This window comes from Melopsittacus undulatus, chromosome 2 (assembly GCF_012275295.1).
Source record: "Melopsittacus undulatus isolate bMelUnd1 chromosome 2, bMelUnd1.mat.Z, whole genome shotgun sequence".
Classification (NCBI taxonomy): domain Eukaryota; kingdom Metazoa; phylum Chordata; class Aves; order Psittaciformes; family Psittaculidae; genus Melopsittacus; species Melopsittacus undulatus.
This window is the reverse complement of record NC_047528.1, coordinates 26,180,935-26,292,729: the sequence shown is the minus strand read 5'-3', so window position 1 is coordinate 26,292,729 and position 111,795 is coordinate 26,180,935. Positions and strand designations below refer to the sequence as shown.

The 111,795-nt window shown below is 41.2% G+C and overlaps 5 protein-coding genes across 9 annotated transcripts; 2 read left to right on the top strand and 3 right to left on the bottom strand.

Moving 5' to 3' along the window:
* Positions 1–1,077: 1,077 nt before the first annotated feature.
* NEK5 (NIMA related kinase 5) lies at positions 1,078–23,715 on the bottom strand. Its single transcript, XM_031047726.2, has 22 exons — positions 23,578–23,715; positions 22,214–22,310; positions 21,091–21,188; positions 19,368–19,451; positions 19,195–19,265; positions 18,431–18,517; positions 17,279–17,333; positions 15,655–15,855; positions 15,483–15,555; positions 12,807–12,940; positions 11,659–11,852; positions 10,340–10,406; positions 9,903–10,022; positions 8,511–8,594; positions 8,300–8,404; positions 7,143–7,223; positions 6,290–6,358; positions 5,359–5,482; positions 5,025–5,156; positions 3,530–3,667; positions 1,842–1,956; positions 1,078–1,435 (listed from the first exon to the last, which is right to left on the bottom strand). The coding sequence occupies exons 1-22, from the start codon at positions 23,692–23,694 to the stop codon at positions 1,159–1,161; spliced, it is 2,523 nt and encodes an 840-aa protein (XP_030903586.1). The 5' UTR covers positions 23,695–23,715; the 3' UTR covers positions 1,078–1,158.
* A 4,097-nt stretch (positions 23,716–27,812) lies between these two features.
* On the bottom strand, positions 27,813–40,006 carry CKAP2 (cytoskeleton associated protein 2). Of its 4 annotated transcripts, none has more exons than XM_031047755.2 (9): positions 39,892–40,006; positions 38,163–38,250; positions 35,532–35,610; positions 32,896–33,719; positions 31,852–32,026; positions 31,177–31,344; positions 30,570–30,642; positions 29,501–29,894; positions 27,813–28,637 (listed from the first exon to the last, which is right to left on the bottom strand). In XM_031047755.2, the coding sequence occupies exons 1-9, from the start codon at positions 39,950–39,952 to the stop codon at positions 28,403–28,405; spliced, it is 2,097 nt and encodes a 698-aa protein (XP_030903615.1). In that variant the 5' UTR covers positions 39,953–40,006; the 3' UTR covers positions 27,813–28,402. The 4 variants fall into 4 exon arrangements, with proteins under 4 accessions (XP_030903615.1, XP_030903617.1, XP_030903616.1 ...); XM_031047757.2 differs by having other exon boundaries at positions 29,501–29,888; XM_031047756.2 differs by having other exon boundaries at positions 35,532–35,607.
* A 162-nt stretch (positions 40,007–40,168) lies between these two features.
* On the top strand, positions 40,169–61,373 carry VPS36 (vacuolar protein sorting 36 homolog). Its single transcript, XM_005147643.3, has 14 exons — positions 40,169–40,351; positions 41,629–41,697; positions 45,602–45,672; positions 47,529–47,643; positions 49,088–49,177; positions 50,479–50,565; positions 53,728–53,760; positions 53,871–53,948; positions 54,327–54,461; positions 55,404–55,469; positions 56,031–56,095; positions 56,540–56,624; positions 59,080–59,156; positions 59,237–61,373. Exons 1-14 carry the CDS (start codon positions 40,256–40,258, stop codon positions 59,328–59,330), a joined length of 1,161 nt encoding a protein of 386 aa, XP_005147700.2. The 5' UTR covers positions 40,169–40,255; the 3' UTR covers positions 59,331–61,373.
* Positions 61,374–72,100: 10,727 nt separating this feature from the next.
* Positions 72,101–102,840, top strand: THSD1 (thrombospondin type 1 domain containing 1). Of its 2 annotated transcripts, none has more exons than XM_034074325.1 (5): positions 72,101–72,315; positions 78,367–78,505; positions 83,770–84,735; positions 93,594–93,752; positions 97,675–102,840. In XM_034074325.1, the coding sequence occupies exons 2-5, from the start codon at positions 78,448–78,450 to the stop codon at positions 99,048–99,050; spliced, it is 2,559 nt and encodes an 852-aa protein (XP_033930216.1). In that variant the 5' UTR covers positions 72,101–72,315; positions 78,367–78,447; the 3' UTR covers positions 99,051–102,840. The 2 variants fall into 2 exon arrangements, with proteins under 2 accessions (XP_033930216.1, XP_033930217.1); XM_034074326.1 differs by having other exon boundaries at positions 72,115–72,160.
* Positions 102,832–111,500, bottom strand: LOC101876223 (fibrinogen-like protein 1). Its single transcript, XM_005147700.2, has 8 exons — positions 111,261–111,500; positions 110,236–110,317; positions 109,645–109,855; positions 108,412–108,571; positions 106,801–106,898; positions 106,635–106,723; positions 105,688–105,878; positions 102,832–103,904 (listed from the first exon to the last, which is right to left on the bottom strand). Exons 2-8 carry the CDS (start codon positions 110,305–110,307, stop codon positions 103,715–103,717), a joined length of 1,011 nt encoding a protein of 336 aa, XP_005147757.1. The 5' UTR covers positions 110,308–110,317; positions 111,261–111,500; the 3' UTR covers positions 102,832–103,714.
* Positions 111,501–111,795: the final 295 nt, after the last annotated feature.

Here is a 111,795-nt window from a genome sequence, read left to right as displayed (position 1 = left end):
ATACAGTCATTTTCTGAGCTATTGAAGCATATTTTAGCAAACTAAGAAAAGTTTTGTCATCTCCCTGGGACTTGCACATACCCTGCATTTCTCTTTCCCCTTGTGTAACTGCCTGATCACACTTTTCCTGTGTTGCATTATCTGCTTTTGGATGGGAAGGCTCTACAGAGGGATCTGAACAGACTGGATCTATGGGCTATGGTCAATGGGATGAGGTTCAACAAGGCAAAGTGCTGGGTCCTGCACTTAGGCCACAACAACCCCATGCAATGCTCCAGGCTTGGGGAAGAGTGGCTGGAAAGCTGCCCAGTGGAAAAGGACCTTCAGGTGCTGATTTATGACCACTGAGCATGAGCAGCTTGTGCCCAGGCAGCCAAGAAGGCCAACAGCATCCTGGCCTGTATCAGAAATAGTGTGGCCAGCAAGGCTAGGCCAGTGATTATCCCCCTCCCCAAAACGATTCTGCAATTCTATGAAAAAGCTACTGAAATTAGGCTTTAGAATGTGGTTTTCCCTCTTTTTATGCTTTCTCTGGATTATATGAAATTTTGTATAAGAGAAGATAAGGTTGGAAGAACCTACTGTCCCATATTTTCTTATGAATTGGGTAATGCTCAAGTCTCAGGGTGCTAATAAACCCGTTAACTGCTACTGTATAAGACTGCTGAGTAGTTGGTGATACTTATGTACAGTCAGTATTCATGTATACATATATATGTATATATGTATGTATGCATAATTTCCTGTAAATGAAATTATGGATTACAAAGCTGTATTGGCAGTACATAGAGATTATGAAAAGCTGGATGAAATTCTTAAAATAAGTTGATTGAGCTGGGGAAATACAGTATACTGACTAGGAGACTTTCTTACATGATACAAAAATGGTTAAAGAGAGTATGCAATCAGAAATTTGCTCAAACAAGTGTTGATGGAGATGTCACAGGAAGTTTAGAACAGATGAAAATGCATTTCAGTCTGGAAGAGGATTTTTCAACATTTAGACACCCGAAAAGTAGCCTGTTTTTTTTTTTATTTTAAACAAATAGCAACAATCTTCTATTAACTTTGAGCATTTAGCACTGTAGAAAAGCAGCTGATTTACTTGGCATTTAGTATCTGTTACCCTTAAGTTTTGTCGCTGATGTGTCTAAAATTTCAAGCAAGTTTTGAAACAGTAACAGTGCCAATGTCTTCCTGCTTGCCTTTTTCATTATGTGTGTCAATGCTAAGTGACCCAGGGTTATTTTCTAAATCATCATCATAAGATCCTCCAAGTAGTTTGTGAGGTAAACTCATCTTTTCTTCATCTGTTTGACCTTTATTTACTGAAAGAATGGAAGATTCCATGGTTCTCTCTGCTGGAGAAGTTGCCACTTTTTCCAGAGATTCCTGCAGCTCATGTCTGAGTTCATCTTCAGAATCTTCAAAATTTCTGTAAAGTAAACCAAGATAATTCTGTGAATTCAATATATCTTTGTTACAAACCTTTCTCCTTTTGAGGCCTTTCAGATATTCTTAAACACTTTATAAAGACACTACAAGCGACACACATAATGTGAATGTTTCTCTGTGAGATTGTTTACCTGTCTTTGTAAGATGGGCGAACAGGAGCTGCAAAGCCACATTAATACTTCTGCGTAACATTTTTAATGACAGCCTTGGCACGTGACATAATCATTTACAGAATTAAAAGTTAAATTAGCAGAGTCTGTAAAACACGTAACTCTTATTCATGTATGAAATTAAAACAACAGAAGAAAAGCTTTAGGCAATGTAATCTGTCATTTCATTGAAACTCTTCAGTTACATGAATTTTTCTTCTGATGAGCTTGACTTACGTGTCTTCATCATCTGATCTTGGCTCAAGTCGGCCTTCATCAATAGTAACAGCAGAGTATGGTTCTGAATCATCTTCCTTGTTTTCTTTCAGAGACAACATAGTTAACCTCCCTTCTGGAGAGGAAGAGAAACATTCATTTATGTATTGGCTACCTATAAAAGTGTATGTAAAGTAATAGCAGATAGGTAACTGCTTGAATGTTTTTGTTGTTCAAATCACAATAATGTAAATACCAGACTTCTGTTATTCTTGATCACACCTTTTAGTTAGTGGTTTGTAACTTCTCCTTAGTGGAACCTGGTGTGTTTGGTAGACCATAACCATGGAACTATAAAAGTTAACCAAGAAAGGCAATCAGGTGTTAGTATGTTTAAGTTCCCAACACAGGGATCTGCATTTTCAGTGGAAAACTTAGGGGAGTACTGCTTGGGAAAAACTGAAAGTCATAGTTGAATGTAGTTATGGTTACCTAAAAATGCTCACTTTCAAAGACTGAAAGGCAGCCCTACCCTGAAGGTGGGACAACAATGCCAAGAGTTGTTTTAGTATAAAGACTAATTTCTGTGTGTGATCCAATAGAAACCTGTCAGTCTGGATAACACTGTGCTCCACAATATCAGCTTGAGTAGCAAAGCAGAACTGGGCTTGAGAGAGTGCCATGTCTGAATAAACTAACTGATAAAAGCAACAGCAATTAGAATACCTGTGTGACTTACTCTTGCTTTAGTCCTATGGACTGCTGGAAAGTGGTTTGAATTTAATTTTGTTGGGGTATTTAGAGTTTTTGTTTCTGTTTTTAATTTATAAGCAATAAAGCTAGTCTTAGGAGAGGAATTTAGCTGGCATGTTTAGCTGGTTTAGCCTTCAGAATGGTGCAGTTTTGTAGGATCTTGTTATGCTATGAGAAAACATGTATGTGAGGCATAATTAGCAGGAGAGTGCTAACTGCACAGTTGCAAATGAAAGGTATTTCTCACAGTCTATTAAAATTGTTGAAGCTTGGCACGTTTAGCTGCCTTAAAAGTCCCATCTACAATTACACATTCAAGTAGATTAGCAACTATGCATAAAATCATAATGTCTGGTTACATTTACAGTGTCTTTCTGTGGAAAATACTCTAGGCTTTTTAGCTACCAACTTTTGTTTAAAAATGACATTTACTTTGCAGCAATCTGTTGCTTCATGAAAGTGCACTGCAGTGTGAGTTCAAATCTATTTTAGTGTCAGCTGTATCAGCATGGGCTACCTTGTAAAGTAAAACATCACTGTAGTTTCAGTCACCATGTACTACAGTTTACAGCTCTTCTACAGAAATACATGCATTTGTAGAAATGTCTTTTACAGGCTACTTCAACCTTAACAGTTGCGGGGGCTAGATCCAGGTTTGTGGTACCTGCCAATGTGCCAGCTGTAGTAGCTCACCTCTGCCTACCCAGGCAAATAAAACAATTATATATGAAAGTAATAACCAGTAAGTACAGCTTGTCCTTTACCCTGCTACTGAAAACAGTGACATCTTGAAAGAGGCCTTTCCCTGCTACAGGACAGAGCAGTGGCTACACAGACAAGGCTGCGTTTGGTCTTCTACTTAGCCAACTGCTTCTCGTCACAGACCATCTGCCAATGGCAGAAGAAATAACACAGTAAAGTAAAACTTGCAAAATTTACAGTAACAATCATCCTACCTGTTTCTTCTCCAACGTGCATGAAGGAATCATTAGATAGCTCTGCTTTGACTAAGATGTTCAAGAGTGTCCCCTGTGGTGTTCGTTTCCATTGCTTCCTGTTTCGTGGAATGTCTTCTGGCAGAACAGCATGGTCAGCTGAATAACAGCAAGGTTCTCAGGTCACTAAAGCAATGAATGTAGCTTGATGCTGTCTTTTGTCAGATTCACACTTTCTAGTTTTGACACTGATTTCTTCCCTTTTGGGTAATGCTGGAACCTAGGGTTTGGGGTTATTTAACTTTATGGAATACTCCAAATTTTTTTATAAGTATTTGATCTGATCAAAACTGCAGAGAAAAAAATAGTTGGGACTATTTAGCTGAAAAAATTTTAACATCAGTTTTAATTTTCAAGAACTGCTTATTAAGCCTGGAATAGACAGGACTAAATCCTTGAGCAGTCCTTCCTCTCAAACTTGGTGGCTTCCTGGGGCTGAAAAAGCTTCTCTTTTGTCTAAGGCAGAATGAACAAGAAGTGGCATATTAACAATAAGATGGGGAAAGACCTTTTAGCAGGGCCTGTGACAATAGGACAAGCAGTAGTGGTTTTAAACTAAATGAGGAGAGATTCAGGCTGGATGTGAGGAAAAATTCTTTACAATAAGGGTGGTAAAATACTGGCACAGGTTGCCCAGAGAGGAGATGGATGCACCATCCCTGAAGATATTCAAGGCCAGGTTGGATGTGGTTCTGGGCAACCTCATCTAGATGAAGATGTCCCTGTTCATTGCAGTGGGGTTGGACTAGACAACCTTTGACAGTCCCTACCAGCCGACACTATTCTATGATTCTAATATTCTGCTTTGTCTTCACTGTACGTATAAACTCCTCAGATTATTTCTGTGTACCTGGGGTTCTGGGAGTATGCTGAATGCTGGAAGAGCTCCTTGGTTGCAGCAACCAGTCACTGGAGATGCCTGGCTGCCTGAGAAGATATGCACTGGTACTGTAAGAAACCTGCCATCAGCCTCTTCTGAAATGGAGCATCCCCACAGTCGCAGCTGTGTGAGCATGCACTTGGGGCTGTGTGGCAACACTGGTTTAGAGTAGCAGTATTAGTAGGAGAGTGGGAAAACAGAGCTCCGTCACATCCTGGGATGGTATTGGCAACTGACTGCCCTAGCTCTTGTGTGTCAACTCAAGGCCTGAAGAAGTTGCACAGACTGGCTTTTTTAGCTGTTGTTACCCGGCCCACAGAGTGATTCATTCAATTCAGACCTTTTAATATGTATGAGTAGCACAACATGATTGCAATATTAGACAGAGGGGAAAATGACAACTGCATTATATGGTTTAACACACACAATAACCTCAGTTATTATGAAGTCCTGCAATTAAAAGCCTGCCAGATCATGCGAATATTCTGGTACAGAATTGTTTTGGCCAAGGTCTGTAGGTAGCTTGGCTGAATTTTAGCAGCTCCCTACTTTCTGTGAAAACAAAAACTTTCTTACCAAGTTCATTTTCAGCCATAGCAGGTAATACAGATGTGACATCAGCATCAGCTAAAAAATTCAGTGGTGTCTGAGGGGCTCCAGCTTGCCAATGTTTTCTGTTTTCTTTCCTATCATCTATGTAATTGTACTCTTATGGGAATTAAAAAAGGAGGCAAAGTTATTTCTTTTTACATAGATTTAAGTGTAAGTATAATACTGTGTGATATCAAGAAACAGCTCATCAAATAAACTTGCTGTTTATCTGGTAAACTCTAAAGCTTAGAGTTACTGAATTTACCTAACTTCTATATAATTTTTCAGGATACTCATCATCACATTCACCAAGGAATACCTGTTTGGTATGCAGAGAGTTCTTCTAAAGCTCTTTCCACATGATCCTCATAAACTTCCACCAAGTTCTCCTTAAGGTTCTCACCATCCACAAAAGTTAAAGTCTCACTGAGTTTATCTGGTACCTGAAAAAAACAGTAAGTTACTCTGGAAAGAGAAAATACATACAGTGCATTAACTAATCACTTCTCACTTTACTGTGCTTGCCAGCTATCCTCAGGTATGCAGAGGAAATATGTGTAATAAAAAGTGAAGCAGCAGAACTCAAAAGTCATATTGTGATTTGTATATCAAAAGCCTGCAGGGGACTGAAGGGATGTGAAACCAGAGAGTGACAAAATAGTGCTTTAGAAATTAAGAATATACATACTAGAAAGAAAATGTATTTTTGACGTTGCTATTACAAATACTTAAAAAATTCTAATATACTAATAAAAATCTTCATAGGCAGCTATTACATGTCAATCAGCCACAAATGTCATTTTAATAAATAAAATCCATAACATCTGTGATCTCACTTCCATGTTTTCTAAATATTATCTGGTTCATCACAATATTATTCTAGCTTTGTGACACAGTACTAGTGAAAAGAAACAGAAGTATATTAAAACAATTTACAAATTAAATTTGGCATTTGCAGACTAACTCAATCTTGAGATGAGTTCTTCCCCTAAAGGCCAGTTTACAAAACTCAAATATCTGCACTCTTTCATCTTTTACCATGTGAAAGATTGACCCAGCTGTCATCCAATTTTCTTCTAAGCAGTTATCCTCTTGAGCAAGGTCAGACCTATGCAATATGTCAACAAATCCTCCATAGGAATCTTCATTGTAATGAAAACAGAGGATGAAGGTAATGGAAACAAAATCTTGATCATGGAGCTACTGTTGTGGTTTCAGATTACTAATGTAAATCCTTTGAATATAACTACCTCTGCTTCGTGAACGCTGTTGTCCTCAGGAACACATACATCTAAATTAATTTCAAACTTTACTCCTCCCTAAAGAAAAATCACACACTTCAGTAATTTATTTTATTAAATAAAAACATTTAAATAAATGTACATAAGTTATATGGGAGTATGAACTTGAAAATTATTCTTGTATTGAAAATAACTTTTATTTAACAATATTTTTCTTCTATTTAACAAGATCAGAGTAGAACAAACTGGACAAAAGGAGACTTCTCTAAATATAGTTTATGGCTATTTTCAAAGGATTGCACCCACTTTTGATTTTAAGGGAAGTTGTCTTTGATAATCATTTAATTCAAATCCTTGCAATACACAGCAGTTGGTTCTTACAGCTGGTTCTCAATGAGTATTAAAATTTTAATACTGTACTGCTTCTCTGCAATATTTCAGAAACCTTCCTAGTATTTTACGTGCGTTTCTATTCAATTCCCATCCCCTTCTAGAATTTAAAAAGCACTATAGAGAATAATGTTTTATAACAAAATTTAGAAATTTAGCATACTGACTTCACTTAAACTTTGACTAAACTTGTGTTCCCATATGCTACTAGTGGTGTATGGTATAAAGATGAGAGGTAGGAAGTGATTACTGTCTGGAAACATCTAAAGGGAGCCTCCCTCAAATTATCAGAAAAGCTCATTTATTTTCTTATTGATTCTATCTTCTCATATAAACTTTAAACAAACAGTAGACCACTCTTGATTGACTCTCAGGTAATTTGATTTCCAGAGCTGCCATGATAACACAATAATTTGAAATGTACAGACATAAAAAGAAAATAGAAAAAAAATACAGACGTAAGGATGGATACCTTTGTGTTGTGTTTCTTTTCTAAGATTTTTTGGTCTTGCCTGTCCTGGAGTCTGACTTGTTTAAAGTTTTTTTCCATGTCCTGGAAGGAGAAAAAAACCCCAACTTTAAAATGCACTCTTTGACACCAGAATATGTGTATACCCTGTGAAAAAAAGACTTGTGTAAGTCATAAATTTAGTCACTGATTCCCTTGTACATATATTTGTAAGAATATTCCATTCTTTGTCAATTCTGGCTTATCTGGTAAAAAGAAAAATAGGCCACCTTGCACAAAGTATAAAACTGGTATTTCAGAAACCTGTGTTTGGACAACACAGTACTGCGTCAAGAAATAAATATCACATCTTTTATTTTTTATGATCATATTCAAAATGACTCAGGCTGAACAGTGCAGTCATTCTACACCACGTAAGGCAAATCCTGACTGAAGAATCCTGATAGCTAGATCAGGGCTACCTTCCCTTCAGATTAGACTGGGAATTTGCACACTGAGATTAATTTGCATCAATTCAGACTTTCATTCATTTCATTTGAAGAGAAGTGGACTTCTTGTTGCAGAAGGGCATGTGCCTGGAAACATCATCTGGTGTTCACAATGCCCATATTGCAAAGTAAAAGTGGAACAACTATGAAACTCCATTCCAGTAGCCACTTTGGTAGTATTTGATGAGAAAGAAGTGAAGGAGTACTGTAGCTGGAAAGCTTTCAGTCTGCCTCTGCCTCTTGCTTCCCCCAGTTTTTTTAAGTAAGGACTCCACATAAAACGGGATTCTAACTTCAGACATGGTGCTACACTAGGCTGTCATGAAGCGTTATATTTTCTGTACAGAATTCTCATAGAGGTTTGCACTGTGAGTGGCTTCTTCTTAACTTCACTCAGAGAGCAAGGAAAAGAAAAATACCACAAAAAGAAGTCAAGTAAAAGTACATCCTAACATTTACAGATTAAAAATAATTATCAAAACAACTCAGGACTCAGCCAAAAAAACTTTCCAAGCTACTCATGAAGGGAACCTAGGGAGATTTTCCCATACGGTGCAAGTATCAGGTGAGATTTAAGCTTTACCAGTCTTCAGATTTGTCACAGAGAGTGAATCAAACACGTTTAAGGACTTACACAAAAATTCTGTTTAGACTAGAAGATAGTACCTATACCTGAAGTGATTCTTTTCCTGTTCCAGCTGTATCCTCAGTTTCTGACTGGTCCTCAGCTTTCCCTTGCCTCACAAGATAGGTTTTATCTTGTATTTTTCGATACTCCTAGGGAACATTTTTATAAAATTTAAATTTCTAATTAAGTGTACTGGCTTAAAAAAGGAAAAGGAAGTACATGTGTGCGTGTGTGTGTGTGCTTGAGCTCTGTTACCTGGAGCACTCCTGCTCTAACTCTGAAATCTTTTATATTGCGGTGGTATTCTTCTCGAATTCTCTGCAATTGTTTAAGGTACTCCTGTTAAAAACCAGTAAGGTAGAACACATGTATTAGAAATACATACAGAAATAACAGTAGCTATGAATAGCAAACTGTGTATATATGACAAAAAGGGACGTATCCTTTACCGCCAATTTTAAAGACTGCTTGCTACTTCATATTAGAGGACATTTTTGAGTTATAACTTTTCCAGACTTTAACCTTTTTGAAGCTTTTCAGACTGTATCTTGTTAGCTTAACTGCAGAATTATATCTAAACCAGCTAATTCCAAGAATAACCTAAGGGATTGCCTGATGCTAAGGTTGCAATCCAAAAACTGAGGACTGGAAATCAGGAGAACAAAAAAATTATGTAGTACTTTTTGTATTGCAACCTGCTCCCCAAAATGAAATGAAACCTAGAAATCTTTTATTCCAGAAGCTTCAACATTCCTATGGATGCTCCTTCCTTTTGCTTGGGTGCAAAACCTTCAAATTTGGCCAAAATATCATTTCTGTACTAAGAACATCTCAGTTGATGAAGTCATGAGATAGCATTCCATGAGTGTTTGTCCCAGTTTGCCCGTCTTACAACTGGACTAATGTGTAAAATTTCTTCCTTTTTTTGGCATATTTAGCACAGATTTTGTGGAACTAAACAGCAACAGTTGCTGAAGAATGTGTACATGACAAGTATATTGCTGTTCCAAAGTCTGACCATTATGTACAAGTTATTATATTCACCCTTATTTTAGCATTTTTTAATAAATCAAACATAGAAAGATTAAATGTATTTATGTGTGTTCATGTAAGAAAGACGTGTCATTTTGTTTTCTCTGTCACCCAAAAGCAAAACCAGGAAAGTATATTGCTCCTGTGTATAATAATCTCCCAAAGTTATAATATGCCAGGGAAGTAGTTTATAATATGCCAGGGAAGTAGTATGCATCATACAGTATTATATCACATTTTAAATGTCATCATATGACTTATGAACAATGAATATACATACATGAATAATGTATGCATGACTGTTTTATCTGATTTGTAAATGTGAGGATCTATTGTCCTCCAGCAATAGAGGATCTATTGTCCTCTGTTCAGTGACGTAACTCCTCTGATCTCAGTAGAAGTGAAAATAAAATCAAGGCCATGGTTTATGAAATTATTACAGACATCAACTTTTGTGCAAGTCTTCAACAGTTTATGTAAGATGGAACCAGATAAAAACAGCTTATATTATCCTAGTGCTCAGATATAAAAGAATCATATCTGACATACAGAAATCTATTGTCAAGGAGTGTAAGAAGACATCTTTAAGCAGCTAAGGAAAATATCTTCATTTACCTGTTCTTTCTTTTTTTTCTTTCTAGATATGTCCTGCTGATGGTTTTTGAGATGTTCTTTCTCTACTTTCTGCTGCTCTATTTGGTCATGACACAGGTCAGCAGAGGATGGTCGCAGTCCCTGTGGATGTACAAATATATCCCAGAGCAAAGGCATTTCTTCACTGCTTACTCAATTCGGTCTCCCTGTCCCACTGAAGAGTGAAGTAAGTCAAGTGTGCATTTTTTGAAAGAAAATGTTACAGTAGAATTTTATATTTCTGCAGTTTTCTATTAGAAGATAAAACCTCAATATGAGCATTGTGGAGCAGATCAGTAAGTTCGCTAGAAAAGAACTTTCTACCTGTCAGTATTACAGTCTGCTGTTAAAAATACATCTTTTGGATTTTCATTCATTTCCTTTTACAGATTTTATTCTATGATTCAGTATTTACTTACCAGCTGTTTTTCCACTTTAATCTTGTACTGTTGAGCTTCAAAACGCCTTTGAAGATATTCTGCAGGCCTGAGAGATGTTCATATACTACATTTTATTTCACAGACTCGCTATCTTCTACACAAATAATTCTCTATAGGTTCTATCACATACAAAAAAAAACAGACCTCTCTTTGTACTACAAATATGGATAAAATATGGATAAATATGGCACAGCAGTAAAATCAGAAAAAGTAAACATCCATTTCAGGCATTCCCCTTCCTATGACTTCAGCTACATTTGCCTTCTGAAGAGTGCAGCAAAGTCGTTCTCCATCTTTTATTGATAGATGGTATGTGAAAGTGTTCATGAAAATAAAGGTGGTGTTCCTGATCCTCAAAATAAGTGAAAACTGTCACAGTGGAGGTTGTATATTCAACAACTTTTCTATTTCTTTCTCCCATGTTTTGTGGTTACTAAATATTTACTTTTTTTTTTGTTGTTGATACACAATAACCAGCAGTCACTTTTTAAGCTCCCTGATTTCTATTTGTTTTATTTCCTGTCTTCAGAATACATTTCTGTCCTAGAAGACTTTGTCCTTAAATAAGGCACTAGAAACTCAACTCAAACAAGATGTTCTAAAGCTTAACTGAAACATTCTAAACACTGTTTGTCATTTAATGAAAACTAACGATTTGGCCAACCTTAAAAGAAGTATCCAAAAGTGGGCAGTATTAAAGATACCTTACCTTCCTTTCTCAAGGTCTGCAAAACTCATCCAGACCAATGGCCAATCTTGGAATGAATGGGCTATCTTGAATTTAATAAAGTACCTTTACTTTGTAAAAGAAAGGCTTTGGAGTAAACAAACTGCTAGAGAAAGGGATTTATATCTGAAACTGAAATATAAGTTCTGCAGGGAAAAAAAACAACAGCATTTTCATGGCCTGCCTTCCACTCTGTTCCCTCAAGTGGAGAACTGCTTGTGGTGTTTATATCGATCTGATCCCAGTGGGAAAGACAGTGTTTATCCTTAGTATAATTAGAAAGTCTACAAAAAGCCTGTGTTTTACTTCTCACACAATAAAATGCTGAGACTGGGGAGACATTTTGATAATGCATGTCAAACATCAGGACAACATATTCAGAAGGAACCTCTGGATACACAAAAACAGGAGTTATGTTGTTGCACAATTAACCTTATGTAAGAAAGATAACAAAGACTAAGCAAAGAAGGTATTATACTGGTTGATCAATGTCCAGTGTTATCTAATCAGGAAGGCTGATAACTCAAAACATGCATGACAGTTCACCACTAATAAACAGCAAAATGCTTACCAATCAAGTGGTGGTGGTGGAGGTGCAACTTGTCCTTTTAGTTTGTAATATTCCTCAACTCTTTGGCTGATATGAGAAAGCTTATAAGGTGCATTAGCTTTCCTCTGCAAGTTGTCAAGCTTGTAATAGTAATGACCATAACGGCCATGGGCTCTAGTACTTTCTGGCTCCTCTGCCATCTTAAATCTGGGGATCTGTGGTTGAAAATATAATAAAGCATGTTAATTTACCAGCCTTCATTTGCATCAGTACAAGCTTGAATTAACTTCCTGTCCTCCCCAATGTAAGTTGCACAGTAATACACACTGGTACAGTCTAGTTAGTGTTAGTTTTTCAAATACTTTCACATATAAACCAGAAACTTCCTAACTTTTCAGGGCTTTATATAATCTTACAATTGTCATTCCCTTCCTCCCTGTTCCATCAACTCCTGTCATTAAGCAGCAGCCCATATTGTTGTGAGAGTCAATCAGCTTTGTACTCTGTAGTGTCATTGCCCTAGAGTCACTTCATTGTTCTGAAGCCTAAAGCACTGAATTTATTTCAGGAGAATCTCATTTTGATATGTGAGAGCAAGGGGAACCTGGGATGTAGTTTGGGGCACTGTATGCATTGATTGCTGTTTTCAGGGGAGCACTGTGGCACTTCACCATCTCTTTCATTATATGCCTGTGGGAGCTTGCCTTTCATTTCTCAACATCCTTACTGTGAGGAAACATCCCTGTGTTTCCACTCTTTTCTATTTGTCATAGGAACAATGGAGAGAAGGTGCCACTGCATGATATAAGCATGGTAAGGTATTCACAAACATTTCCATGGTAGAAACACTATACAGTGTATGACAAAAACATTGGATTTTGCTTATTTTCTTAAATAAATTAAAAAATATCTAAGTATCCCACGCATAGATGATAAATACAATAATTATTCCTCCCTGCTTTCTCTTTTAGAAACACTAAAACCAGGCTTATCTAACCGAGGTATAGTCCAGATTACAGCAGAATTTCAGGCCGCTGTGACCAGAGTGGGGAGTCTGAAGCAAGAAAGTTGTACCCTTGGTGTGAAAGTATCAGATTAGAAAATACATAAGCAGATTGCCTTGCCTTCTGAAGATGATTAAATATTATGAGAATGTGGATGCACAGTACCTGAAAAATAGGCTGTTGCCCTCTTGAAGGAGGTTTCAGTTCATTTCTCTGAAATAATTCCTGTTTGTTAACAAGCACCACCATTCCAGATTCTGGAGAAACTTGGTCCTGGGCCCTCCTTTTTTGAAGTTTATCTGGTTTTTAACAATAAAATATGAAAAGGTTACATTTTGTCTTCTCTATATTATTAGTGATCATGTAGTTGCAAAACATAGTAGTGTGCATACACAAAACAGGTTGGGCTAACAACCTGTCCTTTCACCATCATCATTGTGATCATCAGACTTCACAGCTCCTAGGAATTCTGCCTTTCATTCTTAGAATGACAGGCTTTTGAACGCATTATGATTTGTCACACTCATGTAAAGTGTATCTTATTGACTACTTTTGCAAAGCACACTAAATAAAAAGGAGACATCTATAAACTAAACCGCTGATTTCATGCTAGTACCAAGAACAGAAAACAGGAGGTCTGATTCATTGGAGGCTAGGTGACTACCTGCTTAGGCATTCCCTTTCTAAACTTTCATATTCTACAAATCGCTAGACAATGTTACAATACTTGTGAAATCTGGAAAGAAGGGATGAAAAGTGAAAAATTCAGATTGTCAGTTCCCCATGTGGGAGAATACAATTACACACCATTCCTGTTTGGTCAGTCAGTATTCTGCCAATACTTACGCTGCAATAAGGAAAAAGTGTCTTTCCTAGCATAAAGTAATTTCTAACCGAGGCTTAAAACTCTCCTCAGAAATGACCGTGAGAGTATCATGTCTGGGAGATAAAATATATACAAATTATGAGTAGTATATGATCACAGATTTTTTTTTTTAAATTGCTGATTTAGATGTTCAGGTGCCTCTGTCCAAACTGAACTAGACCTAAATGCCAATAAATCTTAACTGAAAATAAGCTACAAAATAACATGGGTTCCTATACTACAAAAGAACTTTTTTTTTTTGAGGGGGAGGAGGGGAATGTCCATAGTGTAGTTAAGTAATTTTCACAAATCTGTATGAACTGCTTTGATATCCAAAGATAAATTTAAGGAATAATTATGACATACTGAAGAACATAAAATTAGGAAAAGGTCATGCTCCCAGAACTATGCCAGATGTTCAGCAGTTCATACAGAGATCAGTAATGAGTGGTGTCCCTCAGGGATTGGTGTTGGGACTGGTCTTGTTTAATATCTTTGTCACTGACATGGACAATGGAATTGAGTGTGCCCTCAGCAAGTTTGCCGATGATACCAAGCTGTGTGGATCTGTTGATACACTAGAGAGAAGGAATGCCATTCAGAGGGACCTTGACACACTTGTGAGGTGGGCTGATGCCAACCTCATGAAGTTTAACCATGACAAGTGCAAGGTCCTACACCTGGGTCAGAGCAATCCCAGGCACAGCTACAGGTTGGGCAGAGAAGAGATTCAGAGCAGCCCTGCGGAGAAGGACTTGGGGGTGTCGGTCAATGAGAAAATGAACATGAGCCGGCTGCAGTGTGCACTCACAGCCCAGAAAGCCAACTGTATCCTGGGCTGCATCAAAAGGAGCATGACTAGCAGGTCAAAGGAGGTGATCCTGACCCTCTACTCTGCTCTCATGAGACCTCACTTGGAGTATTGTGTGCAGTTCTGGTGTCCTCAACATAAAAAGGACATGGAACTGTTGGAACAAGTCCAGAGGAGGGCCACGAGGATGATCAGGGGACTGGAGCACCTTCTGTATGAAGACAGGCTGAGAAAGTTGGGGCTGTTCAGCCTGGAGAAGAGAAGACTGTGTGGAGACCTCATAGCAGCCTTCCAGTATCTGAAGGGGACCTACAGGGATGCTGGGGAGGGACTATTCATTAGGGACTGTAGTGATAGGACAAGGGGTAACGGGTTGAAACTTAAACAGGGGAAGTTTAGACTGGGTATAAGGAAGAAATTCTTTACTGGTAGGGTGGTGAGGTACTGGAATGGGTTGCCCAAGGAGGTAGTGAATGCTCCATCCCTGGCAGTGTTCAAGACCAGGTTGGATGAAGCCTTGGGTGATATGGTTTAGTGTGAGGTGTCCCTGCCCATGGCAGGGGGGTTGGAACTAGATGATATTAAGGTCCTTTCCAACCCTAACTATTCTATGATTCTATGATGGAATTCAGTCTCATTCATGTTTTCTAAGAATGTATATACATAATCTGGTCTCTCAATGAGCACTAAATCCAAATAGCGTTTATTGTCCCTTGTAATTTAATCTAACCTATAATATTTTGTAAAATATTTTTATTATTTTGTAAAAACATGTTTTGCACAATTTTTGCATTTTTGCACATAGCTTGGTAAAATTAAGTCAGGATATTTTTCATGTGACAGACCTAAACTGCATCTAGACCAAAACCTCTCAGTTTTGTAAATTTTATTCTTCAAAGAATTAAGGCTAATGTTTCAGCACTTTCCCAGAGTAGCTTTTCTAGCTGAAAGCTGCTAATGAGTTGGTGTTAAAGCTGTCTTTTCCTGAACAGGACAGCGATGCACTGTCTGGTGTGTTTCTGCTCTTGCACTTCATTTTTAAGTTTGTGCAAAACTCTTGTATCCAAATGTGCAATAAAGACTGCTGGAAAAAGTTACAGCCATCACATGCATCATAACTAAGAAATGCTAGTGTAGAATTAACTTTAAATAATACTATCATTACCTTGTATCAGCTTGACTCCAGACTGTGATGCTGAAGGCCATTTTCTATGTATCACAGTGTGACTGAGTTCTTCCTGTGTTAGCCATGAGAAAAAAAAGGTATCTGACTGATAGAACTATTTATACTTCTTTGATACAGTGTTCCCTCAGCAAGCAGCAGTACAGGCACTTACCTCAGGGGGCAAATACCTGAGAATGAGCTTCTGCAAGAAGGGCTTCCTTAGAATAGAATTAATAGATGGTCGATCTCTTGGAGATACTTTAAATAACTGGGAAATTAATATCCTCAGATCATAAGAGTAGTTTGGAGACACTGGGTGAAAACAGCCTCTGCAAATCTTCAGCACCAACTGGTGCAAACTCTTACCTTCAAACTTAATCAATGAAAACAGTAAAAAGAGGACAGTAAGTACTGCTGGTTGGAAATGGTGGACTAGACACCCAAACTTGAAAAAAGTTACTTGCTGACAGAAGTCCTGTGCTATGCAATCTCCTCACAATGCTTTTCTTACTTACTATATACAATATAAAAATTAATATAGCCACTATCTGATTATATTTTCTGGTTACATTCTTCTTGTTTCAATTGCACAACATAGAAAGTTCAATGGCTTTTGGACCTGGAAGAGTTTTATTCCTACTCTGCTGTCATACAGGAACAGAGAAGCGATTTTTCCAGAATGAAACAACTTTTATTTTACTAAAAGCTGTCAACAGAGACCTGCATACATAGCGTTCACCTTCAAAACCTCCCTCTGCCTCTGCACTCTGTGTTCTCCCAGGCACTGATCCTGATTTTTTACAACTGAAGCCACTCAGATAAATCAGTGCTCTGAGTTCAGCAGATCTCTTCATAGGTCAGCAAAAATAATTTTCAAAGCAAATTCTCATTTTATTGACATGGCTGTTATGAAGGAAGTGTAGCCAAAATTTGCCTTAGCTTCACTTGCATTTCCTGTCTACATCAGCATCTGGTCCCTGGCTTCAAATAAATGAGCAGCAATACAGAATAAACCACCTAACATTTGTAAGAAGTAATATTAGTATTTTCTCACTTTGTGAAATCTGAAATTTTTCTCAGCAGTACTCCCTTGCTCTCAGCTCAGCACAACTGCTCTCCCTATTAGTGCTGTTCTTCCTTCTTCAAAATCCAAGCTCAGTAAATCATCAACTTCTGCTTCATGCAGGAGTGACCCCTTTTTCTGTTGTTGGGATTAGTCTTTGCTGTGTTTCCTTCTCCACATAATACTCACAGGCTGAGAATTATCTGAGCATCAGATCAGGCCGAGGACAACACAGCTTCCTAAAAATACTATGTCAGTTATATTCTGTCATGAATGTGCTTCCAAGCAAAACCGAATGTTTAGGAAAATGCTTCTGGGGACACAAACTGCTTTCTGGGGGAATGTGGGTTTCAAACTCTTTAATACATACAGATTGCTAATTTTAAATAAAAGAAATTCTATGCCAAAAGCCTAACCTTGAAGTTTGGCTTTATTTTTTTTATTGTTCATCTGCCTTTTGAAAGATTTTAGTATTTATTGAAATATTAAATATATGTTTGATATGTGCATACACACACATATGCAAGTTGCAGAAATGCAATGTAATACTTTGTACTTTAATATGCACAAAACAGACTGTGAAAAATTAAGCACTAGCAGTCATTCTTTAATATCAATAAATAAGCTGAAAGAAAGCCTAGCAGCTGACTATGAATACTATTATTACTATAGTTTTTCCAGGCTGTCCACTATCTGTTTTAATAATATGGTAATGATCTGAATCTATACTTACAGGATGCTTTAGCGCACATAGCTCATAAAGCACACAGCCAAGAGACCAAATATCTCTGTGAATAAAAAGGAATTAAAGTTTCAAGGAAAAGACTATAATATTTTTATACATGTAATCAGTACCTCTTCTGAGCTCTCAATTTTATTAACATTATTCCATCAGAGATTAACAGTGGTGCAAATTTTAATTTTTCTTAAGATGCACTGAACAAAACAACTGGACATTTATTTTTAGTTGTGGTACCAATGTTTCTATGACACCTAACTAGGTACTGCTATTATTGGAAAAGGCACATGATGTAAAGAATGTTTGTTTCATATTCCTAGCAGGATGAAGGGCAAAGCTGTCTCTAGCTGAGTTGCTAGTTAGGGAGACAATAAGGGAATAAACTTGTGTGAACAGCAATTAGAGCTGAGATGCTACTCTTGGCTCCAGAGCATTTGGTGTTCACCACATACCCCTCACAGAGAAAGGAGTGTAGCTCACTCAGCTCCTGACTTTTCAGTGCTTTTTATCTGGTATTTTGTGTTAAGCCTGAGTAAGCCTTTAAAATTCTCAGACATATTTGTCTTTCCTGCAAGTAGCTACTGTGGAGTTCCAGAACTGTCAATCCAGGAGCTTTCCTTCTAGTGTATTTTTATAAATCACAAGTAAGAGTACCAAAAATTCATAACTTTGGAAATTAAAAAATCCGTACTTGCATTGGTCACTACATGTTTGAAACATAGAAGGAAATTTGATATTTGATGAAGAACCAGATAAAGCAAAGGGAGAAAAATAATCTATTTTACATTTAACACCACTACTAACAAGGAGTATTAAAAGAGAATTAGATTTAAGTTTAAAGTATAAGTAATTTTATAAAAAAATAAATATTTATGTTAAGCCTTTAGATGAACCATAACAGATTCGTGATTATTCTAGACACTGTGAGTTAAAATATTACTGACAGTGTTGTACAGTATAACACAGTTATTGTATATGGTTGATGCACCTAAATATCGTACACAGTAATACAAAACTTCACAAGGGTGACGTGAAATTCCCAGTGCCCTGCAAAATGCTGATTTAAATCATGACATTGCTAAAATAATTTATCTCATGCCTGCATGCCCTCATGCACAAGTATGTGAAGGAAAGACAGAGACTTACGTTTTATTGTTGTATGGTTGATTTTCACAGATCTCAGGTGACAGATAATAGGGGGTCCCTACACAGGTATGAGCAAACTCCGTAGTGCTAATGAAACACAAAGAACAAAAAGGTTTATACACAGAATGTGTCCTATACCTAAGAAAAGTCCAGTTGCTAGAATCATAGAATGGTTAGGGTTGGAAAAGACCTTAAGATCGTCTAGTTCCAACCCCCCTGCCATGGGCAGAAGCGCCTACGCTAGACCATGTCACCCAAGGCTCTGTCGAATCTGACCTTGAACACCGCCAGAGATAGAGCATTTACCACTTCTTTGGGCAACCCATTCCAGTGCCTCACCACACTCGCAGTGAAGAACTTCCTCCTTGTATCTTACCTAAAATTCCCCTGTTTAAGTTTAAACCCACTGTCCCTTGTCCTGTCAGTACAGGCCCTGATGAAGAGTCCCTCCCCAACACCCTTGTAGACCCCCTTCAGATACTGGAAGGCTGCTATGAGGTCTAGGCCGAACAGCCCCAACTTTCTGAGCCTCTCTTCGTATGGGAGGTGCTCCAGCCCCCTTAGCATCCTACTAGGCTAGACACATCTCTTATTTCATGGCACATGTTAGAATAACGGAAAAAACATAGTGCCAGACATTTTATATCCCAGACCTTTTGAGCAAGCTCAATCCACAAGCAATTTGCATACTCAGGTTGCATTCAGACTGCTCATAACCAGTCCTACCTAGTGTAGCTCACAGACTAATTAAAAAAGGTGCTTACCTGTTCAACTGTCTTGCTATGCCAAAGTCCCCGAGCTTTGCTACCTTTCCATTATTGCTAAGAAAAACATTCTGCAAAAAACCCCAAAACTCACATGTGAAAATTAAACATGGCAGAGCTTAAGCATATTTTACAAGACAAAAAATACGCCCTCTCAGTATCAGTTTTACTACCTGTGCTTTTATATCTCTGTGTAAAATTTTCTTGTCGTGTATATGCTTCAAGCCCAAGGAGATCTGCACAAACCAACTCAGAATCTGGAGTGAAAGTTAAAGGGAAAAGATACCTATAAATTCGTGTGACTTTAATGTCCAATAGGGCATCTTACTGAAATACATTAAAAAGATACAATAAAATCTAAAATATGTAGAGCATATACATGTAAAATAGTAAAAATAATATTTTTACAATTAATGCCATAGACTTTTCCTTTCCTTTTTTTAGTGCTATTACAAAACTAAACAAAAAGAGATACCTGTTCCACTTTCACCACCCCCATCAGGTGTTCACTGACTGACAGGACAAGTACTTGAACAAAGACTCACATCAACAGAAAGAATACAAGACCTTCATTTAGAAATGAGTGAGTTCAAATAACAACTAAGACAGAACTGGGAAACATCTTAATCCACAGTGGTGGAAGTCATACCACCCAGTTATCATATTTGTACTCTTACTGAATGTGGTTCAGAAAAAAACAGTATGAGTGGTGACCAAAGGGACCTGTATACTAAGTAAGCACAAAGGTTTATCCTTTGTTGTTGACACAGTACAGCTCTTAAACATGTATTTAATTTTAAATAAATGTGTGTTTTATTGCACAAGGGACTTTGGACTTAACTTAGAAACAAAATTACAATGTGATTATATGCTTCTCTACTTAAGAAAATTGATGGTCATGAAAGACTTCGATTCAAGTAATAATCTTCTATTCAGTAATGCTTCACATTTAGCGTATGAGTTCCTGAACAGGGATGATGCCACAAATGAGACTTTCTTAAGCATCCATTTGAAAATATGAAGATATTTTAATGACATAATGTTATATTGGGCTATTTGCCTTCCTTTCTTAATTAGCAAATGTTATCTTTAGTTTCTATAATGTTTTTATGTCCGTACTTCATTTGCCTTTCTTTGAATGTATATTCATAGAATCATAGAATAGTTAGGGTTGGAAAGGACCTCATTCTATCTCATTGTCAAGGGGGTTGTGTGTATTGGTTTTCTCTTGTGTTTTCATGATCTGTAATTTTTGTCCTATCTTTATTTTCTCTCATGTTCTCCCCACCTCTAGTGTGACTCCCAATAGGGTCTTAAAATTCATTATTACTGAAGTAATTCACTTCCAATTGACTTTTACAGTAAAGAGTTCTTCTTTTACTACTGAAGCAAAAAGAAAAGTCACAATATTACTTCCATTTTTTTTCCACTTCTGTGCTTTGGAGTATATTTCCACTAACAGACTGGATACTAGTTAATGTAGTTTCTACATACATTTTCATTATGGCTGCAAAAGTAGAAAACTATGCATGATTAAATAACCTCAAAATTCAGTACACTAACTCAAATACATAAGAAAAATGCCTTCAGAAAGCTTCACTACCGTTTCAAAAAAAAGTCCTTATGGCTTATTAAGTATACTACAAAGAAAAAGTGCATCCACAATGGAAGGAGCAGTGAGAGGAAAAGGGGGATAAAAACATCATCAAAATTATAATAATGAATTGACTTAAGGTCTTGAAGCGGTATAAAAAGTAAACTTCCATTAAAATTACCAGTTTCTTTAAAATGTTCAATTATTTTAAAGGACAGAAAACAAACAGTAGCTAGTACTGGATAAATCAAACCATGTGTTTTACATAATATGTCCTTTCCTCCAAGGAGAAGTTCTTTTACCTGGTCCTCTTCAAACAGCACTCCATGCTGCATATTTATCCGCGTCATTAAGTCTCCACCATCACAGTATTCCATCACAATATATAGCTTGCTCTTTTCTGAAAGGAAAAGTATAATGTTTCCTTTATTACTCATTAACACAGCAATAAAATACTTTTATTTTTTATGGTACTTGTTTCAAACAGGGGTAGCTAATCTTCTATCTACTCCTCCCTTTCAAAGAGTAAATGAGAAAAAACAGATACTTCCAGTGAAACCCGATTCAAAAACTAAGATACGAAAATATATTTAAATTGAGACTTACCAAAATATTAAATACATGAGAAAACCCCCAAAAGACCACACTGATAGAAAGACAGATGTTCTTACAGGCAATGTTTAGCATAATGCTTCATAGTTGGGATTGTTCCCCAATAATTGCTAAGTACACAGTTAGGCTTAGGGGAAAGCTTAAAAGTAGATAGCATCCAAACAGTAGAAATATACAACAGAGACTATTTTATATGGAAAATCACCCTATTCTTACCACTCTGGGGTCCAGAAAACCACCAGATTTATGCATCCCTTCAAAAACTTACAGTCCTGATTACAGAAAACAATCTGAACACAAACCGTAACATTTATTACATAAGGCATTGCTTATGACAGCCATCAGCAGGAAAAATAAATATAGGGAAATAGCTCTTATGGAGAACAGACTTTGTTCTATCTCTTTCAGTCCTGAAGAATTCTGTATCTTTGAGTGATACCTCAAAACATTGCTCAAGAAAACAGGCCAACAGGACTTATTTCTTGCTATACTCAAAAGCTCTCTTCTTTAATTGAATCTCCCACAGAATTCTCATTAAATTCTGGAGTCCTATGATGATCAAGACTAAAGTTCAGCTTAAGCCATGCAGATGCTGCAGGATGTAGCGTTTATGCCATGATACCTTAGGTCCTCCCCACACACACAAAGAGGGCAAGGGATGACTGAAGTATGTATCTCATGGTCATTTTTAGGAGTTAGAACCTGTCCCCACTGGTAAGTGAGAGGCTGAAGATAGGCTTAAGTTTAGGCAAAATAAGGAAGGTTCGTTTTGCTCCTTTAATCACAAATCAAATAAAAATTTTAAGAATAAACCTTGCAAAGATGCATAGAAGGTTACAATATTTGCATGCTTCATCTTGGCCAGAAGAATGACTTCTTTCTGAGAGGCTTCTTTTTCTTTCACAGGCATCTACAAAGAATTAAGAAATTATATGCTAGCAATGTTATATTTAACTCTTTTCAAAAACAGTTACATGGTTATCAAACCATCCCACAAATACAAAAAGACAGTGTACCAAGGTGATGCAAAAGCAGGCGTATGCTTGGAAATATATTGGAAGGAGCAAAGTCAAGCCAAATTATGACATTATATGTTGGGGGTCGAGCATGGGCGCTTTAACAGGCTTGCAGCAAGCTGTGAGAAAGTGAACCTCTGACCCCAGGCTGGAAGAGGAAGCGTCAAGGTCAGCAAAACAGGAACGCAATAACAAGATGCCAGAAGCATGATGTAACGCTAAGCTGAAGCGAAGGTGTGAAACCAATCAGGAGAGGCAAAGTGGAGCGTGTACCTCTCGCGGGCAAAGTGAAGCAGCCAATCAAGTAATGCGTGATTGCGTGTAAGACAGTATATTAAGAGCAGCCTTGTAATCAATAAACGGAGCATTTTGTGAACCTACATCGTATCGGTGTTTTCTCCCCTCCACCTTGCTGCGGCAATTATACAAGCAGGCAAAGGTCTACCTTTGAACTTTTTATACATATACTATTGCTAAACCAGCTGATGGATAGAGCTCAACTCTGAAGGTGAGCTTCTCTTAGGTATTTGAAGGATAAGGATCTAGATGACTCTGTATTTCTAATATGGGTGATCTCAAAAGAATAAAAAGAAAGAAAGTTCTTCATTTTACTGGTGTTACAAGTTTTTGTAACATTTCAGGCAAACTTTGCCCTATTATGTTAAATGGAAAACTTCTATTTGGTGCATCACGATCACACTTTCATCAATATAACTTCTTAAAAATTCATGTCTCTGAGTATCCATCCATCCAAATGTCCTCCTATATTTATAAGAAGTTTCTTACCCTCAGGAAATTAAAAGGTTTAGATAAATGTATCACAGGATTGTGATTTGTTATTTCAGTGGCAATAGTTTCATTGCAGTTGAATCCTCTACAATAAAATCTGAATCAGACAGTGTCAGGCATTGAACGTAGAGAAAAGTTTTTGAAAGAACAAAAACAAAGTAAAAAGTAAACACAATATCAAAATATGTATTTTGTCTATGCTTGTAAAATCCTTATGTTAGCACAGAGTACAGTCATCAGAAAGTTTAACTCTATAATGAAGACAGAACTACAAAGGTGATAAAATATAACCCAAGTTCATACCCCTGCTGAATGCAATTAAACACAATCAGATAAATAACTGCTGTTACCCTTTAGGGTTTGTTGTTTTACCTTAGTTAAATCAATCTCTTTGATAACACACTGCTCATTATCCACTTTTACTTTAGCCAAGAATATTTTGCCAAAAGATCCTTCTCCAATTTTTTTAATGATTTCATATTTATCCATGATGTCTTCACCTTAAAGCAGTGGCTAAAATGAAGAAGTCCGCAAATTAGTATTGCACAATTAGTGCTCTAACATTCAAGTTTGTGTTACTGAAATAGACACTACCTTTTCAAACTGTAACTTTTGTGACTGTTTTTTATATTTTACCACATTTTTATCACTGTTACTGATCCTTCCTTAAAATGTCATCTCCTGGAAGTCTGCAAATTATTGTGGATCTGAACTTCCAATAAGTAGCAAATTTACCAGCATCTCATAAAGAGAAGCTTGAAGCTTAGTCTTAGTACACCCTAAAGTTAAAACATGAGGCAGTAGAAAGTACTATGTGAGATTATATGATTTTGGGACTCATATTTTCTGAAGTTAACAATACTGTAGAGTTGTTCTTTTAATGAAGGAAAAAATAAAGTAATACGCTATTTCATGTTGATTCAGTTGAAACTGATGTGATCTAATGTTGGCAGCAAGATAAACAGCCACCGTGTTCTGCAGGAGACCACAGCCAAGGGCAGCTGGGCACCAGTAGTCCTCTGGAAGCTTCTGACAGAAATCATGTCACTGGATACTTGCAATACATCCATACGCAAACCTACACAGCTAAACATAAGCAAACACTTTAAACTGTTCTTATTAGTTGGCCTGAGTTTTAGAAAGGGAATTTTGCTAAGATCTAGGCTTTCCCTGAGGAAGGCCAGGAAACCTCGGCAGCCCGTGCAGGCTCCGTCACAGGCGGTTTCTGAGGACCACCTCGAGGTGCTGGCAGGGTGACCCTCAGGCAGTCACTGTTCAGGCGTTTGGGTCCAAGCCAGCTCCTGTTCGCAGTCGCCAGTGAGAAGCAGCCCTTCGGCACAGCTGGGCCCCTCACACCGAGCCGCGGTGCGCTGCGCGCCACGGCCCTGCCCCTTGGCCGCCCTGCTGCCCGCGGTGAAGCAAGGCGGCAAGGCCAGGCCCCGGGCGCGGTAATGGGGCTCGACAGACATCACCCGCGAAGGTGATGGTGGAGGCGGACACCGCCTCCCTCGCAGCGGGACCTACACACGGATGGTGATGTCCAACCTCCTGCTCAGGGGCTGCGGGACCGGCACCGCGGGTGGCCGGGAGGGGAATCCGCCGGGGAGGGGAATCCGCGGGGGGTACCGCTGTGCTCGCCGCGCTGGGGAATCGCACTCTGCCGCTCTCCCGCCCTGGCTGTGGTGCCGTCGCCACGGCGACGAGGCGCGGCAGGCGGGCTGCTCTTGTCTGGGCCTCCCTTCCTTGTGGCCCGGCCCGGCTCCGGGGGACGCGGTACCTGCCTGCGTTCGCCCGCGTCCGGAGCCCCAACGCCCGGAGGAGGAGCGCTCCCCGGACCCTCGCCCCCTCCCCCTCCGACGGAGGCTGGCGTTTGAAGCGGCGCAGCGGCGGGGGCAGGAGGAGCGCTACTTCCCTCAGGCAAACCGCAACCACCTCCCTGCTTCGGGTGGCCAGTAACAGGAACTGTGTGGCCCAGAAGAAAAGCACGACTGCCTTGAATGCTCGGCGGAGCCTCACTCGCCAACCTACGTGCAGCAGCTGATTTTCCTAAGTCGAGTCTGTCTTGGCGGTGACAGTAACTGGTAAACGATCTCTCCTTGTCCTTACCTCAACCCACGAACCTTTCATTGCATTTTCTCTCCCCTGCTCAGCCGAGGAAGGGAGTGGTAGAGCATCTTTGGTGGGCACCTGATGTTCACCCACTGCAATGTAGTATTTCAGTACATAGTAAGGAAGAAAAACTTCACATATTCGCATAGTGTTGAGCTATCTCTTTGAAATGCAAGGGGACAATCAGAACAGCACTACTGGCACTAATGCTTTTAGCCTGAACATTTCTGCAATTCTCTTACCATCCAAATACATCTGATATCTAGACTTGCTTAGTTATTTGCAAGTGTTCTAGGTAAAAAAGTTGTCTATGCATTTTACACCCTCAGTTTTGTGATACAGAAAAGACTGAAAGAATTTAACCACAACTATAAACAACAATAATTTAGATTACAAATACTGGCAAGCCTAACTTCATTTACTGTAGGTAAATCTGAACTTTCAGTTGCTGTTTCAATACCATTTTCAGAATGGCAACATGTTTTAAAAAATATACACAATATAGCTGAGCCAGTCTGTGCTATAATGTACCCATAGGTGATGTCTTGGGCACCTGTGACTTAATTTTCCTCACCTGAAATCTCACATGGACTCTAAAAGCTAGAATTATGCCCAGACTAAATTGTTTCCACAACAGCCTATTGAAAACATGTCCCTGAAGCAAAGAAAATGCATTAATTTTTTGCAGTATCCCAAAACATAGAAAAACAGGAGACATTTTTCAGTTGGTTTTGTTTTTGACAGAGCTATAAGGTAATCTGCTTTGGAACTAAACTGAATATGGGAAGCATCAAAATGTTACATTGCAGGGTTTTCTTGTGCACTTTCCACCAATCTGAACACATATGACAGCTGATTTAGTAGGCTGATCTATGGATTAGCATACTAATGATTTTCCATATGAACTTTTCTATAATACAGAACATTCTAAATCACCGAAACACAAATACTGCACTTATATTTGGATAATTACCCTATTTTCTTTCTATTTGAGCTCCACTAGCCACAACATTGCCTGATACAGTAAAGAATAGGTTCAAGAACTAATACCTTTAGCAAACATTTGTGGTAAATTGGTATTGTAGAGGTACAACAGCACCACTGAACCAAGCAGTGAAAATTATGTGAAAGCTTCTTCACACTTCTGTCAACATAGCTTATTCTCAACAGGGGGACCCTCTACTCTTCAATTCCACATGTATACTAATTTTGGTGTAGCTAAATTTATTCAGAAGAATCTAAAATTCTCTCTAAAAATTAAATGATGAAAATAGCTTGCTTCACCATATTCTGGGAAAGAAAATACTGTCCTATTTAACATATATGCAACACCTAAAAGTTTTTATTATTGTAAAATTAAAAAGTTTAATTCCAGTACAAGTCTTAAGACTTACATTGTATGTACTGCAGCTTTGCAGTGTACTCATGTTGAAATATATACCCTTCAAGTATTTTTCCATACATGACTGATATTAATTTTAAAATAATTAAGACTTGAACATATAATACTAATCCTTTCTAGCTGTATTCAAGATGTTACAATTCCTACTCATTTTGTTTTCCTTATAACAAGTTGCTGACTTACCCTTTGGTCTTGCTGTCTTGCCTTCATGTTTTGGGTATTCCATACAACAGCATGTCATGCCTAGTATAGAAACGAGGGAGTTACCTGAAAGGAACCTGTCACTGCTCAGGTCCAGCTGGGTATTGATCAGCAGGTGGTGAGCAATTGTATTGTGCCTCACTTGTGTTTATTGGTTTTATACTTTCCCCTTTTAGTTGCATACTCTTTCCCCCTATTATTTCCCTTATTATTTATAGTATTATATTGGACTTTAGTTATTAAACTACTCTTATCTCATCCTGTGGGTTTTACCTTTTTTAGTTCTCCTCCCCATCCCACACAGCGAGGAGGGAAAGGGCTGAACAGCTCTGTGATATTGAGTTACCAGCTAGGTTTAAATCACAAACCCTGGTCAGCAGATGAACCAGAAAATGCAGCAGTTAAACCTTTCACAACAGAGAACCAGAAGGTTCACAACAGAGAACCAGAAGGCCCTACTTAGACCATGTCCTGAATGGGACATATTCAATGTGTTACCCCTTTTAGTGCTGCAAGTGGATGCTTGGATTAGTATGTCAGTGATCAAGATTCTCATAGTGCAATAGTAAACTTAAACTTTGTTTTCTTGTCAGATGCATTCTGTGACATGCAAAGAGCTTGTTACTTCTTTAAATAGAATATTCTAGCTAGCTATAAAGCTGAGATCTGTTTAACACTGAAATCTGAATGCTCAGCTAGAATTTAAGCTACAGTTCATGTAAATGCTGCATACTGAAGTTATGAAAACACTCAGCATCTGCAGAATATGAAAAATTTCACATTCTGCTCTGGCAGTTCACTTAAGAACAGATTAAAATAATGTTCAGAATTCCATTCTCAGGCCTATAGCCATTAGTTTCCAGCCTAAAGCCCATAAATAAAGAACAAATACAACTCAGTTGATTAGTTTAATAAATCTACTGTATTACAGACTAATGCAAAACCAACGTTAGAACAGTCACATAGTAATTAGTGTATCAGACCTTCGCTAAGCAATACAAGTTTAAATTTAGCGTGCACCTTACTAGCTGGTTTCAGTTTTCAAAACTAAATGTTGTTGTAGTAGACATTGCCCTATTGGAATGACTATGTTATTATTGTTTTTTAAGCTAAAAGTTAAATTGTGCAATGCTAAAAAATTTATAGGAATTGCAACAGGGACACAGTAGGTATTAGCAATATACTATGACCTGTTATGTGAAGTGTTATGCCTAGTCCTTAATTCAGTATTTAATGAAGCATATTTCACATGAAGACACTGATGTTTATGAGTACTAAACCAGAGCAGATTTGCCAAGATTTTGAAAAGGCAGAAACTTGTAAATTCAGAAGTTTTGTGACTCTGGCAGTATAATTTCATCTGAAGTGATCTACACAAGTTTTAGGTAGCTGCTCTCAAAGCTGCTAAAAAAAACACCACCCCCTCCACCCCCCATTCTTAAAAAGGATCCATCTTTAACCCCCATGTAGCATTAATGCTACTTTTTACTCCACTTCAGCCCTTGTCTCTTCAATCACATTGCTCTCTTTGTGGATAAATGCAGTGGCTTTTGACTCCAGTTCTCCCAGCTGTTCAAATGAAGAGGCACATGGATCTTGATCTTTAATTGAATCTGACAGCTTGCACATCTTCTCTCGAATGCGCTGAGAATATCGCAGAGGGGTTACAATTTTCAGGTCTTTAGCGCTGAAGTCATTTTCCTCATGGTGCATCTTCACACTTGGGAAAAGAGAAATCATCACCAAACATAGGCACATCATCATATAAACTATCTCTGTAGCATCTAGCAGGTGCGACAAACAGCAAATCATTATTTCCATTTAGCCCATTTCCATAGCCAAAGGAAACAGGCTCTTTCCCAATCATACAGTTAAAACAGATATACAGCTCTTTCTGGGAAAACTACTTTCAGGGAGACTTCCTGAAATGAGTCTCAAAAGGAAGATTGCCTCCTATTCCAGCAGGGGGAAACTATTTTTCCTGCTATGAGGGATAGCAGACAGCTGACAGAAGTCCATCGTTAGCAGATGCCCAAGCTGAGCACAACTTTAAGTCTGCAATCTTAGAAGAAACTTTGTGGCAAAAAAAGAATTCGAATATCATCTGTTTTGTCCTGAGATTACTACCGAGATTTTTACCTCAAGATACAATTAAGAATCATTACAGGATAGTTACATCTTGTTCATTTCCATGTTATATGACATATAACCACATCTACATTCGAATAGGGGAGGACTGGAGTCACCTTTATTTTTACTTATCTTAGTGTAGAACTGCTATTGCCATGTTGCCTGTGGGAGGGGATTCTAATACTGGAATTTATATCTCTGCCAAAGGGGTTGGATTATTCTGTAATGAGGCACTCAAACAGCAAAATAGCTTGAATAAGGAGGAATTTATTTTTAAAAAAGACTTCATCCCGAAGGAAGAAGAAGAAATTCTAAAAAAAAGCCCAAACCCTTACATTCTTGAAAGCTTTTAACCAGGTGTTTGTAGATGCAGTGCCTCCCTGTTTCAAGAGGACAAAGTGTCTGTTGCCCCAGACACTGCAAATTTTCCATAGTTACCTGAAGTAATCTTACCTTTCCAAGTACGGAGTGGTAGGTGGATTGCATCTCATTAGAGAAGATGTGTCATTCTTCTCAGGAGCATTAACTGCTTGGACTATATCTTTTATCTTATCCTCATGCTTCTCTTCTGCTTCAGATTTTCCTTTCTTTTTCGAACGTTCTTTAGTCTTGTGCTTTTTATTCTTTTTTGGCAAGATCTCTTCCCTTGGTTTCAAGTCTAAATCCATTTCCTTTTTGTTCTCTTCACTGTTAATCTCTGTTTTCTTGTCATCACTCTCTGCTTTTTGGCCATCATCAGAGCAGATATCCTTGCAGGCCTTCTGAACCTGCTCTACAGATGGATTTGGTTCCTTGCTGACTTCCACTACCTTATTTAAATGAAGGTCTAACACAGTTCCCCCTAAAACTGAAATATTGAAGAAGTACAGATGTGATTAGTTACAACTGAAGAGAAATTAATGTTTTAGAGATCTACGAAATCTTACAGCTCTACATGAGAATGAAAGTATGCTTTGAGTTGGAGCCACAGCAATGTAAGTTACTAATAATGCAACCTGAAAACTCAAGCTGAGTACATTCTGATGAGTCATTCTCAGCACAGCAGGTCTGAACAAGTATTTCAGTCAGTTTCTGTTATTAAATGGTTGTCAGGTTGTGTTATATTCAGCAGGAATCTACATAGCTACTTTGCCTCCAAAATCAGAACATACGCCACCTTTAATTGACATTCTGACATAACACAACCATGCATCTGCTAGGGAAGTTTACGTGTCAAAGCAGCAAATGATATTTAGCTCACAAAAATGTTTTATTTACTTTTTGATTATCAGGCTAAGATGGGCAGACAACATGGCTTTGATAGAATTTAAGCAGAAAGTTTGAATATGAAAGCATCTCCACTACTTTTTTTAACATGCGCACAATTGAAATGTCAATGTTGTTTTCAAAGACAAGTAAATATAAAGTATCACAGAGAAGTGTCCATGAAATAGAATACACTATAAGCACAAACAGTTTCAACAGATAGCTTGCATTACCTGTCATGCCAAACATTTAACTAGAATGGAGTACTTGGACTTACCATCCTCAGACTTAAAAAGGCTTTTGTCATTTTTCATAATTTCTATTAGCGTGTTTCGCAGTTCATCTTTAGGCTGGGAAAAAAAGTGGTATTGTTTTAGGAAAAAAACTCCAAAATTAATCATAATTTCAACTTACTTGGTATAACAGGGAAAGCGGTATAGACCATATGATATCCATGTTACAAACCCTATTTAATGCTGTTTAGACATAAGTTGGAACAAAAGTGATCCCTATATTTTCTGTATAGGGTGCACTATGGCTGTATTCGATGCCCTGAAGTTTTGCTGATAATAAAGTATAGAATTAAGCCTATCAATGTAAAATTAAGTACTGTTCTGGGTTTCTAGCGATACTAGAACTCTCAGTCCTTACTTTCTTCTAGGTCATATGGTATTTTGATGATCCTAAACCTTTCTCCTTGAAAGTAGTAAGTATTTACCATGGTTACAGAGCAAACCAAATCTAATTTTTCATGTTCAACTAGGTCACATGGCTCTTCTAAAATGAAAGGATTTACTAAAATCAGATGTAGCTGTATTTTATATACCACACTCTTATGCATTTATATTCATTAATAATCTCAAAGTTCAAGACAAGCTGCTCACCATTGCTCCTGCCAAAATGGCCTCCTCATAGACAGCAATCACCTTTTCAAGAGGACCCATCTGTTCAAGACGCATACAGCAGATCCAGTACTTTGCAAGCTTTTTAGCCTCAGGAATGCTCTTTGTCAGACATTCCAGCATGGCACGTACTTCATCGCCTTGACATTCCTAAAGTCAACACAAGAGCAGAGATTTAAATGCAATGAAGATTTTTAGGTGCTCTATTTTAGCTGGTTTTGAGCTAGAAAACAAGTATCTTTTTCTTTCTTTCGCAGAAGATTTCTCATTTTTAAGGATTCACCAGTTTTTCCAGATGAGAATTATTTGTACATTTTTGTAAGTAGAAGGGATGGTAGAACATCTTCAGAACTACTTAAACCAGGCTTTTTCAGATGTCCAGGCAAGTTTCTGCAAATGCAAACTTGTTTTAATTACTTCATAGGTACTCTCATCTTACAGCTTTTGTACTTTATTATGTTACCATATTGCCTGACCTTATTGGGTAGCTCAGGAAGTTACTGAAGCTTACATGAGATCTAATGTCTTTCAGGTGTCAGTAAAAAGCTATGATATTGCTGAACTTGAGGAACAGTTAGTCCTCTGTATCTGATTCAAAGGTCCAGCATGCCAGTAGAACTTACATGATTGAAACTTGGTAGGCAAGGGCCTAAATACCTGTTCAGTTAACTGCAGACATTCTGAGAGAGTCTTGTTGACCTTTTCATTGTGTAATACATGCTCTAGAGAATCACTAGATTTTTCTCTTTTAAACTGGGGCTCCAGAAGCATAGGTATTGGAGGTCTCCTCATCACTTTTCCTCTAGATGCTCTCCATTCATCCAGGCGAGCTCTGCATGTAAAAATATTATTAGTTGAAGTGACAGATGTTTTATCTTTCTTTACATTGACTGACACTAACTAGGATTAAGTTATACAAAGACGTACTTTCCAGATAGTCCTTGAGTTATCTCTCTTTAATCATAAAAGGAATACAGCTGCCATTTATAACTGCATGGAGATTTCAGAACCACACATATTGCTGTCTGCTTTAGGCATCTATCAGGTCAGCACATTTTGATATCTCTCTTTCCAGCATCAACAACAGACTTAAGCTACAGATCCTTTAATTCAAGGGAGGATAAAAAAAAAATGCTTCCGGTTTATTCATCTGTGCCATCTCTCCTCCTTAATCCACTTCAAATCAGAGTAACTTGAAACTATTTCTGAAGAGACAAAGCATGGGGAGCCCAGAACAACCTCATCACATAGCTTTTAAACAGTGAAACTGATGTATAAATGTAATTCAGTCTTCATCTATATTTCAGCTCCATCCCTCCAGACCAGCAGTTTTTAGCAAATGCGACTTTCTACAAGGAGCTCTATTAAATTAATTTTAGATCATGAATCTTCATCCCATCATCTAAGTTGCATTAAACCAAGCTGAAAAATATAATTGCCAAGTGCTCTCCCCCAGTCCCTAAACATGTTCTATATACATTTTCTATTTATAACGCAGGACAAGCTGTAAGCCTGAAGAGCTGCTGCAAGAAGTCTGAATCCTGATTTCTCAATACTAAGTCTACAGTTTTAGTTTGCTGCCCTTGGGCATCAATTATTTTATTTTTCAGTGCATTTACAGCAAGAAATAGATCAAAATAGATATTATTGGAAAGAAAGTCTAGGTACCCCCTAAGATCAAGCTATGACAGTAACCGTTACCTTCTCTCTTCTGCTGACTCTTTCAACAGAATAGATGTTCTGTTGCCATTAGTTTTAGAATTCTGCCCCGACTTTGTACCAGGAACAACAGAAAACCGTTTTGTTGGAACTCCGAGTCTTGCATCTTCACAACAATCTCCACAGTTCTTCACTCCTAGTACTCTGCAGTCAGAATTGTTAGGAGCAGCCTTCAGTGGCTGTGGGCCCCTTCCACCATTCATTTTTTGGACTGTTGGTTTCTTTGGCACTACAGCAGATGTCAGTTGCCTTTTCTTCAGAGCAGACTGGGAGTTCATAGCAGCTTTGTCAGATGGTTTGCTCTGGATAGGGAGGACACCATTCGGTTTTACAGAATTACGGTTATTCGTGGCTTTGCTGGTCTTCAGAGCTACACTACAGGTGCTCATGGATAAAGAACTTGATGCTGGTTTGGCAGCAGAAGGAAGCAGCTTGTTGTCTGGCAAAGAACTCTTTCCCACCTCACTTTTTGGTGCTTTTCGGAAGGAGTTTATCTTGGACTGTATAACTTTGCCACGATATGTACCAAGCACTGGTTTCTTTGGTAGGCTGACACTTGAACTCTGTTTTTCTGCCAGCAATTGTTTCTCTTTTATGCTTTTTATTTTCAAGAAGCACTTGGTAAGTGACATATGCTGAGATTTTATTTCGTTAACTTCAGAACTGGAAGCATGTTCTTCAGGAATATAGTTTGTCCCCAGTTTGGAATTTGTCAGTGTGACTGTGGAAGAGTTTAAAATAACATTTTTTTCTGAGGGTCTGCTTGATTGGTCCCATGACAGTTCATTAGCATTCTCTTTATTTTCCTGAAATCAAAAGCATATCCATGGACATGTTAAAAGTACATTCATGCTGCATGTTATTTGTTTCCAAAGAGGTTTTCACTCATTTACAGGACTAAAGTGATTAACCGTAAATGCCACTTTGCCACTAAGTGTCTACAAAAGTAGTGTATATATACTGAGTAGAGTATTTGTCAACTATTATTGTAGAATTAACATTAAAAAGAAAATCTAATAAGGATTGTTTAAACTCTGCTTTGAAAGTAACAAGGCCTAATCTGAGGGCTACACTCTTCCTATAGAAACAAAACTCTCTAAATGGCTACTGTCTTTTAATGGCCAAAATCACTTTCTAAGAGGAGTCAAAGTCGAAATTTGCTTTGGGCCGTATATAGTCAAAAGTAATATCTCCGTCTGCGTAACCCATCATTTAATGGCAGCACCACTCTACTGCTTAGTGTGGATAGACTTATAAATAAGGTGTGTGTATATACATATATATATATATAGGATGAACAAGACCTTCAGTTAGGGCATTAGGATGTTACAAGAAGAGCAAGAAGTTTTTACTGTACTGTAGGATGCAGTACTTCTGAATAGACACATGAATTTTATACAGCTTTACTACTCCCTGAAGCTCTTAGCTCTGTGTTCTTAGCATAACCCTAGCCCAGAAGCCATGAGAAGTGGAACCTTAACTTTTCCTCTAAGGAGGATGTTCTACAGCAACCAATGCAGCATTATCCAAGCAGCAACTTAAGGAAGACTGAAAGATCCAAAAAAGCATGGGGGAAAAAAAAAAAAAGAAATACGAATGACACATGGATGTCTGCAGAAGCTGATACTATTCTCCTGTAAGGAAGATGCCCTCAAACTATAAGAAAATTACACCACATCTCATTGCCTGGTCTGTCATTTAGGTTTAGAAGTTAGATTTGACTAAGCCAATAACTAAAGCTTAAGTACAAAAGCTGTTATTCCAGGAAGCAATGTAGTTAAACTCAACTTAAAAATCACATGAGATATTAAAACATACCGCAGTGTCTCCCTTCAGGAAATCTCTAAAATTCCTTTGAAGTTAAGATGTTTTGCTTTCTTCCTCACATAATTCCAGGTCTCCCAATCTTTTAGAACACAGACTCAAACCGATCTAACATGAACACAGGTTTTGTGGTTTTTTTGGTTTTTTTTTTTTGCCCCCTCTCTCACCTTTCCTTGAAAGCAGGTCTGGAGAAGAATCTGTATTTTGCTATGGCTAAGCAGCACAGCCATGTGTACCTTAACTCTGGAAAAGTGACACAGAATGATAGAGGGAAAGTATTCCTTTCAAATCTGATTAGGTATTAGCATCTACTTCTGATTACACTACATTTGCCAGCATCACAGCTGAACCACCACATATTCAACAGTTTTGTTAGGCTGCCCTCTTACCCCTAAGTAACAGAGTACAACAGAATTTATACTCTGACAGAAAACCTCACTCATCTTTTAAATAACTTCCCCAAAGACTGAAAATACATCCAAAAAGCTCTGAGAGTTTTCTTGAAAAGTTGTTAAAATTTAGTAATATTTCAGCAATAATGGTGTCCTCTTTAACCATTTTCAGCTAGGTACAAACTGAGTATCAGTATAATCCACTACGTACAGTAATGCGACAGCTCACTAAAAAGCATGTAATAAGCAGTCCTTGACTAAAGTTTAAACAAACTGCACCTCTGCACCTGTAAGCTGTATGTGCTGGAAATCATATAGCCAAAATACAGTTTAAGCAAGCAGAATGTTACAGCCACAGAAACAGAGTACCATTCAGTATTGGAGTATCAGTCAAAAACTTACCATTTCTGCCTTTGGAGATGTTGAGAGCTGTATTTTGTCTTGCAGCGTATTGCTAGTTGCTCTCCTTGTTCTGCTACTGCTTAGGGGAAAAGGAAACAAAACAAAACTAAGACACCTTAAATCACCCTGCAGTGTAACAAATGAATAGATCTTTAGAGTGAGTTCACATGGTCCAGGGTGGCAGTCTGCAGGCTGAAATCACATTGAAGCATTTCTGTTCAGCTTGTACTCTTCCTCCAGAAAAAAAAAAAAAAAAAATGCTTAAGCAATCGCTGATCAGGGCCCAGGCTGAAAAGCATCCTTTCTTACACCATAAAAGAGCTGGCTAATGAAGGGGAAGGAAAAGAGAACAGACAATTTACTGCAGGTGTCATTCTCATGTTTAAGGATGAGCGCCAACCTGTCTGGCCTGGTGCACCTGCTGGAGAAGGTCAAGTTTCTAAATGCTGCAGTTGAGGTGGAAGGAGGAAAAGCACAAGGAGTTGAAGCTCAGCTACTGCATCATCAGAAGCCAGGCCATTTGAGGCAAGTCTGAACAAGGATACATAGTTCCTACTACAGTGACGGGCTCCAAAACCTACAGTCAGGCACCAGAGCTGGCACCAGACTATTCAGTGAGCAGCAAAACCACCAAGACCAGTATCATCTCCTAGCAACCATGAAAATGTATTGACAGCTCAGAAGAAAGACACCTCAGTTTAAAGTTAGAAATCCATATTTTTTCTCAAATGCTTCATGATGCATTATATAAAACATGTCTCTGGAATGTGTATCTCTGGTGGAAGAGGAGTTCAAAACACTTTCTATTCATTCATGCTGCACTACGCACCTAGAATCATAGAATGGTTTGGGCTGGAAGGGACCTTAAAGTTCATCTGGTTCTAAACCCCTTGCTGTGGGCAAGGACACCTTCCACTAGACCAGGTTGCTCAAAGGCCCTAGATCCTGTGGCCATACATAATATAGTCATGCTATTCAACTATAATAATCTATGCAAGCATAGAGAGCAGTGCTCAGACCATCCTCAAGTATGCTCCTGCTAGATCCGAGCTCTGAGTATTGCTCCATGCGTCTCTAGGCCAACCTGCTCACACATAGGCAGGTCTTGTTTTGGGTGCAGCTGAGCTGGGCCCAAGGAAAGGCATTTACCAGTGAGCAGTTTGATTGCTTTGATTCTGTCGAGAAAGAATCACAATAATTTGTTAAGAATCATAAATCTTGCATTTCTTTGTATTAGTTGGTTTTATTATTCTACTTGTACACTGTCCCTGCCACATTACAATACTGTTTTTTTTTTTAAAAAAAAACACATCTGCCTCTCTAATCTGTGTTTGGAAACGATGATGCTTTCTTAATTCACCAATCTGAGTTAACATGAATACTCCTTCCTCGGAGCACTGTGTACAGTTCTGGTGTCCTCAACATAAAAAGAACATGGAACTATTGGAACAAGTCCAGAGGAGGGCCACGAGGACAATCAGGTGACTGGAGCACCTCCTGTATGAAGATAGGCTGAGAAAGTTGGGGCTGTTCAGCCTGGAGAAGAGAAGACTGTGTGGAGACCTCATAGCAGCCTTCCAGTATCTGAAGGGGGCCTATAGGGATGCTGGGGAGGGACTATTCATTAGGGAATGCAGTGCCAGGGCAAAGGGTTAAAACAGGGGAAGTTTAGATTGGATATAGGGAAGAAATTCTTTACTGTAAGGGTGGTGAGACACTGGAATGGGTTGCCCAGGGAGGCTGTGAATGCTCCCTCCCTGGCAGTGCTCAAGGCCAGGTTGGACAGAGCCTTGGGTGAGATGGTTTGGTGTGAGGCATTCCTGCCCATGGCAGGGATTTGAAACTAGATGATCTTAAGGTCCTTTCCAACACTAATTATTCTTTGATTCCATATGACTGAAAATGAACTTTCCAGTTAGCAACTGTATCTTTCCGTCGGATGATCTTCTGGAAGACAGTTAAATTGAACATGAAGGTACATTAGTGAAAGTAAAGATAACTATTGACTTTGAAATGCTGCAAAAAGCGGTCTGCATACCATGTCACCAGTGATAGAGAATACATGTTACAGGAGCTGATCTGAAGTTACAGAATCATAGAATTGTTTAGGTTGGAAAAGACCTTTAAAATTATTGAGTCCAACCGCTAACATAGCACTGCCAGGCCGGCCACTAAACCATATCCCTAAATGCCACATATACACATCTTTTAAATACCTCCAGGGATGGTGACTCAATCACTTCCCTGGGCAGCCTGGTCCAGTGCTTGACAACCCTTTTGAAGATATTTTTGGTAATATCCGATCTGAACCTCCCCTGGTGCAACTTGGGGCAGTTTCCTCTCACTTGTTATAGAAGCGAACAGCAAAGTAGCATCCGAAGGAAAAGCTCTCCATATGAAAGCAGTCCCTGGAGAAGCAGATTATATACTTCATTAATTGCATCTATTACACATTTGGTTAAAATTTTTTAGTATTTGCTGACAATAAAAGGACTTTAGGAAATCCATGCTGTCACCAGTCTCATTATATGGTCTCACCTTTTGGTTGAGGTTCTCTACAAAAACTATTTGTGTCTTTCCCACAAACCATGGGCCTTTTTAAAGGAATGTAAGCTATAGTAGAAGTACTACCTGGTGGATGCTTCATTTTCTTGAATGGACACACCAGAACAGGTCTTTTTTCTAGACAGGTATTCTTCAACCTTTTGCCGTCTTTGTACTAGTGGGTTTAAAAAAGAAAAATAAAGATTTACTACATTTTCTGTTATGTTAGTAATACCAAATTGTCTCTCAAAAAATGAAATGTAATTAGAAAAGTATTGAGAAATGATGAAACGTGGACACTGTGGATTAAGAAAGTTTAATATTCACATCTTATGATGTCTTACACATTCTCTCATTTTTTAAGAATGGCTATTCAAGGAGCAGTTGAGTGTCATTTCACGGCTATACGAGATGGTTGGTTTGCTGCATTAAGCTAAAAGAAATTGGAAGAAGTCCAGGCTCACTTTTCTACCTTCTGGATGCCTGACCAGTATTTCACACATTGCTGGTTCAGCAAGCACACTTTGCTTGTAATGCAAGTATAGCACACATGAAGAACATCATGCACTTCAATCTGACCATTGCAAAATCATTCCCTTCTCTTCCATGGTGATCTTGGCATCTGCACAAATGTTGGACCAACAGCTGTGTTTGTAACAGCAGGAAATGATACTTGAAAAGGTCTGAAGCCAGCTATCACTGTCTTAATACAGAGTGATTCCAGAACAGAATATTTTCTCACGTTCTCAGTGGCTGACTGCATGCTAGAGACTTATGTTTTTCATAAGACTATACTGTTCTTTTTCAGATAACATTCCTTATTCATGTAGGGAGTTAGTGACCTTGGCCTGATGGAAGCAGCTGGGATAAGATGGCCCTGCCACCTAAAGCAAGCTCAGCATCTACAGAGCCAGTTTAGACAGTTAAACTCCAAATCTCAACAGTTTCATATGCAGTAGGATGTGAGACAAGAGGCTGGAGCATTATTTTTGACTCAGAACAATAATTACTTTCTGGCATTCAGGAACTCATGGCATTGCACCATCCCTCAACATCGGCAGGCTCACTCAGCTGTGGAAGTCACCAATGAACTCACATATAAACCTCAACTTCTACCCCTTCTAGGCAGGCATAAGTCGCCTTTTGAATCTCTTTGCATGTGTTCATTATCTTTCATGTTTTGTCCAAGCCCACGCTGCATGAAGCCCTAGAGGGTACATGCATAGCCTGCTTCTGAAGAGATGCACACCAGCGGGGTATCTGCCAAGAAACGCTGCAGAGCAGCAATCTTAGTGTGCATCCTAGAGCTTTCTAGGCACCTTCTGCTTCTGAAAGTCGAGGCCTGCTGACAAAGCCCAGTCAAAAAAATTAAAGTTGTTGAACTTGCTGACGCCAAACCGGTGAGAAAATAACGAACAGAAGAGTACAGGTGTATGTCGGAGCATTTGTTTATTTCAGTAAGATACTCTTAGATTAAGACGTGCCTTTTATCGTGAAGAAAGGCTCTCGCTCCAGAAGCCCTGCCTGGGGGCGAGCATCGGCCCCAGCCCTGCAAGAAGAGGTTGAGGTCTCATATCCTCGCGCACACCGGTCAGCTCTAAGACCACGATCGCGACAGCTGCTACCAAGGCCTACCCGGTCTCCGACCCTTCCTAAGGCGCTCGCCCTCTCCTCCTTCTCACCGCAGAAAGTGTCCAGCTCCCCTCTCCCACCGGCTCCCGCCGCGGCCTCACCCGGCGCTACTCGGAGCGGCAACGAGGGACAGCCACGGCTGAGACCGGAGGGCACCCCATCACCACTGGGCTCGGTGCCTTACCTCGGTAGAGGGGATCGGACCTGCGGCTGTCCGGCAGCCAGAGCACAGAACGAGCAGCCATCACCGCACGGTACACAGCCGGCCGTTTGAATCTACCGCCGAGCAGCGCCTCCCGACTGGGCCGGCCGCGGGGCTTGAACTGGCCAATGGCGAGCGAGGGGAGGGGGACACCGACAAGGCGCGTGCGGCTGTGACCGTTGGGCGGGTACTCCTGCCGCGGCGGGAAGATGACGGCGCGCCCACGGGCCGCCGCTAGGGGGCGCGGCGCCGCCGGGAATGGGGCCTGGTGTGCTGGCGGCTCCGGACGGGGAGCGGCGGCTGCGGCCTGCTCTGCAGAGGGCGAGGGAGGGGAAGGGGCTGCGACATGGACAGGTTCTCGTGGACCAGCGGGTTGCTGGAGCTGGGGGAGACGCTGGTGGTGCAGCAGCGCGGCGTGCGTCTCTACGACGGGGAGGAGAAGGTGACGGGAGCGGCCCTGCGGCCCTGCTCGGCCCAGCGAGCAGGGGGGTGGGGGGAAAACAGCACGGCCGTGGGCGCCGGCCAAGGAGGGCGGTGGCGGGGGACGTGACTGTGGATAGTACCCGTGGCGGGGGGGATGGGGGGGAGGGCGGGACGGGGCGTACGAGGGGGCTTCGGCTGCAGGCGGAGAATCCGTCAGTGCTGATTGAGGTCAGTACTGTCCGGCCGGGGTCCGGCCCTGTCAGAGGACTGTCAGGGAGGTGATCCAGGCTTTGTGGCTGAAAAAGGCCTCGAGCGCTGTGTGCCACACGGGGGGAGGGCTGGGATCCCCGCTGGGCGTGTGTAGCTGGTGACACTGTCATGATGTCCAGTCTGTGGGCTGTCACTTCCCGGATCAGGGCTAAGCACTCTCTTTGTCTTTGATGTCATGTATACGTGTCATACAATTCACACCTGAGTCATCCCGGTAGCTGTAAAATGCCTTCTAGCTCTGGTCCTGAAGGGTGCTCTCTTGCATCGTTGGACAGGGTGCTGGGGCATATAGTCTAGGTCATGCTTTACCTGAAAAGGTGGGACCAGATGATCCTTGAGGTCCCTTGCAATCTGGTATTCTATGATTCTGACAATATCCGAGCCTACCCACTTAACTGCTTTGCTTCACTGCTGGACTGAACTCTTGCTCTGTTATTTTTATCACATGGCAGTAGTTGCATACCCTCATAAAAAACTTCCTCAGGTTTTGCAAGTAGGAAGCCATTTGCTAACACACATTTCCCACATACTGATTGCTGTCTGATAAATAAACAACTTTTAAACAGTAAAATGGGTAGAAGCAATACTCGTGTGATAGGCAGGAAGATTTCAGACTCTGCATAGCATAGATGGCTCTGCTTTTTTATATAACTTTCACTTTCTTTGTCAATACATAGTGTTCCAAAGCCAATAGCCCTGTTTAAAACATGATATTTAAGAATGTTTGTGTATCTTGTACAGCATATGGAGGGCGGATCCTTCAGGATATCCTAGGGGGAAAATTTATATAGTTGAAAAAGGAAGTTTGTGTATATCCATCTAGTCCCTTTATATTAATTTCTCCATTGTTTCCTAAACTTGATTTATTGTGTTTTCTGAAAAAAAAAAAAAAAGAGAGTGCTCTCAAAATACTGGCTTGTTGCATCTGATTGCTGTGTTATGGTAATGTGTAATATTTTCAAGATGAGTATTTATGCAGTTTACTGGTTAAATTTGTTGTTGATACATTTAATTTTTTCTGTTTAGGTGAAATTTGATAGTGGAGTATTACTGCTTAGTACACACAGGCTACTCTGGAGGGACCAGAAGAATCATGTAAGTCCTACTTTTGTCTCTTTTTATGCTATTCAATTGTAAATGCCATAATAAACAACAGGTAGTTTGCTACTGAAGAGACTGCACATGGAGATGAGGTTTTTCTTCCCTTTGTGTCTTTTGTATTACAAGTATAGTCCATTTTTTGCCTCACAGTAGAAAGTTATGTACAGGAATGATCTTTCACCCAATTCTGCATTAATAAAATAATCATGCAGAGATGAGGAGGGATGGGAATGAATCATACAAATTTTCTGCAGAACAAAAATAGAACAGAAGAGTCTGTGAGCTGTCCCTGCCCATGGCAGGGGGGTTGGAACTAGATGATCTTGAGGTCCTTTCCAGTCCTAACTATTCTATGATTCTATGCTCTCATGCACTAAGACATGTTGGATTTAAGACTGAAGTTGAATGTGTCAGGCAGATCATCATGTTAACTCCTCTCCCATACTCCTTGTCCAGCAAGACCTTTTCTTCCTCACTGCTTTCAAGTCCAAGTTTCCCTGTCTTCTGCTTCCACCATGCCATGAGTTGCTAATAGGATGTGGTTTGTGGCAGTATTGTTTTCTCTGTGTTTTACCTTCTCAACTGCATGTTCCTGCTCTGAACCATCCCTTCAAGAAGCCAGAACATCTGTCTGTACTGCTATGGAGAACTGACTCAGAGTTCAGGTGACAGTCAGAACTACAGTGTAGTAGTACTGCTGCTGAATGCTTTGTATGATCAAGCCACAGCCTGAGACTGCAGGGTGAAATTGAAGACAGCAAACACATGCAAAACTCTAAGTAGACTGTGACAGCATGCACCATTTAACAGCTGCAGTTGAAAGAGAAGTCCTAATCTGAACCAGGTTCGATTATGCTGGTTTTGAACACAGTATTTTAGAAACTTAGCTCTGGAAGCCAAAGTTTAGACAGAGCATGTTCAGATGACAGCTTTTTAAGGGCAAATTATATTCCACTGGGCTAGTTTTGCACAAGGAAACCTGCAGCATATCTCGCACCCAAAAGCCTCTCCCTACCACATACCACATCCTTGCTCCAGAGCAGGGAACTACTTAGAGCCTTCTGAAGGTAAAGTCACTGAGGATGTTCTTAATTTGGCAAAGCCGTAGATTTTTTTCTTTACAGATTGTTTGCAGGAACAGCAGAACTATTTTTAGTACAAATTCTTCAATATGTTTTGAGAGCTGGTCCCAGGGTGGGGTTATTGTTAAACAAGTCAGGGATTGATTGTCCAGACCATGACCTATTCTCTATAAACTAACTTTCTGGTTTGGATACTCTCAGTGCGAGATTACTTATCTGTGCATCTCTTTTTGAGAGGTGGGCATGTACTGCAATATACACTGCTTCTAGTCTTCTGGCTTGGACATTTTGCTTGCTTGGAGTAACATTAAGCATTATGGTTTCAGCAAGTCTTACAACTGTCCATATCCCTGTTCTCCCCTTCCCCACAAAAAGATGACATTTATCGCTTTTTTCTGACCTCTCACCCTGCTCCTAGGCCACATGGTTTCTTGTATTCTTCCCAGGTAATTGAATCTGCTAAATCAACAGAGAAGAATCGTTGAGAATAAGAAAAATAGTTTCAGGTATCAGCAAAGATTTTGACAAGTTCCAGGCTTGATTAACAGATAGGGCAGAAATATATATCCAGGATGTTGGCAGAAATTACCCAGTTCTTATCAGGGACAAATACAGATTACTGGTGTGGTAAATCAAGCTGCTTCTTTTTCAGGCTCTTAGGACTGACATATAAGTAGCACAGTGCCCTTTTATTTTCATGGTGAGTTGCTGGCTAATTTCAGCTGTGATATAGCATCAGCCTTAGAAACCTAACCTGGCGTACCTAGAATAAACCTGTAGAGACAGTTCCTTTTTTTTTTGTGTGTGACTGTCAGCAGACTTAAGTAATAAATGGGGCACTTGTCATTAGGTTAACATAGCAAACCATTTTACAAAGCCAAACAGCTGTGTTTGTGGCTGCTGTTGTTACATACCACCTGCAGTTGAACAGTATCAAAAATACAGAGATTTCCAGAGGAAAAAAACAAAAGTAAATCTTGCACGTTTGTTACATAGCTATATCTGTGCAACATTCAAAGTGGTAAAATCATGCATAATGTGAGCATGAGACATTAGGAAAAAATCCAAAACAAATTAACTCACAGCATTTTTAACACATCACTCTTTCTGTATCGCTTCTCTCACCAGAAAGGGATGATTCTAAGAAATTGTGTTTGCAATAAGTTCATAACTTTCAAACTGTGAACTAAATGAATCCATCAGTTTAGCAGTATACTATATATAGGTGGACTCTTTTGTCATGTTCAAAACCTTTCTTTAACAGAAGTATCATTTTGCCTGTATTTAAAGTGCCCAGAACTATGTGAGCATTTTGCCAAGCAGTAACTGTTTTCTGTAATGGCTGAAGGATCTGGAGCCACAGAAGGATATAGATAGCTTGTATTAAGAGGTTTTGTAACAGGAAGTACAACCCATGTTCTTTCCCAATGAGAGATTTACTTGTTAAAGTCTCCGCATATCTACTTCACTAAGCTCCAATTTAATGAGTATTTAATTATTGCATGCCAAGAGGAACAATTTTTGTAGTAGGGATTGAGGGGACCCTGTAATGGCGTTCATTATAACTTGGTGTTAGGCACACCTTGGCAGATAGAAGAGAGGTTCCAGGGGGGAATGCAACCCATGCTTCCTATATCGTGGGTGACTGTCAGTCACCAAGCTGTGTTGCAGAAGATGGTGTTCGCCAAAGGATATTCACCAAAACAAGACTAGGCACCTAATCAGATGCTTTGTTGAATCACCCCCCTAAGTAATTTTTGTCTCAAGCATACAGGAAGAGCTTAGCCTATTCTTCCACAGATGGGTACAGTCTTGTTTCTTGGTCTGCTTTGTTTTGTCTAAAGCACAGTCCAATAAATGTGTGCTGAGATGCATCAAGTGCTGGATTAAGTCAGTGGGTGTGGGATAAGTGGAGAAATTCCTCTTCCACTCAGAGGATGGTCTAGCTGTTTAAATGTTCAACAAAAGCACAAAAGACTGGTGCTTTTGGATATAATTTAGCTCCCAAAGAACCTGTAAGTATTATGCATTCAGGGATAAGCTGCAGTAGTGTGGAAATTTTAGTGTGGAAGTTTTGAACTTGGATACCAAAGACTTGGTAAATTCCTGAGTCCTTCTATGAGTAGCCTGAGGTGTTAAAAGTAGGCAGGATATGTCTTTAAAATCATACAATCATAGAATAGTTAGGGTTGGAAAGGACCTCAAGATCATCTAATTCCAACACCCCTGCCATGGGTAGGGACACCTCACACTAAACCATGCCACCCAAAGCTCTGTCCAGCCTGGCCTTGAACACTGCCAGGGATGGAGCATTCAGAACTTCCCTGGGCAACCCATTCCAGTACCTCACCACCCTTACAGTAAAGAACTTCTTCCTTATACCCAGTCTAAACTTCCCCTGTGTAAGTTTGAACCCGTTACCCCTTGTACTGGCACTGCAGTCCCTAATGAATAGTCCCTCCCCACCATCCTTATAGCCCCCCCTTCAGATACTGGAAGGCTGCTATGAGGTCTCCATGCAGCCTTCTCTTCTCCAGGCTGAACAGCCCCAACTTTCTCAGCCTGTCTTGATATGGGAGGTGCTCCAGTCCCCTGATCATCCTCGTGGCCCTCCTCTGGACTTGTTCCAACAGGTCTTTGTCCTTTTTATGTTGAGGACACCAGACCTGCACACAATACTCCAAGTGGGGCCTCATGAGAGTAGAGTAGAGGGGCAGGATCACCTCCTTTGACCTACTGGTCACGCTGCTTTTTATGCAGCCCAGGATATGGTTGGCTTTCTTTAATTTCATTTGTGTTTGCATTGATTATTCCAGGAGTGCTGCATTGCTGTACCTCTGTCTCAGGTCGTCTTTATTGAAGAGCAAGCAGCTGGGATAGGAAAAAGGTATGGTCATTGTCTTTTTCAGATGGATAGTTTGCACATGCATGTTATGTGAGGTAGCCAAGATTATATATTAATTCATGGTAGGTTACATTTGCAATCTAAGTTTCCAGATTGATAGCTGCAAGGACCTTTTTGCCTCAGTTGCGGTCAAATGTGTAAGAGAGTCATGACAAAAGAGTGTCTAATGTGATTTGTTACATAACTGTCCTGTAATCGCTAAACAAGCATGTGTTCTAGCTTAGATTTGATTAGTCGTAAATGACAACAGTGATTTTTCTGAATCTAAATTTGAAAGCTAAGTGTAGTCTTTTGTGCCACAGAACTGGTTGGGGATAGAAACTCTGCCATGTCCCATATTATACACTTTTTCATGACTATATGATGGATTTTGAATGTGGAAATGCTAGCAATAGTTAGAAGGAACATAAGTGTTTCCACTTACTTGAATAACTAACTCAGTTTGGTATATGTATAAAGAAGTGTATAAGCCAGCAGCGTGCTCAGGTGGCCAAGAATGCCAAGAGCATCCTGGCCTGTACCAGAAATAGTGTAGCCGGCAGGACCAGGGAGGTGATTATCTTTGGCACTGGTGAGGCTACATCTTGAATACTGTGTTCATTTCTGGGCCGCTCACTACAAGAAAGACATTGAGGTGCTGGAGTGGGTTGAGAGAAGGGCAACAAAGCTGGTGAAGGGTCTGGAGCACAAATCTGATGAGCAGTGGCTGAGGGAACTGGGGTTGTTTAGCCTGAAGAAAAGGAGCCTACCACCCTCCTTCTGAAAGGAGGTTGTAGTGAGATGAGTGTTAGTCTCTTCTCACAACTAAGAAGCAACAGGACAAGAGGAAATGGCCTCAAGTTGTGCCAGAGGAGGTTTAACTTGGCTATTAAGAGCAACTTCTTCACCAAAATGGTTATCAAGTGTTGGAATAGGCTGCCCAGGGAAGTGGTTGAGTCACCATCCCTGGGCAGCCTGTAGATGTGACATTGGTTTACTGGTGGACTTGGCAGTGCTGGGTTAACGGTTTGACTTGGTGATCTTAAAAGTCTTTTCCAGACTCAACAATTCTGTGATTCTAAGTTTCACAAGAAAAAGAGAAAAAAAAATTAATGCATATATATATATATGTAGTTCACAGCTGCTTGCAGCCTACAGAATGGGTGAGCTAACAGCTGAGGGTTTCCAGAAGAAATCAGGTAATTCACTAATCCTGGAAAAGTCAAGCAAATAAAGACCCTTGAAGAAGTATCAGTAAAATGAAATGGGAATGGTGGACTTGCAGTTGTGCTGTGATAGCAGTCTGTCATGTTCCTAAAAAAATGCTATCTCAAGATTTGTTTTGGTGGTAGATGTCATTTTAGATTGTTATTTCCATGCATGTTACCTTTGAATGTTGGTTTTGGATGAATTGACATACAGTGTTTGCAAGTGGGATAGATTAAATGTAATACTGAGACCTTTTGTTTTCCTGTGACAGATTCTGTATTTTGGCAGTAGTTACTGCAAGTCAAAAGCCAACTCAAATATTAGTTTTTATCATAACTAAAAGGTTTTTCAGAATTTATTACTTGAAATGTACAGATTTGTTAAATTTATTTTTTAGGAATTGATAATGAGTACATTTTAAATTTGTGAGATGTTTTAGAGGTTATAGTAGTTTTTATGCAAGATCTGTAATATCAAGTCAAAATACTTAAATGTTAATGCACAGACATAAAGCATTATTGATGTCCTTCAGCACCTATGTGAGATAAAGTTAGTAGGAGTTTAGATTAAATAGGCAACTTTGATCATAGAAATTTTTTTTAGATATTGCAGTAAGTTGCCACTTCTCTTTCCTTTTAACTCTTTCTTAGTGCTAAAATAGTGGTTCATCTTCATCCTGCTTCTTCAAACAAAGAGCCTGGTCCATTCCAAAGCAGCAAATATTCCTACATCAAACTTTCTTTCAAAGAACATGGGCAGATTGAGGTAAGTTTTGTACCGTGCAAGCCTAGCACATCAGATCTTTGGACATGCTTTTCTTCTCTTGCTGTGTTAGTGATAATTTTCCACGATCTTTCCATGTTTACTTTTGAGGTGGAGCTTTTTCAATACATCCTTTTTGAACACAAATGTTATGAAGCTTCGGGGTTCTATACTTTGATTAAATCACACACGTAGAGTTCTAGAAATGTTAAGAATCATTATTAGGCTTTTTTTTCTTATATTAGTACTTTTAATATAATCTTACACTTCTTTTTTAAATCTTTTAAATTGACCACAGGATTTTCCAGAATGACATCTCCAAAATCTGTTAAATGTTTAACAGAGGAAAAGATGTTTCTTTGTAGTTAATGCTTTAGTGAACAGGAATCATGAAACTTACTCCTAATCATCTCTCTAATTTTGGTGCTGAACACTTTTTTTGCCTCAGAGCTTTGTTTCATTTTATGCTTTACAAATCTTGAATTTATTTTTATCTACGCTGAATCCCAAAGGCTTTGAGCAGTCTGGAAAAAAAAAAACAATATATTTTTAAAAGAAGGCTTATCCTAAAAATCGTGAAGAAATCACAGTCTAAATAAATTTCACAGTATAAGATCCTCTTTTGAAGAGACTGAGAACTTTAACTTTGATACCAGATTTTCAACTTGGAATTAGTTATAAATGCTTATAAATGCATGTGCTTGATTAGCCTCATTTATTGCTTTGTGAGCAGTTTTCAGTTTAGGATGAGTGTAGATTTATGCTTTGTTATAATTGTTTAGGTGTTTTGCCTAATTGTAACCTTGTTTATTTTCATGTTAATGTTCATGTCAGAAAATCAAACATACTATGCTTACTGGTTCTCCAGCATGTCAATTACACTTCAGGTCTTTTCTTTATAAATTTGGAATGCTTTCCTCTGAACTCTGAACAATCGTAAGAATGGAATGGGTTTCCTTTCTGGATTTTGGTCAGTGGGATACACTTACTATTAATTAACTAACCAATGCCACATTCTGTTATTAGCAGTAAACAAATAAGTGTTATTGATCTGTGTGGTTTTCTGTATACTGATGAATTAACAAATCAATAGTAATTGTGTTGTTCAGTTTCCCTTCCATTTAAAAGCATGCCCTTAAACAAACTTCGGCATTTTTAACTTTAGCATGTTTTGGAACATTTTTGAATATTTGAAGGAAATATTTTACAATAGAAGTACTTAAGCAAGTTTAGCTGGTAACTACCTGGCTCCTCCACTAATGCATGTATTTTTGAAGATTGGACATTAAGAATTTCCAGATAAGGAATGTTGTACTGTGGATGGGTAGATGTGACCATGCTTTGTCTTACAGTGAAATTTATTTAGTCTACCACCAAGATGCTAGAAGTATCCAGAGGTACTCCACACAGTTTATGAAACTGAGTTATCACTTTTTAATGCTTGCAGTTCTATAGACGATTATCTGAAGAAGTGACACAAAGGAGATGGGAGAGCATGCCTGCTGGTCAGACCATTCAAGTTAACAAGGATACACAGGTATTTGCAGAGTTTCTGAGCAGAATCTGTATGTAATCTCTTGGCTCCACTTCCTGTTGTCCCCTTATACTGCAGCTGGCATGTCTCTCTAACCAACATCATAGGTACAAGTGGAAATTCAACTTTGCCTGTTTCTTCACTGGAGCAAATTAGTTCCTCCTTTGCATTTTTTACCTGATAGAGGACATTTTACCCTCTCTTTCTTGAGTGAGTTTAGACTTGAATGAGATCAATTTTTTTAATGTAGTGACACACATACACAGTTATACCAATATTATAGATATCCGCATACAATTTTATTCAGCATGAGAGACCTAATGAAGCTGAAAGATTTTTGGTTTTAGTTGTGATTTATGTTTTATTTTTTGTGGCTGGAAGTCAAATATACAACATGCAACTTTTATATAACTCTCTAGAACCTATTTAATTCTTTGTATGCTAAATGGACAGTGGTTACGGAGAATCTCTGCCATGTTAGATTGCCTTTTTTATCTCTCTGTATACTTCTAGGTTATAAACTGTGATAAGCGTGTAGATGTTGTTTCATGTAGTACTACATGAATGAGGTAATGATTTATAGGTTGTTCAATGTCTAATCACTTACGTTCTTTGTAAATATCTTTGTAAATATAGTACCTATAAACTTTGTTGCATTTGGACTCATGGGGAAGCCTGTGTCAAGAATCACTTAATGAGACTTCCTTACCTCTTATGATCAAGCCATAGCAAATTTTTAACAGTAGTGGTAAGCTCTGCAGTCAGAGGTCTCTGGGATGGCACCATTGTAACTTAGGTACCAGCCTGTCTAAAACGCATTTGACGTCAAGTGAAAGGTTCACCATCAACTCCATTCTGATACCTCTCAGCAATGTAAATTAGACTGTACTTAGCATCATGTTTCTACGGCTATGTTTTTTCAGGATAGATTTCTTGAGGTAATCATGTTTAGATGTGTATTTCCACAGCTCTAGTATGGATGTTCATATGGACTCGGAGGCTTTAATTGAGATGAGCTGTGATGCTCAATCTGGATCAGGCTATTACACATCTTCGTATTAATAGCTTCAATATAATAATTATTATCTGTCTACTACAGCAAATTCATACATGTTTTACACTTACTGTTTGTTTTTTTGCACTGGTTTAAAAAATGTTTCATGAAGTATATGAAATATTGTGTACATAATACTAGCTCTTTGGGGGAACATTTCCTGTCTTGTAATGTAAGGTTTTTCACAGAGAGGCGGATGAGAAAACTTAGCATTTCCTATTTTTATTCCTTTCATTATTTTCTTTTGCAGGCAGGAAGAATAAGGGCTGTAGGAATTGTAGGGATTGAAAGGAAATTGGAGGAAAAGAGAAAAGAGACTGACAAAAACATTTCTGAGGTAAATACACTGAAGTTTCAAGGTCAAACACCTGTCTGAACCATTTACATTCATTCACATTTTCTTTTAGCATTAACTGAGACTATTTATTTTTTCTTTTAGGAAGTCTGAATTGTTTTAGAGTGTATAATTTACAGGTATTTACCTTGTTAAACTGGCTTTTCACTATATGTAAAGATACTTCATTTAAACAGTTCCTTTCAAGAAGAAACTAACGATGTGTATTTGTAAAACTGATTTTGGTAGAATTAGAAATCTGAGTTCAGTAACTTTTCATCAAGAAAAACAGGACACAAAGGCATGTGCAGAAAGAGGCTGTTACAAGTTTGGGGTTTTTTTTATAGCTAATATTGTTTTCAATTGAAAATTTAATATCTGTTAAGAAGAATATGCTGATCCAAGTGTCTGCACATAACTGTGGTGAAGTTAGGTTTTAATATTATATATATTCAGGTTTTAAATATGAAGTTTATTCTTATAGTTACCGTAATCTGTTCTACAGTCCAGGCATAAGCAAGATGTTACAAGTGTCTTTGGGAAACACCTGGGCTAGGTGGAGCCCATCCTTTTCCCCAGAAACAGCACAGTAGTTGAATTCCAGATACCAATACTGATGGACAATAGGCAATTAATTTTTTCATATATACCAGGGAGCAATATCCTCAAAAATAGGCTGGTTTTGTCTTGGTAGTAGAGATTGATGCAGAAACACTCATAACTGCATGCAGCAGGTTAATTTTCATGGCAAAGCTCTATGGGTTTCAGTATGCCACAATGAAAAAGGCGTTCACTGATCTGGTACATAAGAAAATTACAGCACCTTTGCAGGCTGTGTGCTGTTTCAGATACTGGTAGCACTAAACTTCTTCCTTTCTGTTTATGAGAAATGTAATGAATGAAATTCTGTGCATAGTTCAAAAGGTATTGTAGTTACATGCATGTGTATATGGTTCAAAAGGTATTGTCTGGTTATTTTTTCCTTTAGTAGCTTTAACAGAAAGCAAAAGAAATCCATTTATATGTGTTGTATGAACGAAGGAAAACCATGACTTGTAAAATCCTGCCTTCCTCCAGCTTTAAATGTTATAAATGACTTAATTTTAAAGATGGTGCCCTGGCTTCCAGGAAAAGGCTTCCTGCATCTGCTGTTCACTGCTGATAAGAATCCAGTTCTTTAGTCTTTTGTTTATCTGAGGAAGTTCCTGTTAGGTGTGTGCACATTCCCCTTTGTTTCCAGGCCTGCCCTCTGTGAGTCAGGCAGAGGAGGAGTTAGACACTACATGCTGTTTATTTAGCTAAATCAAGGGCTCTTTTGATGAGTGATGTTTTCATGCAGGTTATAGAGATTAGAAATAAGCTGGGAAAAGCCTTGTTAGAAACCATTTTGTTGATACCTTATATAAGTACAGTAGAAGGACTTTGTTTTGCATTAGAGATGGGGAACTCTATAGTAAATAATGGAATTTGGTAGATTAGGAAGTAAGAAAAGATGTTCCAAAGAGGAGCTTTTGTTCTGATAGTGGTAGGTTATTGTTATACAGTGGTATATTTTCTGTTCTCACCTTGGACCTAGGCTTGTCCTACTTAATTTTGGATACCTAGCTTATGTGCCAAGTGTTAAGAGGCTAAACTTCTCCAGGTAGTGGAGAAACAGTGGCATCATTGGGAGGGGGTTCAGATGAAAAGCAACTTTATACATTCTTGGAAGCATCTCCCTTTCTTCTTCATATGTTGAGTCTCAGACCAATAAGCTACTAAGTGAGGCACCTAAATATAGATGGGAACAATTGAGTCTTCCTGCACAAACTACTAAAATATGTCTTTCCAATATGGGATCAGAAAGAATAAGCTAGGACTCCAATAAAAGCAATGGCAGGAAGCTGTAGGCTAAATGTATCTCTGGTCATTTGACGTGCTCTGACTTACAGTGCTTTGACTTCTTATGGCTGGAGGAGTTCGGTGCTGCTGTCAGACAAACTTTAGCAGAAGAGGTTCAGGAATCTTTCCCACCAGTTTCACTGGGCATGTTATCATGTATTTGAGAGAAGTGGGTGAGAAGGCTAAATTTGTGTTGCTGAGTTTGAGAGGGAGTTGCTTTTTAATACAGTTGCTAACTCTTCTTTTTTTCTTAGCATGAATTTTTTAATGCTAGTTGGTTTTCATTACTAAAACTTGAATTTCAGCATACCTTCAGCTTGTTTTTAAAGTATGTTTTATTTAAGCCTAAAAATGCCTTTTGTTACTTGTAGAATTGTTGCATTTGAGACCATAGCACTTTACTAAGCTTAATAGACTTAGCTGTGGTGATATGGTAGGTGTCCGGTTCACTGCAATTTTTTTTTTTTTTTGAAACAAAAGTTTTCTTAGGTTAGAAAAAAGTTGTTTTGTATAAATAATTTTCCCTTGCTCTGGGAGGCATTTTGGTTTTGGATCCGACAACTAGAGTTTTCAGAGGATGTTTTTTATCTAGTTTTTATCTTAATTTATTTAAATCTGACATTTGTCTCGTGGACCTTATTTAATTCATTTTTGAACTCTTTTTTGTTTATTGTGGTAGCAACACTGTCTAAGTGTGTGACACTTTTAAATGAAGAGATGTTGCCACACATTTTCAGAGGTGTTGTTTCTTCAGTTAAACATGCATACATGTTAAAGTGTATACCCTCTTCCTCTCTCATTTGAAATTACTGTTTCTTACTAATTTAGTAACATCTACTGATGAGACAAAAATTGTCTTGTCAGGAGGAGTACTTCTGTAGCTGGCTTGCTGCTGGCCAGAAACAATAGATCTCCCTGAGTGAGGGTTAACTGTTGGAATTAAAACTACCACCACCATCAAGAAACCTTCCCCCAGCTTTAGGAGAGCATAATAAAGTTTAATCTTTTCTGGGCCTCAATTATTGTTGTTCCTTCCTATCATATAGACTTCATATTGAACTAGTGTTCACATATTAGAAAAGTGTGTGATTGTTTCTTCTCTGCATTCTTTGTTGTTTATGGATTGTATAATTTTGATGTTAAAACCTAATATACACAGACATATCAAGCAATTATATATAATATTTATTAATAGCTTGGATAGGTGGACAAATGCAGCTCACTGTATCCATGAAGCTGAATGTTGTAATTATACTGATTTGCATTGTCTGCTTTTCATTTCAGGCTTTTGAGGATCTCAGCAAACTAATGGAGAAGGTATGGCATATGTCACTTACCCAAGTAGATTTATGCTTGTTTTCTCAGTTTTAAGCATGCTTTTCACTGTCGAGCTGAAAGTTGACTTATCCATATGTCCTTCTTAATAGGCTAAGGAAATGGTGGAGTTATCCAAGTCAATAGCTAATAAGATTAAAGAAAAACAAGGTGATATCACTGAGGATGAGGTAAACTAAGTTTGTTTTTAAAGTCAACAGAAGTGTTCCTATGCAAAGCAAAAAGCTGTCAATTTAATACATGTAATGTTAATAAAGAACACTTCATGATTGGGGTTTTTTTTACTTAATTCTACACAAAGTAAAAGGGATTTACTTGTTTAGTGTTAGCTTGTCTTTTGACCCCTTTTAAAAGTAAAGATTTTATTGCCTTTGTGTAAATTTTTGTATTTTTGAGCTCTGCTGGTCAAGAAGAAATTGTACTGTCTTGCCTTCTCTTTGCTAGTAATTGGCTTTATTGGTAGTAAAATGAAGGGATTTATTCATTAAGACTTAAAAGCCAGAATCATTCACTAGGTGATGTACTTTTAAACTTATTTGTTTGTTTAGACTATCAGGTTCAAATCCTATCTGCTGAGTATGGGTATAGCTAATCCAGTTACTAGAGAAACATATGGATCTGGTACACAGTACCACATGCAACTGGCGAAGCAACTGGCTGGAATACTGCAGACACCATTGGAGGTAAAGTACCTAATATTGCACCAGCATTTTCCATGTATTGCTAAATTTTGATAGAAATGTGTTTCGACTGTAGTACTGTGCCTGTTTTTAAAGCCCCAGATTTAGCAGCACAGCCTCATATCCAGTGTTTATGAAAGGAAAATATATCCTCTTTCACAATAAGAAAGCTTAAATGTAAGTAAAATTTTTTCTTTGGAGTAATGGCAAGTTCTAATTTGCAAAATATCAGTGATGTTCAGAAAATCATACTAGCAGTCATTCTTCTATTTGAACAGCCTTGATTTTATCTGTTGCTGCAGAATATTACTTTTTTAAAGAAAGAGTGAAACAACACTGACTTGGAAAATAGAAGTAGTCTGTCTTTAAACTCCTTAAAAATTACACATTTTGCAAATGTAGCACAGTTATTACGTAGATTATTACCCCACCTTAGAAATATCTCATGTGTTAATTGCTCTGAAGCTGTTACAGAATTCAGGAGTCTCACCAAAAAGTTAGATTTCATGTTGCAATTTGCAGGGCTGTATGTCTGCTAAAAAGCATAGAGGTTACAGTATTCTTGCGAAAGCTATGTGCTACCTACTGTGATGAGAACGGAAAAATGAGTGTGTCTGAAAAGTAAAAAACAGTAAATTGATTGATTGATTTAATATATTGAAATTCCTTATTCCTGAGATTGATTCTTTGCTTTAAAACCAATGTAATTCTCATTCTCTGGGTATAGTATCAGTGGTTTGCATTTTAAAATTATTAGAGGAAGATGTATCATAAACAACTTACCTCACACAGCAGAAATAAGTGGTATTGTCTGGGTAGGTTTTTTTCATTAAGGCCTATCAGTGAGCTCCTCTGTTTTACCTGTTCAGTCAGTCAAATGCAAGTTGAGACACTGTGGTTATGAGATTAATGCTATTTCTCTTACCAGTCTTGTGCTTAACACAGGAGCGAGGAGGGATCATGTCACTTACAGAAGTGTACTGTCTGGTAAATCGTGCGCGAGGATTAGAGGTGAGAAACTGGGTTTACTGAATATTTCATAAAGTACACTTTAGTGATAAGATAATTAAAGAAAAAGGGTCAAAATGTTCCTCCCCAATTGCTCACACTACCTGGCTAACAGCATGAAGTGATCAGCCCTTTATTAAACTTAGGGTTTTTTTACCTTTTTCCCTTCTCCTACTTCCATGTAATGTTTATGTATCCTCTGCAAATTGTTATAACATATGTGCTTTTTGTAATACCATATAGAAGGGAAAATCCATCTTTATTGTGAAAGAAAACTGGAAGGACGGAGAATACTAAATAATGGTGAATGTCTGGAGTTTTTACAAAATAGATCAATTTTTTCTGTGAACAGGGCAAGAAGGATTGTTACAGAACACATAGTAAGGAAACAGAAAAAAGCATAGAAGCCAATAAAATAGACTTCACAATACAAAGAAAGAAAACTTACAGTATTGTGTGGTCTGGTCTGGTTTATAGCTGTAGTTTCTAAAAGTGTTTGTTTTGGTGTTATGGTGTATACTTGAAATACAAGCTGGGAATAAGTACATTTTACTATTTTAATAGTTGCTGTCACCAGAAGATTTAGTAAATGCCTGCAAGATGCTGGAGTCACTTAAACTACCACTAAGGTAAAGCTTTACAGATGTATTTATAAAAACATGGCACTCTTCAATGCAGACTATGGTGTTTCAACAAGTCAGTTTACCTGCAGTAGATTTTTTTTGTCTTTTTAAGTAAACTTATGCTTTGCTGAAAGAATGCTGCTGTATGGTCCATCATCCTCTCTACATTAAAATATGAATTTTTAACCATGGTTTACTTTGCTAGGTAGGCAATATTCTTTTCACTTCCAATATTTTTTCAGTCTGGGACATGTGTTTACGAAGCATATGCTCTGCTGTTTTCAGTCTCTGTAGATTTTTTAAAGATACTTTTAATGTTAATTTTACAGAGGGGTTTTTTTGTGTTTGTTTTCTTTTTGTAATGTGGTTATAGATTTGGGTGCATTAGAAATGTGACCGTAGGTGATGTGAGCAGGGTTTTTAGTTACTTTGACTCTCTTTGGATTTTAGGCTTCGGATATTTGACAGTGGTGTGATGGTGATTGAACTCCAGTCTCATAATGAAGAGGAAATGGTAGCTTCTGCTTTAGAGACAGTAAGTGTCCTTCATTTCCTTCAGTGTTCTGACCGTGCTGGGGAAATTTAAACACATTAGGTATAAAAACTTAAGGTACAGGATTTCCTTTTGAGGTTTTGAAATACAAAGTATTCCACTTCCAAATTGTAATACTAAAATAGCACTTCTCATCTTAAAAGTGCTGTGCAGGCAATAATCTGAAGTCATTGCTTTCTCCTCGAGGGATAAATCATTTTTCCATCTCTTTTCAAACTTTCCTAACTTTCAGCCTTCCTCTAAATTCTGTGCTGTAGGATGAATCCATGGCATGTTATTAAGAACTTAATTTAATGGAAGTGGACTTCAGACTGTCCACAGTGTGCTTGTAGGCAGTGAAAGTAGCTCTTACATCTTGTTTAGCTTGGGTTTATTTCATAAAAGAGCACATTGTATGTGTAACATCTTGTACTGAGTTTGCTGCTGTGAAGAGCACTCGGAGAGCAGCACGTATATAATCAAGCTTAGGGAAAAAATAGTATAAATTGCTTGGTGAGGGAAACCTTTGTGACCTTGCCTACCTCTGAGCTCTTTAAAGTCCTACATTTGTCCATTAGTCCGTTATCTGTGGACTAATGGACATACTGTCCATGGAGATATTGTCCATTAGCCCACCTATAAAGTCCATTATTTGATGCATTTTCCAGTGTCTTTTACAGTGGGATGTATTTTTTTTTTGTTTTTCATAAAGTTGAGTAAAGGCTGATTCAATGTATCCAAAGTTAAACATCAAAGTCAAAAACGACTTTGACTTGGGCAGTCAAGATAAAATAGAGCTATCGCAGACACTTTTACACATGATACGTGAGGTAGACTCTTCAGTGTGTTTTATATAATAGTTACCATATAGCTGTCTCTCATCAAAAAAATTTTTAGATGAGAGAAATGTATGTAGCTGTCTAATTAGATTTCATTCTAAGTTATCAAAACTGAAATCTTTCAATGTATGTCAGTCCTTTCAGTTTATTTTCTTATATTGACAGAAAAACACCTAAACCATTTTAGTTGGGGTTTTTTTCTTATTATTTTTGGTTTCTAATTAATTTTTTGCCTTCAGTAAAGTGATTATCTCTTTGAAAGGAAAAAACTTTTCTTGATAACAAATTAGATCAAGAGCAAAAAGCAACAGATGGTGGATTTATTACTGAAGTGCCTTTTTTCTTTTATTTTCATAATATGAAACTTTGACTCCATAGAAAAATGTAAGGGAGAGGATTTGAGTGAGGAAGGCTAGCCTGTAAGAGAAAGGGAAGAGGAGATCAGACTTGTGGCCAAAAGCACCCAGTGCTTAATGTATCATGTACAATAACATGAAACTTCTGAGAAGAAATGAAAGGAAGTCACAGGCTTTCAGACAGAAGAGAGGTTTTGAGCAGCTGGTGAAGACAGGAGGTCAAAGGAACCCAAAGGCACCCTTGACAAGAGTAGTTGTTTAGGAAGGAAAGGTACCCATATGCATATTAAATTGTATAGCTGACTTCCGTTACCCAGATGTGATCACATAGCTTCATAATACCTCAAGTTAGGACTAATTTAATCTGAGTTTCTGTAAAAAGACTATTGCTAAGAATGATGCAGAATAGACTCCTCCCCACCAAGTTAGATGGGAAGCAGGAAATGACAACTTCATCTGGATTTACAAGTCTGCTTGAATCTGGAACAACAGAGAAATGGAAGAATTATTGATTTGTAGGATAAGAAAACATGTTTATCTGTGAAATTCATGCAGTAGCAGTAAGACTAGACTTCATACCTAATATTTTAATACTGCCTGTGCAATCTTTGTGGCTTTAAACTGAAAAAATTGTTGAGTTAGATGAGATATGAAGAAGAAGCTCTTTACTGTGAGGGTGGTGAGGCCCTAGCACAGGTTGCCCAGAGAAGCTGTGGCTGCCCCATCCCTGGCAGTGTTCAAGGCCAGGTTGTACAGGGCTTTGAGCAGCCTCGTCTAGTGGAAGGTATCCCTGCCCATGGTAGGGGGGTTGGAACTGGATGATCTTTAAGGTCCATTCCAACCCAAACCATTCTGTGATTTTAGCATGCATTAACTATCCTGGCTGTTATAGTTGGGCTGTGTAAACACTGGCTGTGACAGTACACTGCTTTCTGAGCTATTTGGGTTTTTCCATTCATTTTGTCCCAAAGTATCTTAAAAAATTATTTGAGGTTTTTTATGATTTTTTTTTTTACAGATTTAACTCTTTTCTACATTCTTTTTTTATACTTGGCAACTTTCCCAGGACACAAGAAGAGGTATTTGTAAGGGGAAATACTCATAATTATTTGTACTTTTTAAAAATGCAAACAAACCGTTTGTCTCCACAAGGGATTTGCTACCAGTTTGTCACTGCACAATGCTAGACCTGATTGAGGAGCTGAGAGAATTTGACTGTTCCTTTAATGCCACAGTTTGTTTATTTGTGTATTTTTTTAACAGGTATCTGAAAAGGGTTCTCTCACAGCTGATGAGTTTGCTAAGCTGGTGGGGATGTCTGTTCTCTTAGCCAAAGAAAGGTAGGTAATAACTGCTGTGTTTAGTACCTTCACTACTATGTTGTCCTCCAGTAATACAGCCCATCTTTTGCTTTCTCTAGGCTGCTTCTTGCTGAAAAGATGGGCCATCTTTGCAGAGATGATTCAGTGGAAGGCTTGAGATTCTACCCAAATTTATTTCTGACACAAAGCTAATGCAGTTTGTGTACAATTTGTTGTGTAACGGTTTAGCAAGTGAGCAGAGGGCAGAACCCTTCCAACAACTGACTTTACATTTGTTCTTTTGTTAGTCAACTGCAACAGTGGTGAACATTGTAATGCTTTGCAGTTCTCAGGTATTTCAAGTGCTGAAACCTCTCACGTGGAACTGAAAGGAAATAGGGATCACTCAGTCAGAAGCATGTGAATTGTCTTGAGCCGGCTAGCTCATGTTTCAAGTTTTGTTTGATGTGTTCTGTAGTTTCTCATTAAGGGAAGTCAGATGAAGATTTCACACAAGTGAAAAGAATATCCCTATAGTCTGCCATGAGGGTCAGCACCCAGGTTACTGCATACCCTAGTTTGTTTATGTCTACAGCAACAAATTAGACAGATGTATCCATAGTGATAAGAAAAGTGACTTTGATGTATACTGAGGTATAAGGAACAAAACCAGTGTAGAATAACCCCTTCTCCCTGCAGTGATGAACAGTTTTCTAAAAGAGGACCTTTGAGTTCATGTACTTTGAGACAGAAGGAACCTGCTGCTGGACAGATTAACCTATGTTATGTGAATCTAGAAAACGTGGTGTTTGTTTTGTCATGTCTTATGCTGATAGCTCAGGTAGAAGCATTGTTAGCACAGACTTCCTCCCTTCTCTTCCCTTGCCATCTTCCTTCCTGGCTCATTATGGTGCACCTTGGTGCCCTTTCTCTGTCTTCTCTTTACGTAGTGGAGCAAAGTAGCCTCCTGTCACTCTACTAGACTCTGTTCTTTAATGTACTTGGGTTTTATTTTCTACTTGTATTGAAAGATCATTTGTTTGTTTCATCAGTCTTTATGTTTTGGAGAGACAGTTGGCTTACTTATATATGAAAATTAATATACTCTCAATATTGAAGGGAGGAAGAAGACTATCGCCCTGTGTTTAATAGTCATGAGGTATCATATTGTTTGGTATTCCTCATCCTGTGTTCACACTGAATGCAATTTGATAGTCTCAGTTTTCATAACTCCAGTGGAGTTGTTACATTACTTGAAGATCTGTTGTCATGGTAATAACGGTAAGTGGATGTTCATTATCCACATCACTTACATTTTTTGGCATTTTGAAGTGACCAGCTTTAATAAATAACAAAATTAATGCAGGGTGTGGGCAAGACAGCACATAGATAACTCCACTGTGGTCACAATGGCCAAATTGATACTACAAAAAAAGGAGGAGAAAGGCTTTAAAGAGCCTGCACATCCTTTCAGCACTACTTCAGTCTTACCATAGCTTAGACTAGGGTTATGAGCCTGCCAATGAGGAGTTCAGTGCAGAGATCCCTTCAGTGATGATGACTTTGTGTTATAGGATGCTCATTTAGATCCAGGGAATTGTGTCCTCCTACCCTTGTCACAAGCAAATGTTTATACAGTTTTCCTTTAGGGCAGTTTTCCTCTGTTTTATGGAGGTGCTAAAAGTAAGGTATTTGACAAAATTGAAGGAACCAGTTTCACACTATTCTTACCATGTTAGCCACCTAGTATCATCTCCTCAAGAGCCTTATGGCTTGCTGCTTTTCTTCATCCTCCCCACAACCCACAGAAGAGACCTGTGTGAGGTACCCCAAGCATGAAGGGACTGAAAAGTGAGAAATTCAGAAGAAAAAAGGTGGTTTGTGACAACCGTTTCTTTTGCCTGATACCCAAACCTGTGGAGGGAGACCAGTGGTTTATGGGCCTGAACCTCTCCCCACAAGGGGGCATGGCTTCTGTAGAAAGAGCAAAACCAGAAAGGAGATGCCAAGTGCAAGCTCCCAGCCTCTGTTGCTCCAACCCTCAGCATTTCATTATCTTAATTAAGCAATAATAATACAGCCTATTTAGGATGATGGTACTTTCTCCAGCTTTTCTTTCCCAGGATTTGTCCTTGACTTTGGCTTTTTTTTCAACAGGGAAGAAATCTGAGAGGTAAACTGTATAGCTGGTTTAGAATTTAAATATATACGTGTGAGAAAATGACTACTAGAAAGTAATAAAAATGAAAAGTTTTTTCTTAAATAGACTGCTCTGTTGGGTTTTTTTCATCCTAAATATTTTGGGGAACTTAAAAATCTTTACACATCAAAATCTTGTGGTGGTGTGGGGCAGGTTTTTAAAGCATGTCGTGTTTTTGCTGCCTCATTTTGTACGTAAAAGGGTACAAGACAGTTTTGATTTCAAATTAAATGGCAGCATTTAATGTAATTAGAATGCCCTGGTTCTGTTGCTGAGCAGCCTATGACCCATCCCAGCCAGAATCACAAAACCACTGTGGTCTACACAAGCACAATTTTCACAAGGGAACCAGTCTGACTGAGCCAAGCGTATCTCCTGTGCTAACACTGGAAAGGTGTTTGATGCACGTTTTCCCAGCTGGAAGACAACAGCAATCCTATCTGTGATACCATACTGAGAGCCAGTTGTTTGGCAAACAAATGGAATGACATGTTTATGCGTATGTGGTACACTGAAGCTGTCATTGCCAAGACCTGTTTCCACTGGTACTACTCACACAAAAAATCTGTTGACTGTCTCAAAGCAAGATTAAAGGAGAGAGGAAAACAGAGAAGTTTCCACTCACAGACCATTCTAGTTAAATACAAAAGGTGTCTATACGAACCTTTCATGTTTTGATTATTCCTAGAGTATATCTTGACCATCATCTCCTTTTGCCAGGGTTGCCCAATTACACTGTCCTTTGGGTAGAGGTTTGTAACAAAGGTCTGTTCAAAGAGTAGGTGTTTGGGTTTTTTTATGGAGCAATCTTGGATGGTGATTACATTTTTCATATGAAAACACAAGCCTTCTTACACCTCTGATAGGAAAAGAGCACTGCACAGGAATCATATAGAATAGTTAGAGTTGGAAAGGACCTAAAGGTCATCTAGTTTCAACCCCTCTGCCATTGGCAGGGATCTATAAATTTTTTCCATTTCTCCTTTGCCTGTGTTTTCAGGAAAATGATATTTAGCCTGTGGAAACATGGATCTAATCTGAACCATATTTCTGAAGTGCAAACATTTTTATTTCCTCTTCAAGATATGTATGTGTGTATGAGTAGGTGGAAGTCTTCAGAAGTGTATCTTTAATAATCACTACTGGCTGCATATAGATAGTTAAGCTCTTCAACGCTCAGTTCTTTTAACCACACTTTTGACAGTTTGTCCAAAGGGCCTGACTGTGCTGCTTGTAAGATCAGTGAAGTGTTGTCATCAAATTCACAGTGGGAGACAGAGGGAGCCTGTTGCTGACAGTTGAAGTTCCTGCTTCCTTAAGCCCAGGAGGCTCATTTGTAGCTGGGAAGTTCTTTCAAAATACCCACTGAAAAGGCAAGAAAGGCCTGATTTGTGGATTTGATTGTCAATCACTGCTTTCTTTCAGAGGAACCCTTCTCCAGTGGCTTGGTTTGGGGTTTTTTGAGCTAGATTTACAAATCTGTCAATTACATTGTTTCTCCTAGCTGCTCCTGTTTCATCCTAATTCACGTGCTTCAGGCATCCGCATGAAATACAGGGCACTCTAGCTCCAGGTCATCTTCTGCTGAGAAGACTTCAACTATTTTCTGTTCTCCCAAGAATGAGCTACAAGTACCCATGCTGAGAAGATACTCTGTGCATGTCTGTTGGCAACATTGGTCTTTGTTTTAAGGAAATACTCCAGTACTTTCTGGAGCAGAGGCCCAAGTGTCAACCTGCCCAGCAGGCATGAGAGTCATTTTGCTTTGTGGTTGAGAATTAAAGTATTATTCAAATACTAAAAAACCCCCAAAACAAACCAAACACCAAAACACAACAACTTCAATATTGAGAGAGGAAACTTCAGAACACCCCCTAGCCTGCTAGTCAGCACAGACTAGTGAGAAGTAGATCTGACAGAAACCACCCTGCTTTATAACCCTGCTGCAAAACAAAGATGAGCTGGGTCTCCTGCTTTCTCACTGGAATGCCATGATTTCAAATTCCCACTGATGAAAGAGCAGACTAAACCCTGCTCTGCCATGTTCACAGCAATGATGAGCAGCAAGTTCTATGCTGGAATAGTCATAGCACTTCTGTGAATCCAGTCCTGTTGTGACCATAAGGCTCAAATTATTTAGACATTCTGCATTGTTTTGTTCAATTTGAAGTATTTTATGTACAGACTCACAGAATGGTTTGGGTTGGAAGAAACCTTAAAGATTGTATAGTTCCAACCCCCTGCCATAAGCAGTCACCTTTCAGTAGACCAGGTTGCTCAAAGCCCCCAAATCATTAAAATTAGCTCAGGGAGTAAGTAAAAGGAGGAACTGATATAATCTAAATGCTGTTGCACTGTGTTTTTTTAAGTCAAGAGTCAAATAAAGTAGTGTTCCTGTGTTCTTTGCTTCATACATGCAGAACACTCTGAGAAACTCAAAGCCAGGAGTTTTTTTTTTTAACCAAACAATTTGCAGGAGGATACATGCTGTGTGAAGTACTTTCTTTTTGCAAAGAACAATAAAAGCACAGAATAAATGTGTGTCTGTCGCTGGTACGGCAATTGTACTGTGGCTATTTAATGATTCACTTCATGTAGGTAGAATTCTTTTCAAATGTTGCCTAAATATAACAGTATTTGACACAGTGCATGAGAAACGACTGTTCTTCCAGCCAGACTCAGTAGTTGTGTGTGTGTGTGTGTGTGTGTGTGTGTGTGGTGTAATTCCCCTGAGTTTCACTTGACATCGGATGGAGAATTTCAGGTGTGTCCTTAAATTGCAAAGATACTGTGGTTTGATCCACCCATTAAATGAGAATGGGAAGACTCCCACCAACCTCAAACCCAACCTTTGCTGTAATTATCTAACACTGACCAGTTAACAGCTCTGGAAGTGGCTGCAGTGGGTATGGCTCAGCTCTGACAGCACAAAGAAAGAGCTTAAAGGATGTTATGGAACCAGATCACAAAATGTTTTGGCCTCATTATTAGAAATACCGAACTAGGCACAACTGTTGCAAAGGGACTGTTTTTGATCTTTCTGCATTCCTATTGTTTTTTCCACAGTGTTTTGGGAAAGCCTGAGATAAGGGTAATTTTTTTTCCACTAGGACTATGACCTATTTATAGCTTACAAGGCCAGATGAGACTATTATGACCACCTCGCTTGACCTTTTGGGTAACAGAAGCTGTAGGGCTTCCCTTACTTCATTTGTATTTGAAGTGGAAGTCCTCTCAAGAAGAGACTGCAACTGCAGGGAAATCCCACCACAGCTCTGGGCAAATTATTCCAATGACTATTACCTGTTGTAAAAATGTTTTCAGTGTATGTCATCAAGTTTGGTTAGCTTCAGCTTCTAGTTGCTGGGTCTTATATTTAAGAAATCCTCTATTACGGGTGAGTTCCCTTCATGCCCCGTGTCCTGAAAAGTAATTGTTTCTTAAACAGATAAATCATTTGGAGTTCTGCCCACCACATTGTTTTATTTTCTGCTCTTCACAGAGTTTTCCATTGTTATCTCATACCCTTAAATTCTGAACACCAGCACTGGACCAAAAAAAAACCTATTGTAAAAGTATTGGTTGCAGAGATAATTTGCATCCCCTGGTTTTATACTTGCAGTCTTCACATACAGACTCCATGCCACAGTATTGAACATGTACTTGAACCTATGTTTGTGCTCAGTCCCTGAATGCCACATCTACATGTCTTTTAAGTACCCCCAGGGACGGTGATTCCACCGCTTCCCTGGGCAGCCTCTTCCAGTGTTCGATGACCCTTTTGGTGAAGAAATTTTTCCAGTCTAAACCTTCCCTGGTGCAATTTGAGGCCATCTTCTCTTGTCCTATTTCTGCTGAACTCTCATTCCTGTGGGCATCTTAACAAAGAGGGAAAGTGGGATTTGAGGGTGGTCTCCTGTAAACCTGCACTAGGCTAAGTGCACTGCAGCCTGGCTTCCCAGTGGGTGTACGAAGCTGGTCTTGTCTTAAACATGGTATAAATACTTCAGGCCTGAGCCACAGTGGGGTTATTAGCAAACAGTGTTGATGGAGGGGCTCAGGGCTTCTGATTAAGTTGCTCTGCAGCTTCCCCAGCAGCTTACAGATGCTTTCCTGCAGATTTGCTTCCTCAGGCACTGTTCTTCGTGCTATAGTTGTGTTACTATTTCTCACAGTTACAAATTAATTTTACTTAATTGTCTCTTTATTTTGACAAGATATCAAGGGTAGCTACTCTCTCCACAATTTTTCTACAAGTTTTGTGTTTCCTCATAGCAACTTGGTCATGCTTCTTGTGCTTGGTTATAATACTTTCAGGTGGGATATTGGCAAAACTTGTAAAAGTAAAGTGACATCTTTCTCAGCTCAAAATCTGTGGGTAGCAGCACAAACTAACTGATGTGACAGCAGGAGCTCAAACTACCTAACAGCTCAGTATGATCTCCAGATCTTTGTAAAGTAATGAGTACCCAGGAGGGAGCTGCACATCCTGTAAAGCATGACCTGCAGTCTTTGTTCCTAGGTATGTCATTTTATGGGAGCTATCTTAAAATACGTATTGTTTGCTAAATCCCAGCTTACTCAGAGAGTACTCTGTGATCTGTCTTCAGGACTTACCATTCTTCCAATTTGTGTTATCTGAAATCTTGAGCACTGAGGATGTTACATCTTCTTTTAGGTCTCTGATAAAAGTTTTAAATTGCTGACACCTAATCCATGTTTAAATCTTTAGGTAAATGCATCCTGCATGAAGATGACACATTAAAAGGACATTTTGAGACCAATTAGTCAACATTTAATCCTTTTAATGCATGCTGGGCTAAATTCGCAGAACTGTCCCTGGTGGAAATGTCAGGGGTTAGCAAACCAAATGTTCTGTGGAAATATAAAGTATTATTGCATTAGCATTGCTACCTTTACTCAACAAACTTGTGACTTTATATAAAACACATTTCCCACCAACCTTCCACCCACTAGGGGAGCAACCCTTGTCAAGTGGTGATGGTGCTCTCCCTTTTTATTATCAGCTTGTCCATCCCTGTGTCTGGAACTGGGGAAGGCTGACAAGTCTCATCAGCCCGGGTTGCTCTCACTTTACAAACCAATAACCTTTCCCACAGACAAGCATTCATCCACTGGTCGGAAACCTCCACAGGATCTCCAGACTGACTGACTGGAAAAACAGTATTACAAATTGATGGATATGAGTTTATCCAGAGCTGCTGATTCTAAGTTGTTTAAACGGAGCTGCTCTTATTTTCCATCCTCAGGCTTGCACTGGAACAGAAAGTATCCTGTTACCCACCCATAATATGGCTATATCATCTGCTTTGCACCCCAAAGCAGAACAGAGATATTATTGAACATCTGTGTTTCTTTTGCATTCCAATTGACAAGTCAAATCTGTCACATAGCAGTAGACTGGGAGAATAGCTGCCACTCTTGTTTCAAATATATATCAAATCAGAAAAACCTTTCTCACTCAACATCAATGGCTGCAGATCTTAAGTTCTTCACCAGTATTATTTCTACCAATTCCTGACAATTTTACCTTTTTTTCCATTTATGTTTATTAATTTAAATGTCTTTTGTAGTTAAATTATCAGTATTCTTATCAGTTCTCCAGTCAAGAGTATAGGTTTTTCAGCCAGTGCAACCTTTTTTTCTTTATTGATAGCATAAGAAATGCTCTTGAACAATGCAGAGGTATCATTTCTAAAAGGGCACATTTTAGTTTCTCCTTGTTTCCAGCTTTCAGAAGCTTCCCCCGAAAGCAACAAATATTTATATGACTGTTTTGACCCTCACCTTTTTCATTGCAGATGGCTAGCTTGTATCCCAGCCAGCACTACTTTGGGGGTTTCACAATTAATTCTTCTCTGCAGTGCTGAAGAGGGCAAATAGAGATTTCTGCTTGCACAGTTCTCTTTCTGAGTCAGGATATTATTACTGCTCCTGTTAGGAAGCTTGAGGTCATTTTAATATCAGCAAGAGGAGACTTTTAACATATTTTGCACAGATATAAATCATACACAATGTCACATCTCTCCCCCCTATGCAGAGGAGTGAGGGAATTCAGTAGCCAGCCATTCTGCTCTCACACCTGGTGGTCCACAGACAATATGTGCTACTACACGATCTTGGGTTTAAGCCAATGGGGAAAAAAAAGACATTTTCTTCTCAATTCAACTGTGATAAAAGGGAGGAGAGAGCCACAAACCAGCACATCACCTTATGCCCACTGAAAACCACCAACACAGCCAATCTGGTGGTGCTCATCAGACAAATACCCTTATTTTGCTTTGGGTAAAATCAGGCAGATCAGTTTCAGCTCATGGCTGGAGTTGGGACAAAGCTTCAGAGAGACCTCTGGGGTGGGACTTTAAAGCAGCTTTCCAGTACCTAAAGGGGACCTACAAGAAATATAGAGACTGACTTTTTACAAGGGCATATAGGAATAGGACAAGGGAAAATGCCTTTGGATTGAAAGAGTGTGGATTTAGATTAGATATTAGGAAGAACTTTACTGAGAGGGTGGAGAAGCACTGGAGGAGGTTCCCCAGAGAAGTTGTGGCTGTCCCATCCTTGGCAGTGTTCAAGGCCAGGTTGGGTGGGGCTTGGAGCAACCTGGTCTAGTGGAAGGTGTCCCTGGTCACTGCCCGTGGCAGGGAGGTTGGAACTACATGAGCTTTAAGGTCCTTCCAACCCAAACCATTCTATGATTCTATGATTTAACGTGGCTGCTCTGGCCTGGTTAAGCAGGGTGCAACTGCCCACACCCGCAGACACTGCCCATCACTACACGTACAAATGCTTTCTTGCGCAGCTGCCAGCAGCTGGGAAACAGGTATTCCCATTTTCAGGGGCTGGGATGCTTTTCCCTGCCTGACCTTCCTGTCATGGCTGCCGTTATCATTTCAGCCATGCAGCCACTGCAGCACAGTGGTTAACGGGGTCTGCACTCAGGTGGGATCCATCTGCATGCTTGTTCATCACACTGGCGCTGGTGCTACAGATCAGCAATTAAAGGTCACCCTCTGTATCCTTCAGTGTCCAAATTCATTTTGCTCTCAGTGTTGTGGTTGTGGGCTAAATGAGTATTTGTCTGCTACCTTTTTCTCCTGTCCCTTCTGTTATTAGTTTCTCACTCTCCAGGGAGACCAACTTCAATGGCCAGGAACCCAGCATTTCATTCGCCGCTAGCCAGATGCCTCACAGACCAGCTCCTCTGAGCTATTTTAATGAAAAATATGTTCCTGATGAAATTTGGATGGCACGTTAACAAAGACAGATCCTAGTCCTTAGCATCACAGCAGGTGTGTTATGTGCAAACATAATCCAGTGTGCTTCAAAGGGTTTAATAAGGTAGCTCTGTGTATTTATCCCATGCTCATCCTCCTGTTATCTGGGGTCTTTTCAATTCCTGTCATGTAATCATAGGGGTGACTTGTGGTTTTTAATCAGTATTTTTTGGACTCTGTCCCCTGTTGGAAGTGTCAACACAAAGGCGAGATGGGTCTAAAAGGCAGCACAAGGGGTTGTGCAGTGACCTGACCTGCAGTCTCCGTTTTGTTTCTGGCTTTACAATTTCAGCATAATCTCAGCAAATCAGTTTATACTGGTGGAAGAATTAAGACAAAACCTTTATCATCAGGAGCAGGGAAAAAAAGACCAAAGATCCCTCATAACTCGTAAAATACTCCAAGGCCACTAGATCAAAGGCAGTATAGTAAGTGCAAAATACTATGATATGAGTAAAATATCTTGCCACATATTCCAGGCTCTCTCCTGCTGTGTGGATTTCTTTACTTTCCCCACTGCATTGCTAGAGAAATGACTTTTCCCTTAGCGATTAAATCTTTAAGAAGTTGTGTTCATGGAGGGAAAAAATCCTGGCAGTGCACTCACCAAAACAGGATTTTTCAGATGTCAAATGTAGGCAGCAAGTGAGACTGGACTTTTAGCCCTGGGACTTCAGCAGATGTTTCAGAGCAGGGAGCTATTCACCACACACTTCCTCTGAATTTCCCATCATCTGTAATCTCCTTGCAGTATTATTTTATCATGACACATGGCACATCCACTGTGTCAGCTGGCACCTCACATGATCCTTGTGACATGAGCTCCTGACATGACTTAGCACCTGTATGTCTGTGTACCTCCATGGTGGCACTGCCTGGAGCTGAATCCTTGCCACAAGATGAGTCACACAGACCAGGACCAGGCATGGGAAGCTCCTTGGCATTCAAAGGAAGGGCTGAGCTACATCTCCATGAGATCATGTAGCTGCAAGTGGCTGATGGCAAAATGCTGTGACCTTCACTTGCTAGACTGGACACACACACATGTGTGTATCCCTTCACTTCCAAAAAGCCAAGCAAGCATCTTACAGACACAAAAGGATGAACCAAAAAAAAACTGTGCACACCTCCATTAAAACAAAACAGACTTCCAGTACCTGAAGGGGGCCTACAAGAAATCTGGATAGGGGTTTTCTACAAGGTGATAACTGGGTAAGGGGGAATGGATTTAAACTGAAAGAGGAGAGATTTAGATCAGATATAAGTAAGAAATTCTTCCCTGTGAGGGTGGTGTGGCTGCCCCATCCCTGGAAGTGTTCCAGGCCAGGTTGTGCAGGGCTTGGAGCAACCTGGTCTACTGGAAGGTGTCCCTGCCCTTGGCAAGGTGTTGATCTTTAAGGTCCCTTCCCACCCAAACCATTCTGTGATTCTATGATAATATCAGGAATCTGGTTGTTCAAATGAAAATGTTTTAAATCAGCCTGGAATATCTTTGTGACACATCAATACTCCACTTTTTGCTATCCAGAATAGAGTCTGAGTTCCTCAGCAAGTGTTTATCTTTCTTTCCGGAAGGTTTTTGATGGTGCTCCAGATGGCAGTGTGCCTGCGAGGCTTTAGCCACAGCAGACCCAGGCTAGCATATGGAAAAGGGTTTTAGCACAGGTTGATCAGAGCCAAGTGACAGCGGGAAGGCTGGGGACAACAAGGGGCTAGGGCAGACAACCCTAATTGACTGCTCAGGCTCAGCATTCATGTGGGGCAGGAATACTTGTGTGGAAGTTGTATTTTCTTGGTCATCTGTATGATACAAGTTAACCAGGAGCAACGTTTTGGTTTGGTTTTAATTTGAACACTAAAAGTCAACAATTACTTCCTCTTGGGCCTCCACCTCATGCCCACGCTTGCTCTAGATGTATTAGGGAAAGCAGGAAGATGCATTACACATAGTACTGGCTGACTTCAATGCCCCTTGAAATCCTTTTGTAGCTTTGTGGGTGCGTGGGTATCCATTGGTCTGTATTTAAATTGCAGACTCCATGTCGGGGAAATAAATTTAACCACAGTTTGAGATAAATGGATGAGTCTGTTGCATAAAAACAGATGGAAAGGGTTTGGTTTTTTTTTTTCTTTTTTCCAATAAATCTTTCTGCAAGACGATAGTTTTAGCCTGTCACAACAGTCCCTGAATGTTATCCACACACACTGGACATGACAAATACCCATGCATACATGACCTCTGGGGCTGCACATGAGCACCTTAAGGAGCTGGTGATGCTCGTTGCTGTTGATGATTTTGTATGATGCTCCATCTTCACTGCTGCAAGTTGGCTCAGGAAAGTGGCCTCTTCTTTGCCTGCTGCTCTCTTCATGAGACAACAACCAACTCCAACACCTGGCTCAACATCAGTGTGCAAGCTCATGCATGGATGGATGCTTTTACCAACATGCAGCAGGATTTTGTGATGAAAACTCTCTACTGACCATAAAGGAAGCTTGTGGAGAGGTTTAAAATGTGGAGATCACCATGCACCTCTGGAGAAACAGCAGCTTGGGCAGGTCTGAAGGCCTGGCCTGCCTCCCTGGTGTCGCCTCAATTCACACCATGGATCTCCAGCTTCTTCACAGAATTTTATTATCATAGAATCAAAGCATGGTTTGGATTGGAAGGGACCTTAAAGATCATCCACTTCCAACCCCTCTGCCATGGGAAGGGGCACCTTCCACTAGACCAGGTTGCTCATAGCCCCATGCAACCCAGCCTTGAGCACTGCCAGGGATGGAGCAGCCACAGCTTCTCTGGACAACCTGTGCCAGTGCCTCACCAATCTCAGTGTATAGAACTTCCTCCTAATATCTAAGTCTCCCCACTTCCAGTTTAAAGCCATTTCCCCCTTGTTCCATCACTCCACACCCTTGTAAGAAGTCCTCTCTCCTTATTTCTTGTTACCCCCTTTAGCACTGGAAGCTGCTTTAAGGTATCCCCAGAGCCTTCTCTTCTCCGAGCTGACAAGTCCAACTCTTTCAGCCTGGCTTCACAGGAGAGGTTCTCCAGGCCCCTGCTCATTTTTGTGGCCTTTCTCTGACTCACTCGAGCAGTTCCACGTCCCTCTTGTGCTAGGGGAGTCCATGACTTCTCACCCCGGGGCCACACAAACCGCACCGCGCCGCTTAAAGCACTGCTGGAGCCGGGGTACGGAGGAGCTTCCACAGGGGCTGGCCGGGAGCCGGCGGTTCTATGGGTGACCCCACCGCCTCCCTCCCTCACCGGACTGCCCCCCGCAGGCCCCTGTCCCACCGGGACCACCACACCCCGGCGGCGGCCGGGCGAGGGAGGCCCCGGCGGGGCAAGGCTGGGCAGGGCAGGGCAGGGCAGGGCAGGGCAGGGCAGGGCTGGGCAGCGCCTCGCCGAGCCTCGCCGCCAGGGGCGCGGGCTCCCCTCGCACGGCGCCCGCCGCCGCCCCGCGCCCCGCTGACAGCCGCCCTGACAGCCGCGCCGGGCCGCGCTGCGCCGCCATTTAACCCTCCCCCGGCCGCCGGAGGTGAGTGAGGGAGTGAGTGAGGGAGGGAGCAGCACCCGCCTGTCCAGGGGCAGCTCCGGCGCCGTTTCCTCCGCGGGAAGGATCCCGTTCAGCCCCGTCCCGCCAGCGGCGCCGGTGCGGCGGCCGCTCCGCCCGCGCAGGGCAGCGGCGTGGAGGTGAGCGCGGGGCGGGCGGAGGGGAACCGAGTGCCCGCTGCCCGGCAGCAGCTTCCCCGGGCGGCGGGGCGGGGATCCCGGGCCTGGCTGAGGCGCCGTCCGGCCGCGGGTGACGAGGGGCCGGGGCCGCGGGGCTCGGGCGGGCTGTGGGGCGTGCGGCGGCACGGAGCGCAGCCGGTGCAGGCAAGGGAGCAGCCCGTGGGTCTCTGTGAGGGCTCCCGGCGGGACCGCGGCGGGGTGGCCATGAGGCTCGATAGCGGGGTTCTGACAGACACCGTGTGAGGTCAGGTCTCGGCTGTGGATCTGTGCTGCTCCGAGGCGGTCTCCATGAGGCAGGGACCGTCCCGCCTGGCAGCCCGGGTGCTGTGGCACTCCGAAGTGCAGGTAGCACTGGTACCTAGAGAAGTTGTAGTGGGTTTGTCGCTCCGAGTCTGTGGTAAGTAGCATTAATTTTAGAGTGTTTCCAGTACGTTTAGTGATTTCGACTTTATACGAGTCGCTAGACGACATGAAACCATGTGGGTATACGACAAAATCAGTATAAAGCATAGGAGACAGCTTCCCGGTTTCTCTTTTCAGTCCTGATACTTTGTGATATTTCAAACCTGCTTCTCAAACGTATTTCTGATTATTTCAGCTGTGCAGTGTATATTCCCCATCCTGTGGTCTTTAAGATAACCCTACTGGCAGGGGAATTCCAGAAACAGTGAACAACATACGTATTTAAACAAAATATCTAAAGGGGAAAGGAAAGAATGGATGACTGCATTCCAACCCTTATGCCATAAGGGAATGATCTAATATATTTAATTCTTTACATTCATTATTTATTATTGCTTGGACACCTTCCCAAATCTCCTATGCTTAATAAACTTATTTTCACTGTACATTTTCCAAAGTAAATATCACCCTTATATGCAGTCTGCTGTAGTCCCTAGGTTTCAAGGACAGATGCTGCTGGCCAGCTAGCTCTTGAATTGCTGAATTGATATCAAAAGGAATGATAAATCCCAGAATTTTGTGAGACCTGACCCCAAATGTTGATGAAAATAGGCTGTACTGGGCAACGGTTGGGTTTTCTCTTGCACACAGAGGATCTGGTGCTGTCAGTTTCAGCCTAGTGAATTTAGATGCATAATTTTAATAAAGCCATTATCTGATAACAATGTAAAATTGTCTGATGTGTAAATAAGAGTGAAGGATGCCTTTGAGGATGTCAGCTCTAAGCCCCCTGCTGTGTCAGGCATCACATACAGACTTTTATTGCTAAACTCGGGATCTCCCTGGAAGTGGCATATTTTTGGCCCTGACCACTCTGAGTGGTCAGCAGTGATTGATTTTGATAAAATGTGATGCACACCTGAGGTGTTCCTTTCCATGTGAAAGGGGGAGGATTATATGGGAAGCTCTGAAATTCCCAGCAGGTGGTAACACTTCAATAGCTATCTAATCCCATTGCAATAAGCGAACGCTGGTTGAAAATAATTAATCTCTTTCCTGCCACATAGATAAATTATCTTAAATTTGCGGAAACATTGCAGATGCACATTTCTTTTTGCTGTTTGCGCTGCTTGGCATCCCTCAAGTGAAATGTAGGGAGGGTTTAGGGACTTTCAGGCTTTTCCATCTCTAGCCTATTTTAGTGTCAGTCTCATGCATAGCCAGAATTGTGCAAATTCAGGTTGCAAATGTGACTGTAAAATGTTTACTAATGGACAGCTATTAAGGAAACTGGTTTTCACCTGGGAATTTTTTTTTCCCTTTGCATTCCAGCAGCATTTTGCTTGCTTTAAATTCCAATAAATAACTATTTTTTTGACAGCATCACTCCAGACCAGGGCTGGTTACTGGGGCAGGTGCAGCTGCTTGGGCAGGAGGCAGGCTGGATCCCAGAGGATCAGTCCTCAACCTGACCCCTGCACTTACTCTTTCCCTGAGCCCTTCTCCTGCCTTGCCATTACATGCACCACAAGTCATGTTGGGGAGTTCTGTGCTGTGGCTAGTCTCCTAGAGCTGTGGGGTCTGGGGGTCAAGGAGGGAGCAAGGCTGTGCTTGGAGGAGAGTTGAGCAAGGACAGGCCTTTTCCTGATTCCTGAAGGAGAATGGAGCTAGGGCAGGGGAGGGCTTGGCTCTTGCCAGGGATTTGCAAAGAGGAGGAGGAGGACTGAGGGTACCAGTGGCTTGGGCAAAATATGAGATCCATCAGTGGCATTTGCCTATGAATGAGGCTCCAGAGTACAGAGGTTTTGAGTGCTGTGAGTTTGTGTGCTCATTAAACTCGCTGCTTGTCATGGAGTGGCTGATTCATTCCTGATGGCCCTTTCTTAACTGCAGGTCTCATTTGCTTCTCATCTCCCTTATGAGGGGGGAGTAGCTGCTCAATGCTATGCTATTGCAACTGATGAAGCTGGTAACTGGTTAGCTGTGCTAAATCAGCAGGTGACAGTGCTCGCAAGGGTGGCTGGTTTGTGAAATGCCATGTCTGCTCTGTGGCCTTGAATGCTGCTGCAAAAAAGTGCTGGGAGTCATAAATCCAGTTGGCTTGTGCTTTGTTGTTGCTTCGGTGGGTGGTTTGTTTTGTTTGTAAAACCAAAATACTTTGATTTACTGACAGAGAAATAGTGACGTTATTTAAATAGATTAATATATGTGACTCTGGTAGTATCTATAACCTATTCTGTTACTTCATTTGCAAAAAATACTGTAAATGAAATTGTCATGTTTGGTTCTTGCACAGTTCCTGACACAGTTTGCAGTTCATGATGGATTTTTTTCAGACAAGGTAGTGAGGTACTGTTTCCAGAAGAGAGCTACAACACAGGAAAAGTAAGTGGTGTGACCAAGACTGCACAGGAAAATCTGTTGCAGACCAGGGACTTGGGAGTTTTCCTGTGTCATTTGCTTTACACACAAGCCTCTTGGTCTTCATTTCCAAGGCGTTTTATGGCTTATCCTCTCCTCATCTGTCATTTCTAATTCCCTTTGGAGAGGAAGCTTTCCACTTCCAATCAGCCCATTACACCGTCTCTTGGAAGAAGAAAGCATCTTTTTATGTTGCTGTGCTTCTGCTGCGTCTCACACAATAAAGCTTCAGTTCGTGCTTGTCCACAAGAGCAATAAATTAAAAAAGCCAATTATTCAAAGTATGATAGCCTTCTCTGGTCAATCATTTTTCATCTCACTAAGTTAATGAACTTGAGGAAGAAGATCTGAATAGAGCAGAAGCCATTTAAGCTGTACTGGCTGCTTTGAAAAGCAAAATTTTATGTATAGAAAGTAGAAGAATAATAGAGCAGAGGGCAGGAGGCAAAGATGCGGAGAGTTCTGAAGACCTAAGAACAAGAAGAATCTAGAAAGAAGTTGGCTTAGGGAGGACTAAGAGGAGAGGGGAGAAGTCTGAACCAAGCTTAGAAGTCAGTGTAAGGCCTGTCCAAAACTGAGGCGAGGTGAAAAGAGGGGAAATTGAAGGAGGGAAGAGGAACAAACCTGCAGGGAAGGAGGGTTGAAGGGGTGTGTGTAGAAATATTAAGCCAGAAACGAGGCAGCAATTCTTGCATTCAAAACTGCTATTAGAATTGAGCTAGCAAGGGTGCAAAAGCTCAGGGAGGCTTTGTGGAGGCACTTTAATCAGAGCTTTGCTCAAAGACAGGGCTGTGTTGCAGCTACTGAAGAAGCTGTATATGAGATGGGAGGGCTCACTCTGCAATGCAGGGATGGCAGAGGCCTGGCGAGGGTGAAGTGGCCCTGGGCTAGGCTTCCAGAGGTACCTGATCTCACTAATTGGAAGTTAGTTTTGGTACTGGTTCAAATACTCCAGTTCTAGCCTGGGTGTTGCCCGCAGTGCTCACCAAAGTCCTTTTCCCAAGCAAGCCAAGATAACACAGAGGGAAGGAGGTTTTGGTCTGACAAATGATCGACATTACCAAAACACCCAAGGGCCCTGGCGCTGGGCTCTGTCTGCAGGCTTGGTTAGAAAGAGTCTCTGTCCTGAAAAGCCTGTATTATAAACACAGAGAGAGAGAGATGGGGTGAGAAAAGGGGAGCAGATTAATGCTGCAGTCTGCTGACATGGTTATGTCTGACAACGGCAGGAATTGGAACAGGAGTTGGGTCTCCTGTGCCTCCCATCGGCGTCTTGTCTCGTGAACCATGCTGCTTTTCCCTTGGTCAGGCTGATGTGCAAATTAAGATGTAAAGCAACTATCTCAAGACTACTCTCCCACACAGCCTTTTTTCATTCTTCCCGAAGATTTATTCTTCCATCCATAGCTTCGTTTCCTCTGTGCAATGTGTCACTCATTAGACTGAGATTAGGATTATTTGAATTTCACCTGCCAGTGTGTGACACTCTGAAAGAAGTATTTGTAAAAATAATTTAAAACATACACAGCTGGGAGGTTGAAATGGAAAGGACCCATCCAGCACAATCGTGGTTGTAGCCCACAAAGCATTTTTCCCCTCTGTATTTCAAGACAGTGTACAGCAACGCTGCATAACTTGTGCTGTTTCCCTTGAGCAGTTATGCTAGAGGGCAAGGCATCTATCACAATTATTGCATTTTTTAAATGAATCTGCTTTTATTTCCTTTGACCACTTTGATTCTTTGCTTTGACTAACTGATGAGTGATTAGTAGTGACACAGGACAGGAACGCTGTGCCCGCTGCCAGTACCCTTGGAGGCAGGCTGGTTTGCCACCACCCTCTGCTAGCAGCCCGCCCTGTCTTGAGGCATAAGATTTGTCTTCCTGTAATTTGTGGCATATCAAGTGAAATTGTGGGTGGTGGCGGTATCACTGTCCCTATCTAATGCTTTTTGGAGCCTTGTCAAGTTCCTGGACCGGATGATGATTATTCCCTTCCGATACGTACAGCTATTATTGTAATGGGCTTCTACTAAGCAAAGCTGTGCTGTTAGTCTTTTCTTAGAAATTATTCTCTCCAGCCACTTGGAACAGAGAACAGTTTAAAAAGCTTTCAAATAACACATCTGCTGTCTCTTAGTTCTACAAGTCTAGCAATGTAATTGTTGAAATATTTCATTTGTGATTCCTAAAGACATCTTTGCCATACCTGGTTCTTACATTTTGCCTTTATGCTGTGCAGTTTTGTTTGCTTCTAACTCCTGCCTGCTCCAGTGCCAGATTTTTCTCATAAAATTAGGTTGTAAACTTAATGGAACAAGAACTTTCTTGCATGTTTGCGTGACGGTGAGCAAAGTAGGATTGACTTGCTGCTGCTCCTGTGCAATACAAAAGAGCAATTCTTGTATTTTGAGAATCGTCCTCCTGAGGTAGATATTCTCTTTTTAGATTCTCCCTTATTGCAGTTTCTAAAGCAAACTATTGGTTTTGCTGCTACCATTGTGCTTCCAACCTCTTTTATATGATTGTTATGAGACCCATAAAAACTAGTTTAAAGCAAATGGACATAAAATCATGAAATTTGCCAAAAAGAACTCTTTTTTTTGGCTTTACTAAGGCTACAGAGAATAAAAACATAAAAAACGATGGAGGAAAAAGTGGTAGTTAGCACCTTCTCCATCCGATCAGTCTGAATGACATACAAGGTAGTTATAGATAACTAAATATATTACTGAATAATAGGGCAGTTTGAAGACCAAAATGGTAGTTTCCTAAGTCTCTGACATGCTTGAAAGCAGTTGACAGTGATAGGAATTCTGTAGCAGCAATAAATCTCCAATATCTGTATGTGCCGAAGTTAGAGTTACATTTTGTATAAAATACTTGTTATTTTGCTATCGGGAGTCTTGATCTTAAAATAGGACATGCACAGCAGCAGTTACTGCAGTGCAAAGGTAAATTGTGACCTGTCTTTGTTCTTCTGGCCCAGGAGCCGAAATTTCTGGAGGGAAAATTTGTTGCACAGTGAATTGTAGTTGTGCTTATTCAAATTCATTGATACAGTATTAGTAACTGTTAAGTAAATGGAAGTGTTGTTTAATAGCCTGGGTTTTTTACTTATTGGTGGGATGTCTTCCTTCTTGTATTTTACAAAGCAAAGTCAATACAGCTGTAATTTGTAAACTTTCAGGTGGTGTTGGAAAAAGTGCCTGCACTTTGGAGCTGAAGAAGGACATGAGGAGTAAAAGGACCTGGGATCTCACTGGTCAGAATGAAACAGATGTTGAAAGATTTTTCAAATCTATTGTTAGTAGTGCTCTGTGACTATGGTGAGTATTACAGCTACCAAGGGAAAACTGAGATAAGTATTCACAAAATGGTTTTGGATAGTACTGTTTCCAGGTAGTGGCTGAAATCAGATGTCACAGAAGCCACTGCTGATATGCACAGAATATAGTCTAGATTATATGAACTTGTGTAAACTGGCTCTTTAGATCAGAGTGGCAGGAACCTTTCCTGCTCTGAATTTGCTCAGAGAAATAAACAAGATAAATAAACAGATTTCTGTGGGAGCCATTGCAGAACTGGCTGTATTGGAAGCAGGAACTGGAACTCTGCTCTCTTGTAAGACTCATATTTCATCATCTTTAATGAACATCGTGGAAGACAGGCCTTGTAGGTATCCATACCAGATTGAGTGGAACTGTGCCACACACCTACCCCTTTCTCTCCATTAACTGTAAAATGGACCTGTGATGGTCTGCTGGGATGTAAGTATCTACAGTGCAGGCAACCTTGTATGACTGAGTGAGTCCTCATCTGATGGAACTAAGCTGCCATTTGAAGAACTTTTGAGAACAACAGAGGTTTCTTTCCTCTGACTGTAGAGGAAGTAAAGGGATGGTATTTGTACTCATTCAATTTTAGTAATGTAAAATTAGGCAGCTAGTCAAGAGGCAATCAGTTTCATTTGAGTAGTCCATACATAAGTCAACATATCTTGAATGCAGCTCTAACCCATCTGCAGTCTGAGATGTATGTAATGAAAAATCACCTCCTTCTCACCATCAGCTGCCAAGGAGGGAGATCAGACATCTTAAATTCAAGTTAGATAACTAAGATATCTGCAAGCAGAGGGACATCATATTCATGGTATCTTGTCTTTTTCGAGAATGCTCTAAGTAGGAAGTAGACTTGCAAAAGGAATTAATTCCTTATTGCACAATGAATGAGAAAATTTGAAAATGGGACTCAATTCCTAAATAATAGATATATCTTTGAAAATCACATTCCTAATTTAAAAGAAGGCATTGTTCTGACAGCTGCAGTACATTGTCATACCATGCTAATGGATTAAGCCATGCACTGCTGAAATGTCTATAGCATTAAAAAATAAAGGAAAAAGGATTGTTTAGTCCCCACTTATGGAATGAGCTGTGGTAGCAGGTAGTTCACACACCAAAAGGCTGAAGAGGTCTTACATAGGAGAGAAATGGACCAAAAATGTGTGCAGTTCTCCTTGTAGAAGTGAGAAAAATCTGATTATAGGTAATGACTCAATACTAATTATGCTGCTCATGCCTCTGTGCTTGCTGCCTTTACTCTCTGGAACAAGGGATCAGTAGAAGGTTAAAGAAGCTAGAACTGCCATATTTTAGGTGAGCTAAATTCCAGTAAAAGTGGAAGCATTTGTCTGGCTTTCAGTACCTTTTCTTCTTTTAATAAGACAAAGTTAACTAGCCAGGCTGGGAACACTGCACTCAGTGGGGAACACAGTGAGGGTAAGTATTAAATTCACATAACCTGAGAAGTGAGATGAATGATTGCAGTATCCACTGGTGAGCCAGTCCTATAAGCATTCACGACTGCTTGACTCAGGAAAAAGCTATTATTCCTGAACTTTATAGAGCGTGGCACAGTAAGTAATTACAAGGTGCAATTAAAGAGCTAAATCTCTGCTGCAGATTTTAGGTGCATCATCATTTGCCTTATTTCCAGTTAAAGAGTAGTCCTTAGTTCAGAAGATTACTTCCAAACAGTTCTGCATATACACGTCGTTGAGTATTGCGTGTGTGCAGTTTTTAGATAACTATTTCACTCATACACTTTTCTGTTTCAGACCAAGACTATTTTTTAAATGATTCAGTATATGCTGGAAAATTACTGTAATGCTAAAAAAAACCCTAACACACAACAAAACAGTATTCTCATTTCTGATCAGTTTTTCTGATGTGTTTGTTCTTAGCTCTGTACTATTAGTGGCTGACAAGCCAACAGCACAACCCAAGTTGGCTTAAACACAATTAAAAATAAATAAATATCATAATAGCATGCTCCAGTAATTCTTCTTGCTCTTCAGTGAGAACAAAGATTTTCCTTTTGATCTTTCTAAGCGTGAGCTCTTGCAAAGACTCCTCTGGCAGGTTGTTGGCACCACAGCCAGGCTCCATTCAATGGCAGACCATTGTAATGACAACCAAAAGTATACAAATGCATTGAAAGCTACCCCTGGCTGGCTGTCCAAACAACTGGGACTGAGTTTTGGCATGTGGCACAGTCATGCACTCAGAGTGGGCTGGAGGGCAGCTAAAGGAGCTTGTGGTGAAAGCCGGCTACTTCTGACTAGTGCCTTTTGGAGCATCATGAAAAAATGCTATATGGGCTTTTCAGGAGTGCCAAGTTCTTGTGTTATTAACCAAAGATGGGGGAAAAGATGCTGTGAACTGGGGTGCACCAGCCAGAGCTCTGCAGCAACAGCAGCCTCACTTTTCGCACTTCCCAAGTGATCTTCATGAGGGTTGATGGGAGCTGGCCTCTCTTCAGTCCTCCTGCACACATACACGGTAGTGTTACTTCAAACATGAGGTATTCCATATAAAAAAAAAAATTAAGCGAGTTAAGACAGTTGTAAAAGAGAGCAAGGGCAGTGGAGAAATAGATACAAATGCTGATACTTTTCATTACTATCCCTTGAATGTTTTTGCTGTAAACTCAAAGCTTGAATTTGAAATTTTTCATTAGGGTTTTTTTACCATGGTCTGTTTTCTTTTCCTCCCTATAATGTTTTGGCTAAGTTGAATCCAGATGATTCCTTTGTAGAAAAATAGATCATTTTGCCAATGTTCAAAGAAACAAAGCTCCAGCAACATGCAACCACTTCACCAGGAAACACATGCTTGTTTACAGTCCTCACATTGGCCTTTCTGCTGTCCTTATGAAGATTTGCCCAGACTTGGTCCAGATGTAAGTCCTTGCAGATGAGTTAGTGATGAAGTTCTCTGAATGACTGAGCATGCCCCAACTCCTGCTGCCTCCTCTTGCCAGCCCCGTGCAATACTGTGTGCTGCAAGCCAGGCCACCAGAGTTCCCCCATATTTGTAATATTTGGCGCTAGAGTTGCTTATCCTGTGATCTCTGCTGTCGTGCTAGCAGTGGGCAAGAAAATTTACTGGAATTAAGGAACAGCAGAAGTTAGAAGTGCTATAAGACAAGGAGACAAAGGTGGGAATCTGGAGAACTGTGGTAATGGAGTTGGGGTAGTACCCATGGGATAGTGACAGTAGGTGATGGTAAGAGCACGACTGGAAAATATGGACAGGCACAGATGATGGAACCAAAACATGAAGAGCAAGGCAGATATGTTGCTGAGCTATTTGTAGAGTGCCATTTTCCACAGGCATTTAGGGTCTGTTTCCTTCTTTCTGAGTGTCTGAGTTGAGATCAGGTTTGCTGGGGTGCCATGTGCTTGCCACAGCTGGGACCACGTGGGATCCTGCTTTGGATGCTTCTGAAGGACTATTGTATTTGAACTCAGGTACTAGCTTTCTCAGGGCATTCGCAGTTAGTTCATATTTGGCAGTTTTCACCTTTGTGCCTGTGCCTTGATTCCTAACACACAAAACAAGAATAGTTACATCCTCTCTCTTTTGGGGATACTGGAAGGATAAACTCATTTACGTTTCTAATATACTATGATAAGTGCACAATAACAGAGTCTGTGAGGGAAATTAATAATTCTGCATTATCAGGATGGGGCTTGGATGGTGAGCAGTCAATGATACATGGGACCACCCATGGAAGAATGAGAACAAAAGAGCCCTCTGGTAACGAGCACCATCCATGTGCCAAAAGCAGCATCATCTCGTGGAAATGCAAATTAAAGACTGAGTTACAGTGCATATATGTAAGACCGTATGCATGATTTATATGTAAGACTGTGCATGCCACCTTCATTTGGACTTCGTGGATGTGGTTAGAGTTGGTTATTTTAAGGATGTGTTATAGCTGGTGGAGACTAATGGGCTCTTTTAGTGCACACTGTACCTCACTCTGATGTAAATGTCTGTAGCTGGTCAGATCAATTTCTTCCTGAAAAGTTGTCCCTGCTGACAAGAAAGTGAATCCAAGGTGCCTAACTCAAATTGAAGCTTAGAGTGGTAGGCGTCTAATATTACGTGAGATGAGTCCTGCTACTCCTGACTGCTGAGTGCTTGCCTTGGCAGTTGCAGTGTTTTTTCAGCAAAGCTGTCTTTGAGGTAATCTTAAGACATATGTAACAGATTTAACAAGTCAAAGTATTATTAGCTGATACTACTTATGAAAGGATTGCTTTAACTGAGCTTTTACACTTCCATAGGATGTTCCATCCAAGATTCTGAAGCCTTTTCCCAGACAATTAATTAAATAAAGAAGTCACACCGCACATTCTCTATATGGAATGGATATGCGCAGCTCCCATTTTTCAGATAAGCTTTCTGCATTTGAAATCTCTTTTAAGTTTCAAGCAACACAGGAAAGCTAGCTGAGCTGAGAAGGGAAGTGTGATCTTCCCTATCCATTGCTTTAGATATCATCTCTCTCCACTAGTTATGGCACATCTCAGTGTAATTTGGCAACTTGCACAAACACGGTCATGCAAGAAGTGCATGTAGAAAAAAAATGTGCCATTTATAATGAAATGATGTAATTTGGACATGTTGCACCACATCTGAGACAAGAAAAGTGCTGCAGTCACGATCCCTGTTATTTTCAGCTCTCTCACTCAAGTGACTCTGCGATGCAAATGAGCAAAATGAAAGATTCATGAGACAGAGGACGAGGGAGGCTTCAAAAAGCATCATGCAGACTTCTTTATTTAATTTGGGGGACATTTTTCATATTTCTGTCTTAAGACACTGCCATCCTTTTTTTGCTAAGTTATACCTAAAGTAAGTGGAACAACAGCTGGCGACTGTGGACTTTAAGAATCGGTTAGTGAAAGAAGTTGAGAAATCTGAGAAACTATCTGATAAGTGAAGTTTTCTGTGACTCTTCTGGGTTGTTTGGAGGTTTGTGAGTTTTTTAACCTTATTTTTAACCTTCCTGAGCATGTTACTGCAGTGGACTCTGAGCTGCAGCAAACCACATCCCTGGACAAAGGACAGGGGGTGAGCTTTAACTGCTACAGCTAGAGCCTTCTTTTGTGGGGGTGTGTGTGTGTGCGAATTGATTAATTTTAAAGTGCTTGAGAACAACTTCTAAAATATCCACTTTATAAATCTTTGTTTTCTTCCATAAAGTAGATGAACAGTCGTCTCTTTGGTTCTCCTTTCAGTTCTCGGCGAAGTGCAGTATCTCCTGTTGGAGCGTCCAGGTCATGTAGCCTTCAGCAGTGACACAGTGTCTGTGGAATATCAGTACTCTAATGGTGGTAATGTGACGACAGAGCATCTGTCCATCCTATTGCTGGATGCCAGCACCAACAAGATAATTGCAAGAAAACAGCTTCCAACAAATCAGTCCCAGGGGAAGGTAGAATTTGAGTGTTTCCATTTCAAGAGTGCTGGTGACTTCGTGTTCAGAATGGTCTCTCCCAGCGATAACAGCAGTGCTGCCCAGTGGAGCAGAAGCAGGATGTCCACCCTCCATGTGGAATGGCCTGTATTTCACATTGATTTGAACAAGAGCTCAGAGGTGCTTGGGAGCTCCCTTGAGGTTGGACTTTTTACAAACGAGCAGCTGTGTGCCATGAATGAGACAGTGCTTTCACTGGATGTGATATTCACCAGCACCCTTTATGAATTTGGAAGAGTAAGCTCTGATGAGACTCTGGGCATTAGAACTAGCAAAGAAATCCCACTCTCTAGGTCCCAGTGGGTAGAGTTTGATTGCCCACCTGTTAGTCAAGAAATATACATCGCCGTGTTACTGAAATCATTAGAAACACATTCCATCATTGCCTCCATAGGACCTATAGATCTCCTCCACAAATTTGGGTACAGACTGGTAGTGGCACCAGAAGCAACATGCAAAACTTTGGTTCAGGTCTTCATAGTGTCTCCGCCATGCACTTCCATTGGTGGAAAAATTGTCGTCTATAAAGAGGCTCTCAAGCATCCTACTCAAAGAACAACCTGGCTCTATGAAAACACTCTTCACCCGGGAGACAACAAGACAGAATTTAACTGCACTTTATTTGATGTGGGGAAGAACAAATACTGCTTTGACCTCTTTAATTTCTCAAACCGAAGCCTTTTCCCAACAAGAGTTAAGGAGTGTATGATGATCCAAAGGAATATGGGTTTGTACTGATGTTTGTCCTCTTTTAGCCAAAATCAGCACTCTTCCCAGCCAACATGGGTGATGATAAATAGGTTTGATTGTGGTGTCACCTGTTGGATAGCTACTTTTTGGGTCTCATACACCAGACAAGTGGTGCAAATGTCATATGCAGTGGGAACGAGATAGTGTTAATTTAGTGCAGTTTTAAGCTACTTCAGTAGCATTTGGTACCAAATGTCCTTGTATGTGCCTCTATGTAACAGTCTAAGTACCAGCCCAAACCATTTAGGGCATTCTGAGTGATGTATCTCTCTAGTCCAGGCAAAACTGAAACTTGACCCTCTTAGTGAGGTAAGAAGCTACTGTAGTGGATCACACCCACTGGAGACACTAAAGGTAAGAATAGTCTTACCTATATCAAAATGTCTAAAAGCCAAGGGTCCAGCATTGAGTAGTTGTCTAGGTTTTTAGTCAAGAGGGACAGGGTGATTCAGGGGTATAGAAGGTACATGGGCTGAATCCTTACCTGTGTGTCTTTTTCTCTAGCCCATTTGCTGTAGGAGTTTAGAGTCCTGCTGTTAGGTACACGACTTTTGGTGAGATGAATCAGTGTTTGGTCACAGTGAAAGACACTGTTGTGTCACTTGGACAGGTTGCAGGCTTTTCAAGCAGCCTTTCAGCACATGTCTCTGCAGACCAGAGTGCATTCTCTGACCCATCAGGCCACTAGGCAGATCATGGGTCACATTTGTATAGCTAAACTTTTCCTCCCAGGAAAGATTACAATCATACAAACTGCCAAGTAGAAGCAGTCTGTGGTTCATACAGTCCTTTGGGCCATGACCACATATGGTCTGGGAGAGGGCTGCTTGACAGAAGCTAGAACCATGTCCAGGAGTGTTAATGTGATCATATAATCACAAGACAGACCTTGAGCCTGTTCCTCAGCCCTGTTTAAGGAACCATCTATATATCCTATCTATGCATCTTATGCAGCTGTAGCTTCAGAGGTGGCAGTCCATGCTTTTGCAGAATCTATAAATCAGTTACATAGCAGAGGAAGCAGATGAGCCAAATGTCCTTCTCAACCTTTAATTGTGGATGGCAAACACGGTGATGGTGTGTGCACGAGGGGATTGGGTTGGGTTAGGTTGTGTTGCCTACACCCTGGAACAGAAGAGTAAATGTTCTCATGTAGAGCAGGCTTGTATCTATAGGTAATGGTCTTTCCCATCTTCACATTTCAAAGAGTTTGGGTTGAAAGGTTTGAGATGTACACCATTTTATACACCTCCCCACCCTGGTCTCCCTGAAAAGGAAGTGCAAAAAACCCCTTGGTATTTCATGGGCAGGTATCTTAGTGCAATCACCAAGAGACTGGGAGTGTAGGACATGCTCCATAGCACACAGTCCAGACACAGCCTATCTTAATTAGGTTCTTAGTATCATCTGCTCTTACATATATTCTTAAACTGCTAGCTGTTTAATTAACGCTCTGTACTAAAAATGACCTCTTTTTTTTCACCACATGCCAAACTCTGTATGTAGTTCTTCATCTTAACTTCCCATCTGCATTATCTGTTGGCACTCTTTCTCTTCCTTTGGCATAAGAAAGTCTATCTAAAACTGAAAGCATATTTTCTTAGTGGAGATAATTCTCAAGGAAAAAGGAAGAGAGAATTCTAATTCTTTCTCTGTGCTTGGGTGGTATGTTACACTGATGTGATCTAGGTAATTACCCCCGCAGATGAATACCTAGGATATGACATAGATATGTTTCTGTGCCCAGTATTTAACTGTTTTAATTGATGAGATCCACCTTAAGTGATGACTCCCTGAAATCTACTTTGTTTTCTTGGGTTCCCCAATGGCACAATCATTACAACTACAGTGGAAAGAATCAGGCTATACCTGTGAAGAACAGAGTTAAGTCAACATCTGCCAAGTTAAAAGTGTCACATCTACAAAGCTGATGAAAGCGAAACCACATTTCATAGCCGTAAATAAAATGTCAACCTGAAATTAATTAGGTGCAGCACATCTGACTGTGCCTGTATCTGTGAGACTTCAAAGCCTGTAGGCAGTGTTTGCAAGGAGCATGGTGTTCTGAGAGGGGTGCATATGCCTGAAGTCACAACAGGCAGAGGGAACCTGTACTGCCTGCATTGGCCATCTGCCTCCTGGCTGGTTTGGGAAGCCCTCTCCTGAGCCCTCACCCTGCAGCTGGGCACTGAGAGATGTGAACAGACCCATGCCCCAACAGCTGCATAACACTTGTGGCTGCTGCACAGCAGGCACTGCTCCTCAAATCACTTATTTTCTGCTTTGGACTTCTTGAACTCACTCGGTTTAAGACAAGGAGAGGTGATAAATCCTTTAGTCTGGGCTTCTAGACAACATGGGCCATCACTTTTCATCCAGTTGCCTGGCACTGAGCCCCACAGCTAGGCTTTGCATTTGACTGCCACTTGCCCTCCAGAGAGTTACCCAGTCTTTTGTTGAAGACACGACAAAACAGAGACCTCTGTGGTAATTTCTCTCAATACCGTGCTCTGATTTTATTTTATTTTTCTAAAAAAGGGAAAATCTGTGTTTCATAACTAAAGCTCATTTAGCTTCAGTCTCCACTCACTAGCTTTTACCTTGCTGCTCTCTGCTAGATGAGACAGCTGTTTCCTATCCACTGTCTTCCTCCTGCAAAGGCGTTTGCACATCCAGATCATCTCAGTCCTTCCAGATTATTTCAGTGTTCTTTCTAATAAACTGAAAAAGATTGAGTCTTTAATTGGAAGGCATTTTGATTTGATTTGATTTGATGAATTTTCTGACTCTTTTTGGCTCCATTTCCATTATTTTAAGCACTTCGTTTTATTTGACAGCAGGAGTACCAGCTTTGGGTGCTGTGTTCAGAAGTCCTCTTCACTGATGCTGCTTGAGCAGAACCACTGTCCTTACCCATACCTCTGCTTTCATTCCATCAATTGCATTAGCTGATTTTGCTACAACTTTTGCCCTGTAAACTCCTGTTGAGCTGTTTTCACTTATGACCTGTTAGTATGTAGTCTACCATCCTGCAGGTAAAATTTGTATTCCTTCTTCCTACATTTTGTAATTTGCTGATTAATGATCTACTTTGCTTGGGTTACCCTAACATGGGTACCCTACATTGCTCCATACAACTGCACTATCTACTTATGTCATCACAGGAGTGACATATTCTCAGTAATGGTTTTATCTTTGTTTTCATGTCAACTAGGCAGGCATTGTACAGCATTGAGCATTATATTAATCCTTTTGGAACCTATCCAGGTGCATTTACACTCGATGATGGTTTTCTGATGACTATTGCATATCAAATCTGTCACTCAGCCAGTTCTTACTTCATTTAGCATATGCTCTGTTATTACAAAGCAGAGACATCATCTTATAAAAGATCAAAGCACCTAGTCATTATCTTTATCCAAACCACAGAGGATGAGAAAAAAGATTATTTTGCCACACCCATTATCCATAGATCAGGCATCAGTTATATTCCTGACTCTTTGGCAAGCTTTCTCCTTACTCCTTATCACAGCCAGGTTTAGTATGGCCTCTGGAACAGGAATGTGACTTGCATCTGGTATAGAAAGAATGTTCCCAGTAGCCCTGGGTGGGCCAGGGCAGCATCTTCAGAATGAGTGTTGCAAAAACACTTGTGCTATGTAAGACTATGAATAGATCTATTAAAGGTAGGCTGTGAACCAGCACTTGTGGAGCTTTTTGTAGAATCCTAACTGGAGAACCTGTGAAAAAATAACAGCGAGATGTGAGTCACTTCATTTGTCTCAGTGGAGACTGAGTGGAGTCACAGAGGTGACTTAGGGAGGGTCATGCAGCTAACCTTTTCTCTGTGTTTGACTGTCTTATTTGAATGTCTGAGGTAGGAAACTCATCTTACCCAGCAACAGATGCATTGCAGGCCCATTCTTTTCAATGCTTTATCCTGTGCTTTGCGCATGTGGATTTTAAGTATCCCTAGCGGTGAAACTTCGACACTTCTTAGAAGGATGTTCCATGTCCTAGCCTGTATCCCACTTGAAACATATGGGATGAGACTGATAAAAATGAATCAGTAACACTACCACATAGAATCAGGCATATTTTCTTCATATTTCTGGTGTTAACTAACTTAATTTTACAGTTCTTTGTTATACTCCAGAGACTGTTTTCAACTTTGGTGTGAAGTCTCTCACAATTGCCAACAGCAGAGATGAATGTTGTTCATCCGACTTTTGCTGACTGTCAAAAAAAAGTCCTATTGGGAGCTCTGCAGGGCATAAGAAGTACAGTTGTTGCCGGCAGGAGGGAAGAGGAAGGTAGGAGAAGACCTTCTGAAGGGAAAAGTGGTCAGTAAGGGAGGAGAGGAGTAAGTGGAGTATCTAGAGGTCAGGCTGGTTTGTACCCCACATGCTGTGTCACTGAATGCTTCTTCTCCACATCCCCAGCATTTTAAGAATACATTGGGTGTTACGGACCTGGGGTAGCTCTTGGCTTCTGAAAAAAAGTTTAGGCTGTGCCTCCACAATTCTTAAAGACACCTGTTTGTGGGGAAAAGACTGCAATATGCACAGGCAGAGTCTAGGTTTTCTTCCTTTAAAGGGATCCTCATCCTTTCATTGTCCAAATTAGTAACCTGTTGGAGCATGCCACCATTTCAGTGCACCAAGGCTTCATTTCCATGGAAACAGAGAAACACCGAATGGATGAGAAGGGTGTTTTCCCAGGTCTCATCCAAACAGCAGTACAGTGTGTGTACACCCATGCTCAGGACCTAAAAGCTGATCTCAGCTTCCACAAATACTCTGCAATGCCCCAGGCTAGTGTAGCTATTCACATGAGCCTGTAAATCATCAGTGGGTTTGTCCCATATTGTTGGTCTTGTTGAAGGGTTTAGGACTATCGTGTGTCAGGCTGGAAGGATGATGCTGAGCATCCCTTGCTGACTGCACTGTTGGATAGCACTGCATGCTCAAAGTCTTGTGAACACAAAAATCTGTGGGGAGATAGTTAAACAGAGCAGCAATTAACACAGTTAATTGCATTTATCTTTCATGTTGGCAGATCTGCCAGCTATCAGCTACGTCAAACTAACTCATCAGTTTGAGGTCTTCACGTCGATAATTGATTCCTCAATTCTATGTGAAAAAATTCACACTTGTTAGAGCTGGTTTGCAGTGCACACCTTCTGGTTTCCCCCGGCACTTTGGATCTGTTTGTCTTAAATGGAAATTAATCATTTCATTTCCTTGGGGGAGAATAAACTATGCTTCATTTTCTTTTGCATTCTGGTAATTGCAGGAGGTTGCAGAGCAATTCACAGGAGTTTAAATCTCTGGTCTTTCATGGGAGCTGGAGCATTTCCTGCTCTCTGCTGGTTAAGGCCTGTACTCTCAGCCCCAAAGCTATGGATGCCAAGTGTTTATGCTAAGGAGCTCTTCTGCCCTCAGCTGAAGGCAAAGTCAGTGAAAAGTGCCCTGGAGCAATGGGCACATCATAGGTTTGACATCAAGATTATAAAATTACTCATCCTGAACGTTGTTGTACGTTGAAGGCCACAGGCATCAATGCGGAGGCTGCCGAGCGCCCTCCACTATGACCAGTAGTAACACTGGAGGCAACTAGAACCTTTCTGGGTCTGGCTTTGTATCTGACTGTAATTTTAAGTAAGTTTAAATGAGCAGGGAATATGGAGAGAGAAAAATTATGACAGGGACTCACCAAGCTGCTCACATAAAGTAGTCTATGAGGAGGTAGGTGCTTCTCCACCTAGCCTTCCTCCCTCTACCAGTGATTAGGGACACTGCAGGAATCTTTCATGATACTCGTATGAAGAAGAGTGTCATGAGATCCCCCTATACTGTGATACCATGAAGTCTTTTGCAGGAGGGATCAGACTGACTAATGATGATGGTAATTCATTCTTGCTGCCCTCACTAATATCTCTTCTCACTAGCTGATGTGATTTTGCAACTGTCCAGAGTCTGTATCTTTGCGGGATGCCTTACTCCAACAAACTTTCTCAGTTCCCCCCTCCTTGGCACCCTCTGACTCCCTTTCCTCCTGACACCACACACCATCCAGTCTTCATAGAATCACAGAATGATTCGGGTTGGAAAGGACCTTAAGGTCATCCAGTCCCAACCCTTCTGCTGTGGGCAGGTTGCTGCTTAAAGCCTCATCCAACCTGGTCTTGAGCACTGCAGTAACTAAGGTATAACACAAACCACTACTGCTGCCACCAATAATAATAATGATAAAAGAAATAACAAGGGAATACGATACCACCCGCCGAAAAGAGCCCGACCCAGAAGAGGGCGAGCCCTTCCGGGGAACTCCCAGTTACCTCCCTGGGTGTGACGTGCTGTGGTATGGAATACCTCTGTCTAGTTTGGGTCAGGTGTCCTGTCTCTGCTTCCTCCTGGCCCCCCTTCCTCCCTGGCAGAGCATGAGACACAGGAAGTCCTTGGTCAGAGTAAACATTACTTAGCAACAACTGAAAAACATCACTGTTACTAGCTCTATTCCCAGGCTGAAAGTAAAAACACAGTGCTGCACCAGCTACTAAGAAGGAGAAAAAATGACTGCTACTGCTAAACCCAGGACAGACATGCACAACTCCCCCATGGCAGTCTGTTCCAGTGCCTCACCACCCTCACAGTGAAGAATTTTTTCCTTATATCTGACCTGATTCTCCCCTGTTTAAGTTGGAGAGTCTTAAATAGACTTTCAAGTTAGAGAGACTTAACCAGAGTTGTGCTCCATTTCACACTTTCCTGGGAAATGGGGTGGCTGCAAACTGGAGGACTGAGAACTCAGCCTGCCTTGGGCCTCCTCTCCCCTGTTGTAGCAGCTCTCCAGCTCCAGAGACAGAAGGGCAAAAGCTGAGAGGTACTCACAGAACATGAAGTGAAAGACAGCCTGAGATCACAGATATCGCAATGTTGTGGTAAAGTCAGTGGCAAATAGGCAGGATGGTCGCTTGGTGTTGTGTGGGTTTAAAACTGCAGCACCACCAGGGTGTTTCACTGTACCCATCTCCACTCTGCATTAGGCAAGGCAGTTGCACTGGAACATGCATGCACACAGATGTGCATTAGTATGTGCCTATACACACTTTACAGGCTTGGCTGACAGCACAAGGGTAAGTTCAAAAACTCTGGGCCCTATCCTGCAGTGCAGGTGAGTACCTGCAGTCAGGAGAGCAGCCCCGCTGGTTCTGTTAAGCTCCTTGTGTTGACGTAACTCAGACTGGCATGTTCACAAAAATCTGTAGGACAGGGCCCAAAGCAGGTAACATTTCATGTTTGTTAAAACACAGCTGTATTTATTTTTGTTAGAGACTTTTAATAACCCACTATGAACAATCCAGCAACCAATATAACAAGGGTCTACAAGGATGCTGGGGAAGGACTCTTCATTAGGGACTGTAGTGATAGGACAAGGGGTAATGGGTTAAACTTAAACAGGGCAAGTTTATATTGGATATAAGGAGGAAGCTCTTTACTAGGAGCATGGTGAGGCACTGGAATGGGTTGCCCAAGGAAGTTGTGAATGCTCCGTCCCTGGCAGTGTTCAAGGCCAGGTTGGACAGAGCCTTGGGTGACATGGTTTAGTGTGAGGTGTCCCTGCACATGGCAGGGGGGTTGGAACTAGGTGATCTTAAGGTCCTTTCCAACCCAAACCATTCTATGATTCTGTTCTATGATTCTATGAAATCATGAAGCCATTTCCAACACGGTCTAGTCCTTTGACATAGTAACTTTGTCACTGATCAGGAGCTCAGGGGCATCCTAGCAGCAAAGCAACTGTGTTATAATATTGAAGATCATGACCAGCGTTGACAGAAGCAACACTGTAAATTATTTGAAAGAGCAAACTTTAACAAACCTAATCTAGGTTTTTAAATTACTGTCTATTCAGCTGACTGTCAACTTTATCTGTGAGTGACGAAATAGAATTAAGAGGTCTATTGCTTTTCTTTCTGTTACAATATAGGAGGATCCCCAGGGTTTTTGTCCTTTAAGATTGTACCTGGGCTTGTGCATTAGTTTGGAATTGAAAGCTGTGGTCCTGCCTCAGTGTCACAGCTGTCAGATACAGGCAGGAGCGGTCCCTTTCTCTCTCTGAGTTCTTGCTGCTGTAAAGTTTCAGTGTTGAACACTGGATAAGGATGTTGTCTAAGCAAAAGAGGAATTCCATTACACATTAAAAAGTGATAATGTTTGAGGTAGTATTAGAACTTGCCTCCACTTAAAATAAATAAATGAACCAGCAAAATTTCATCGCGAGTTAATTGCCAAACCATAAGCAATAAAGCAACAGAGACCTGGAAGCTGTCAAGTGAGTGATTCAGTAACACATTTGTGTGCTGAGAAAATAATAGAGAAAAACCAATACTGCTACTTCATTAGGCCTCGTAGGCTTATCCTCCTTTCTCTATCACATAAATCAGGAGTAACTACACTTAAGTCAATGAAGTTATCCTGCTGTAAAAGCACTATTTGTCAGGTAGGAATTGGATGAATATATAAATTACTAACCCATTCCAAAGATTTGTGGATTAATTTCCATTTGCTGTGGTTCCAGGAAGAACTTGCCTGCCAGTTGACTGTCCACTGTGTTGTTGGCTGGCCCTGGAGTGGATAAAGGAAAATAAGGAGTGGGAGTTTGCCCAGACTGTGATGGGAACAGGAGCAGGTCCCTGGATGCTGCTTGCTCTTTTGGTGTTGTTTGGTTATTTACTGCTGTTTCTCTTAAATGAGAGAAGACAAATGGCTGTGTCTTTAAAGGTAAGGATGCAGATGCATTCCTCATTGCTGTGAGCTTGTGTATTTGCAGAAACGTGGAGCCTGTGGCAGCCCTGGAGCCCCTGCAGTGTCACCTGTGGGGATGGCACCCGGGAGCGCTTCCGTGAGTGCATCACCTCCTCATCAGCCAAATCAGGCTGTGCTGGATCACCCAGCGAGACTTCCTTGTGTTCCCTGGAGGAGTGTTTGTGTAAGTAGCATTTCTGCTGTCCTCTTCCCTGTGGTTGCATATCTGCCCTAGCAAAAGAAAAGGGCCTGTTATTAGAAGGACTTTGTAAAATGGAATGATTCTGGAGGGGTGTCACATTCCTGTGGTTGATGGAGTAGGGCAGGAGTCTACAAGCATTTGTGGGACACCTGGAGATAGGCCTCCAAGGCATAAGAAGAGTTTGGTATTCTGTGGGTGCCATGGAAAGGGTTTAAACTCTCCAGTGAGGCCAGGGAATGAAGAAAGACTAAAGGAGAGATCTTGGGGCTAGCAAAACATAGAATCATAGAATAGTTTGGGTTGGAAGGGACCTTAAAGATCATCTATTTCCAACCCCCTGGGAACCAGGGATGAGGAATAGAAGGCATCCAGGGACTGTACAGGCTCCTATTCTCTCAGGCTGTAATTTAACAGATATTTTAAACTATTACAAAGTGATCAATGCCTTACCTCTTGCTTTGCTTCCACCCACTTCCTTGTGCTGGCAAAAGTGTAGTGTGGAGAACTGGAATAGAGCCAGCCAAAAACTGAGAAGTTTGGGGATGTAGGTAAGCTGTTGCCATGCTTGTGCCACTGAAAAGGGAAGGACAGCAGAGGGGGAGAATGTGTAACTGGAACAGGAAGAGAGCAGGACTACTTTTTTAATGGAGGTGTTGGCTTGAACCAGCTTCAAGGTGTTGAATGAAGGCCTCAGAATTGTACAGGCAGGCCTGGAATGTGTTGTGGAGCACTGTAAGAAATGGATTGTATTGAACAAAAGGTGGGTGAAAATATTAAAAATTATATTCCATACAGCCAGGTATTGCATTTTGTCAGTGTTTGTGCAGCATGTAGGGTATTTTAACAGCTTGTTGTTAGAGCGTCTGATGTTTTTAAAGACTGGGAAATGCTGGCCATGTGGGTTTGCTTATTTTGTAAATCTGCAAGTGTAAGCAGAGAAAGGCAACTCACATGTTTAGGGCCCCAGCTTAAGACTAATGCCCTACTCTAGGCCTGGTTGTCTTTCTCTGTGGCAAACCCTGTCATGCTGGTGTGGGCAGTAATGCCAGAAGAGAAATAAAGTAAGGTAGTTGGTGTTTTCCTAAAGCTGATGCTGAACCGTGCTGTTCCATGCTTGTGTTACCTGTGGGAGGGGTATGTCTGTAAGTACAGTACTTGGCTTGGCTCCTCTCTAGCTAGCTTCACCCCACTCCTTTGGAGGCCAGAGAGCAGTTCTGGTGCACAGAGTTCCCTGAGAGGGGTCCATCCATGTGGAGCATATTCTGGACACATGGTTTGTGTATGCACCTTGGCTTTGCATGCATGGAGATGACTGACCTCTCTGGTGCTTCTCAGAGGTGTCACTCTTTCCATGCATATGTACAACTGTATAAGCCATATGGTAGTTTTCAAAGAGGTCAGCAATCCTGTGCATACCCAGTGCAAATGCCTGTGGCAGTCTGGTGGGAGTTATACTGCCTGACAGCACTCAGAAGGTCTGGAAAATCCTCAAATTCCATCTAGGTGTCTGGGCTAATAGAAAAGGATATCTGTATATTTTATATATAGGAAACACAGATGCACAGGAGGCCTGCATCTGCACCCGTTGCTGTGGGATCATCTGAAGGAATTGCCTTGCTTCTCTCTTGCTCATGGTTTCTAATCCTCCTGTACCCACATCAGGCAGCTTACTTTACAGAATCACCTACAAGATTTCATCTCATTGAATCTTAGGCTGCTCAGGAAGTGACTTGACGCTGTGATCTTACAGTGTTCATCTACTGCCTGATCTCCAGCTGGGAGTGTCACCTTCCCACCCCCTGACCATCTGCACCTTTCTGGAGCAGGCAAGCCTCTTTTTCAGCATAACTTATGTTTGAAGTTATTAGTCCAGCAGATGGAGCAAATAGCTGAATAAATGAAACCAGCACACAGTCCAGGGGCAGAGGTACATGAGGTGGAGAGAGAGCAAACTTAAGGCACCAAGTCCTGTTTTGAACCTCACTGTTAGTTTTCTATTCCAAACAATACAGCACAGTGTCTTGAAACTCTTTAAAACAGAGTCTTAAAAAATAACTCTAAGCAAACAGGTCTGGGAAGAGGATGAGCAATGAATGAATTGCTTTGCTGCAGTGGTACTGAACAGAGCAGATGCTGGTCCTGCCTTCTTTGCTGAGGTCAGAGTGCTCACTGCCTGCTTAGGCCCCCAGAACAGCAGTGCTCCGTGCTCTGGCAGAGTGACATTGGGCTGGATGAAAGTTTTAGAGATCCCCCAGTAAAGACCCAGTAGGTATCAGTCTTGTTCTTTGAGATGATGCTGGGCTCTCAAGAGTGATTATGAAGATAAAAGTGGATCCAGTAGCAGGATTTTTCAAAGAGCTTGGGGCTGTCAGGTAGATCTGAGGCAAAGAAATGTATCTCTTGCCCAACCAAGCACCCTGCATGTCTGTTATCATAGCAGCCTGAGACCTTCTGGCCTGTGTTCATCAGTGTATTTGTACATTGTGCACACCCTCCTAATACCAGCTTTCTGTTGAATGAGTGTCCTTCTGAATTACGGGAAGAACATGGTATCAGCTTCCTGTTATTCTGCGGATGCATTTCCTATGCCTGGACAGTCACAGTGGTGCAGGCATCTGCCAAGTTTTACAATAGACTTTCTTTCACTCTGATGTAAGGCTTTGGGTTCTGGATAAAACTAGAGACAGGGGCAGGGTTGTTAACTGGTTCAGTGTGAGCTCACAGCTTTATGGCCAACTCTTGTCAACTACATCTGTTCAGCCTTATTCTCCAACAGCATTGTCGTGGCCTTACAGTGCTGATGTTGGGCCATAAGAAATTGGGGAGTACTAACATGCACTGGAATTAGCTGCTGGACCAATTCATCCACTTTCAACCATGCTCAGGGCTGCCCCTAAAATGCTAGGGACCTCATCCAAAAAAAGAATTATTAATCTCTCTTTGGTTCAGCCATCTATAATACGGTGCAATGCACAGGTGAGAGGTTTAAATAGGGCTGTGGAAAGATCTGTGACATTCACATTACAGGTTAAAATCACAGAATATCTCAAGCTGAAAGGAACCGATAGACATCACTGAGTCCAATTACCTGCTCCTTTCTGGACTACCCAAAACTAAACCATATGACTGAAGCATTGTCCAGATGCTCCTCAAACTTTTAAAAGGCTTAGTGCTGAGAATGCTTCCCTGGGGAGACTGTTCCAGAGACTGACCACTCCCTCAGTGAGGAAGGGCCTGCAGAGCGTTCGTCCCTGTTTGAAATCCCATCTGCAGTCCACAACAGAAGAGTGTCAATACTAGAATGCCAGGGGCACCAGAACAGTGGCCTTCTCAACTGGGAGCTTGGGGTGGCAGAGGAAGGTTCCAGCCTCTGACGCTGTACAACAAGGCAGTGGTAGAAGAAGCACCCTCAGAGGACTGCTTAGAAAGTTATGCTGCCCCTGCTAGTACTGCCTCTGTGCTCTTCAAACTCACTGCAATTCTCACTCCCCTTAAGCTCTCATAAAAGTAATTTTAAAGTGATACTGAAGTGCTAGCCTAGGTTGGCTTATTTTATGGTACTTTTCACCAGGGGATCTTTATGTACGTCACAAAGGAGGGCAAATAGTGTTACCCATTTTACACTTATTTAGGAGTGCCTTACGGAAATGGCAGAACAGGCAGAAGTAATTATGACATTTAAAAGTTCCGTGGGAGCCTTGGTTTGAAGTAAGTAGATCTGTTCCTGCCAGCTTGAAGTCATTGGTAATAAGTCATCTCCAGTGAGCAAATTTTAATGGCAGACAACTTCCTGTACTGTGTTAACTGGTTATTTTTAATTTGTTGTAAGGTATCCATCCTAAAATACCAAAATGCTGATGACAGTGCAGCTCTGATTGATAGATGTGTGTGCTCTTTGTTACAGCTATGAAGCCTCCCACCCCACCTTCTGCCCAGCCAGGAGAGGACCAGAAAGCAAATAACATAGTGACCATCACAGGTATCTCTCTGTGCTTGTTCATCATCTTTGCCACTGTTCTCATCACTCTCTGGAGGAAGCTCTGCAGAGCTCAGAAGTGCAGTGCTGCCGTGCGCCGGAACTCCGTCCATTCCCCTGGTTTCCGGAAGAACTCTGACGAGGAGAACATCTGCCAAGGCAACAAGCAGCGGGACAGCTTTGCTGAAGGAGGGGATGCCCCTGTTAACATTCCTCTGACCTACAGGCGAAGCCTCCAGTTTGCCCAAGAAGATGATGCCTCTGGAAGTGAGAACTTCCAGCCAAATGCCCAAAAAATTATCCCTCCAATCTTTAGCTACCGCTTGGCACAGCAGCAGCTGAAAGAGATGAAGAAGAAAGGTCTGACTGAGACCACCAAGGTGTACCATGTCTCTCAGAATCCTCTCACAGACACGGTTGTTGGTGCCACCACAATGCTTCCACTGAGTGGAGAAAACCAAGAGGAGGCAGCAGCAAACAAATTTAGGATCAAATCTCCGTTTCTGGAACAGCCAGCCGGTCAGCCCAAATTCTTGGGGGAAGGCTCTCACCCTAGGCTGGATTTTCCATTCTCACAGGCCAATGCTGCAATGAGCCCTACCCAAACCTTGGTAAGAAGAGCTCATTTCAAGCACCAGGATAACAGAGGGGACTTGCCTGATAGGGGCTGCCACAGAAACCCGCAGCTTAGGAGAACAGCAAGTTTCCATGAGACTAAAAAGGCCAGGCCTTTCAGAGAGAGAAGCATGTCCACCCTCACCCCCCGGCAGACTCCTCTCTACAACTCCAGGACCAGGACATGGGACCAAGGTTTGGAGGACAGGATGCGGCCAAAATTGAGGAACACTAATCCAACTGGTGAAAAGCTGGATCAGCCCCACAATGCTGCAGTGGGGTGTGAACCGCAGGGCCATGGCACAAAGTGCCACCACAGGGCAGGGCCTCTGGTGAAAAAGCTGGACTTGGTCACTGACCGCCAGCCTGCTGGTCAGGAGAAGGCAGCTGATAAGCCTGAGCCCAGCCGAAGCAAACGGGGCCCTTCACCTAACCCCAGAGGCACATGGCGGAAAGAAACAGGCTCAGCTGGCAAGGATAATTCCCAGAGAGTCACAAGTGTAAGCCCTGCCCAGTACCAAAGGGACAAGTGCCAGAGCTTCCCCTTGGATCCTGAGTTTGCCTTTTATGATAATACTACTTTTGGCCTAACAGAGGCAGAGCAGCAGATGATTGACCTCCCTGGGTATTTTGGTTCCAATGAAGAGGATGAAACAAGTACTTTAAGCATCGAGAAGCTGGTGATTTGAGAGACTCATTGTGGCCCTGCAGGAGGGGCATGAGCAGAAGAGGATCTGCAGGATCTATTGGCTTGTGGTGGAAGGAGCAGTGGGAATTGTGTTATCCCCACATGGAGCAGGAGGGAGTAATGCCCCAAGTCTGGCTTGTGGGAACACATTCCTTTCTAATTACTGGAAAGTGCTTCCATATAATTATTTTTTGTATGTATGTGTGTACAGTTCACACAAAATACCCCAGGAAAACACGTGTTAGTGGAGGCATGACACAGAAATAGCCAATAGTTTTTATTGCATAAAGCAGTCATGTTTTGTGCATCATATGTGATGGATGCCACTGATCTGGCCTTTCTCACCTTGTGGACCGTGTACTAGTAGATAACAATGGCCTAAAGCATCCATTATCCAGTATCCTCAACCATCTCTCCTAATTGGTGAATCCTTGCCCATTTAGGAAACACAGACCTCAAGTTGTGAGCAGTTTCCATAACTTTTATGGTAGTCTTTATTGAAGTGTGCCGATTCATCGCAATTGCTCAAATAAGTCATATGGTGGTGTTTATTTTAGCTGCTTGCATGAAAGTGCAAACAATTGATGCTGAATACTTGGAGTGAATTTAAAACTGAGGGGGCACTTCTCACCCTTCAAGGTTTTGATACTTTCCTTCTGTCAATATTTATACTACAAAATCAGTGATGTACAGATATATGCAGGAAATGAGTAGAAGAGGCATGCTACTGGGAGGGCAAAGAAAACAGATGATCATATTTGAGTCCTCACAGAAATGTTACTTGCAGCATCTAAGCACCTCTAAAAGACAGTGAGAGAACTGGTGAATCACCCATCCTTTCCATAAGCATTTTTGCCTTTATTAAACTTTTCAGAATGTAAATACATTGACAATAATACTGCTACAGCAAGCTCAGAATAAATTATGAGCAAAACCAGCGAACAACAAATTCATTTCATGAATACCTGGTTTGTGAGCAGAAACTAAAACTGGCTTGACAACATCTGGTGCTTCCCAGAGAATCCTATGGTGAAGCACAAAAGCTACTTTGGGTGTTTGATTTTGTTGGGCTTTAAAACCAGAGATAACAAATTGACACTTACACACTGCTGCAAGTATTCAGAGCTGGATTGAAACCCCAGTTAACAACAGACAGAGCTAGGGCCAGCAAGAATGACTCAGACACTTTGCTTGCTGTTTGTTAGGATAACCATCTCTTCAGGGAGTTTGCAAAGACCAGGGAAATGCAATTGGGCAAAACCAAAAGACGAGATGCTGCCCATGGAGGATGGAATGAGAGAAGGTAGGTTTGGGCAGAGGACTGTCTTAACTCTCCTAGAAGGAGCCCAACCCGATGTGGTCCTTTAACCCGCCTGTGAGTGTGAAGGAACACTTACCATGTGCTCAGTTCTCTGGCAGTAGGCTTCTGTCTTTCTCAAAACTGCCTTTCCGAGCAGAAGGATAGATTTCCCAACCCCACACTTCTGTTTTTTCTCCATACCATCAACAGTTTTAAAGGAAGAGCAGCATCATTGTGTGTTAGCCAGTTACCGACAGCACCCCACTGAAGTGTTCAAAGTATGCCCAGGTAACCTGGCAGGCACACTGTAATGGTCTTGCTGTGACAGCCTCGAAGGAGCAAGGCTTGCAGTGTTTGGCTGCAGGAGTCAAACCCTGCTGTCTGAATGGCCTTTCTGATGTGTAATGCTTTGCAGCTGCTGCAGCAGCGCTGGGTCTGACTCGCAGGATGCTGTGAGCTGCCTCTTTCCCAGGAGCTGGGCCAGCACACTGCATTGTCGACATTCAGCCCTTTGGCACAGTGTGGTGTTAGTACCTGCTCTGCATTGCCATAAGCTGTCAGCTTGAAATGCTGTTTAAAGTATTTGAGAGCATGTCCACGCTTGAAGAGTGATCCAAAGCTAATCAAATGTAACAAGTCTTCAAAGTGACTTAAATGAACTGGAAATCAGACCTCTGAAGCAATTGCTGCTCAGGTTACTTACCACCCCTGTACTATGGTAAAGCCTGCCATGTGAAGCACATTTGCCCTGAAGCAGTGAGGTGTCAGCAGGACCACAATATCTGTTTACAGATTTGGTGAGCCCTTTCAGCACGGGATACCTTGGAGAAAAGGGAGATCAAATACACAGCAGAGCCACACTGAGCAAGCATTCCCCTAACCTTCAGTGGGAGTGATGTGATCCTGGCGGTAGCCCTCATATCAAAAAGTACTAGCTAGTGGCATTTTACCCTGCCTACTGCAATAAAGGGTGTTCTGAAACACTTCCTGGGGTTTGCTGTGGGAGTTGCAGGGTCCTGCACAAAGCCCTGTGACCTGTGTCTCTGAGGGGGTTCCCTGCACCATAGGATGGCAGAGGAGGTGAAGCATTGTTCGAAGCCAGATGCTGCTTCCTGCAACCTTGTCTTAGTGTTGGGCTGTGTTCAGAACAGCTACTGTAATGCATTGCATGTACTTAGGTGCATTTACATCTAAGACAGCAAGGCAGACCTCTACCTCCAGCTTGTCAGGTCTGTGCCCCTTATGTCTCTTTTTCTTTCTCTTAGAGAAAAAAGCACCATAACATATTGATTCTGGCTGAAGGCAGCCCAACTATAATGCCTGCCTCTCTGTATTGACACAGAGGGAAACAAGCTCTGTACTCTAGACTGCTCACTGCTCCTTCACTGGGGAACTGGACTGGGTAGCAGTTATCTGTCTCAGCCCTGTTGACTTTATTTTCAGCTTGGTGTTTCCATTATTGATAGCTCCATTATCAGGTGGCTTATTGGCTGCTCAATGAACTGTCAAACCACTAATATTGTCTCTTTGGTGCTGTAGTTGATTTCCAGCTTGCAGAATTGTGCATCACTGGTCTGCAGTCTATACCCTGCTTCCATAGCCCCTCTACCGAAGAACAGGATTGAGTATCACCTGCCAGAAGGCATTAATTTATTTCAGTCATATTTCTCTGCCTAGACAAAGATTGTCCTTGCTGCCCTCAGCACTGCAGCAGTGGCCACATGGCTGTAATGTGTGCAGAGGGATTCCTCGTGTTTCTAGCATGCAGTTACAACCTTGCACTAAGATTTTACCATAGTATAAAATACAGAAGCAGTGATCAAAAAGTCCTTTCTTCACAAGGGCAACCTCATTTCAGAGAGGGAGGTGCAAGTTTTGTTCTGTGTGGGCATGTGGGAAGAAGGTTTTAGGATCACTGCTCCCTGGAGTGCTGGCCCATTGCTTTCCAGTGTTCACGTCTGCAATCACTGGGATCTCTAAGAAGTGAGAACAGAGTTTACCTTTTCATAAAGCAGAGGAACCAAACCAAGTTTGATACTGAACCTTCACATGTCTCTGCATTATCTCCAGGACAACTTGAGCCCTGGAAATTAAATTTACCTTGCAGAGACTCTCAGCTACCCATGACAGCAGATGTAAAAGCACCAGAGCCAACACCAAAAGAAAGCATTTCTCATATTATGAGCTTTCTCAAGATTTTAATCCAAATTTCTGTTCCAAGTTCCTACTGTTGAAAATGAGATACAAAGTGTTAAGACCTACTCAGATGGTTTTATTTCACCATCCATGGATATATAATACAAATTGCAATATGTATGGATCTAAAAGCAAGTAAATGGAAAAGAACAATCAGTTAAAAAAAAAACGTAATTCAGAAAAAGAAATAGGCTCATTTTACCACATGGTAGGTAACTGATTTGCATCAAGCTGATATTACTGTTCATTGTAACTGTTATTAAAAACGTGTGGAAAATAAATTTTCGGTATCCAATTGTGTTGCTCTTTCATTTCACTCCACTGATACAAGGAAAGCAGTGGGCCTTACTGTTCAACCCCTTTCCACTTTCACATTCCCCTTCACTAACTCAAAGTTAGTGGTAAATTACACGAGAACGTACAAATGAATCATGACTGTGTTTTATGAACGCCTAAGAGTGTCTGTGCTTATCTTAAATTCAGCAAAATCTGCTTCATTTTAATCTGGGGCTTAAATCTGATTGGCAGCATTGTCTTTGCCTTAATATGTCGCGGTGTGCTGCAGAAGTGGATCTGCAGCCCGACACACTTGGCAACCAAACCCAGTGCCCAAGCTGTCCGTGTTGTAGGGATTTACTTTGAAGTAGCCTTAGTCTGGATTCACATTAGCAGTTGTAGCATGTCACTGCCTTGGCTTCACAGTCTCCAGGAGTGTTCTGCAACTGAATTGTGGCAGTTGGGGACCACAGATAACAGCTGTTAAACATTCTTCTGATCCACTAATGTAGGTAGACCAGATGAAGTCCAGTTCACCATCACCTTGTTTCTTACATTCTCGTAACTGAAACACTGATGGTTAAAGTTAGGATAAGAAGGATTTGGCCCTTTAAGAGTACAAATAGCTAAAAGGACATTCTTAATCATTCAAGGTCCAGAGAGCTTTTCTAAAACACTCTCTAATGAGTGCTGAAAATTGCTGCGTTTATTCCAAGACTAGATCCATGTGTTTTCTGTCAAATTATTCTCTGGCTGTGCTCAAACAACTCACAATGTTAGCTTCAGCAACTCCAGTTATCGCAGTGCAGATTTGGTGGTTGGCAGGAGCGGAGGGTTGGCTGTTAACTTGTACAATTCCCTTCAGCCTGGACTTCTTTCCAAAGCAGCAGGTTTCAGCTGCCCTGACTGTTCTCACCATCTCCACTCTCACTGTCAACAAAGAATGGAGCCCTGATTTTCATGGCAGAGTATTTGAGTGAGTACCACACCCCACGCCATGTAGACCAAACCAAGCCATCATCATGGGATCCATTGTACCTTCCTGTTCTGTAGTACCGGCCATTGAGGTTCACAGCATGGCACCTTGTAATGATGCAGGAGAGGGAAAAAAGGAGATGAGGTTTAGCGTGGGAAGATACTGCACCATTCAGGTGAAGTACAATTTTCACACAACTTAGATTTAGAAATACCAGGGTGGGATTTGTTGACACATTCAGACAGCTAGATATATCTGTCTGTACTGAGCTGGTTATCTAAACTCCTACAGTAGCCTATGGAGATCTGGTTAATGCATATAGTGGAACACAGAGAAGTATGTGGGTCATCCCAAAGTAAACACCTACATTGCTCAGATAATTCAACATGTTGACTCCTTTAAGTGTATTCATTAGGGACAGGATCCAGCTACCTAAACAGAGGGGTGGAGAGCCATTTGGTAGGCTCTAGCTGAAGTGTAGGCAACTATGTATTGACACCTAAAACTGTAGATGTATTTTGATAAAGGTAAATCCCACTATTGATATACATTTTTGTAGCTCCACTGTTTTCAAGTTGTGATGAGAAGCAGTCAAAGAAGAGGCACACCCTGCCCTAAAGCAGAGAAAAACTGAGCACAGTGTGTCCATGCTCCCAGGACTGATCAACCCAAGTCCTTGTCTGCCAATGTGTGGGGTGTGTCCAACTAGCAAATACATCACCAGGACTCTTAAAGGGTAGTTCATGCCCTAGACATGCTCCACAAAAATGTCCTATGTATATGCTTCACCTTGCAGTGACCACAGTTTCTTTCTTGGGATATGACCCAAAGCACCTTAAGGAATTTTAATGGGGCTCTTTCCCTTGCAGGTCATTATTCCATATGCATTTATAGAATCATAGAATAGTTAGGGTTGGAAAGGACCTTAAGATCATCTCGTTCCAACCCCCCCTGCTATGGACAGGGACACCTCACACTAAACTATGTTACCGAAGGCTTTGTCCAACCTGGCCTTGAACACTGCCAGGGATGGAGCATTCACTACCTCCCTGGGCAACCCATTCCAGTGCCTCACCACCCTTAAAGAATTTCTTCCTTATATCCAATCTAAGCTTCCCCTGTTTAAGTTTGAACTCGTTATCCCTTGTCTTATCACTACAGTCCCTAATGAAGAGTCCCTCACCAGCATCCTTGTAGGCCCCCTTCAGATACTGGAAGGCTGCTATGAGGTCTCCACGCAGCCTTCTCTTCTCCAGGCTGAACAGCTCCAACTTTCTCAGCCTGTCTTGATATGGGAGGTGCTCCAGTCCCCTGATCATTCTCGTGGCCCTCCTCTGGACTTGTTCTGACAGTTCCATGTCCTTTTTATGTTGAGGATACCAGAACTGCACACAATACTCAAAGTGGGGTCTCACGAGAGCAGAGCAGAGGGGCAGGATCACCTCCTTCGACCTGCTGGTCACGCTCCTTTTGATGCAGCCCAGGATACGGTTGGCTTTCTGGGCTGTGAGTGCACACTGAAGCCAGCTCATACTAAGTTTCTCATTGACCAACACCCCCAAGTCCTTCTCCTCAGGGCTGCTCTGAATCTCTTCTCTGCCCAACCTGTAGCTGTGCCTGGGATTGCTCTGACATTTACTCTGACCTTTTTTCTGAAAATCAGCGCAACTTACCTGTGGCCCAGCTTCTTACAGTGAAAGCAACTTACCTGCTTTTCTTTATAATGGAAGAAGCAGGTTGCTTTCCCTTGAAGATCTGTAGGTGTCAACATCTGAGGTTTGGTTGTGTAAGATGGCAAGATCACACAGCAGTCTCCAGCTGTGTAATGCTGGCAAGTCTTGGCTGCACCCACACCCTATGCATCCAAGAGGAACTGACTGCTTTCCTTACCTGTTAAACCACCAGCCGCCCTTGTTCTCAGATGCACAGTTGCCTGCCAGGAATCGATCGTGATCCTTGTCAGATGTGGTGAACTGCATCCCTCTGTGAGAGGCTGACCACTGATCTTCAAAATTGCTCCCACCAGACAGAGCGTCACCAGCATTACCAGAATAGGTGCCAAACCATAACCTGTAATTGTCCTGCAATATTATGTGAAATATGTCTTTGATATCAGCTCTTTCTTCCCTTCCTCCCATTTCTGAGATCAAATTTGCTCTGGCCATTGTATCCACTGTGAAAGACATTACTGTTGAAGCCAAGAGTGACTTCTGGTCCCATGCTTTAGTGATCCTAGTATAGCTCAATGTAGGTTTTAAACTTCTAGAAGGGATTGCTGATTACTGCTGCTGCTACAAAGGGCTTCAGGATTTATTGCCTTTCAATAGCCATTTGAAAACTAAACATACTGGAAGCCTCTTCCCAGCTCATCAAGAGCAACTTGGCAGGAAACCATGCCAAGCAGTTGCCTTCACAAACTGAACAGTTGTTCAGCTAGAATAATTCCTAGGATGTAGGAAAACCAGGTTCAGTTTCCTTGCAGGGTTTCAAACCTGTATCTCCTCCCTCACAGAAGACTCCTAACCATGAGGCTGGAGGCAAATGCATGTGGGATTCCCTGTGCCCTGCGGTAGAGAGATGGTAAGAGAGCACATGCACATGATCCTGTCTTGGATCTTGGCTTGGGCACTCAGCAGTGTGAGGAAGAAGTCCCAGGCTTATGTCCCTGCTCTGAGGGCTGTTTGTCAGTCAGCCTAACCAGGAATCCCAGGGAACCAAAGCAGGTGAGTTTTGCAGAGCTGCAATTACAACCCTGATACTGAAATCTGATGCTTCATGTGCAGATGCCCCACCCTCACAGACAAAACAAGCAAATCACCATGCTCTTCATTTCTTACCTGCTCATTTGCAAGCTGGAAATTTTCATAGACTGCATAACGTCTTTCCCCATGCCAGTCCATCAGGTCAATCTTTAATGAGTTCTCTCCTAAACACAAAGCGATATCACGTTAGAACTATCTCATGCAGATTGGAAAGAAATCTATGGAGGGAAAATACTTGCACCTCTAGTGAGCAGGTCATAGATGTGGTCATTGCCCAGCCAGTATTCATCATTCCTGCCCTGGAATTTCCCAAATCCCAGTTTGTAATCATCCCATTTCCTGCAGTGAGATACAAATACCAATTTCAGCATGTGAGGGAACTAGACAGTTTGTGACACTTGGCTATGGAAACAAGTAAAACTTCAGCTGTACCTCTAGACACTGTTTTCTACAAGTATCTGATTCATCACAAGCTGAGCTGAGATTTGTCGCTCTGCCTTAGAATTAAATACAACTTGCAGCTAGCTTCTGCTAAAACCTGTGCACACATATATTGGGATCAAACCTTCATACTGCCAGATGCCGTGCTTGCAGAATGAGGTTGTCAGTTAGATGGAAAGGGAAAGCAGCAGCTGTCATACTGGTCTTCAGCAAAGCATGTGATATTGTTCTTCAGCAAGTCATAAATGAAATGCACTCCTGGCTGGAAATGAATGTTGCAATCTAAAATATGCTGCATTCCTGGATGTATGATGTGGTATGGTGAAGAATCAGAAACTGAATAGAAGCTGCAAACAAAAGCTTCCAGATGGTGTTAAAAGCAAAATATCTGGTTTTGTTCTGTGTTGTGTTCTATTTAAATCTACTTTTGATTCATTGACCACTCCCACCTCTGCTTTTTCATAGGATCACCATCTGGATGTGGTAACTTGTCCTTCAAAGATACATACTTTTCATCAGCATTCTCTGCCTTCATCTTTCTAAGAGAAATCTTCTGCTATTACTTTCTCCCCACCATTCTCTTAAAATCTCTTCTGTTATTCATGTGTTATTTTAAATATTCATGTATACTTTTGTGTATCATAATTTCCAGTTTTACTAACCTCATATTTATTCCCTCTCTCATGTTACTGGGGACATTAATTCTGCCTGACCTTTGTACTAGTCAATGCTTCACTTCGGGTTGTTTTCCCTTCACCTGTGTTGAGAGCTGAACTACCATGGCTAGATAGCTACCATGCTCTAGGCAAGCCAGCTTAAAGCCAGTTGAGATTGCTTTGCACTGGACTGCACTCACTGTTAGAGACACCAGACATGCCCTAAAGTTGTGTGTGCTATGACAGTGAATTAATCTGCATGATGCTATTTCTTCTTAACTGTGCTACCAGAGCATCTCTCCTTGTGATTTCCAGATGAAAATCACCTCCCTGGGATTTTGCATAGAGAAAGGACAATCTGGACCAGTGGTTTGGCATCTTTTCGAATGGTTTGAATAAGAAAACATGTTACACCATGCTGAACAAAAAAATCCTGATACGAGAATACATTCAGTCTGTGTGCTGGCAGCAGATACCTGCCCATTTGGAGCCTTCAACAGTCCCCATTAATGATAAAACCAATATACACACACATATACACTTACTCAAATACAGAGAAGTCATGGAAAAGGCATTATAGGTCCATTTTGAGAATGGTCTCCTACTACCTATATATACCATTGGATTGTCCTAATGCAAAGAGTTATCATCACTGAGTATAGTCTTGCACGTCCTACTTCTAAGACAGGGCTTGCCAGGCAGCAGGATGGTGTGGAAGCTGTAGGTGTGACTGTGAGCTCTGTTGATTCACCCACCTGTTGAAGTTCTCCTTGCCATTACTGCGCCGCTGGATGACAGTCCAGCCGCCGCCATCAGACATGTCACAGTACACCAGGAACGGCTCTCTGTCTGCTCTGGGCCTGATCCGGTAGTAGCCGTTTTTGGTGTTCTTCCGATCATACACAGCAGAGCAATCTGGGCAGAATGGTACAAGCTTGTTAAACAGAGCAGGGGGAAGCAAAGGGGTACGTGTAGCGCAGAGAAGACATTGCTGAAAGGCTGCCTGGGACAAGGACACTTGGCCAGCTTGTGTATAGCTCTGCAAGCCCTGTAGAGCCAAAGCAAATTGTTCAGTAAGGTAAGAACATTGCTTGTTGCAAACTGCTGGGCCTCACAAAGAGCAGCGAGGTTTGAGAGCCTTTACAGCTATGCCTTCTGAGGGAGTCATTCCCAAATCTTCAGTGAGACATGAGATGGCTGCAGTGCAGGCTGGAGCTTTGGAATAGGAGAGATGTAGGACTAGGACTGGCTCTGTCAGCAAGAAGCTGATTTCCACTTGGAAGGTAACCTCAGCTGTACTTCAGATTGATCAAGGTCCAAGATTTCTAAAAAGAGGCTAAGCTCCTGTGACCAGCCTACCAGGGCTGTACTGGGAGAGTGCCTTTCAGGACCCCAGTGCTTCACACTTTCAATGTAATGCCCATGAAGGACAAAATCTTGGTCACAGGCCATGATTCCAGTTCTCAAAGTGACACCAAAGAACAGAGTTTGCACAGCTGCTACTGCACCACAGAAGTGATGGAGGAACTGAGCAATGGGGAGGCTGGGCTCCTCCAAACAGGTTTCAGTGCCTGCAGCTGAGCCAGGTGCTCTGAGCTCCAGTAAATCACTCAAGGGAAATGGACTCTTCAAGAGCGGACCCATCTCCCCTAAATTTCTAAAGTAGGTCTCAGAGCAAACATCTGACAGGTGCCTGTCCAGCTCTGCAGCAGGGTCCCAAACCCAGCTGCAGGTGTCTGGCTGTCCCTGGGTGATAGCTGCCTAAAGCCACCCAACTCACTATGGCCCAGGGGGTGTCTGTTGGTACCAAGGCCACCACTGTTGGCCAGTCTGCCCTTCTCTTCCCATGTATCTCAGTTTTAAAACACAATGCACTTTAAAAATGTTAAAACTTTTAGCAGAAATAAAATATGACACATGGGGCACTGCAGGGAGAAACAAACACCATGGTGAGCTGAAATTTCCACACACACTACTGCAGGCCGTACCTTGGTCGTAGACTATCAAATTTCCACTGGTTGTGGGTAAAAGCGTCATATGCTGCATGCTCCTGTTGCCTGAGGACAGCCCACTGCTTGTTCTATGATAAGTGTTCTCCAGGATGTCCTTCAGTTGTAGTTCATATAAGAAAAGCAAGTCTTGAAGCTGTTTTGACCTTTGTCTTAATTTATTGTTGTCTAGGAGGCAGATATCTTTTTCCTATGGAGGAAATAAAAGAAAACCCCACACACTTCAGTCAGTGGTAGGAACAGAGAGGCAAGAGAGAGCAGTATCTGTCTCCTGTTGACCCTACCATGTCACACTGCCCCTGTGGATCAAAATAAGTCGATGGCTGTCTTCTAAGATACAGAAATCTTGCACAGCAAGGGCTGTTGAATTGAACCCAATGGAAAAGGGGTTTTCTATAATGACCCTGTCACTGCACAAAGCATCCCAGAATATGAGCAGATACACAGAAAATTACTTCGGACAAAAATAGCATGTCTTGACCCCTATTTAATGAACTCAAAGGGGTGTGTACAGACTGTGAATGATAAACCATTGAGAGGTGGTACAGACCCTAGGAAAAAGATACGTACCGAAAACCTGGGTGCGGGTGAGCCAAAGCTGACCAGCAGCAGGAGCAGCAGCCAGGGCATCATCACACTCATTTCTTATCACCTGAAAAGAAGCATTGACAGGCTGCAGGGGAGGTTCCTCTCACAACTTAATCCCCCCTCACAATCATGTTTAATTCCCCAGAAAATGCTGCAGGATTTGTTAAAGAGGTTGCTTGAAAGTACAGGCAGTACAAAACTGGGGGAAAGATGTGTGTCTGGGTGAAGCTGAAGCACCAGTGCAGGGCGCTGACAGTTACTAGACTTCAGTGGAAGAGATCTCTGCTGCCAGCCTGCCCCAGCATACAGATGGGGCTTCCTTCAGAGAGTCTCAGCTAGAAAAAAACACTGATTTACTGCCACTGGCAACGTTCAGATGAGCACAAGTGATCAGCACAGATTGTTTGCAATGTGCTTTAAAAACAATAAAAATCAGAAAGAGTTAAAAAAATCTGAAAAATAGGCTAAAACTGACTCCCCCGCTGCACATCTGGAAGTGCTGCAAAAACTTGGCTACCCAAAAGCTCTTTGCTTTAAGCAGCGATGTGCTTTGTTTCAGCTACGGCTCTATTAAGCATCCCCAGGGTGGCTGAGGCTAGGGCTTGCTTCCAGAGCCAGCAAAGCTGCTTCCACAGGGGAGCCATCTGCCTGGCTGGGCAGGCAGGGCCCAAAGCAAGCCGAGAGAAGCAGCATCCCATGGAGGGTACCTATAAAAGATGCGCAGGTGTGTGCCCCAGAACAAGGCACTTTTTCAGCTCACAGAGGAGTTCAGGGTGACAGCAGGGACCCCTCAGCCTGTGATGCTGGTGTTGTTCATCCACACAGCCACGCAGCCATGTCGGTGGCTACAGCACAGAACTGGGCTCCACACAAGGCATGTGGGTGGAGGCAAAAAGCCAAGAGGAAGGATGGGTTTGAGCAATGGCTCCTGGAAACCAGACAGAACAGATCGAAGGGAAAGAAAGCAGCTTCATCTACACCTTTATCAACACAGGAAACACACATACCTGTAACTCACCTTCCCTCCAGACCTCCTCCTGATAAGATTATCTCCCTTAAAAGTCAACTGCAAAAGAAAGTGATCATAAACCTGGCTGCATCTCTAGAAGTTGATGAGATTTTCCTCCTCAGATGGCCCACACCAGGGGTGCAGATGAAGAATGTCTCACAGCACTAGGCAGTTCCACGGAAAAGATACTTGCAATTCCTTGCATGATAGAGTTACCCAAACCCCAGGCTGTCTGTTGTTATCCAATACTCATCCTGCTGCTTCCCAGTGAGGATAACTGCCAGTGAGGTTTCTATCAGCAGTGCTCTCCAAAGGAGAGGGGCTCTGCTGGTTGCGTACCATTACCCACCTTATTTGACTAGGAAGCTCAACCAAGACTGTCTACTTTAAGTGTTTATATGAATCACTCAGACTAATGCTCCCTGTGGGAGTGTTATCTCATGTTTAATACAGCCAGGCTCATTTCACTAAGTCCTGCAAGGTGGAAAGAACACAGCTTTTGTGTTTAACATTCCTTTTGCAGTTTATTCTGG

Excerpts from the sequence above, each read along its gene's own strand:
- NEK5 (XM_031047726.2), bottom strand. The coding sequence starts at position 23,694 with ATGGATAAATATGAAATCATTAAAAAAATTGGAGAAGGATCTTTTGGC. Across the intron at positions 22,311-23,577 it reads AAGAGATTGATTTAACTAAG|ATGCCTGTGAAAGAAAAAGA; the intron begins GTAAAACAACAA and ends AATTCTTTGTAG. Across the intron at positions 3,668-5,024 it reads TATGGCTGAAAATGAACTTG|CTGACCATGCTGTTCTGCCA; the intron begins GTAAGAAAGTTT and ends GCTGTTATTCAG.
- CKAP2 (XM_031047755.2), bottom strand. The coding sequence starts at position 39,952 with ATGGCTGCTCGTTCTGTGCTCTGGCTGCCGGACAGCCGCAGGTCCGAT. Across the intron at positions 29,895-30,569 it reads CCTTTTTAAGTCTGAGGATG|TTTTAGGGGGAACTGTGTTA; the intron begins GTAAGTCCAAGT and ends TCAATATTTCAG. Across the intron at positions 28,638-29,500 it reads ACCACTCCGTACTTGGAAAG|TGTGAAGATGCACCATGAGG; the intron begins GTAAGATTACTT and ends TCTTTTCCCAAG.
- VPS36 (XM_005147643.3), top strand. The coding sequence starts at position 40,256 with ATGGACAGGTTCTCGTGGACCAGCGGGTTGCTGGAGCTGGGGGAGACG. Across the intron at positions 40,352-41,628 it reads TCTACGACGGGGAGGAGAAG|GTGAAATTTGATAGTGGAGT; the intron begins GTGACGGGAGCG and ends TTTTCTGTTTAG. Across the intron at positions 47,644-49,087 it reads AAGAACATGGGCAGATTGAG|TTCTATAGACGATTATCTGA; the intron begins GTAAGTTTTGTA and ends TAATGCTTGCAG.
- THSD1 (XM_034074325.1), top strand. The coding sequence starts at position 78,448 with ATGAAACAGATGTTGAAAGATTTTTCAAATCTATTGTTAGTAGTGCTC. Across the intron at positions 84,736-93,593 it reads GATGATCCAAAGGAATATGG|AAACGTGGAGCCTGTGGCAG; the intron begins GTTTGTACTGAT and ends GTGTATTTGCAG. Across the intron at positions 93,753-97,674 it reads TTCCCTGGAGGAGTGTTTGT|CTATGAAGCCTCCCACCCCA; the intron begins GTAAGTAGCATT and ends TCTTTGTTACAG.
- LOC101876223 (XM_005147700.2), bottom strand. The coding sequence starts at position 110,307 with ATGAGTGTGATGATGCCCTGGCTGCTGCTCCTGCTGCTGGTCAGCTTT. Across the intron at positions 106,899-108,411 it reads GGCAAGGAGAACTTCAACAG|GAAATGGGATGATTACAAAC; the intron begins GTGGGTGAATCA and ends ATCTCACTGCAG. Across the intron at positions 103,905-105,687 it reads GGCGGCTGGTGGTTTAACAG|GTGCCATGCTGTGAACCTCA; the intron begins GTAAGGAAAGCA and ends CATCATTACAAG.